At 47.5% G+C, this 108,620-nt stretch overlaps 6 protein-coding genes across 8 annotated transcripts; 3 read left to right on the top strand and 3 right to left on the bottom strand.

Annotated features, from left to right (window-relative positions):
- Window positions 1–40,078: 40,078 nt before the first annotated feature.
- Window positions 40,079–50,976, bottom strand: PEX5 (peroxisomal biogenesis factor 5). Of its 2 annotated transcripts, XM_057415956.1 has the most exons (15): window positions 50,702–50,976; window positions 50,171–50,206; window positions 49,868–50,000; window positions 49,065–49,199; window positions 47,825–47,930; window positions 46,816–46,906; window positions 46,363–46,479; window positions 45,900–45,992; window positions 45,607–45,726; window positions 44,910–45,053; window positions 42,568–42,638; window positions 42,196–42,411; window positions 41,903–42,068; window positions 41,557–41,714; window positions 40,079–41,193 (listed from the first exon to the last, which is right to left on the bottom strand). In XM_057415956.1, the coding sequence occupies exons 1-15, from the start codon at window positions 50,852–50,854 to the stop codon at window positions 40,992–40,994; spliced, it is 1,941 nt and encodes a 646-aa protein (XP_057271939.1). In that variant the 5' UTR covers window positions 50,855–50,976; the 3' UTR covers window positions 40,079–40,991. The 2 variants fall into 2 exon arrangements, with proteins under 2 accessions (XP_057271939.1, XP_057271940.1); XM_057415957.1 differs by lacking the exon at window positions 46,363–46,479 and having other exon boundaries at window positions 50,702–50,975.
- A 2,492-nt stretch (window positions 50,977–53,468) lies between these two features.
- Window positions 53,469–60,809, top strand: LOC130602739 (solute carrier family 25 member 36-like). The gene is made up of 7 exons (XM_057415921.1): window positions 53,469–53,544; window positions 57,668–57,841; window positions 58,296–58,373; window positions 58,702–58,802; window positions 59,455–59,521; window positions 59,723–60,006; window positions 60,108–60,809. The coding sequence occupies exons 1-7, from the start codon at window positions 53,504–53,506 to the stop codon at window positions 60,305–60,307; spliced, it is 945 nt and encodes a 314-aa protein (XP_057271904.1). The 5' UTR covers window positions 53,469–53,503; the 3' UTR covers window positions 60,308–60,809.
- Window positions 60,810–61,557: 748 nt separating this feature from the next.
- CLSTN3 (calsyntenin 3) lies at window positions 61,558–76,253 on the bottom strand. The gene is made up of 18 exons (XM_057415920.1): window positions 76,102–76,253; window positions 73,333–73,455; window positions 72,185–72,380; window positions 71,500–71,708; window positions 71,040–71,189; window positions 70,200–70,385; window positions 69,508–69,777; window positions 69,274–69,386; window positions 69,032–69,194; window positions 67,845–67,901; window positions 67,013–67,170; window positions 66,682–66,830; window positions 65,983–66,209; window positions 64,696–64,866; window positions 63,974–64,119; window positions 63,707–63,842; window positions 62,371–62,588; window positions 61,558–62,286 (listed from the first exon to the last, which is right to left on the bottom strand). Exons 1-18 carry the CDS (start codon window positions 76,184–76,186, stop codon window positions 62,116–62,118), a joined length of 2,928 nt encoding a protein of 975 aa, XP_057271903.1. The 5' UTR covers window positions 76,187–76,253; the 3' UTR covers window positions 61,558–62,115.
- A 1,153-nt stretch (window positions 76,254–77,406) lies between these two features.
- RBP5 (retinol binding protein 5) lies at window positions 77,407–78,956 on the top strand. The gene is made up of 4 exons (XM_057415938.1): window positions 77,407–77,514; window positions 77,780–77,958; window positions 78,408–78,509; window positions 78,848–78,956. The coding sequence occupies exons 1-4, from the start codon at window positions 77,442–77,444 to the stop codon at window positions 78,899–78,901; spliced, it is 408 nt and encodes a 135-aa protein (XP_057271921.1). The 5' UTR covers window positions 77,407–77,441; the 3' UTR covers window positions 78,902–78,956.
- Window positions 78,957–82,544: 3,588 nt separating this feature from the next.
- Window positions 82,545–90,330, top strand: C1R (complement C1r). The gene is made up of 11 exons (XM_057415909.1): window positions 82,545–82,685; window positions 83,467–83,695; window positions 83,931–84,123; window positions 84,304–84,447; window positions 84,586–84,782; window positions 85,567–85,714; window positions 85,798–85,919; window positions 86,499–86,577; window positions 86,949–87,089; window positions 88,754–88,828; window positions 89,059–90,330. Exons 1-11 carry the CDS (start codon window positions 82,678–82,680, stop codon window positions 89,859–89,861), a joined length of 2,139 nt encoding a protein of 712 aa, XP_057271892.1. The 5' UTR covers window positions 82,545–82,677; the 3' UTR covers window positions 89,862–90,330.
- Window positions 90,331–92,718: 2,388 nt separating this feature from the next.
- C1S (complement C1s) lies at window positions 92,719–101,331 on the bottom strand. Of its 2 annotated transcripts, XM_057415910.1 has the most exons (12): window positions 101,169–101,331; window positions 100,761–100,830; window positions 100,132–100,336; window positions 98,733–98,910; window positions 98,345–98,470; window positions 97,966–98,165; window positions 97,586–97,739; window positions 97,251–97,366; window positions 96,987–97,065; window positions 96,594–96,731; window positions 96,009–96,083; window positions 92,719–93,956 (listed from the first exon to the last, which is right to left on the bottom strand). In XM_057415910.1, the coding sequence occupies exons 2-12, from the start codon at window positions 100,763–100,765 to the stop codon at window positions 93,151–93,153; spliced, it is 2,082 nt and encodes a 693-aa protein (XP_057271893.1). In that variant the 5' UTR covers window positions 100,766–100,830; window positions 101,169–101,331; the 3' UTR covers window positions 92,719–93,150. The 2 variants fall into 2 exon arrangements, with proteins under 2 accessions (XP_057271893.1, XP_057271895.1); XM_057415912.1 differs by lacking the exon at window positions 100,132–100,336.
- Window positions 101,332–108,620: the final 7,289 nt, after the last annotated feature.

The raw sequence follows: 108,620 nt of genomic DNA, 5'->3' as shown, positions 1-108,620 counted from the left end.
CTCCTGTTCTGGGCTCCCCAGTACAAGGCAGACTGGGCATCACCTACACATGGTGAGCTCCAGAACAGTGCCACCAACATTGCAATCCACCTTTGCTTTGCCACTTAAAACTCCATCTGCGTACTGCCTCTCTGGGTAGTGCTCTCAGGGTCCCCAGAAATCAGCTCCCCCAGGTACGAATATCCAGACCCTGTTCCTAAGCCTGAGGTGCCAGGACAGAAAGCTGGTGCTGGGCATCTCCTATGCTCAGCTTCTGCAGCTGCGTTTAATCCAAACTCTTTGCTTTCTTCAACAGTATGACACCCCCAGAGGAGGGTGCTTTCGCATTCAAAGATCTGCAATCTTTCTTATCCTCTTTATTCCCTTTTAGCACTGACTAGTTATTTCATGTTGCTCAAATGTTATTTCAGCCTGCTGTGCAGCTTTGTGTCTCTCAATCAGGTCAGAGCTGCAGGGCTGTCTGAACTGAGAGCGCTGCTTCCTGGGCTGTCGCTGGAACTGGCCGTCTCTCTCCCCCAGGCTTCCTGGTACGTGTTTCAGCTCTTTTCTGTATATAACACTACCTGGACTTATATAACTTGTAAAAATAGAAAGCCAAGTCCCCCTCCTCTTGTTCAGATGATTAAGACTGAAGTCCACTAGTGAAAACATAAATATGCTCACTCTCTAGATCTACAGGCACATTCACAGGTCCTTCAAATATCATTACATGCTCTCAGCCTGTCCAATATCACACATGGATCTTGGCTTTCTGCCTGAGAGATATTCATCTCCTACTCACTAGCTAGTCCAGCTTGATGCTTGTTAGCCAGCTGATGCACATACTCACATACTTGTGTCATAGGCATCCTCAGCACAAATCCTCTGGCAGTCTAATATTCCTACCTGGATCCTGAGCCTCCTACCTCCCAGCTAGTCCAGCTTGAAGTCTGCTAGCAGAGTACACCATTATGACTCATTTTGAACGAAAAACATCTTGGTCTGATAAACTTAGATGCTCTCATATTCCACATACCCTTATAAGTATGACTTCCCATACTTAAAATTCACAAGTGATAAAAGCCTTCAGACACAGAGAGCAAGATGAGTCTTAGGAGGACAAAAGGAGACACTTGTAGAGCTGGTGACCGAGGAAAAGACAACAAAGCTCAACAGAATAATTCAATTAGATTTAGACGTGTGCAGGATCCATGCCTCTTAAGTATGGTCTAGCAGACCCCATGCCCTGTAGCAGCTACATGTCAACACCATCTGTTGCATGTCACTGTCTGTATTATATCGGAGGTTTTAATGCAAGTCCAGCCATGGCTTTCCTGTCAAAGCACCACATGCTGCCCTGTCCCACACAGTATTCAAAGCTTTATGAAGGCATTCTTAGACTCATCATAACCACCTAGTGTGACAGGTCTCACAGATCTCTGAAACTCCCTTGTATTTCTGACTGTGGTCGGGCTAGTGCAGTTTCCTCTGAATGGACACCAGTAGTGTCTCACATTCTTTCAACAAAAAAGGCAACCAGAAATTTAAAAAATCCACCATCATTTCTTGTTGCTTTTGTGATGAAAATTCATTTTATGCTGAAGCAGATTTTCAGTAAAATTTTATGTGACAGCACAAAACAGTTTTGTGAAAACTGGAAGATTTTAAACAGCTGATGGTGCAACGAAGGATGGAAGCTGACTCTGGGAATTGTTCTAGTGATGATTTTGTAATATTGTCCAGAATGCCCATTAGTTAATTTCAAAACCAGCAAAGGGGAAGAACATCTTCCAGTTGCATGATCCTGTAAAGCAGGTGCCCAGTGATAAACGGTAAAAGATAATATTTATGAGGAAAACCAATGTTTGCATAATTAATTCTGCAATTCACTGATGATGTATTCAATTCAATAATACATTAAATGATCTTTCTGATGTTTGGTATTTGGTCACATACACCAGAGCAGAAAGAGTGAAGCCAAAGCCCTTTGAAAGATGGTGGCCACACTCAGGATGGAATGAGTCCTGAGTACCCCTACTACAGAAGAAACTCCAGCAGAATTGGAGCAGAGGGATACTAGTTTCTATAAAGAAGAGTTCCAGTATGACTCAAATCATGTGATGAAGTATTGACATTCATCACACCTCAGTAAATTCTTTTCCCCTCATGTTAATTGTTGGTTATTCACCATGTCCAGCAGTTTTCTGGAGAAGCAGCACTGAAGATAACATTCACATAAGAGTTGTTTTACAGTCACAAGATGACAGCCATCACATATAGACTTGAGTTCTCAAGACCACAACTCTTAATCCATTCTCCACCCAGCCTGTATTTGTGTTTCGGATTGCCCCAGCCCAGGTGTAGGATGTTGCACTTGGCCTTGTTGGGCTTCATAAGGTTGTCACTGCTCACCTCTCAAGCGTGTCAAGGTCCCTGTGCATGGCATCCCTTCCCTCCAGCATATCAACTGAACCATGGAGCGCAGTGTACGTTGGCCAGAAAAGGATTAAAGGAAACATACACACTCCAATGCCCTCTCCCCTCAATAAGACAGGAGAACTGGTGCTGACATATCCAGTTGTGGTTGGATTGATTTGAAGGGCAGTAGGCAAACCAAGTGGTAAATGTTCGGTTCATAGTCTGTGCCCATCATTTGCCAATTCTAATGAGAAACAAAAGGAGTGAACTCCCCACACAGACAGATTTGATGCCACAGATGCCAGAAACCATGGTGTGTAGGGTGACTTGGCACCCCACAGATACTTCTCACTGCTTGCCCTCTGTGTCACTGCTGAGAGATACTTTGAGATACTGTTTCTGTTTCTCCTTAACTGTAAAGCGTGTTGAGGGCCTGGCTGGGAAGGCAGCCCTGGAGATGGCAGTGGAGGTATCAGAGCTGCTCAGCTGCAGCTGAGCGAGGTTTTCAGGGTGCTCAGGAGGTCCCCGTCACCCCGATGGCCTCACCTGGAGCCTCCCCAGCTACACATCTGTCCCCACTGGCTCTAGCTCTGTATTTAAGCTCAGGTCAGGGACTGCTTTTCTCTTCTCTGGGAGCTGTATTATATATCTTTTGGTTTTCTGTGAGTGTCTGGTTTTCATTGCTGTCTTTAATTTCTGTCTTTATTGCAATAGTGCTATTGGGTTGCCTTTGACTCCTGTTTAGGTACTGTGGGGTAGTGTGTGTGTGTGTGATTTCTGGTTTCCTTCTGTCCATAGCTTTAGGTTTGTTTGCCTTCTGGTTTCATTGTCATTTGGCTGCATTGCCTTAGCTGGTACCAGTGTGTGACTTCCTGTGTTTTTGCTTCTATTGCCTGACAGAAGAAGGCTGGAGCATGTTCTTTTTAAAGCATGCTTGTTAACTTTTGCCATATTGATTACACCTAGAAATGCTCACTCTGCTCACAGCACAATGGTAGAGATTCTTGTTATCCTGATCTCTGGCAAGCTACTTGTTGTCTTTTTAAGCCTAGTTCAGATTAAAGGGGCACTTCTGGTGACCTGTACCTACAGAGGGCCATATGGGATCTCCTGAGATTAAAGACACCTTTTTCAGTTCAAGTCAAAGCCCTGGAGCTTCTCTTCTTGCTCTGGATATGGAGATGTAAGGTCTGGAGCACTACTGTCATTCCTGAGACTCCTTTCCTCTATCCTTAATCTATATGAGGATGGAGAACACTTGCAGTGATAATGCTGGGATGACTATTACCACCTCTGCTATGAGGTGTGGATTTTGGGGAAGCAGGAACAGGAAAGGCAAAACTGTCATCCCAGGTAAAAGGTAACCTAGTTTGACCTGGGCCGTACGGACTGTCGTTTGACCTCCTGGCTCCTACCATGGAATTCTAGGTGGCAAAGCATTAGTGGATATCCATGTTGGTGACACTGTTCTGGAGTTCACCATGAGTAGGTGATGCCCAGCACCAGCTTTCTGTCCTGGCACCTTAGGCTTAGCATCATGGTCTGGACGTTCATGGTTCAGGAGCTGGTTTGTGGGGCAGCAGAGAGTGTTGTCCAGTGAGGCTTTACCCAAATGGAGGTTTTGGTTTTGCCGAGGTGAGCAGCTCCAGAGAGGACGCTTCAGCGCCGGAGTGAGAGGAAACACCACGTCCAAGAGCCTCAATTCTGAGCAGTGAGAGCCACTGAGGGAGCCTCGAGCTCTTGACAGGCGTTGCCCAGGAGCCAGCAGTGTCAGTGACTCACAGGGGACAGCACCAGGAGGGACGGCGCTGCCCTGAGTGGGGAAAACTTGGCGACCCGGAACGTGGTGCCACAGCTGGTGCCGGCAGCGCGAGTGGGTAGAGAGCAGGATGGTGAGCGCTTGCCTCAGGGCCAGGGCCCGGTCTGCGAGCTCTGCTCTGGCTGCCCCAGTGGTGGCAGCGTCGGCACCGGATAGAGCCGATGAGAGGGGGAGGCTGCACCGCAGAGCTGAGAGTATAGAAAGTGCCTGAACCTCTCTCCTGAGGACAAGGTGCACAACGGGGAGGGCTGCATTAGGTTCACCTGGTGGAGCAGCAGAGGCTGAGCTGCGGAAGGCTGTCGATAAGCTGAAGGATGTGAGGGGAGCTGAGAGAGAGCTTGAGAGAGATCTGGACTTGTTCCAACAGTTCCATGTCTTTTTTATGTTGAGGACACCAGAACTGCACACAATACTCCAGGGGAGGTCTCACAAGAGCAGAGTAGAGGGCAGGATCACCTCCTTCGACCTGCTGGTCACGCTCCTTTTGATGCAGCCCAGGATACGCTTGGCTTTCTGGGCTGCAAGCGCACACTGCTGGCCCATGTTCATTTTCTCATCGACCAGCACCCCCAAGTCCTTCTCCACAGGGCTGCTCTGAATCTCTTCTTTGCCCAGCCTGTAGCTGTGCCTGGGATTGCTACGCCCCAGGTGCAGGACCTTGCACTTGGCCTGGTTAAACCTCATGAGGTTGGCATCAGCCCACCTCACAAGTGTGTTGAGGTCCCTCTGGATGGCATTCCTTCCCTCCAGCATATCAGCTGAACCACACAGCTTGGTGTCATCGGCAAACTTGCTGTGCCTTAGCATGCCTTCCAGGAGAATCTGCTCCAAGATTTTGCCAGGCACAGAGATGAGACTGACTGGTCTGTAATTCCCTGGGTCATCCATTTTCCCCTTCTTGAAAATGAGGGTTATATTTCCCCTTTTCCAGTCGTCGGGAACTTCACCTGACTGCTGTGATTTTTCAAATAGATGGCCAGTGGCTTAGCAACTTCATCCACCAGCTCCTTCAGGACCCGCGGATGGATTTCATCAGGTCCCATGGACTTGTGCACATTCAGGTTTTTAAGATGGTCTCGAACCAGATTCTCTCCTACAGTGGGTCCAAGGTCTTCATTCTCACAGTCCCTGCATCTACCTGTTTTTGTTGGGGTTTTTGGTTTTTTTTGCCACTAATTCCCAGCTTCCCGGGTTAATGGCCTCCTTTATTTCTTCATGAACTAGAGGGGAAGCTTGAGGCCCCTGCACAGCTTGGGTCTGGAGCAAGCAGCCCTGCTTCCTCTCAGCTACCCTGACATCTTGCAGCCTATTAACAGCATCCCGCAGCTCAGCCACCTGCGGCAGGAGGACCTCCACGAGGGAGCACCAAGTGCAGCCCTGCCCATTGTGCACCTTTCCCTCACAAGACCGACCGGTGCAGGCACTCTCTACACCCCGAGCTCTGCGCTGCAGCCTCCCCTCTCGTCTGCTCTGTCTGGGTGCCTCCGCTGGTCACTGCCGGGGCAGCGAGAGCAGAGCTCCCGGACCAGGCCCTGCTCATACAACGAGTGGTCACCATCCCGCTCCAACTACCGTGCCGCGCTCCCTGGGGCAGGTTTTTAACCACTCAGGGCTGGTGCCGCTCCTCCTGGTTCCGCCCGCTCTGAGTCCCTGCTCGCCTCAGCTGAGCTGCCGGCTCCTGGGCAGGTCCTGGTGAGCACTTGAGGCTCCCTCGGTGGCTCCTGCCGCTCTGAGTTGAGGCTCCTGGACGCTGATCTCCCCCCCGCCCCGCTGTTGAAGGCGTCCTCTCTCGAGCTACTCACCTCAGCAATTCAACTTACGAGCAGGCTTTCTATGTACTTTGTGCGGTGCTTTGTACTGACCACGTAGACCTCTGATACGTTTACACGTCTTAATGATTGTCTTCGAAGCGTATGTAGTAATTTAATGACGTGTACGACAGAAAACCAATGCAGTTCTGTGTAGTAGGGAATGATTGAATTTCTGATGAAACTGTAGGCTTTTGTAGTGCTTGTGTATTTTTCCGGTTGGCAGTTACGAGTTGTATTCTTTCTGCAGTAAGGCTTGTACACTTGATTGTAGAGAGGGGCGATAGGATGGTAGATACCATTGTTTAAAAAGAAAACCCTAAATATTGCTACCTTATCCATTATAAAATCAGGTGTTTTGTGGCCTAAGCCTGAAATTTAGATTTTTGACTGGAATAAATTCCAGGGCAGGCTAAAAGTAGGTGAAGAAACATGTGTTTATTTAATTAACATCCTTAGTTGACATGCCAAGAAGGTCTCCACCGTCTCCTCCCTCCTGTGAGAGGCCTAGCCTCAGGAAGAGCGGGCTGGACGTGGCGTGGGCCTGCGCTCTGCCTTGCCAGGCCCTTTCTCCTCTTTGCTCCCGCTTCTGTTCCGCAGGGCCGGAGCTCTCCTGCTGGCTGCCCCTGCCAGCGGCCGCTCTCCTCTTCCTGCGCAGCCACAAGAGCCCCAACAGCATGAGCAGGGCATCGGCAGCGAGCCAAACCCGCAGTGCTGCCAGAGAGCGCGGAGCGCGGCTCCTGCCTCTTCTGCTCAAGCTGATGCTGCATGCGCGTCAGCCGCTCCCTCTGCTGCTCCTGCTCCGCTTTGTGCTGCCGCAGGTTGATTCTCGTGATGAGGTCCGGCCGCTCGCTAACCCTCACTGCGTAGCTGAGGATGCTCAGCACGGTCAGGATGCGGGCGACACCCAGAGCCATGGTCTGCAGGAGGAAGGAGAGAAGGGGTAAAGGCAAAGGCCTCAGCAGGGCTGCTCGGGAGGGAGATGGTGGCTGGCACAGCGGGGCAGGAGATGCAGGGGCCCAGCAACGGCTGTGACAGGGCACGAGGGAGCTGGCAGGCAGCAAGGGGAAGGCTGCCGAGCGCTGCACCGTGGGGACACGTCCTCACAGCCCGTCCTCGTGCACTCCTCGTGGCTGCCAGCCCTGAAGGCAGCATTATCCCCGCCCAAGGAGCTCCCTGCGGTGCCTGCACCCTCGCCCCGGCCTTTGAGAGCCCTCCATGGCCCAGCACTTGTGCCCCGGCCCTCATCCAGCCCTGCCTTCCCCCCGCCGGCCCCACTCACCGCTCTCCCGAGCTGTACTGAAGGGCCAGTGCCGCTGCTGCTGGCACCTTACGGCACCCCTCTGTGCCGTCATAGGCGCCACAGCCCCATGGCAACGCCCCACCCTGACGGCCACGCCCAAAGCGTGCCTCTCCGGCCCCTACAGTGGGGAAATACCACCCCACCCCACCCCAGCACCCCGTGGCAGGACAGAGCTCCCAGGGCCCGTAAGCCTCCCCGGAAAGAGCAGCCGGGGTGGCACAAGGACGTCCCTGGACTGCACAGGGAGCTCCACGCCCAACTGGGCCCTGCAGTCGGCCTTCACTTTTTATAAGGCTGATAATGTTGGGGCTGTTCAGCCTGGAGAAGGCTGCGTGAAGACCTCAGAGCAGCCTTCCAGTATCTGAAGGGGGCCTATAGGGATGCTGGGGAGGGACTCTTCATTAGGGACTGTAGTGACAGGACAAGGGGTAACGGGTTCAAACTTAAACAGGGGAAGTTTAGATTGGATATAAGGAGGAAATTCTTTCCTGTAAGGGTGGTGAGGCACAGGAATGGGTTGCCCAGGGAGGTTGTGAATGCTCCATCCCTGGCAGTGTTCAAGGCCAGGTTGGATGAAGCCTTGGGTGAGATGGTTTAGCGTGAGGTGTCCCTGCCCATGGCAGGGGGGTTGGAACTAGATGATCTTAAGGTCCTTTCCAACCCTAACTATTCTATGATTCTATGTAAACTGCCTGAGTTCAAGCAGAGCACGCTTAAGTAAGAAGCAGCCTCCGAATACACAACAACTGGAATCCTGTAGCACTGTCCATGCGCACCAACCAACCTGATGTCATGCCCAAGAGGTAGGAGCCTGTGGCCAAACTCACCTCACAAGCTGTCTCGTCTGTATTGGTCACTCCAGGGCTCTCGCTCCTTAAATACCCCATGGTCACTGTGGGGCCCACATCACAATGGCTTTGTAACAGCAGGAGCACGTGCCCATGCACACAGCTTTGTGATGACAGCACCAACACGTTCATGGCGACTGGGTACACAGGGGTGCTCTAGCAGTCACCACAGGAGGACCAGTCTCCGCCCAGCTGGCTCAGGAATGCCCTGCACATGCTGCTCTTTCATAGCACCTTTTGGTCGGAGGTGGAGCATGCGAGGTGTCACAGCTCAACTTGGGCAATGGAACAGGGCGTCACATCCACCTCCGAGAAGTGGTGACCGAGATTCACATATCAGAGAATCACAGGATCCCAGACTGGTTTAGGTTAAAAGGGACCTTAAAGCTCATCTAGTTCCAACCCCCTGCCATGGGCAGGGATGCCTTCTACTAGACCAGGGTGCTCCAAGCCCCATCCAACCTGGCCTTGAACACTGCCAGGCATGGGGCAGCCACAGCTTCTCTGGGCAACCTGTGTAGGCACCTCAGCACCCTCACAGGGAAAAGCCTCTGCCTCAGAGCTCTGATCAATCCACATTTGTGTAGATCTATTTGTTGGTAAAAGTGTCAGTAACGACAACTGAAACATGAAGTCTTCCTCTCAAGCGGGACGCTCCATCATTTGTAATTAAACCACAGAGAAAACAGAAACACAACACCCCTTGCAGTTAAAAAAAAATATTTATTGCAGATATCTGCAATGCTGCTGTCTGAGCAGAGGATTAAAGAACATCCTGGAGGTGAAATAAATCACTCCCAGTTCCAGTGAACAACAATAGAGCTAAAAACATCTTATCACAGAAGTTATTTCTATTTATTACCTGCATGTGTAAGCTGAAAGTACTGCACTGCAGGAGATCCAGTTTCACCTTTGAAATTAGCCTATTAAACATTTCTAGTACAAACATTTCATCACTTGTCTTCATTACAAAGCACAGCCTTTCAAACCTCCGCATCAACTATCACTATAAACACAGTAGCTGAAAAGTGAAAAAAATTATTTGGAAGACCTATTTAAACCCAAGTTCTAACCCAACACAAACACTGTCATTGCAGAAACCAGCTGAATTAAAAGAGAATTGCTAAAACAGTCAAATTCTGCACTAATGTATAAGGTTGGCTTTTATCACCTGACAGGTAGAAAACACAGAGAATGTAACCAATGACCTGTGAAAACTGGAGTGACTCATCCCCTCCAGAGCTCAGCTAAAAGCCAGTTCTGATCCCATCACCGTGGCACTTGTCCAGTTTTATCTAAGTCCATTCTTCATTAATGTGGTGACCAAGGGAGTCAGATCCTCAAATCGAGAACAGTGGGGACAGGGGCCGCGAGGTGTCCCACGCAGTGATGGGTGTTCAGCCGCCATGGAAGCGATCACGGAATTCAGTATTACACAGCATCATAAAGTTCAATTCACTGGCTCTTTTCACCCCAAATCAGATCTCCTTCAGGTACACGCCGGACTTCCCCACCCTCCCGCAATACCCACTAAGGGCACCATGTATAGGAGACGCCCAGCACCCGCTTTCCGTCCTGGCCCCTTAAGCTTAGGAGTAGGGTCTGGACATGGACTCTCTTGTGACATAACAGATCCTGTGTTAAAGACAGAAGCAGCTTTATCCTAATTATTACTACTAATGTGAACAGACCTAAACATGAACATACGCACTGCTGCTACATGCAGTGTTATGCCACCAACATGGCTATCCACCCTTGCTTACCCACCTAAAACTCCATCTGCTTAATGCCTCTCTGGGCAGCTCGCTCCAGTTTTGTGGACTGGATTTACAAATCTACAGGTTGTAAATCAGAGAGAACACTCCCTGCTCTCCTCCCAGTTCTCCTTTCCCAGCACACCTTGTCCATATCCAAGTCTGCACTGAGCTCTAGTGCCTGCTGCAAGGAATTTAAGGTGACCAGAGAGAAGGAGAGGAGTCGTCTGCAAGCTGACTCAAACCCAGAGCAGAAATCAGTGAGAGCTGCAAATGAACAGGAGCTGGGCCTGAAAGAAACAGGGACCTGAACCAACACACAAACCAACACAAACCCAAATCAAAACCCAAACTCAAATCAAACAAGCAACATCAAAACAATCAAAACAACACCCAAACCAACCAAACCCAACCCAAAAATCCAAAATCAAAACGGGGCCCAAGCCCCCAACCTGTTGCCATGTCAGCACTGGAGCAGCACACTCCTCGCACTGTCACCGGGCAGGCAGCAGCATCGGCCTCAGCACAGGCAGCCCGGCTGCTTCTGGGGCTCCGCACAGCTCCCCGTGTGGCTGGGGCTCCTCTGTTCATCCATGTGTCCGCCTCTGTGCAGGGACAAACATAGCACAGTGAGCTCCTGGTAGCACAGCGCAGCACAAATTGCCCCAGAGCTGCTCCCAGGCCAACCCTGGCAGCTCTGCCCGGCCCCGCAACTTGGCCCCGCACCCCCGAGGCAGCCGGGGAGGGAGAAGCGCAGCCAGGACCCAGGAATGTCCCTGTTCTCCCCGAAAGGAGCTGGCTGAAAACCCTCCTGACCCGTGCGGCAGCAGCGGCACAGACCGACCCCAGCAGCTCCAGGCTGGGGCCGACACCCACCAGCATCGGTGGTCGGGGCCGGACCCCGACAGCGCCCACTCCCACCTCCCCATACGCCCTCACCACCTCGGGGCCGTGCTCCTCCCCGCAGTGGAAACCAGTCTTCCCCAGCAGCCTCTCCCACAGTCACCGGTCCCAGCTCTCCCTGGCTGCAGCAGAGCCAGCGCCAGGCTGCAGGGCTCTGTTCTCCTGGTAGTTGCTCTAGGAAAGAGCTGGGGAGCAGAAACCAGACACGGTCTGCACCTGGAGGAGGGAGCCCGCAGCCAGAGCGGGGAAGCCGAGGCAGCTGCGGACAAACCTAGCAGCAGAAGGCAGGCGGAGGCAGTTGAGTGCCTTTGGCTGCTCACAGGCATTAAGGCACTAATGAGCTGCAACTCCCCTGGTCTCTGCTCCTGCTCTATGGAGACCCCCCAGGAATCTCAGTCACTCATTCAGGCTGGGGGTTCTGATGCCAAGATCATGCTCCGGTGTGCGGGAATGTCCCCCCTGGGCAGCCCAAACCATCCTGGCCCGTTCGAGGCTGGAAACGCGCTGGTTGCAGCCCAGAGACCGTGTCTCATTGTGGGATGTGGCAAATCCAGCAGCACTCACATCACACATGGCCATTAAAACACAAAACTGCCCCCCCCCCAAAAAAGCATTAATTGCACCACAGGGGACCCCGGACACGGCTCCCCTCACCCTGCCAGTTCCGAGGACACAGTACCTACCCCAAGCGCACCGTGTGGGACAGGGACGGGCGTCACATCCCCGTGTGCGACTCAGGGACCCCTGAATTCAGACCCTGCCAACGAGCGGCTGCAGCGTCTGAGCTGCCGGTACCCGCCCAGGGACTGGGCTCCCCGACCCCCTCCCCGGGGGTCCCGCCCCTCCTTACCCCAGGGCTATCGGGACCGCGCCACCTCCCTCCCGACCCTGCCCTCTCAGACCCGCCGGGCCCATGCACCTCCCAGGAGCCGCGGGGTTCGCCAGGGGCACGGCGTGACCCCGAGCCGGGGCCCGGGCGCTCGCAGCAGAACCCCTCTTTCCGCCAGGGACCCATCGGACCATGCCATGCTTGCTGTCGCCGCCTGGCGGCTGCGAGTGGTACTGCACCCTAGGACCAGTTGCAGCCTCGGAGAGAGCTCGGCACGGACGCAACCGACCAGTCAGCGGCTGCCGGCGGCAGAGTGCGGGAGCGGTGCGGTGCGGCGGCCAAAACTCGTTTCCTGTTAACTTCTTATCTAATAAAAGATAGAGAAAGGGCAGTTAAGCCACACAGGAGAAAGCAGAGCACGAAGTGCCACCTTATACCCGCTGGATGTCCTTTCAGTACTTTCCTAGAGCTGTTGGTTCTGTGTCCTGGTATTTATTTCTGAGATCCAAGAACAGTGACAAGTGGGATCCCAAAACGAGATCCTGCCTCAGAATGATCCTGTCTCTGCCACGTGGGCTACACAGTGTGGATTTCTTTGCAGTTTCTCACCTCCAAAGGGCACATTCTTCCAATCCCTCAGCAGCATCTCTGTGAATTCGGTTGAAATTGACCTTTCCTGAATGTGTGGGATGTGACTGGCACAGACTATTCCAGGTGAAGGCTTTCTAGTTCTCAGGGCAACCTGTAAACTCACCACCTCCATCAGAAACACTTCATATTGTGCTGTCATAAGTTCCCACCGAGTTACTCACTAGCTCTTGATTTCCTTGGGGGAATAAACCCAGAGTTTCCTTCCTCCCTGGTACTTCTGATGGGTGAGCTCCCAGCATTTAGAGCCAGAAATCCTTGCTGCAGCACAAATCCTGGCCTCATGCTCAGGATGGAGTTTGATACCGGTTTTACTCTCTGGCCTGCCCAGGCTGTCATTAGCCTCTCAGCCAGTCCTCACATTGTGTGTCATGATGGCACACGTGCCCGTGACACTGTGCTGGAGCAGTGCAGAGAGCAGGCAAACTGCAACTCACACACACACGCACATGTTACTGAAGAGAAACCCAAAAAGCACTCACCCTGAGGTGGATATATGTTGGGAAGGATTGCTCCAGGACACAGAGCAGAAGGGACTGTTGTCCTCGAGGGATCACAAGCATCTACAGTAACGTCCCATGCGACAGCAATGTCAAAGGACCTGCAAGAACAAAACCAGGTCTGTAGCTGCAAGCATAATTCACCTCCTGCACAGCAACTTCCTCTCTAACTGCTAGAAGACTTTCACATCAGGAGAAGAAATCAGAGCACAAGACAGCCCTGCAATGCATCAACACTTTGTGAGCCATTCTGAGGGGGAAAAAACAAATATTCACCCCATCACACCCACAAGCAATTCACCCAGGATGCGAATCTGCTCCTGCTCTGCTGGCTGCAGGCTCTGTACCCACAGCAGCAGCACCTCACACACAAACAGCACTTGCAGCTCCACAGGGACATTTCCATTCCTTCCCAGCAGAAGAGGTAGCTTTGGACGGAGGTGTTTTGCTCTCCAGATTATTTTCTATGGGACTAAGCAAGGGTGGATTGCCCTGTTGGTGGCACTGTTCTGGAGGTCACCATGTGTAGGTGTTACGGTGACTTATTTGACTAGAGAAATCAAGGCAGGTTTAACGTAGACTGCTTGAACTTGTTTTGGTGACTGACAAAATGTCAGATTCACCCTAATGAAAATGTCATAGTGGTGATGTGAAAATCAGTGTTACTATCACTTGAGGAAGTGCATTTGTGACTCCAGTGAGACTGATTATGCTCAGGATGTAGGTGGGGCAGGGCCTGGAAATTGCTGCATCTTGAAAAAGACTTTTTTTTAACAGGTACTGGTTCCCCATTTTTTTTAACAGGTACTTGGCCCATTTTGTAGCCAAGAGGAGCCAAGAAACGCTGCCTCCCACAGAGACAAGACACTGGAACAATTGTGCGTAGTCTTTAGGAAAAGCAGTGTTTCTTTATTCCTACAATGTTCAGAGCTTTCTGGGAACCAGGAACTGAAACTGGCTGAGATGGTACCAGCAGGATGACTGGCCTCCATTCGCCTTGGTGAGAAAAAGCAGCACTCTGCTCTCGCTGAGTTTATGTTGTTTGGCTTGATAAGCACCGGCTGGGAACTCACTCCAGGAAAGATGCTGAACCATAAGACAACCAAAACAGTTTTGTCAGAAGGAAATAAAGGACAGGCAGCCTGGCACTTGACTTCTCATGGTTTGTTAAAGGTGGAGTTTCTTTCATCGTACTTACTCATACTCTAATCCAGACAAAGGCATTGCCTTGCATCTCTGCTAAGAAAATGGTGGCGTGTACCAGTTAATGCTGTCAGAAATGTGCAAGCTTTACCTATGTGGAAAAACAATGAAGTTACTGGAAGGAAACTTGTTTAGAACTAAAGAGAAAAAGGCCAAATCTAAACCAGGAAGTAATGAAAAAGAGGATTAAAAGGTTTAAACTGAAAACAGAAAGTGAAAATGAAAAAGACAAACTGATAATTAAGCTACAAGCCCTAGAAAAGACTAAATTGAACTCCTGTAGTTAAGCCAAGAAAGCAGGTGAAGGTAGCAAGGAAGAGTGGCATTCTGAAGACAGATCTAAGGGGGTTTTATCTGAGCCTCTGGTGGTGTCTGTGAAGTAATCAGGACATCAGCCTCTTCACAGCCCTTAGGGGCATCACCCTTCACTCATTCTGAAAATCTGAGGTTCCTGTTAGCTGTCCTTTTCAACTCTTCCTCCTGCCATGTGATAGCCCATCACATTAGGTCTCACTCTGTGACCACTACTCCTTATCCACATCATTGGTCAAGTTCTTAGCAAGATAATGCCATGAACCTAAGATGGCAGGACTCAACACAAAAGAACATGACCTCATATTGCTGTAGGGCAAGAGAACTTGCCATGGAATCGGAAGCACCACACAGTTGCATATCAGTACCTAAAACCATAAAAGAGTGGAAAAAAATACAGTGGAATAGCAAGGACTTACAAATGTCCGGATGGGGAAGAGAAAGGTGGAGCTGGACCACTGTGAGACCAAGCAGTGAGAAAGTCCACCCTGTTCGTGTGAAAGGAGTGTATACATGACACCAGGTAATGCTAATAGGGGCTGCAATCCTCTTCACGTCTACCTTGAAAGCTTTTTCCAAATGAGCTGCAGACCAGAGCAAGCACCTGGAGAGTACAACTCTAAATGTTATCGGAAGTTAGTTTCAGGATCATTTGGACAACTTTGTGGACCTAATGAAAAGTTTGGGATTTTTCACTACAAGGTTATAGCCTGCAGCCAGAGGGGCTCATCTGGAAAGGAACAGAATAGCTGCATTTGCCATAGTCCTTGAAGGAGCTCAGCAGTGCTCAGCCCCTCTTGGGCCTGGGATCACAGTACCCTGGGCCTTGCTGAAAACCACTGGTGCTGACATATAAAAATCACGTATTTACTGCCTCCTTTTGTTCTCTGTGCAATGGTAACTGAGGCATTGTCCCACCTCAGTTCTTCCTTAGAGAGGCAGAGACTCAGACATCCCATCTGGGGACATCTTTATTTCTTTCTTAATTTGATCTGATGCAACTGCAGCTCCTCGGAGGAATGGCAGAAAAGAAAAGCTCATTCTCTGACAAGGATTTCCACAGGAGACACCATCCCAAGTTGACGCTGCACACACTCCATCCCCAATGTGCTAAGGCTACAGCTCACTTCCTCCTTCACCCATCTCATGTTTGATCACCTAGGTTAATACTTTGCACTTATGTCCCTATGAACCCAGTAGTCATTTTCAGGATAGCAAGGCAAGTAACTATTGTTTTCCCAGAGAAGCTTATTGAAGAAAGGAAACTCTGGCAAGTAGCATCCCAGACTGAATAAACAGACTCCAGATGAAATGGAGCTCATTTAAACAGAGGAGCTGTGGCAGACAGTCGGTATATGTGTGTTCAGAGAAAGCAGGTGGACTGCAGAATCTGTTCTAGCGCTCAACTCTTGAGGTTATTTCAACCTATGTTTCAAGCAGATGAGTTGGAGGTGAAAGAAAAGAGCAATCTGCTACTAATGGTGAGCAGAACCTATATTTTAGAAACCATATATGCTTGTTGAACTGGATAGCAAGGGAGCAGATGCTCTATCACAGTCATCCAGCTCTTGCCTTTGGCTTTCTTTAGCATCATTTCTACTTGGTCTCACACTCTGCTTTTTAGGACTGGAAGATGGAGGGAAGAGAAGGAGAGACAGGAAGGAGGAAAAACAAGATCAGTACATCAAGACCGTGTTGGAAAACAGCTTGTTATAATTGCATGAAAATGTGGAAGATTTGAAGCAGCAGAGAGGCAGTGAAATCTAGACCTTCTTTGCAGAAAGCACTTATCGTGACAAAGTTTCTCATTTCATTGGCCGGAAAGTCCCTTGCTTCGGTTCAAGCCTGTCACTTTCTCATCCTCCCACTGGATGCAGCGCTCTAGATGCTGTCTAAGAAGTACTGAGTACAGGGGGATAATAACTTCCACCAGTTTACTGGCTAGGCTCCTATTAATGCAGCCCAGGATGCTGCTGGCCACCTTTGCTGCCAGGGCAGACTTGATTCATGTTCAGCTTGCTGCCTGCCTACAAAGACCTCCATTTCTTTTTGAGCAGCGTTGCTCTCCAGACAGTCAGTCCCCAGCATGTGTCATTGCAAGAGGGTCAGGGTCTTCCTTCTGAGATGCAGGACTTCCTATTTGTTCATGTCAAATATCATAGGGATCCTGTCAGCCCATTCCACCAGGCCTACCTAGATCCCTGTTGTCGAGCGTTGTTGTAAGTGAACTTGTTTAATGAGAACTCCATCACCGCCTCCAGGCTGTGTCTTTCAGTCATAAATATGTGGGGGCTGCAAGTCTCCATCTGATGGGCCCAAGGAGAAGTGTCCTAGAGAATAAGAAACCAAAACTGTGATATCCACAGAGCTGGAAAAGGGAAGGCCAAAAAGGGCCTGTATGCCAAGAGAGAAGGGAGAATGTGCAAGAAACAGTGTCAGCAGTCTATTGTTCTGTGCCATGGGTGACCTATCCTTTAAATGCTAAAGAATCATTAATTAAAATGTCTGAATTATTTTAGCAGGAGGTGAGGTTTTGCTGGTCTATGGAGTAACAAACATAAAGATACAGGTTGGCAGTACAGTAGCCTGATGAAAAAGCACCTCTTTATACTCTTCAAACCTGTCATTCAGCCATAGTTATTAGGAACATGTAGGGAGTTCCTCAAACTGGTATAATCGTTAGTAATAAGCCACCAGGGGAAAGATATCTCAGCCGTGATATCAAAAAGAATGGTTTTTGTGGATGCCTTCTCTCAACACCTTCTTCTTCTAGGATAAATAAATGTTCCTTCTCATATGCAACCTATGTGCAAGACTTCCAAAGGTTTTAACACTGAAGCTAATAAAAAATAAGATTTGGTAAGGTTAGCATTTGAAAAAATCCGGTTGTTGAAAAATGACAGCTTTGTACAAATAAGATCCCGCACTACTTATGTCTACATCCAGAGATGTATGCATATTAGTATGGTACCGACACTGTGCTAGGAGGGGCTGATTTACAGCAGGGCTAACTAACTCAGGTGCAGCCTTATGCTGGCACCTTACATCTATTTGGCTCTGCAGCAGTTTTTTTACACCATGTTGCACTGCCATGTAGAAGCAAACTCATTGGCACCACTGAGGCCAGAGTGGCAAATTGTGCATGCTCACTAGCCTGCAGGACTCCCCTGAGTGAGTTATAAGAGTGCCCCTGTTGGTATCCTAGCAGGGGAACTCTTGGACGTGTCTAGCCTGTAAAGCATCCTGTAGATAACCTGTCCTCATAAAGATGGTAAAAAGCATTAATATTTCACAGGTAGGACCAACCACAGGACAAGATCAGGCTTGTTTAGCTCACCACTAAATGTAAAACTTCGGCTCAAGGTCAGAAGTTGTCTGCCAGGAAACGAAATGGCAAGTAGGCATACCTGATTTTGTTCCTCAGACAGCCAATACTTCCCAGCCTAATAGGTGAATACATGATGCGTGATAAATGAAACAATAGCACCTCAAATACATTCTTGGCAGCAAGGTCAGATTTGACAACTTGAATGATACCACCAGTTACAAAACAAAGTGTCATGAAGTTGGAATGAAACTATGTTTTTCTACAATGTGCTTGCAACTATTGATAAATGAGAGGGATCTCAAGACAGAAGAGCTGGTCTTGAGAGCAGCAACATTCACACCAAAGCTTCCTGTCGGTCTTAAAAGAACCCAGGTTTCCTAGGTATCCCACTTTTCAAGGAAGAGAGATTGCAGAGGAGCATGATCATATTATATATTACGTAAAGTGTACATTATATATTACATATTTTATATTGCATATTCTATATTATAAAGTGAATAGCTATATCAGGCATTATCTATCGTATCTATATCATATACCTGTATCATATGTTATCTACCTGTTATCTGTTGTGAACTGTGGTAGTGGGTTGAAGATGAGTGTAGGTTTTGGCTGGCTCCCTTCCTCCAGCCTCTCCCCACACAGTGGAGAGGAAACTAAGCCGGCTGAAATGTGGTATTTCTGCAGGACATGTGGCCCATATATTTGCAAGCTGCATAAGGTTGTTTTTCGCTGGAGTTGCTAGAAGAATGAAAGGTGAAGGCTAATGGTACATGTGCAGTGTGAACATGCCAGTGATGATCAGGAGGCCTGAGAAGGCTCGCGGTGTGGGTAGAGAAGACATCACAGTCTGGGACACAATCCTGAATCTAAAAATTGCAATGTAAATATATATAGACAGAAATAAACGCATAACCATCTGTATATCCAGTGTAGAAGGGCTCAGATATAAGGGTACAGAAGGCCATGAGAACATCCTGCCTCCGTTTATGTTCAGCAACTTGGCCAAACAATATCCTAGTAGTCCTTCTACAATATCCTATCAGTCCTTCTACCTAGGGAGAAATGCACACACCCATGCACTGAAGGGCCACGAGGATGATCAGGGCACTGGAGCACCTCCCGCATGAAGACAGGCTGATAAAGCTGGGGCTGTTCAGCCTGGAGAAGAGAAGGCTGCGTGGAGACCTCATAGCAGCCTTCCAGTATCTGAAGGGGGCCTATAGGGATGCTGGGGAGGGACTCTTCATTAGGGACTGTAGTGACCAGACAAGGGGTAACAGGTTCAAACTTAAACAGAGGAAGTTTAGATTGGATATAAGGAGGAAATTCTTTCCTGTAAGGGTGGTGAGGCACTGGAATGGGTTGCCCAGGGAGGCTGTGAATGCTCCATCCCTGGCAGTGTTCAAGACCAGGTTGGACGAGGCCTTGGGTGATGTGATTTAGTGTGAGGTGTCCCTGCCCATGGCAGGGGGTTGGAACTGGATGATCTTAAGGTCCTTTCCAACCCTAACTATTCTATTATTCTATGATTTCTCCTGGAAAACCCTTCTCTGCTCCAGCTTCTTTTTTTTTCCAGGATCTGGAAATGAGAGATCTCTGATCTCATTCTGCAAGGGTTAGCACATCACAGGCACCAGCACAGCAGCTGTTCTCTTGATTTGCAGGTAAGTGTTGTCCTCAAGGTCAAGTGATAGCAAAAATGGGGGGGAAATGTGAAGAACATCCACACTGAGATTAACTTAAATGCCTGTCAAATTATCTGCTTTCTGAAGCTAATGATGTCCTTTTGTTGAAAGCATGGAAGGGGATGGCCAGAGCTTGAAAAACATCCAGTCCTGCTGGCATGCCCGTGGGAACTGCAGTGTTCTCATGAGCCTATCCCCTGCAGGGCAGGCTCTCCAGCAAGTAGGTAGCCAAAACCTATGTCTCATTGTGAACCATAACCTGAAACGTCTTTGGTATTTATATTACAATATAGCTGTGCAAGAAGGGAGCCAGAAGTTAGGAGGAAAGAGCTAGAAGCAAGTGGGACTGTTGTTCACCAACAGCTACTGCCACTTGACTCCACAGGTCCCCACAGGCATGATGAAGGAGCTCTTTTCTCTTAAAGAGGGAAGCTGCGTCCCTCTTCCAGCAGAGGGGTGAGAATACAGGTATCTCCCTTTTATTTAAGCAACAAGAATAGTAAATGAAAATGGTAGACTAATATTTGGTACACATCTGCCTGGTCTCCTTCCCAGAACAGCTGCTGGCCTAGAGCTTTTGTTTTGATCTCATTGCAACTGTAATTTCTTTCATGTAGAGTCCTGTGGTGACATCTGACTGGCATGAACAAGGTAGACGTGGCTGGATTCCATTTCTCTGTGTTTGTACAGATCTTCAGGCAGTCAGATATTTCAACACTGAATTATAGTGGATTGCATTGTGAATTAGGTTTTGTCAAAGAAACTAGAGCCCATTTGTAAAATCCTTTCATGTCTCTGTAGTCTGACATGTAGAAATACAAAGCTTTGAGAGACAAAAAGCTCATGCAACGGCTTGTAAAGGTAAATTTCATCATCTGGAACTAGGTTTGTTTCATTTTTTCTTTTTCTGAAACGCGTAGAAATGTACTGAATGATTCACAACCCACATGAATCATTCAGTACAACAGTAAGTTTTCATTCATGACTAAACAACATCATGAAAATGCAAAGATGGCCTCTTGACAGATGTTTTCTTTGCAACTGCTTTCACAGCCTCATCAATCTTTGCTCTTTCGATGTTATTTTCCTATGAGGGACCACAATAAGTCAGTTCTCATTCTACAAATGAGACCTGCAAATAGATGATAGGCAAGTGAGGGAATTTGTACAACTTGACTTTCATTTAGAGTACTGTCATTTACTATGGGAAGTTTTAGACTGAACTATGTATCACATAGATTACCATTTTTGTTGTCCTTGAAGTTTACCCTATTATATTGGCTGCAAAGTAATAGAAAATTTCCCCAAACTAAACTTGTTCATGTATTAAGGTGATAAAGAAGTTCCATCCTGTTCTTTATGACACTTTATCTTGATTGATCTTCACCTGAACAGCACAGATAAGTTTCATAGGGAACAGCTGGGTACATCTTCCTTCACCCTGAGCCACACAAACTCAGAAGTGAGATGAGAATAACAAAGGTCACAGTAAACCATAACAAAACCCTTCATCATATCTTAGCAGAGCTCAAGATACTTAGAGCAATGTTTTCTCTACCTCTCCTCCTTCAAACCTGCAGAAATAATAACTGATCTTACACTAATGATGTTTGGAATCCACAATGGCCACAAATGGCCCCTGGGAGGATGTGACAAACATAAAAGAAATCCTTCTCTTTTGTTTTATTATCTTTTTAACTTTTCCCTCAATTTAGGGTTTTGCACAGCACTGTTGTAGTGACATCCAAACAAACTTCAGATGAGCTCACGTTACTCTCAGTAGCAGTCTAAACATATGGCAGCAGAAACCCTATTCAAGTTAGACCATACGGAATTTTGTGGACACTACCTGCTAGCTAACGAAATACCATTGTGTAAACCTTTGTACTACACTCCATGTGTAAGAAATCCTCAGTGTGTCATAGAATCATAGAATAGTTTGTGTTGGAAAGGACCTTAAGATCATCCAGTTCCAACCCCCCTGCCATGGGCAGGGATGCCTCACACTAGGCCAGGTCACCCAAGGCTCTGTCCAACCTGGCCTTGAACGCTGCCAGGGATGGAGCATTCACAACTTCCCTGGGAAACCTGTGCCAGTGCCTCACCACTCTAACAGGGAAGAGCTTCTGCCTCATACCTAACCTGAACTTCCCCTATTTAAGTTTAAACCCATTCCCCCTTATCCTGTCACTACAGTCCCTGATAAAAATTCCCTCCCCAGCATTCTCCTAACTCCCTTTAGCTGGGGAATCTCCACCCTTGGAGTTGTTCAGAAATCATCTGCAGAAGGCCCTGAGTAATCCAATCATGTTCAGAGGTAGCTCTGCTGTGAACAAGGGCTTGGAGTCTTGGACTAGAGAGGTCCCTTCGAGCCTAAATCTTTCTGCCAGTAATTCTAATCAAGATTAAAAAGCCTTATTGTTCTGTGGCAAATTTGATCCTTTGTTCAGTTAGTATAAAAAAGTTTCATCATAATTTCAAGTCATACGTACAATAACTTGGGGATTACTGGTTCGACCCTTAAAAAGTCAATTTCCCTCCCAATTCCTCCACAGGCTCACTTGCTATCTTATCAGATATAATCCACAGGCTCCATTTAGGGGTTAGAGTCCAACACCAACTTCACTTTCTCTTCCTCCTACTGAAAAACCTTCAGGAATCCTATGCTAGATTTTTTGACCTGACACTCTCACATTTCTTTATATTCTGTCACTTGAACCAAAAACCAGCTCTGCAATAGCAGATGCAAAGTTTCCACCACATCCCCATCCATATCCCACTTTAAAGCTTTCCTTTTCTGTGACATCTGTGAGGAGCTCACAGGATTTAGTGCTCCAGTGCTGACACCAGCCTACAGCTCTGTTATGTGCCTCACTTAACTGCCCATATTTAGTTCTTGACCTCAGAGAGTGTTGTGGGATTACACTCCTATCTAGTGCAGGGGTAGCTGTGTCTATGAAATGCCAAAGAGAGGTTTATAGAGTTATAGGAACATTTAGGTTGAAGGGGGCTCTAAGGTTTTCTACTTTAAGCCCCTGCTCGTGGCAAGATAGTGAAATCCATGTAAGATCTCTAAAAACATCACAGCTGCTTCCAGCAATAATTCTAGTGTTTCTCTCCAGCAGGAAAACAAAGGACAGATTCCTTCTTTCCTCTTTTTGTGCTTGAAGACTACACTCAACTCTTCTTATTAACTCCTTTAGGCTAAACAGACTTAACTTTCTCAACCATTCTTTATGTTTTTAAAAAACCCTGTCTTTGCTGTGGCCTTCTTCAGACATATCTATCCTCTTTGACAGCAAAAATAATGTGAAAACAGGAATTGCCAAGGGAAGAGAAGGTGCATTAACCTGGCATTTGGTAGCTCAAGAGGGAGAGAAATGAAGAACTACAATGGGCAAATGTTTTCCATGTGTTGGAAAGGCGTTTGCATTGAAAAGGGAGATCAGTGATGTCTGGGAGCAAATTTCTTGTAAGATCAAATGCTTGAAAGAATACTAGAACAAATAATTATGTCTAAATGGGATTGGGAGAATTCATTATACATTTTTAGTCACAAGCTTTCACTACAGAAGTTGGTACCTAAAACTAGAGAATAGAGAGATGATGAAAGTGTTGGCTATAAAACCAGAGGAGAGAAACCATTGTTGAAGTGGAAGGCTTGTTACTGTAGAACTATGAAGGAGTTTTCTGCAATGGGCTGAGGTAATGGGAAATATTGGGAAAGTGGCTAAAACTGTGTTGGTGGGTGGGAAAAAGGAGAACAATGGCTGTGGGAAGCCATTGGCTGTGGGAGAGCTGATGGAGACACCTAGCCTCACCACAGATAACACAGCTTCAGCTGAGCATCGCATAATGATCCTCAGCTCCATGGGGTGTCACTTCAAGAGAGGAATGGTAACCAGGCAGCCTCACAGCTGCCTCTGCAGGGCAGGGACTGTAACAGAGACAGTAGCTTGGGAACTAAGTATTGTTTATCTACCATTTTGGACTTTTCTCTTCTTCCTTTGATGATAACATGGGTCACCAAGCCAAGTGCTTCATGCAAGCAAGGGAAATTGGCTACATGACGTGTAGACTTGTTTATGTGACAGAAATCTCTCCCTCCCTCTGCCTCTCTCTAAATGTTTTCAACACTTGCTTAGACACAGCAAGTGATAGTAGTTCTAGAACCTTTTGCAAGTAGCTTAAACCTTTCTGAAAGAAATACAGCCTGTTTCTGATACCCCTGAGGAAAAATAAATCCCTTTAACTGGGTTTTGACAGGTTAATAGTAAGTAATACATTTGGTCATTTTTATCTTCTACTTAAAAGAAGGAGAAATAAGCCCAGAGCACCAATTCAAGTGCAGTTTCCACTCCCATTAAAAGCCAAAAGATTAACTGAATGCTCATATGTTACACCCAAAACTGATACATTGCAAGAAACTTCAGGTCATACTGCCAGAAACTAGAAAATTACATCAGCGAGTATGTTCTTGCATCTTTATTTGTTCCCATTGTACATATGAAACCATTCCATAATCTTACTCTTTTCTTTTTTCCCCACAATGCTTCGATACATTTTGGTGCTGTTCATTCTGTGCCTAATAAGCAGTTATAAAAGCATTATTTTTGTATCTTTTAATACCACAACCATAAGCCATCTGACTTTAGCTGTAACGATTCTAAAGCGTTACCAGAGGCATACTTGGGTCTACAAAGCCCTACACGTCAGTATAGGGTGGACTTCCTCCTCAGTCATCCATAGATAGCATAAACATGTAAAAGTTCATTTTGATGATGCTTAGAGCTTTCGAGGCTCTCTTTGCTGATATACAGCATTTTTAGGTGTATTACTTAGTAAGATGGAACTGCTATAGAGGCAGAAAGAGTAATAATGAAACTGAAATAAGCTGACTTGAAATGAGGGCAAAGTTCACAGTATTGCTAAACTTCCACATTCTAGAGTTATAGAATCACGGAATGGTTTGGACTGGTTGTTGTTCAATGCCAGCATATAAATCCATCCTATTCTAGGCCGGTTTAGTTACTCTTCCTCCCACTGGTGTGCTCCTTCTCCCTTTTCTTACCAGATGGTGGGCACCATGGTTCAGGAAGAGCCTTCCCCTTTCCAGTAGCATTGAACTGTAGGGTGAGCTTGCAAAACCATGCTGTAAGGTGTGATTTGCTGGTACAGCAAAGCTGATTTCACATACAGCTGCTGCTAGGAAGTGAAGTCCTGTTTTTCTCCTCCAAACCCCAGAATGCAAATTTCAATTGCTCTGCTTTAAGACGTGTTTTTGTGCTAGCTTAGTTCTGTGACCTGGCATACCATGAGCTCAGCCAAGCACCAGTGACAGAGACGAAGGAGGAGGATTTGGCTGCAGCTTGTGTACAAGCTGCCTGTTGTGGTGGGGCTGAACTCTCCCTTCCCAGTAACATCCTGCCTGACAAAGCAGGGGTCCTTTGAAGCATCCTACGGCAGGGAACTTTATAACAGTCACCTTGAAAGAAGATTATGTTTAATGACAATCTAGAGCAGCACCAGCTCTGTACCTGTAAGCACAATTACATACTTTCTTTCTGGGATCTGTGGCATATGAAAAGCTTGCTTGTACACCCTGCCTCCTTGGTTCCTCTCAGAAGATTGTACACAGTGTGTGGCCAGTCTGCCCATACCCAAGGTGTATTTGAGACCTACTGCTGCTGAGGTTGTGGGCATTTGATTTGTTTGCCCCAATAATCACTAGATCTCCCCTGAGTCCTCGTAGAATCCATGTAGATTCAGCCCAGCTATGAGGAGAGGGCACTGTGCTAAAGACCTCCAGAGGTCCCATCCACCTCTGTCCTGTGAAGCTGAACAGTCGCTCAGTCACGTTCACCGCCAGTACAGCTGGTTCATTATTTCACACAGTCATTACTATTCATCACACTGTTGCTTGGTTTTAAAATCTGGAGATGGCTAAGGCAAAATAAGCCTTGACAGGATGTCTCTTCTTGCTGCTGGGGGTATTGGCAGGATCTGGATTATTCCTGAACTAGTGCAAATTCCACTGTTTCCTCCCACTGCAGTGCAGCTCAGCAGCGTGCTGGCCAATTGATGCCTGAAAATAGAGCTCAGAGTAAACCTGCAATATGCAAATAAGCAAAACAGTCACTACTGCAGCTCTGCCAGAGCCTCCTTTGCCCTGCTTTACCAGACCTGCATCCCTGTGGCTGCTCACATGGCTATGTAGGTGAGAAGAGGGTTCTGCACCCAGCCAGAAACATCTCGCCACAGTGCAGCTGCCCAGATGGGTTTACCTCTGCATTGCCAGCTGCTCTGCTTCCGTTGCTGCAACTATCCCCACAGGGCATTTGCCACCATGCATGAGTCAATATAGAGATAAAGTACTGGCCACTTTTCTTGTTCAGCAATGTCCAGGGCCAGCTGGATGGCTTTCACCTTGGCAAACTGATTCGATTCACCCTCTCCTTCAGCAGTTTCTGCAACTTGTCGTAGGGGATTCCATACATCCCTGATGCTTCCAAAGCACTGGAGCAGCCCATTAGCTTAGATACTTGCCCATACTATCCCACACACCCTGCCACTCATGACTGTCCAGCCTTGGGGAAAATCATTTTGTGGTCCTCCTATATAGTCATCTAACCCTAGACAAGATCCAAACCCACACTGCTTAGCTTTTGAGATCAGATAAAACGGGGCATTCTCAGGGTGGGATGGGCATGAATGGGTAAAACACATGCTGCATGTGTGCCAACATGCCGATCCCCAACACAAGTAGCAGGCAGGTCTCAAGGGCAAAGTACAGAGGTGGTGACCACGGAAATGCAAGCCAGTTCAGCTGAAACTCTGAGACCAAGTACGGCAACAACAAATCAACATCGTGATGAGTGACTATTAATCCGAAACAGTGAATGCTTATCACAGATACAATTAGACACACTCTGATCAGACCTATACTTATCTCAACCCTTTCAGCTCCAGGTTGGGTGCCAAAAAGAACTGTCACAGCCTCTAATAATAACTACGCTCCAAGCACACATATTCGAATTGTTAAACATGGTCTGGTTATAGACTTCATTGGTTCGCATGTATTTACAGCAGAATTAGCTGCTCTGATTGCTAAGTAAGCCAGAAAAGTATTGATTGGAAAGGGCCCTGCACCTACAGCGCTCATCATAGTACTTGCAGTTTGATGTAGACTTTTCAGTTGCTCCCAGGTGATGTTTTGCGAGTCATTCCTTTTTCTCTTCCTCTGTCTCATTCTGCTTGGGGTCTTCAAGGTCAGCTCCTGCATCTGAGGCGTCAGGTTCTTCGACTTGTCCATCCAGTTCATGGTATGGCTTGACAAACTTTGTAGGCAGCCACCACAGACCTGTAGGCAGGAGGACAAGCATATCCCCCACCCTCCAGGTTATCAGTTCCACAGGCCCTTCACATTTCTGCGGGCCCAAAGGATCACAATACCACACTTTAGCATGTTCAGAAGGCGGACTGTCAGAGCCAAAATGTTGTTGTGCTGCAGTGACAGGAGTATTCATGGAAGACTGAGTGCAACTTAAAAAATTCAGTGTATAGATGGCCTTGTCTAATTGCTCTTGAGGGGCCATATTCCCCCTTTTTTGTTTTTGTAGCATGGATCTCAGAACAGCATCAGTTCTTTCCACAGTCCCCTGGCCTGTGGGGGAGTGAGGAATACCAGTGACTTGCATGACACCCCATTGCTGTAAAAACCGTGATAAAGCTAATGAAGTATATGCAGGGCCATTATCCATCTTCAACTGTGAAGGAACTCCTGAGGTAGCATTAAATGTTGGATAACACCACGGGCCTTCTATCCTTTATGGGCAGTGGCTGAAACCCTATGTGAAAATGTGTCAACAGACAAATGAACATATTTAGAGGCACCAAAGGAAGCAATGCGTGTAACATCTGTTTGCCAAACCTCATTCACCTTAAGCCACGAGGATTTACACCCACGGCAAATGAGAATTGAGCTGTTGACTGACAGTCAGGACAAGACCTGACAATTTGCTTTGCTTGAGAAGAAGACAAGTTAAACTGTTTCTTTAAAGCAGAGGCATCCTGATGAAAAAAGGAATGTCAAGCAGCTGCAGAAGTAAACTGCAGTGTGAACAGTCAAGGGGTCTGCTGTGTCATTACACACAGTTAAAGGGCCAGGCAGGCTGGAATGCGATCTAACATGTCTGATAAAAACAGAGTAATTCTTAGTTTCCAAATAATGTTTTCGCTTCAGCAAAATGTCAAAAACTGCACGGTTATCAATTTAACACACTAAAGGGAAGACGTGGTAACAACTGAGCAGCATATTCTGAGTCACAAACAATATTTAAGGATTCTGTAGGAAATAACTGTAGCCCATGAAAGACTGCAGCAATTTCAATAAGCTGCACAGAGCCATCCACATGTGTAACAGAGGATTGCCAGGAACCATTTTCAAACCAAACAACAGCAGCTTTGCCAGTTTTTCCAGAGCCATCAACAAAAACGGGTTTAGCATCCTGAATGGGTTGTGTTTGAGCTATACATCACCCCTGTACACCAAAATCTGAAAAAGCTTTTAACAATTTATGTTTTGGAGTACCTTAAAAATTTTCCTTTAAAGTCTGGTAACGCTATTCAGAAAGACAAAGACTGAGAGAAAAGGAACTGAAAGTCTGTGACAGTTAATTCTGGAGGGTTATTGCCTGTTACATGTTGAAACCTCGTGTGGCCTTTGGCAATTAAGCCAACAATCACATCTAACAGTTCTGTCACAGTCTTCCTCTGAGTATATGGTAAGAAAACCCATTCCAAAAAGTAAACAGTTACTGTCGATTTGACTTATAACTCCTAATGGCCTTCATTGCATATTAACAACAAACAGAGAAATCAGCAAGCGTAAATGCACTCTATTTGCCTGTAGCATCTCAATTTAACATTTGAAGCGTCGATAGCTTCTGGGGTAAGTTGATGAGAATTCAAGTCTTAGTCCCCTCGTAGCAAATCAAAGAGTGGTTCAAGGTTGGCATTAGTAATACTCAACATAGGACTGCACCCAATTGATAGTACCTAAGAGCTTCTGTAAATCATTCAAATTTGTGATTTTTTTTGCCAGTTTTAGGTTCTGAGGTTTTACTGTTCTTTCAGTCAGCACCCAGCCCAAGTACTTCCAGCGTGGCATTCTTCATATTTTTTCCTGGGCAATTTGTAGTCCAAAACAACAGAAGTTTTCTGTTAAATGATTGACAGTTGTTTCTAAATATTGTTCCATTTCTGCACAGACCAAAATGTCATCCATATAATGATAAATTATCTGTTCAGGATATAGCTGCGGAAACCATTAGCTGACAGATTGTTGGACTGTTCATCATTCCTTGTGGCAAAACAAGCCATTGACATCTTTGCATGGGAGCAGCACAGTTGACTGAAGGCACAGAAAGAGCAAACTTATCACAACCTCCAGGATGCAAAAAAAAACATCCTTAAAATCAATAATGCAAAGAAACCCATGGGTCGCATTACATTATTAACTGCACTCAGATCCTTGCAAGAGTCGCCACTTCGCTGGTTTCTTTGGGATTACAAAAATGGGTGTGTTCCAGGGACTAGTAGATGGAACGATATGTCCTACTTTCAGTTGCTCTTCAACCAATAAATGTGTTTGTTCCAATTTTTCCCCTTTTAAAGGTCACTGATCAACCCAAACTGTTTTTTCTGTTAACCGTGAGAGTCTGAGCAGGGGCTTCAGATCAGCAGCCGTTAGGATAAATTTGTCCTGTCTGTGGTAAGTAACAAATTCCACTGTGTTTGCACATCTCACCCCCACAGATTCATAGAAACTGGCAGTATATATGGTTGAAAATGAGCTACGGCACCACCCAGTGCAATAACTTTGAGAACTCAACTACTTTTAAAAGGAGATTGTATACCTCCTATTCCAGCTACGGATACTAAAGTCTTTCCAAAGGGCCAATCAGTTGGCCATTGAGATTGTGAAATAATCAAAACATCTGCCCCAATGTCTATTAACCCACTAAAGACTCTGCAAATTCAATAAAGGTTGTTTCTGAGTAATCCCCTGGGTCCAATAAACCTCAGCTTTTCCAGAATTTCCAAAGCCAGAGGTATTTATTCCTTGTGTTAATTTCTACTTTTGGCACCCAGTATGGAATCAAAACAACTTGTGCTAATTTTTGACTTTTTGGAATTTTACAACTGCCATTTAAGGCAGATGCTAAAATTTTTATTTCTCCTGTATAATCCAAACCTATTACCCCTGGATGAACTTTTACTCCTTGGAGAACTGTATTTGAGCAGCCTAACAAAAGACCCATAAATCCTTTTGGTAAAGGTCCCCAAATATCGGTAGCTATAGCTTTAACAGTGTCACAATCTAACCTGATGTCGGTGCTTGCTGCCAAACCCAACCCCGCGCTGCCTGTTGTGGCAGCTCCAAGATCGGAGATCCCAGATGTTTTGAGGGGTATCGGGTTTTGCAGTGCCCCGCTTGGAGTTTCCCGAGAAAGGATTTCATCCTTATCAAATTTCCATTTACACTGATTGCTCCAGTGATATCCTTTCTTGCATCTGGGACAGAGTTCAGATGGCGTTTTCCCTTTCTGTTTTCGTTTCTTTTGGGGACACATTTTACCAATATGTCCTTCCTTTCCACAGTTACAACATTTTTACTGACACATATTAAGTTTCAATAATGCAGCAACCAATACAGAAGCCTTTATGAGTCTCCATACCAACATCCTGACATGTTTTAATAAACTCAGCAATGTCTGTAAATTTTACCCTGACCGGGGCTAAACCAGCTTTGCAACCTCCATTTGTATTTTCATATGCTAGCTGAAATAGAAGCGCACAAGCAGCCTCAGGATTATCAATTTGCCTTTGCATAGCATTGTTTAATTGCTCTTTAAAAGACACATAGGGTTCCCGAGACCCTTGGTGAACAGTTGCAAAAGAAGACATTTTCTGCCTCGATTCAGGCTTGAACAGCCATACGGGCAGCTTGGTGGAATACCAGAGGGTTTAGATTAACTTGATTGTGAGGGTGCAACCATTGCCTGTTAACATGTCAGCATCTATTGGTATTCCTCTTTGAACATTATCTAATACCTGTAAAGCCACTAAGTTATTATATTCCAATCTCCACACTGAGTATTGAGCAGGTGTCAAAATCATTCACATTAAAGTGTTCCAATCCCATGGCACCATAGAACCTGAACTAGCCATCATTTCTAGCAGACCTAATGTATAAGGACTTTGAATTCTCTTTTCCATCGCTGATTTTTTCAATTCCTTAAACACTGTATACAGCATATTTTCATGTACCAGTTGTTGTTGCCCCTGCCCATCTGTTCTATAAAATACAGGAAAAGCAAAAGCACCATCCTCTATGGCTTTCCCCATGCATTTTTGTATAAATATTTTAGTAGCCTTCTGGTTAACTAACAGCTGGTCAAATAATTCTTTATCGAGATCAGTCAAGGGAGGTGCAGTAGGCTGAGGAGCATGAGGAATATTCAATGTGAGTACCTTTAATGGTGTCAGAGGTGGGTATAAATTTTGCTCCTTTTCTGAATCTATGGAGCCAGGATCAAAAGGATCATCAGACTCCTCAGAGAAGAAATGTTCATCCTTCTGTCCTTCCTCTTTCAAATTGTCAGCATTTTGATAATTTGTTTTACCATGTTTCTGAATTATAGCCTCGGCAGCTTGTAAATTAGATAACGCAGAACAGACAAAACGCCATGTCACTATTAAATCAGCAGGAACCTCCATACCAAGGCAATTTTGAGTCTGCAAAGGTTCTCCCACTCTCTCCCATATCCGAGTATGAAATGACCCTGTTGCTGGAAACCAGTTGCAATTTTTTTCCACCCATAACAAATGATTCTTTACTTGCTTCTCAGCCAAACGATATCCAGAGGAGTTTAGAATTTGCTGTAAAATTTTTAAATATAATTTCTGTTCAGCTGATCCTACTTGTCCCATTTTTCTAATGCAATCCCGTAATTCACCATCCAGTGGGTATTACTGACCTGTAACAGGCAAATGTCAGTACCAGAAATTCCCCATCGCATCACGCAGACACCGCAATGTCAAGCAGTCTAGCTATCGTATACAGAGGGCACTATTTGCAGTATCTCTAAAGAAATAGGCTAAACACACACACACACACCATGATTCCACAACTAGTTCCACATTATTCACTCCAGCATAGTAATATATAGCATACAAATACGGGTCTGAGCTATGGAGCCAAACAGAAACCACATCAATTACAGTGACTGTTTTCAGTCGCTATAAATTCCATTCTATAAACAATGACTTCCCAGGAGGTTTTCCAGCCTGACCTTGCACTCATAGAATCATAGAATAGTTAGGGTTTGAAAGGACCTTAAGACCACCTAGTTCCAACCCCCTGCCGTGGGCAGGGACACCTCACACTAAACCGTCTCACCCAAGGCTTCATCCAACCTGGCCTTGAACACTGCCAGGGATGGAGCATTCACAACCTCCCTGGGCAACCCATTCCAGTGCCTCACCACCCCTACAGTAAGGAACTTCTTCCTTATATCCAATCTAAACTTCCCCTGTTTAAGTTTTAACCCATTACCTCTTGTCCTATCACTACAGTCCCTAGTGAAGAGTCCCTCTCCAGCATCCCTATAGGCCCCCTTCAGATACTGGAAGCTGCTATGAGGTCTCTACGCAGCCTTCTCTTCTCCAGGCTGAACAGCCCCAACTTTCTCAGCCTGTCTTTATACACACTCCTTGGCTTGACCAACGTGCACTATCAGCAATTTTTCTTTAATTATGCACACAGAAGGTACAGGACGGCTTGCAGCTCCCACAGTAAACTGCAACAAGCAGAACAGTTCTAACAGGCCATGTGTCAAAAACATTTTGATGGATTTGTTACTGTATTTCAGCTGACTTCTGGAGAACAGAGACATGAATCAGAGCTCCAGGGTTTAACATGATGCTTGCTATTCAACAGGCTTTGGAACCAGAGCAGCGAGATAGCTGGGTTGGGAAAATCAAAACCAAAACAGAATAGCTAATGACTTTTGAGGGTCATACCAGCCACTTCTCAGTTCTGTTGAAAGGGGTGTGCTGCAGAAAATACATGGACTCAGTCAGAGATCAATATGATCAGACAAAAGCCGTTTATTACAAAGCCTTAACCCCTTAAATACTTTTTCTTACATGCACTTACAGTGATTTGGCATATTATGATTGGATACATGTCTTGAAGACCCTTTGCAACTAACATACGATTGGTTAAGCACAGGTGTGAGAACTTGACCTCGAAAGCTTGCCAACAGCCCACAGTTCTCATTAACTCAGTGAATTCCAGCTTCTTCTGATCTTGCTTGTTTAGGCTCCCTCGGGCCTCTCATGGCCTTGCTGTATCTTTCAGGATTATTCAGAATTTATGTACCCATTATCCATTCTCCTGTGAGAACACTGCCTCCACATCTCCCCCTTTTTGTTTTATATATGGTTTGGGTGACTCTACTTGAGCAGGGGATTTGGGCTAGAACATATCTCCAATACATGCCGACTACAGGTTGCTGGGCCTGCCCCTTTTTTCTGCTGTAAGGCTCTCTGATAGCAGGGGAGGCCATCCTTCACATCAAGATCTGGCATGGCTTGTGTCCCCACCGCTCCACGCCTGCTGGGTTGCAGCCAACAGCTGAGCTAAAGGTTCTTCTTGGTGGCAAACACAGAGGCCAACCCAGTCTTGCCCTTGATTGTGGTAGCAGGCGTTTTGTCAGCCTCAGTCCTTGCACCTTGTTGTCAATGCAGTTTCACCTGCTTCATCCAGTTGCTACTGGCTACTACAGCAAGGCACACACACAAATTTACATTAGCAGAGTAACTATTACAGGGTGCAGCAGCATGTTGAAGATGCTGATGGCAGCGAGGGACTAACCAAAGAAATTTTTTACCAGTGGAATTCTCCCACCCTCTTAATTTGTTCCATTACCTGCTTTATAACACTGCCATTGTATTAAAATCTTTCTAGCTTTTGCCTTAGCATTTTCTAGCAGCTACTGCAAATTTCCATACTCTAACATCTCTTTTACAAGTGACAAATCTATACAATACAAGGTGCAGTTTCTTATTAGCAACTAGCTAGTAAATACAGGTGGTTTTATACACAAAATCACAACCTCTAATAATAGCTACTTTACAAGCACATATATTCAGGATGTTACTTTTCAGTTGCCCCCAAGTGATGTTTTGCAATCATTCGTTCTTTCTCTTCCTCTACCTCATTCTGCTTGGGGTATTCACGGTCAGCTCCTGTAGCTGAGGCTTTTTTCCATTCATCTTGTCAAGCTCATGGCAAGGCTTCACAAACTTTGCAGGCAGTCGCCATGGACCTTGGACCTGTAGTCAGGTGGACACAAATACACCCCCTCCCCAGGTTATCAGTTCTTGGGAAGTAGACAGGTTAAACTGCACAGTTAGGAGTTTGCTGCAACAGGGGTGTTTCGCAACACTCTGTGCAAGACATAAATGTAGGCAAGTGAGCCAGTAGCAATCACAGCAGCACCAGGCTGAACGAAGGAAGTGCCACCAATTCCCCCTGTCCAAGAAGCCAACATCAAGGTGAGATGCATGCTTTTTACATTAAAACTTTCAATGGTTTCTTGGGCAGCTACTGTGAAATGTAGCTGAAGAGAAAAAGGTTTAAGTGTTGGGATGAGAGCTGCAGCACGCATGCAGGACTCCGATGTCTGTATTTGCAGAAACTTAACACATCTTTGAGATGATGAGAAAGTACAGGATAAAAATACCTTGCAAAGGGAGAGGGTGGAGAAAGACATTGCTACAGAATTCCAAGGGGTGAAAGTGAGAATATTTTACCAATGAATCTTGGGCACAAGGATCCTGTTGGATGATGATGATGAATATTATTTTCTTTTTTTTTTTCTACAGGCAGAAGGTCATTAGCCCAGTGCTCAATGAATCAATAAATTAAAGTGTGGGTAACCACAGCCTCCATAAATTATAATTGTGAAAAAATGTTTAAATGTTTTCAATCACACAGTAAGATTTTTTTTTTAAGAGAGATTATTTTTTTGGTTTTAATGTTGATTTTGTTGCTCAGGTCTTAAAATTTTAATATGACTTCTAATCTTACTGGGGAAGATCTGATCTTCTTCCATCTCTTCCTAGAGCCAACTACAGTAACTGTTGCTTTCTCTCAGATATATTTGTCCTGAAACTTAAACCTTTGCTTCAATGACTGTGACATGATTTAGAAAGGGAGCTGTTACCTTAACTGGCCACTCATTTCTGTTCCTGCAGCTGTTACTAATAAATACTGTGGTTCCTTATCTGATTCCAGACAAATCTGTGTGTAATTAGACATGAGTATTTGTAATAATGCTACAGAGAGGCATTTACAACCTGAAATGTAGTCTGACTCACAGAGCTGATGCTTTGAACTTGGTTGCTCCTCAACTCGTGTCAACAAAAGGAATCTCTTGATTTCAATAAAGTTTCACATGAAAAGAACAAAATTATTTCAGTGAGCCTAAAAGTTCAGTTCTGGCCTTAGAAAAATAGATTTTTTTTTCCTGTTTACGGTACAAAATGCACTTTCATTTAGAAACTAATTGAATATCTCATTAATTCTTTATTTGTGATATTATGTGGATTATGAAATCTAGTCCAAACAATGAGCACCAATTGCTAAAAAAGTTCTCAAATGCAGCGTCAATTATCAACTGAAGGATTTAGCACCGGTTCTAAATTTTATTTCATTGTTATTTGGGATACAGAGATAAGATGTTGAACTAAACACTTAGATGTCCCTTGCACATACACATAAACCAATGTACGCAACTAAATAAAACTGGGCAGTTTTGGTGTACCTATCATGTTTTATTTCTTATTGCAAATTCAGATCTCTGCCATGCCCTCACACTTTTCAGCTGCTGCTATATTTATCCTCTAGAAATGTTTTACTTTTCCATTTCTGCCCCTTTCTCCTCCAGCATTTTGTGTCTGATGCAACAAGGCTTCTTACAAGCATTATTTGTTTCCAATTTCCCTTTTCTGCAGGTTGTCATCCAGCTCCTGAAGCAAGAAATCTGAGCTATTATAGAAGTCCTACTGGACAAGGAGGAAGATGGGGAAAATCATCGTTTATGAGCATGCCCACTTCCAGGGTTATTCCAAAGAATTCACCAGTGACATTGCCAATCTAAAAGATGTAGATTGGAATGATTGTATCTCTTCAGTGAGAGTAATTGGCCAGCCTTGGGTGGCTTATGAGCACGCCAATTATACAGGCCAGTTAGTGGTATTTGAGGAGGGAGAACATAATTTTGTTGGGCATAAGATGAATGATAAGATCACTTCTCTGCAGATGATCACTGAAAATCTGCACAATCCCCAGATCACTCTCTATGAACATGTCAATTATCAAGGGAAGCGCAGGGTGATAACAGAAGCAACCAATCTAAGTAGGGGACATGATAATGACATCGTGTCTTCTCACAAAGTGCAGAGAGGTGTCTGGCTGCTGTGTGAACACGGCGATGGGAGTGGTTTTCGTTACATTGCGCGAGAAAACGAACACCTTCCAAGTTATGGGATCATCGATTTCAACGACAAGCTTTCATTCCTGCGTCCCCTTCTCCCCGGCAGGAGCTATTAGACTGCAAATCCTGCAGTGCTAAGGGAAGCAGCAGCATCAGCAAGAAATCTGAGACCTAGGCCTCTGTCTATGTTTGTATTGCTGGTTGTAGAGCTTTCACACCCTGTGTCACAGAAACACTGAAACTGTTTTCGCTGATCTGTGTTTCTCAACCCTGCTTTGCATTGCTCTCCCTCCCCATAATCCCAGTGAATGCAAAAGCTACTGTATTTTGTCAAATTAGAGAGACTCAAAGACAAGAGACATCCAGGAGTGTGCAACCTATTGCACCTGCAGCTGGTATTCTGATGTCCTCCACTACTTAATGTAAAAGCATTACATGTTGCTTCTGTTGCTAGATGCATAAATAAAATATGAGCATAGAACCAGCATCACTTACATTGTAGTTTGCTTTACAATGCTCTTTACCAAAGCCCAGCATTCTGTCCAACCTGGCCTTGAACACAGCCAGGGATGGGGCAGCCACAGCTTTTCTGGGCAACCTGTGACCACCACCCTCACAGTAAAGAGCTTCCTTGTATATACCTGATCCCCCCTGTTTCAGTTTGAACCCATCACCCCTTGTCCTATCACTACAGTCCCCAATAAAAAGTCCCTCTCCAGCATCCTTGTAAGCCCCCTTCAGATACTAGAAGCTGCTCTGAGGTCTCCGTGCAGCTTCTCTTCTTCAGTCTGAACAGCCCCAACTTTCTCAACCTGTCCTCATACAGGAGGTGCTCCAGCGCCCTTACTCTAGTGGCCTCCTCTGGACTTGTTCCAACAGCTCCATATCCTTCTTATGATGAGGACACCAGAATTGCACACAGAGCTGAAAGTGAAGTCTCATGAGACCAGAGCAGAGGGGCAGGATCACCTCCTTCAAGCTACTGGTCACACTCCTTTTCTCATGGACCAGTACCGCCAAGTCCTTCTCCCAGGGCTGCTCTGAATCACTTCTGTGCCTGGGATTTCTCCAGCCCAGGGGCAGGACCTTGCACTTCGCATTGTTGAACTTCATGAGATTGGCACTGGCCACTTCTCAAGTGTGTCAAGGTCACACTTCAACTAAGACAACTTCAAACTATTTGCATTTGGAATAAGAACTGTGCAAGGCTTTCTTGCAGCTGTGGGTTCACTAGCTAGTTCAAGAGCTGTTTTGCCATACACACATTTACCTGAAGAGCACAGAGTTGCAGTTCTGCATTAAGGCTGTCTAATGGCAGCTGCCTTCTGAGATGCCAGCTGTGATGCAGCTCTGCATTGCAATGTTTATCTAGCTCTGTGATGGGCTCCTGTCTGCCATGATTTTCTTGTATTTATAGCTAAAAATGAAATGCAGAACACACTGTGCTATCACCTGCTGGGCTTTGCTCTCATTTTGAAATAAGCACTGCAGGCTGTGCTGAGATGGCAGCCACTTGCGTTCCTCAGCTAGGCTTATGTAGTAGATGCAATGGTGATAAGCTCAGGCTCCCTGTGTTTTAGGACACTTTTTACTGTTTTACAGCCCTTTTCAGGTTTCCTTGCTCTGTTCAAAGACTTTCTTTTAATGGGATTGCAAAATTCAGTTCCAAGAACATGGAGCATTCTCCCTACTCTAGGCCAAAATAACTTGAAAACACTGACCTCTAAAGATAGAGCCAGCTGTGCCCAAAGGAAACGGTGTATTGGAAGGGGGAAAGCAAACATTAACATGTCCTAATGTTGTCTGTAGCACTGGTATCAGTGGGTATGTGGTATACAGTGTTCTCAACCTCCTCAGTAAGATAAATCAGACCATGCAGAGCTTTGTATTTTCACCACTAGACTTCATCCAGAAGGCCCAAGAGCAGTGTTTTGCTCAATATACAACAGAGCAAGTTCAGGCACATTTGCATAATGGCACAACATAAAACTTGGACTCAAGGTCAGATCTTGTCTACCCAGAAACAGGGTGATGATTAGACTTTAACCACTTATTTTGTAATAATGCCAGGTTACATTGCTGATTAGAAAATAGGTTCTTGGGAAAACTTTCCCGGGGCTGTCTTGGCTCTCTTCTCCACACTGACTTGGCTCTCAGCTCATGGCTGGGCTTGATGCATTGATAGATCATGCCTCTTGACTGATAGAGCACCAGATGCACCACAGACCCTCAGAGGCGTCCTAGCTTCACAGCAACACATTTGGCTGGGAAAGCCTTTCCAGCTCCCCACACTCACATGGTCGGAAAATTTATCTGACATTTAATTCCTCTTATATCAGCAGTTTGTGCTCCTAACCCTTTCAGCGGCTTGGCCCAAGCATGACAGTCACTGGCCTGCCCTCGACTTAACACTAGGTGTCACTTTTGCTTCAGAAATTCACCAGAGAAACTGAAAAGTTTACAGAAGAAAAACCTACCCATCGCATTCGCAGTGGGTTTCTGTACCTACAGCTTGTCCTAAAGACATGGACAGTTAGACTTTTACTTTCACGGATCTCATGCCAGGCATCCAAAACCATCTGAAAATACAGACTAGCAGGGGTTGGATTAGGGGCCTCCAAACATTCCTCCTGCCTTACCTGTGAATCAAAACCATTCACTACCCACTATGTGCTCCCACTGTACAACATCCCTTCCCCATGTGTCTTACTCCTCCACTCCAAAATGTACGTCCCACAGAAGCAACAGAAGATGTGGATGTGGCTGGAAATGCAAACTAGGATCAAGGTACTTACAGAGCCCCCAATGCAAACCTGGTTTGGAGGTTGCCAGAGACAAGGTTGTAGCAGGCAGGCAAAAGGTGAGAACTGGCACCAAAATAGACACCATCAGCCAGCTGCTGCTCCCTGAACCAACAGCTCATTTCCAAAGATGATTCTTAACAGGACATGGTCTGCACAAAAGCAGCTCAATCTTCACTCGGCTCTAGGACACTAAACAGAAACTAGTGTGTAGATGAAGATCTGGCCTCAGCAAAAGTAGGACAGATGCTGTGAGATCTACTTTAAACACAGAAGGGAGGCAAGAAAGTGAGAACAACTGACATGGAAAGCGGACAAATGGTGACAGCCCACTCTAGCTGCAGGGACAGGAGGGGATGTATGACTGGGAAGAACACCAACCACAAAGTCAAGAAATCAAACCAAATGGCAATGGGAATTGAGGCAACTAGGAAGCCAAGGAGAGGAGAAGCCTTAACAGCACTTGAGGATGAGAAAAAGGGAAAACCAAGCAGTGATAATGGGAGGGTGACAGACAAACGTGGTGCAGCAAAGAAGCAAAGGAAATCATCGGTGAGAGGGACAGCAGAGAACAAAGGAAGGGACAGCAGGTGAAAAACAGCACAGGCGTTGTTTTGTTCTGCTGAGCAGAGAACCTAACAGAAGGACAGATCAGTAAAAATGAAAAGGCATATCTCTGACCTGCAGTGCACGCAAGCAGAACACAAACAGTGGCGCTCTTCCTTTTAGACAGCATAAGCAGCAAACCATTTTGCATGCATTGCAGCAATTCCAGAACAGGGCACGTAGGTTTCAGTCCACACGGCTGGATAGGAGATACAGAGGAAGCTGGAGCTCTGAAAACACACAGCAAGAACTAGTCTCTGCACACAGCTTCTGCTCCTGGTTGTCAGGGTAGGAAGAGAAAAACAAGGCTGTGAAGTAGAAGCATGAAGAAACAAGTGCCTGGTGGGAAAAGAAGAGTAAGTGCTCCCTGCCTAAGTCCTGGGTCTTAACCAGCACAGCGGTCAGGGTTCTAAAAGAGGTGATAAAATGTACCACAGCCTCCCTCATTGCAGATGGCTAGAAAATGAAAACAAACAAAAAGCTTAGGCTTCAGTGACCCCTAAGCCTAAGCAAGAAAAACAGAGTTTATGGTACAGGGAAGCTCTTCTGCTGACTCACAGAACTGAAGTCTGAGGCTACAGCAAAATGAGGTCCTTTAAGCTTCACGGGCCTATGAGCTAACAATAAAACAAAACCCGAGTCAAAAGGAAAGACAGAAACTGAGAGACTCTGATCTATCTTTTGAAAACCAGTGGGTTTATACCCTAGAGAGCTGTACTACCCATTGCATGCAGCTCCAACAGAGGCACAGAAAAAGATGTCATTTAGGCAATTTTAATTCTCCCTCCTTTATTATACAAAATACTTTACAATTAAAAAACATTTTTCCCCAATAGAATCATATACAGATATTTATAATTAACAAGATTCAGTTACACACAAGATGGGGAACTTCTGCACAAAGGAAAACAATGACATGATAAAGTGAAAATCAAGACTAAACGCTTTCCCCAACATATTCTGGGCAGAGAGATTACATTTTAGACTTCTATTCCTATCACATTCCTCCAGGTCTGAACTCTGGGACTTCCTCTTACCCTCAACAGGGTAAGTGCCTCCACTTCAGTCTGCAGCATAAGTACAATACTCTGCTCTTAAAAAGGTTCAATGAAGACATTGAGAAACTATCATCTGGCTGTACCATGAAGTTATCAGCACCCAGAAAAGGGCACCGCTGCCCACAGTTTTCCCTAGCAACTCACATATATACACACGCAAGCACATAGATGGGGAATCATGCTCAAAACCCAGAAATCTGCACCCTTTCACCAACTGGCAATCCCACCCCATCAAAGCAAACTGCACTTGAGACATATCCAGCAGGTAGTCTCTGCAGAATGGCTATTGTAAGGGCTCATAGCAAAGCTGGGCATTACTGCAAATGCAGTCTGGAAAAAGGGCTGGATGTCACAATCTTCCCCACTTTGATCACCTACCTACCAGCAGTGTCAGTCAGTCATGGAGGTGATAACATGAACCACTCAGAGATGCACAGGCCACGACAGACAGGTAGGCGAAGTTGCACGCTTCAGCAAGATGTTCTTTCAAAAACAGTTGTCAGTGATCTGCCCCACCAGGGCAAGGAGATGTGTGAACCCTAGTAAACGTTTTCTCTCTAAGGAAGGTCACTGCTGGGCTAGGCCAACCCTGCAGTCACAGGGGAACCTATCCCAGAGTCACTGCTGGAGGCCAAATGCCTGCAGCAGTGTGGGAAGATCATGGGCATCAGCTGCCCCATACAGGTCACTCTGCCCCAGCATGGAAAGGGCCATGCGGAGTGTGCTCCAGATGTTGTCAGACATTGCGCCTTGCTGCCCCCGCGGACCTCGGCTCTTCTGCTGCATGTGCAAAGCCTCTAAGAAGTGCTCCACAGCCTCGCTGTCAACATGAGAACATACACATGCTTACTGGAGAAGATGGTACATCTCACACACCCTCCCCCATTTGCTTCTCAACTACTTCCCCTCCAAAACAAGTCTCCTCCTCTTCACCAAATCCTGCCCTGCTCCAGCACCAGAAATCCCCCTTTCCCTCTTAACAATGACTGAAGTCCAGATGGTCCCTACTCCAACTGCATCCGTATGATGCTTTGTTCTCAGGGCAGTTACACACTCGCTCTACTCTCCTGTGCGAAGGGAAGGCTGCAAGCAGTATAGCACTGCCCTTGTAACCTATCACAGTCTCTCCCATGAACACAAGCACACTTAAGGGTCACAGCAGATCTGCCTATCCTGTGCTCACCGGTGGGCACCTAAGTTGATGCAACTGATACCCAAGTTGTAGCGAGAGCGGATGTATCCTGGCTGGAGCTCCAGTGCCCGACGATATGCAGCCACAGCTTCCTCACTCCGATTCCCATTGGCCAGGGTGGCACCCAGCTTGTTCCATAGAAGATGGTCCTGGAGAAGGGGGTAGAGAGAAAGGGCTGAGAAGCTGGATATTTTTAATTGCCAAACCAACCCTCCCTTCCCTCTGTGTCTTACACCTCCACTCCAAAATGTACCTCTCACACAAGCAGCACCTCCACCCAAACCTTCACCCATAAACCTCCAGGTATCTCCAGTGTCTACACTCCACCCTTTCTTACATTGGGGCGCACACTGAGTGCGGCACTGAAGCAATCCACAGCCTTCTCATATTCACCACTAAGGTTGAAAAGGACACCCAGGCCACACTGAACATCAGGATCCACAGTTGAGGGGTTGCTGCGCACAGCTGCTAAGAACAGCTCCTTCACCTCCATGAACAGCGAGCTGGAAAAGCACAGAACAAGGATATTGGTGTACCGTGGAGAGAGTTGGCCTTGGGTTGCTCCCTCTGCTCCAGCCTGGAACAGTCCCAGCCCTCCAAGAAGCCTTTGAATTTGTAATCCTAACTCACTCAGACAGCAGGGAACCTAAAACACGCTTGGAAGGCCCCAGGTTTGTCCCCGAGACACTCTCCTCCGGTTCCTTCTCCAGTAGGTGGGCATAGTCTGGTTTATGGCGTAGCCAGTCCCTTAGGGTCTCACATGCCTGCTTCTGCAAGGACTCATTGGTGAAGCTGACTGCTAAAGCCATAAGTGCTGTGAGGTTCCCAGGCTGCAGTTCCAAGCATCTGCAGTTCAAAGAAAAGCGAATACAGTATTAAATCTGTCTGGGAGACACCCAGACACAGGAGGTAACACCAAACAGAGCACACACCATGCTAGCCATATGGTCCTTGAAGCACTAGACAAGGAGCCATGCTCAGAAGCTCTTTTGCAACACTCACTGTCTGAGGGCACTGATTGCCAAAAGCTCCTGTTCATTCTCTGCTTGGGTGGTTCCTAGATACTGCCAGGCCTGGAGAAGATAAGGATATACAGAGTCAGACTTCTTCACATCCAGAGATAAAGGTCAGCTGATAAACCACAAATACAGAAATTTAAATCCACCATATTATCCCAACGTTTTTAAAGTGAGATCAAATATATGCAAGTATACATATTAGCTGCAGACTCAAGTTTCAATACACAAACAGAAACAGACTTTATGGCACATGGGTTCTCAAGGCCAATAAAACTGGCATTGTTACAGTGAAAAAGAAAAAAAAATAAAGGAAGTGAAGATCTATCATAAAGCAACTGTTGGCAGTTTTAAACTTTTAAGTCACAGAACATCCACTTTTAACTTCTAACTGCGGCCAAACTGAAGAGGAAGGAGGGAAAAGCAGATCTCTTATTTCCTAAGAACAAAATGGCAAAGCAGCAGTGCTAATAAATGAGACCTTCAGGGTAGGCAGCTGTATATACTTGTGCATTAGCAAGTGGTAATCTTAGGGAGTTGACCATCAGACCTGAAAAGTAGAAGCACTGTTATTTTACTGACTCTTCAATCATTGCGACATCAGTACATGAAAGCCACTTCCATCTCCAGGCAGCTTAAATAGGGAATATTTAATTAAGGCACTAACTCCAAATTACCTGTTCATTTTATATCGATATCATCACCCCTTGCTCAAAAACAGGCCAGATAGTTGGTGGGTTTGTCAACATGAAGTACTCACTTTTTGAACAGAAGTCACAAAATGCAGTATCCACTGTCTCAAGGAAATAAACTGGTTCATTAACAAAGACCCAGACACACTGCTCAAGCAAGAAGCAATCTAATGCCTCAGATCACAGATTCATAGAATCATAGAATAGTTGGGGTCAGATGACCTTAAGACAATCCAGTTTCAAACCCCCTGCCATGGGCAGGGATGCTTCACACTAGACCATATCACCCAAGGCTTTGTCCAGCCTGGACTTGAACACTGCCAGGGATGAAGCATTTGCCACTTCTTTGGGCAGGGTGTTCCAGTGTCTCAGCTGATGAGTGATAACTCTATAGTGTTCTCCCTGAAGAAGAGCTGAGCTTCAAAGTGAAGTCATGATTTGGACCAATCTTGACACTTCCTTCAGAGCAATTGCTCAATTTAATTGTCTATTTCAATTGTCTATTTAACCACTGTACTGTATTTGTGAAGTCCTAACTTCTGTACTTTCTGCAGGCACAACAGAATTCAGAAATATTTTCACTGCAGCCAGAATTGTCCCAAGATTTCTTCCCCTAAGGTTTCAACTACCTCTCCATTATGCTCAGTCTGCAGCCCACTCTATTCTAAGAGAATGCCCATTCTAAGGGAAAATTAGCAATACTTTTTAATCACTTTAGAGTTTAAGTAGATCTTCAAAACCTCCGATTACTTTTCACCTACTCCCAATACCCTAGAAAGTTAGATGCCTATACGCCCAGAAGCCAACAACCTCTGTTTCAAGAGGTCACTCTCATCTAAGCCTCAGGATTAACACATTAGGTATTTCCAGCCATGTACAGTTTACAGAGCTAACTGTATATATAAGCTAACAGTATATATGAGCTAACACATGTAGAGTTAGCATACACACATATACACACACACACACATATATATGAATCAGACACACAATTCAGCATTCCTGGGTCCTTGAGGCAGGCACTCCATTTCCCAATCAAATCAATTCTGCAGAAGCCAAAGTGCTTTACAGAAGTAAGTATTCACCAAATTAGGAGCTGGAAATTTGTCTTCAGTATAAAAATCACTCTCTGGCCCAGAGCTTCAAATGAAAACTGTGAAGACACCCAAGCCACCTCTCAAGCCTTTGGGGTTACACCTTCTCCTGGCAATTAGATGAAGACCCAGACTAGGAGTCCTGGCTAACAAGCTGCTAGTCTTGAAAGCAGTTACCTGCCATAAGCATCTCCAAGCTTGCAATGCCAATAAAGACTACCATAGAAGCAAGAGATAAGAACTCCCTGTCTTGGCTCCATGCACAGCCTCATGTGCTCCCAAGATTTTACACAGCTTTGGGACAGAGCCTTTGTACTTTTTGTAACTGACCTTAGTCATAAACCTTCTTCCCACAGACCTCCTGGGGATTCACATACATCAGCTACAAAACCAAAGGCACAGAAAAAAAAAAAGTGATGCTTTCATACCCCCTTCACAGCTCTTAACACTGAAGTAAGTTTTCTACACACACCCTGACACCTAGGAAAGGATCTAAGTAGCAGAACACCTAGCCAAGGCCTGTTAGCTCTGCTCTCACTCACCTCCATATGATCTGGCTTCTGTTGCACTGCAGCCTCAAAGAGCAAGACAGCATTGGGGAGGTCACCTTCCTCCAAACGCTTCCGCCCCTCTTCAAATGCATCTGGGTGATCTCTCATGGGATTATCTTCCTCAAACTGGTACCCCTAGCAGGGGAAACAGGGTATAATGCTTGGAGACAGGCTTAGAGGAGTAAAGCACTCTCTGCAGTACAGCATAATCTAGTCTTGCTGCACTAGAAACACTCAAAGCTGCTGAGCAGCCAGTACCCCATCCTCTGCTAATTTGCAAGCACATCAGAGAAGAATGGGTCTTCTTTCTGCCTCCTCTGTACTGAAAGATACCCAAAACCAGACTTGGAATAAACTGCAACAGAGACTAAACATCTGGTATGGGGCCTATCAGCCTGGGGGCGGGTGGTGCCTGGCAACAACTGCACTCATTGCAAAAGATCTCAGCATTAACTGGTATTTTATGTTGGGCAATAACTGCATCTACAGACAAGCGGAAGTGAAATCAGTATTTATTCAGTACCTAGCTGATCCAAGATGAGGGCGTAAATTAGAGCTAAGGATCAGGAAAAGAAATCCTAGCAGCATTTGGGGATCTGTGGAGCTTATCTGCAAGGTAGACATACTGCCAGTCTGCTCAAAGCTGTCCATCACAGTGCTAGGGATTAGAAACCCTGTTCTTTATTACCTTGTCATATGATGAGGAGCTGATGTCTTCATAATCAGAGAGCCAAGGGTGAACCTCTGCATCTCTCTTGGCCATCTCCTCCCATTCTGCCTGGAGTTTGTCCCAGAAGTCCACATCTGACTGAGAGGAGAACAGAATGTGACTAGAGTACCTCAACCATAAACTGAGCTCTACAAGCACACCAGAGAACACCCTCTTAATTGTTCCTAGCCCATCTCACAGCATGCAAAGGAGAGAGGTAACCCTATCATCAGCTCCCAGTTGGTACTTCAGCCCTCCTCCACCAGCATTACCTCCACAGCAGTCTTTGCCTGCTCGAACTCCGTATCAAGAGTTGACATGGTCCCAGATCGTGCAAATTGATCCACCCAGGCATCAGATGTCCCCTGGAAGTTTGGGAACAGAAACACACCTTTCTTTTTAGACTCTGGCAACCTCAAGGCACATCCCAAAACTGCAGGAAGGTCTATGGTGACCTTTCCTCTCCATCAGCAAGAACTGATGGCCTGTAAAGTAGAGCGTTCACATGAATATTCCCTTCCTCCCAGGTGCTATAAGAGATGAGAAAACTCACACCACCCAAATACCTTCCCAGCTTCTGGCTAGACTCTACTAAGAAGAGCCCAACAGCCCCTCCCCTTGCCTCCCACAGCCTAATCATCAGTAGAGCATTGCTAAGAGTTGGACTTGCTCCCAGACTGTGCACTGTGGCAAAGAGCTTTCTTCCTTCAGAGCACGTAGAACTGGGGCTCCTACCTGCTGCTGTATAAACTCAGTTGCCCATTGCTCTGCCTGATCTTGGTCTCTGTGGGTCACCTGATTAGCTTCGATCGATACCCTCCCATCTCCGATCTGGCGGACAAACTTTAGGAACTGCGGCAGAGAAATGAAACAAGTGTGGAGCTGGGCAGATGCTCTACCAATAAGCCCTCTGCCCACACACACCCCCCTTCACTACGAGGACTTCTCTCTGCAAAGTGAGCACAAACAGCTCAAAAAGGCAGGGAGGACAGGACTTCACCAGAGCCATGTTGTAGAGATGGATAATATCTAAAGTGGATTGTAGGGTTCAGCTTCTAGGAATCAGGGAAAAAAATGGGAACACAGGAGAGCAGGAGGCTTTATTCCTTTACTGTCTTTCCCCTCCTCAATTTCCAACACTCCTAGTCACATTAAGTATCTGTCAGCCCTGGTCAGGGAACTTCTTACCTCAGAATTCTTGAGTTTTGGATCATCCACTTTAGAGAGGAAGTCACTAACTGTTTTCTTAAGATCATCCTCAGGCTGGTATTCCTCATACCTGTGTTCAGAGGCAGTAAAAGAGACTGTCTGACACCGAGCAACAGTGAACTCCTTCACTAACAGTGGTCTACACAATGGGCCAGACAACAGCATTGAGGGATACAATCCCTCCTCAGAGGGTCTCCAAAGTGATTCAGTACACTTACCTGTCTGTAAAAAACTCAAAATTACTACTAGGCTAACTGTGCAAGTGACCAACATAAACAGCAGCAGAATTAAACAATTGCAGTGACAGCACAGCTCTCCACAACAATCTGGATTCCTTGGCAAGTTCACATGCTACCAGAAATTGCAAGTTTTAGCACTACCAAGGTCATATATCTAGGAACAAAGAAAGTAGGTCATGTCCATAGAACAGTGTCTTGGAAAAACATCAGCTCTGCAGAGGACTCATAGCAAGCACACAACTCAATACGTTGTCTGGCTTACAGCAGGACAGGACTAGTTCCAGGTGTTACTACTACACTGTCTTGGTGAAGTCTTTGGAACTGGCAGCAATAAGTCAGGAATGTCCATATTTCCAGAAATATGTTTGTCAGATAGGGAGAATAAAGCGGTGAAAGTTTAAAATTAGAAGAGTCCAGTACTTGGGATCTCCAAATCAAAAGCATCTGTTGTGGAAAATACTGCTTGATTAGCAGTTTCCAAAAATCACTTTAAGAAGCTTTGCATTAGGTATGAGATTAAGTTATTCTACATAAGCACAGTATCTTCCTGGAACCAGAAAACAGAACAGCTAGGATCTCTTAAAAACTTCCATCTCCAAGCACTGTTTCCTCCTTCCTCTGAAACCAAAGGCCTGAGAACTTCAATCTAGGTTAAATGACTCAAAAGCATTCACAGCAGATTTCTACCACCTATCTTCACCCACCCAAGTACCCAGCAACAATAGTTAGTCTTGAGAAGACAGACTCACCATTTATCTGCCAAAGACTGGTCTTCTGATTCCCCAAGCCACAGCTTCTCCTCTGACTGCTCTAGGTATTCTTCTGCCCACTTAGCAGGAGACACAGAGAGTGGATCTACATAGGACATCAGCAAGAATGGGGAGAAGAGCAACACAGGCAGACCATCACTCAGACGAACTTGAGATTTGCACTCTGCTCTTCACCCAGTTAGCTAATGTGCAGAGAACAACTCTTCAAATAAAGTTTTTGCTTGTTTCTTCTAACTTTTTTTATTCTGAGCTAAATCTAAATCAAGCCTTAGGTTCAGACTACGTGTTAATACAGATGCCACCACGGTGTCAACAACCTTACGATTTTCTACTTAAGTTTCACAAATCATTTGTCTGCTTCATGTGAGATACTGTGTAGGTCAAGAAAATCAGCAATGGATTACAATTGTCTTACAAAGCACAGCCTACAAAGCACTAGGTTTTCCTCAGAACTTGCTCTAAGACCTTTGCAAATGCTGATTTCTATTCCCAGAAGTATAAAGAGGGAAGGTCAAAGAATTGGCATACACGGCCCTCTACAGTGGCCACTCCTCAAAAAGAGAATAGCATCTATTTAGATCGTATTTGTAACTTCCAGATTAGCTTGTGGATGGTAACAGGACCCTATAACAGCCTCATCTCTATATACAATGCCGGATGGCTTTTTTGGATAAACTGCTGGCTTGCTTGAAACAGGAAGCTTAACCTTTGGGACAGAAATACTCATTTTGCATATTTCCAAAGCGCAAAATCCCTCTACTTCCATGAAACTGATACAAAGTATTTGGCCAAAGCACATTAAGCAATATTTACGTTTGTAACAAAGGCAAATTTAGCCTTAAGAGAGGGAATTAGAGAATATGTAAGCGAGAAGTGGAACCAGACCATCTGCAGAACTTCCATCAGCTGAACCCTCACAATTTTTATAGAAGCATTTTGAATAGCCTGCTTCTCCTAAGCTCTCCAAGTAACCCAAGCTAAAAATAAAAGACCTTTACACCCGAATAAAAGCCTCTACACCACACTGTTCACAACTCAGCTAAGCTATCACAAAGCAGGTGGGTTTCCCCTCCTTCCCAACCCCCCCTTCAAAGCTGCTATAGTAAACACTGACTGCTGGGCCCAAAGCATTACTCCAATTCCACATCCAGTAATTCTCCACTATATGCTAGCACGTGGCTGGGCAACATCAACAGTAATTCCAAATAGGAGCATTTACCTGTCACTTCAGCAATGAACTCCTGTGACCAGTCAGCCTCATTATAATCTGAAGAGACATCACCAGCACTATCTGCTGCAGCCAAGAATTCCTGGGTCCAGTTTTCAGACAGTGCCAGAGCTGCCACACCTGGAGCTACAAGAAGAAAAAAAACAAGTGAGGACTGGGGCACTCAAAGGCATCATTTGAGTGTTCCCTCATCATCTCTCATCTTGCCCTTTCTCTTTGTTAAGAATAAAATCACAGAAAGATTCTACTTGGAAGCAGGCTCTGGGGGTTGCTAGTGTTTTCACAGTAGGTTAACACTAAAGGCAAGGATTAGGTTGCTCAGGGCATTCATCAGCTAACCTCTGTATTTGTCAAAAGCTAGCAATTACCCAGCCTCCTAGGCACCTGCTCCAGTACTGAACCACCCTCCGAGAGAAGAAATGCTTTCTTACAGCTAGTCAGGTCCCCCTTCCACAAGCTATGTCCATTGCCCCTTGTCTTTCCACTATTTAACACTGCAAAGATTCTGGCTGCAGCTGCTGAAGACAGCAGTTAGACACTCCAACTTCCCTGCCCTAAGGAGACCCCTCTTTCCTATGCTGAACAAACCAAATTTCATCAGGCTTTCCACTTACGCTATGTTTCCTAATCCCTGAACACTATCCACTGGCCTTGCCTCAGTACATTAGCATACTGGGAAGCCCAAATCTGGATACAATCTCACAAGTGCTGATTAGATGGGTACCACCCTGCTAGGAGCTTAACCATAACACCATGATCTTCTCCAGCTCTTCACCTACTCTAGCTCCCCTCACCTCGCTGAGGGGCCTGTCGGAAGCTTGACTGCTCAATCTCTTGCATCTCAGCCAACAGGTCATCCATCTTAAAGGTCTGGGGTGCACGGGACAGTAAAGGGGCATTCTGCTCCTGCAGGAACTCTCCAACCAGCTGCCAAAGACAGAGACAGATTACAAACATAGAAAAAAAACAGGCAGAATATGGAGCATGAGAAAAAAGAATGGGCTTGTCAGAAGGAAAGATTAATATCAGGTAAGGGGAAAAATAACAAACAGTATTGATGAAAAAAGAAGTAAGGAGATGGATCAGTCTGTTCTTACCTCATCTTCAGTGGCCACTCCCAGCGGTTTGGGTGCCTACAGGGAATAGTGGGCAATTATCCCAATGGCTTTGTCCTCATACCCTTCTCCCCAAACACCTTATAACCCGATTAGTTTACATCTTCCTCAGCATTAGGCTATCAGCATTTTCTTGCATTAGCTGCATGTTTATGTGGAAGCTAAAGGAGCTGGAATATCTTGAGTGACACTGTCCAAACCCTCTCCCACCACCTTCAGTGTCGGGGCCTGTAAGACACACACCTCACCATAGCCATCAACATGCTCCTAGCACACATAGATAATTCCCACAAACGGCCCCTCACCCCACAACCCTACAGGACAAAACGCATGACTCCATGGTCTTTTTACCTAGAAAAAAAGCAACACTGCACCTATGTGCACCAAAAATCCCGGTACCGCTCATGCCACAGCCCTATTCCGCCAGCACACCCCTATACCCTGTGGGCTGACACAGACACTGGCCCCACATCCAGCCCCAGCTCAGCAAGCAGAGTGAAAGGCAACACTCACGGCTGCAGCAGCTCCTGGAGCCCCAGGGGGCCAGGCCAGCGGGCCCTGAAGTCCTTCCTGCCGCAAGGCTTTGTCCTGGGTGAAGTGGCCGGCCAGCTTCATGAGGGGGTTGGAGCCCCCGCACTCCGGTTCCACCAGCTCCCTCATGGCCATGGCGCCAGGCAGGGAGGAAGGGAGGGTCGGTGGCGAACCCCACTGTGCCTGCACCTAGCCCCGGGGCGGCACAGACACCGGGTGAACGCCAGGCGCAGCGGCAGGCTGCCGGGGACACTCACCGCCTGCCCCGGACCCCGAACCGGCGGCCACCTGCTTGCCCGCCCGCCCTTCCCTGCGGGTCCAGGAGCCTGCGGAGACAGCCCGACCACAACCCCCACCTGCGCGGGCGGGGAGGTGCCGAGCTTGGGCCAGAGTCCGCATGGGCAGAAGTCGGACTCAGGCGCATACCGCCACGGCACCAGAGAACCCGCGGGCTGCCAGCGCAGCCCGGGTGGGCACAGCTGCCGTTGCCGCCAAGAGCCTCCCGCCACCGGCTGCCGCGGGGAGCGGGGACCCCCTTCCCAGCTCCCTCCGCCCTGCCCCAACCACCGCCCGCCGCCGGGCCGGCCCGGCAGAAGACACCCGCTCGCGAGGACAGCAAGGCCGCGCCGCGCCCCCAACAACAAACCCCACCCGCCCCCGGCGCCGACCTCCCGGACCCCTGGCCCGGCACTGCCCGCCCCACGCGGGCGGAGGGGAGGGGACGGTGCGGGTCGATGAGGTCCCCCCGGCCGGCACCGTACCTGGGACTACCAGGGCTCGCGGGACTCACGGGGTGGGGCGGGGCCAGCTCTTAAAGGGCCAGGCACCCCACGAGCACCGCACCAGAGTGCCTTAAAGGGCCAGACGCCCGCGCCCTGCCGGGGTTTAGAGGGTTGATTGTTGCTGTTCTGTCCCGCAGCTTGACGGTACAGCTGGAGCTGCGACCGGGGGCAGGAGGGAAGTGTGGAGCCTCTCCGTGTCGCCGGGCGCCGTTCCCAAGGTGGCTGCCCGCCCTTCTCCTGCAGCTCCTGGGCCAGCTCCCAGCACTTGTCGCGGAGAGGAGGGCACACTAGCGCGGGCTCTGCAGTCCCTCCTGCCCACCGCTGGAGCAAAACGGTGTGTGTATAGCGTGCACGTACACTGCACAAGTGTGTGTAACGTTACAGTACATCGTTAAAGCCATGTTAGGGAGTCAACGGATACGCTCAGGAGATGCAGAGCAGCAGTTCTGTCACGGTGTTGGTGTCCTGTTGAGCTGCTGACACGCGTTAAGCGGTTTTTGCACTGACAGCCCACCCTACAGGCAGCTACAGGGCTCTGGCTCAAGCAATGTCGTTGTTAAGGCACGGAGAGAACAGGACTTTCTCGTAATATCTGAACAGCACACGTTCATCTGGCTGACGGACTGCTCTTTTGTCATATGCTCCGGGATCACAACGATGTTTGCAGCTGCCGGTAACAGGTTAAAAGCACCTGCGTTTAGCTGAAAAGTATGTGATGGCTTCAGATAAGCTCTAGAAGTAATATTGGCTAGCCAGTAGTTCCTCAGATCTTTTTGTTTGTTTGAATAGCCAACATATTTGGCCTTTTGCAGTCTTCTGAACGTTTCCATTCTCTAGACATCAAAAAGGTAACTGCCAGTGCACCTGATGTGGCTTCAGCCAATTCACCAACTATCATGGGATGAATCAAGCCTAACCGGTCTGAAAGCATTGGCTTTGCCTAATCACTTACAAATCTAGAATGACTTTTCGTGCACTTGTCACTGGTGCTATTTAACTACCATCCCAGTGAAGACAAGTGAGAAATACTTGCAACTTCCCGGCATCTTTGGTCCATTTTCCATTTCAGAAGGCCAGTCCTTTTACTGGTCTTCCCCTCACTGCCCATGTAGTGACAGGCATTAGTGATGGGCTGATTGTTCTTTTCCCCTCCACCACAGATAAGGCAATCATTCATTTCCTGTTTGAAGTATCTTTGTACTTACTTGAAGTTGCATGTTTCCCTCAATTCCTTCCTCACTAGACTACATACTGCAAGCCTTTTCAATCCTCCTGCTTGGATGGCCTAGAGAGGTTGTTCCCCTCAGTGGGTTCACTCCCCCATATTTGCCTGGTTTGTAGCAGCAGGTACTGGATACTCAGTTCTGTGTCAGCCAGTGCTGTCACTCACAATAGCACATTTGATCAGACAGCTTATTTCATGTGACCTACTGGTTATCCTTCTAGCCATACAAACCGGTATGATGTGTGCCTGGTTGGCAACAGCATGTTGATGTCCATTCTGTTGTTTTTTTTTCCGAGGAAGATGATACTCTGTGAGCTCTGATACCGCATGAAACTTTGCATTTGCAAAAGCAGCAGAGGATCTTTTCGTCCTGAATATTCCCCACCTTTGACATACTGGTCCTCTGCCCTTTGAAATCACGGTTATAATTTGCTCTGAGTGTCTTTTTGTCTGAAACACTGGCCTGTTCTCATACAAAACCAAGTATCAGAGGAAACATCTGTGCTCCCACTGAGTGAGAATGAGAGTCAGGAAAGACTGGGCTTTGCCTGTGTGCACCCTAAAGTCTGCACGGAGGGAAACGGGAGCACAGGAACACGGAGCGCGGTGGAGGGAGCCTTAGGTCAAGCCCCAAGGCACGGCCTGGGCCCGGAGCCCACTGCACGGCCACTTCCCCTCGCACCGCTCCCGCCGCCCCGCCTCTGCCGGGCCAGGCCCCGCTACCTGCCAGCAGCCGATGCGCGGGGCGGCGCGGGTGTCCCTGCAGAGCGCCAGGCCATGCTGCAGCACAGCACCCTGCTCCACCTGATCGCTGGAGGGTGAGTGGACGCGGCGGCTTCTGCCCGGGATACGCGGCCGGGATGGCCCGAGGCTGCCGTAGGCGCGGAGCCTCGCCGGGCCCGCGGTTCGTCCTCCTTCCCATGGGGCGGCTCGGGCCCCGCGGCCATGGCGTCCTCTCTCCCGGGTTGCGCCGGGCCCGTCCTCTGCTCCCGCCTGCTGCCAGGCCGGGGTCTCTCTGCAGCCGCCGCCGCGCAGCGGGGGACTCCCCGCGTCCTGCCTGCCCTCGGGAGCGAGGCCTGCGGCGGCCCTCACCACCACCACACACTGGCGGGCCTCGGGGTGCGGACGCGGACTGCGGGCCCGCGGTTGCAAAGAGGCGGGGAGGGAGGAGAGAAGGACCCCGGAGCCCTCTGCCTTCCCCCATGCTGACAGTGCCTGTGCCCCGCGGGCCTCACCCGCGCTGCCTTTGCTGTGCCCCGTTCGAATGCAGACGCATCGGTGTGGCTCTGACACCTCCGCGCCGGGTGAGTGTATGGCTCTGCAGTGTGGGGAGAAGGGGAGTCCCCCTGTGAGTCAAGAGGGCTGTTTCACCCAGCCTGAGCTCCTCGGAGCTGAGGGAGCTGGGGTGCTGAGCGGGGGACCGTGGGGCACCGCAAGGCCTCTTGAGGGAGACGAATGGTGGAGCATCCTTGTCCTTAGGAGGCCACCAACCCTCCACCACCGCGTGGCTGAGATTCCTGCTGTCTTCTTTGGCTTTAAATAGTGCGTGTGATTTTGGAGTCAGGCGTTGGAAGCGTGAGGCCTCTGAATTCGCGGCGTGCCCTTGAGCATGTCCCTTGTGCGGCGTTTCACCCTTCCTCTCTTTAAGAAACGTTTAAGCCTCAAAACAGTGAGCTTTATGTTTATGATGTCCTGAAGCAGAAGATACTGAGGTCCTCTACACTTTGCTGAGTAACTGTAGAGAGCCCTTGCCTAGACAGCCACCTGATCCCTTTCCAGATTCCACCATCCTGTTGAATTCTGTGTGACGGTAAGCGTCATGGTATAGCATGTGCAATAAAGCACCTCATTTAATTGCTCTTAATGACTAAGTTTCCAGTTTTCTGCACTAATGTAGTTGTCATGCCATGTCAATCTTATATGTACTTGCCCTATCTGTTCCCAGAGTTACTTTGTATATGTTATTCTCTTTTATTAATTAATCCTTTGAACTACATTGTCACTGCATTGTAGCCTTTCATAATGTTGGGTTTTTTTTCCATATTTCTTACCTTTCGAGTTCAGCTTTTCCTCATCCTTATTTCCACATTGGTTCCTGAAATAACAGAGAGTTCAGTTTCTAGAGTATGCCTAATGACAGGAGCAATGCTAGTGGGAGCTTTGTAAGTCTATATCCTGTCTTCAGCTGTTAAGCAATAATTCTTGAATTACAATTAACAAAAACACAAGATAGGAATAAGACTAATAAGAAGTTCAGGTTATTGCTGCAGTATATAGTTAATATTACTGTGCTACCTAATGAAACTGATTTCACTGATGAAAGAACAGTTGTTCACTTTATATTGTAGTGTGAGAACTGGGGACCATCAAATGAAACTTACAAAAGGTTTGTTCCAAGCTAATGCAAGAACACAGCTCTTAACACAGGGTGCAGTTAAACTGCGGGGCTCCTGGCCATGGAATATTAAAGGATAAAAACTTAATTGTCCAGGAATCATCTTAAAAAGATTAATGAAAAAGAATGTGCTGAATACTGTTAAATGTAATGCAACTTCCCTGGCTGAGAAAATCCCTAAGGTGAAAACTGCGGGAAGCTGGGAGATTTCTCCTACTCTTCCATAGGTGATCTTTATTCACCTGTATCCTAGGCAAAATCCGGTTTAACTGTAGATTTGTCTGACTTAGCATTGCTGTCCTTAAATGAAGATCTTCAATCTGTCTCAGTTTTTGGCTAGCCTGAGTGAGGGCTAAAATGGGAATTGCCAGTAAACCCTGTGGCTCCTGTACATGTTCTCAAACCCTTCTCAGATAATTGAAAGAAATGCTAATGGTGTTTTTTTTGTATTTCAACGAATCCTCTTTTTTTCTTCCACTTCAAACTTCCCAGTTTTCCTTCTAAAAATGTGAAAGCAAAATCTAGAGGCAAGTACTGTTTTCTAAGGTACAATGACCTGCCTTCTTCATTTAGCTCTTTTTGCCCTGCTTTATGCTGGGAGTACATGTTATACTGGTTGTCAGACACTGCTCTTCATCATATTTTGCAAGAATTGCTTTTGTTCCTGCTTCTAGAGCAATGACTTCAGGGGTTTGGCTTTATTAAGCAGGCCTGTTTAAGCCCAGCAGGAGGTCCCTTGGTGACTGCTCAGTTCCATTCAGTGGTTTTTCATGATTTGCCATTATTTTGTCATTGCAGCTTTGCTCAGTACTGTGACAGCCTTCGTCACCCATGGATTTTATCAAGAGTAAAATGTTATCTCCTGCCTGTTGATGGAGAAGTTGGAAATGGTTAGGTCTAGGCTAGAAGTGATTTTCCTAGACCCTTGATGGACTCCTGCTGTTTGATTCTTCACTGACATCTGGTTTCAGGGCAGGGAAAGATTTTAATCCATTTAGCATCTGTGCTGCAACCAGAGTGTTAAGGCCCTCAGTGTGTGCTTGTGAGATACCACAGTTTTGTAAAACTGAAGTATATAATATCTTTGTAGTTGCTTTTTTTGAATCCAGCTTTTGCTTGGAAAGTTCCATAAAAAGACTCAGACACAACAATATACATGAATGAATGCAAAGTATCTCTTAAGTCTGTAGTGATCTGATTCTGTAATTCTCTTCTGGCAGTAATCCCAGGGCATACAACCGTATAACCTTAGCAGAGCAAACTATTACAAATGCACTTCTTCTTCAGTCCTGGTGGACGTAAGAACTCTTCTGTATATTTACCCGGTACCTGGGGAATGCTTAAATTTCTTAAACATTGAAATCTGTAGGTATGAAGTCTCCTCAGTCTGCTATTTTGAATATACACGGTCATCATAGCAGCCTTCCAGTATCTGAAGGGGGCCTATAAGGATGCTGGGGAGGGACTCTTCATTAGGGACTGTTAAAAAGGGGAAGTTTAGATTGGATATAAGGAAGAAGTTCTTTACTGTTAGGGTGGTGAGGCAGTGGAATGGGTTGCCCAGGGAAGTTGTGAATCCTCCATCCCTGGTGGTGTTCAAGGCCAGATTGGACAAAGCCTTGGGTGACATGGTTTAGTGCGAGGTGTCCCTGCCCATGGCAGGGGCGTTGGAACTGGATGATCTTTAGGTCCTTTCCAACCCTGTCTGTCAACACCTTCAGCATGGCTGTTTCATGCAAATTAATCTCAAAACAGTATTTCAGGTACTGAGCATCCTCTAGAAGAACAGTTGTCAGTCAAAGGATCAGAAGGGGCAGAAGCGGAGAACCAAATGTATCAGTTCCAACTTGTTCCTGGGTGGTAGAAGGGGAAAAGCAGATGTGTATCCTTTCAGCATTACTGAGGTGTGACAAGACTGATGGTGGTGGTTCCTGAGTTCCAAAAATAGCTTCTGTCTGCTGAAGGTTGCTGAAGGTCAGGGTCATCTTTCCTTAAGCAAGTCAGGCTGGGGGAAGCCTGGCTGTTAGCAGCAAATACATATCTTGTTTATAGGGCCTTCCACGTGTAGGGCTGAATTGGCTATGTGTTGAAAACATAGGCAGGCTGTGGGGTGGGAGAGTATTGTGCTGCCACTCTCCGAGGCAGTGCAGCTGCGGGGAGATGAGAGGCACAGTGCCTGGTCGTCTCAGCAGAAGGCATTGCCGTGAGTTTGGGCAGCAGAAATGTTTGCTCTGGGAAAGTCTGAATACAAAGATCAGCAGCTTTGAGTTGGGGACTGCTGAGTCCCTGTGGACTTGGGACTGTTTATCTCAAATACTGCATGAGGTTTCAGGTGAGGCTGCCAGGAGATGTCCCCAGCTGAGCCGTTATGACGTTAATCAATGTCAGAGCAGGAGGGCAGGCTGGGGGAGAGGTCAGCTCTCCTCTCCTAGAGAGCTGAAGGTTGTGGGCAAGCAGGGTCAAAAATACTGCCCTGTTACTGCACAGGGATCATTCTTACATTTGCTATTATGTCTTTGTATGCCTTATGTCTTTGTATGCCCTAGATGTGGTGGCACAGCTGGAGCCATCCTGACCTGTCCCTTGGAAGTGGTGAAGACACGACTACAGTCATCCCAACTGGTACTGCGGCCTCTGTGCCTCTCAGAGATACACCTACCAGGGATGAGTGTGAGGCTGATGAACCCCACCCCATCTCCTGGAGTGCTGAAGCTGCTGAGGTGAGTAAGATGGGACAGTGTGCATGTTAGCACCAGGGAGGTGAAGGTTTAGCCATTGGGTGAGGGGAGAGGGAGCACGATCAAGAGGGGGAGATGGATTTTCAGCTGAGGCTCTGGAAATTGCAAGTACAGTAAGAGGTTTGGTCAGAGCACAGATATATCTGCTTCTCACAGTTGATCGGTGCTTTGCATCTGCAGGGGAGCTGTTGGGACAGAAATTTCTCAGTTAGTGGTTTGATCAGACCCAGAGTGATGGTGTCAGCAAGAACAGGGAGAAACAACTAAGGGAGAGAGAAAGCAGGTAGAGGGAAAATGAGAGTAGAGCAGGAAAAGGATAACACAGGAGGGGAGGAGAAGATGCTACAAGAAGTGTTGAAGAACAAAGAAGGAAGAGGAACAGGAGAGCCCATAGCTTAGTTATTCTGCTGATGTGTCTGCTCATTTCCTTCTGTAGGGCCATTATTGAGAAGGAAGGTGTGCGATCCCTGTTCCGAGGTCTGGGTCCCAACCTTGTTGGGGTTGCTCCTTCCCGGTGAGTACTGCTCCCTGAGGATAGCTCATGCTGTACACATTTTAGAGGACCTCCGTGACAGCTATTGCTCCACATTCAGGAAGCAGTCTGGGCCTTGTGCTCATTGGGTCACAGGACCGCTTCACACAGACGTTTTCTGAACCTTCCAATCATAGTTTTAAGATAAGATGATTTCTGTAGTAGTATTCTAGTATAAATGGTATCTGATGTCACATTAGACAAACCTTTGCTAGGAGTAAATAGAGTTGGAGTGAGACCCCCACACAGCAGTGCTGTCTCTGCTTCTCATAGGTGAGCTGTAACCTCTTCTGCATTTCTTTTCAACTAGGGCTATATATTTTGCTGCCTATTCTCATGTTAAGGAGAAGCTCAATGCTGTCCTTTTACCAGAGTCCAAGAAAGTACACATGCTATCAGCAGCTTGTGCAGGTAAGCCTCTTCAGTCTCAAAGCAGAGTCAAGGGGTCCTTCTGCCTGTAAGTGTAAACAGGTTTCATTCCTTCCTCACTGCTGCTCCCGTGAGTCCTGCTCTCTCTTCTGAAGTTTTCTCCCTCCACACCTGGAGCAGTGAGTTCCTTGGCTAACCAAAATGCTTTCTCAATCTTTGTTCTTCTTAGGCTCATCTCTTCAAGTCATGGAGCTGGTCTTTACCCCTTCAGCTGCTATCAGGAAAAGAGCTCCATTCAGCTGTGAGAGGGAGAAGGCAGTCTGTAATTTGCAGTCTGTAATTTAGACCACTCATATTATTTCTCTTGATATATGCTATTTCTCTAACAAAATCTTCCACTCTTGCAAGTTTAGTCAGTTGTTTCCTGCCTCTTTGTAACACAAGGACCTGTAGCAGGGTTATGTTTGAGGGAGAAGAGCTAATTACCAACAGACAAAGGCTGGAATGGGGAAGGCAGAGAAAAGAACAGTCTCCCCTAAATGTCTCTTCTCCCATGGGAGCTCAAGGTCGTTCTGAAGTTGCAAATGCCTGCAACTTGCCAAGCAGAATTCAGAGAGATGATAGTGCAGCACCTCCTCACAAACTGTCAGCGTGATCCTGGTGCTCATGGCTTTTCCCCTCTTCTGTTCTGCAGGCATTACTTCTGCCACACTCACCAATCCTATCTGGTTAGTGAAAACCAGGATGCAGCTGGAAGCCAGGTAAGGCAGGCTAGCAATGCAGAGCCGCTCCATGTCAAATCAGGACTGTTTTTTGGAGGGAGGGTTGCATAGGGTTCTGTGGCTTGCCATGAGGACGTAGGTCTTCAAGGTGTGCTGGGGAAGAGTCATACAGTTGTGTTCACACCAGCATTTGACGTCAGTGGAGCAGTATGCTGTTCTAACCCTCCCTCATCTGTACAGGGTGAAGGGGGAGACGGCCAGCAACGCTCTTCAGTGTGCCATGCATGTGTACCGCACTGAAGGCCTTCGTGGGTTTTACCGTGGTATCACTGCTTCCTATGTTGGAGTGTCAGAGACCGTTATCCACTTTGTCATCTATGAAGCACTGAAGCAGCAGCTGAGAAACAGCCATCATTCCCTTTCCCCACCACTCACACTTTCACCAAAAAGCCATGATTTCTTTGGATTAATGGGAGCTGCTGCTGTCTCCAAAACATGTGCTTCATGCATTGCATATCCACATGGTGAGTGGGTCCACTCCCCTGGCTTCTCTTCCCCTCTATGGGAGATGCCATGCCCATAGGATCAATCTGCTAATATCACTTCCCTTTTTTTGTCTCTCCAGAGGTCATTCGGACACGGTTGCGAGAAGAAGGGTCACGATACCGTTCCTTCATACAGACTCTGCAGCTTGTGGTCCATGAAGAGGGACCTTTGGCTTTATACCGAGGGCTCCTGGCTCACTTGGTCCGTCAGATCCCAAACACAGCTATCATGATGGCTACCTATGAACTCATCGTACATTTGGCCTCTTCCACCTTGTAAGCACACTGTAGCAGCTGGTTGAGGCTGCTGTAGGCACCTCATGATTCTGAGAATTGGTCTTTTTCAGTGGTCTGAGAGGTGCTTTTCATCACATATCAGAACTGGGTCGGGCATAGCATTCTCAGGACAAAAGCCTTTTCTTGTGCAGAGTGTTTGGCTCTGATGTGTACAGTGTAGCCTTTCTTCTTTCTGGAGACTTGAATTGCTCCAGTGCTTCAGGATTGACATCCTGGTTTGACAGTGCCTGCTGTAAGCTCCCTGTATGAAACAAGGGCACAACACTTACTGGGAAGGATACAAAAGAGAAGGCATAAGAGTACCTTAGTCTCAGCATGTTCACTTCTTTTGGACCCAGTGGGCACAGTCAGACATGACAGGCTAGAGCTCAGACATCTGAGAACTGCAGCAGGTTGAGATCTTTAGCTGAGACTTTTCATAACCTTAGAGGGGCTCTTTCACCTCCTGTGCTACCTTCCTGCCTCTAAGGAGGATTTCTCAATCTCGGTTATGTCCTATTGCAGAATTATCTTTTGGGTCCTTCACATGTTGCAGCCACTGCCCCGAGGTGTGTCAGGTAACTGACAGCCTCTTTTGTCTTGCAGTCTGAATAATCAGACCAAGTAGATCAAGGGAAGAAGCACAACCTGCTAAAAAGCACTACCTTCACAACTCATGCTAATGGGCTCATAGCCATGTTTTGCCAATATCTGTTGTGTCCCATCCCCTCCATTTCCAAAAGAGAGAGTACACCTTCCCTTGGAAGTGCTGGTTCTGTTCTGCTACAAGTTGGAACCCTGGTATGAAAAATACTCTTTAATGTAGAAAGAAAGCAGATTGGGTGGAAAAAAAAAAATCTGGATGAAGCTGAGGATTTGGCCTATTTCTGTTCATGATGCACTAAGTGTATGGAGAGAGCCTTACTTTTTCTTTTCTGTAATCAAGAATTCAGTTTGCTGCGTGTGTTAACACGTGCCTGTGCCAGGCTGGGCTGCCTTCTGTTCCTCTGCAGGGTCCTAGCCCCATGTCCTGGGGAAGGCTACATTGTGTTTACACAGAGTATTTTGACTCTCAGGGTCAGGGGTGATGTGTGTTTCTTGTTCCAACACATACAGTCAAAAAGGTAACCCTTCCCTGAGAAAGGCAGTCATTTCAGTAAATAAATGCTCTGGACAATCTCCAGTCTTACATTTGAGGCTCCACTGCCTGTTTCTTTCCCTGCTTGTAGTGAAAAACTGCAGAAGCCCTCAACATTTTATTTGAAATCCATTTATTTTTAAAATCCACTTTGTTTCCTCATCCTTCTTCCCTTCATTCATTTACTTCAGTAGTATTGACAACTTTACAAAGCGACACAAGCTGCAGTGTTGGGTTTGTGGTTGGTTGACTGGGTTTGGTTTGGTTTTTTGCATGAAACGAGAATAAACCTCAAACGACAACATTGAAAAAATATACAATATATATATATATAATATCTGGGGAGGGGTTGTGAGAAACCCCCCTCTGAACCCTATGGCTGGCTCCTTCCATCTTGGTGTCCTTTCCAAGCCCCTCCTTCCTCAGTACAGTTTGAACTGTGCCAGTCATGTGCAAGTGCCCTAGTACATGGTTCTAGAGAGCCAGCTGGAGGGTCAGTAATGTGGGGAATGTCCACAATGGGAATGGCAGAAGTGGGGGAAGATGGGAGGCAGAAATGACAAATGAGGGAGGGAGTGCATGTGTACACGGTGCGGGAAGGAAGAAGTTAAAAGTAAGACACCTCCTTCCAGCCATATGTTAGGGGGATCCATTGGACTGGTTGTTTAAAGCTCCTAGTAGCGGCGAGAGCCGTCGCTTCTGCCCATGATGTGTCGGTCACCCACGTCGTTGCTGTCCGGCGAGTCTGGTGTCTCCGAGTCGGTGCTGTCATCTTCATCATCCATGCCCTCACCAGCCCTGCCTTCGCCACTGCCTCCTGCCCTCTCCTGGCAGCTCTGGTAGGACTGGGGAGGTGAGACATGGGGTAAGGGGAAGTATCTGGCAAACCAGCTGCAGGCCCAGCCCCAGCCCTTGCAGCTGCTCCTCACCTCCATGGGGTTGACAATGATGGTCAGGGCTGAGTCATCCCAGAACATGTCGCCCTCTTTGCTGCCACTGTTTGTGTGTCCCCCTTCAGCAGCCCCAGGGACCTCTTGCCCCGCTCCTCGCCGATGCAGGGAGTGGATGCGCAGGATGCCAAGGATCACCATGAGTGCCAGGAAGCCCACGCACACCACAATGATGACAGTGGCAGCACTAGGGACCACTTTGGAGAAAGAAAATGAGAAGCCATGGTTAGACTCTGTCACAGAAACATGTTTCCAACCTGGCCTGCAGGAATCAGGGTTCCTGGGCAGAGCTTGGAGGTTTGGGGTCTGGGCAGGACCCAAAATCCTGACTCTTGTGCTCCCCTGGGCACGGGCAGTTTCTGCCTTCAGCTGTTCTATGTTTGCTTGAGGCCAGCATGGTCTTCCAGGTTGCCTAAGTCCAGATGCCCTCTGATGTCCTGGCCTGCAGACTCTGCACATTACCCTTTAGCTCTAGGCTAGTAGGCCCAGCCTCTTCTCTCCAGATAACCCTGTTACCTGTAAAAATCCATCCAGGCTCTCTGTGGCTTTGTTCTGGGTAGTTCTGTGCAGCACGGACAACTTGACTGCTGCAATAGGGCAGAGCTGGGACAGGGAGAGGCAAGGGCTGGATTTTGATGCTCTCCCAGCACATGCATAGGCTGTCCCTGCAGTGGCTCAGTGCCAGCCACAGGACTGGACCAGGATCAGAGGCTGTAGGAAGCTGCAGCAAAATCTAGCACCAAAGGTGCTTTTCATGTTCCCTACAACAGGGAACCAAAACCAACACAGGGTCCTCTGTACCAGCCCTAGAGCTGGTCTGCAGTCATGCTTGTTGCACAGGGCTGCCAGCACAAACAAACAACTCTTATCTCTAGTCTAGCTTTCCAGCTTCTCTTTCCTCTGCTCTGGGGGCAAGTATCCTCCTCTTGTCTCTGGTGCCATCTATATTTTTCTGCCTTCCTCACTACCACCTAGTCCCATCTCTTTTTCTAGAGAGGTGTCGAGAGGTGTCAATCCTTGTTTTTCTCTTGCTGTTGAAGCTTCTTTCTGAAATCACATTACCCAATGTCATTTGTCAATGACATTACCCAGTGTCATATGGCTGTTCTTTTTAGACCTTCTCAGGTGTAGATTTCAAACTGCTTCTACATCAAGAAAGCACACACCAAAAGAAGGATTGTTGCACCAAGCTCTAAACCACCATTGACTGCAGTATAGAGACCCTGAAAGGAATCCTCTACTGTAAGTTCTACTACAATGACAGAAAATTAGCATCCTGACCCAATGAATGAACCCCAAAGATAACATTACATACTTGGGTTGTTATGGGTGCTTGCCAAACTGTGCCCAGATAGCTCTGGGGGTAAATGATGGCCTCGGTGCACAAACTGCTGGGAATTCAGAATATGGTTAGGATGAGCAGCTTGGTTCATGTTGTGGAGGACATTCACCTGCAGAAAGACCAGAGTGAGAGAGACTCAGCTCTGTGTTCATGATGCATTCTACACTGTGCTCATTCCTGTTCACCATGTTCGCTCCATGCATGCACAAGTACCTATGTGTGCATGTACTGATCATGTACCTCAACAGTAAACTCATTGCTGGAGTAGCGTCCATTCATCTCAGTGCAGGACAGGTGAAACTTCCTTTCATAAAGAGCAGCACCATGGTTGATGTGGTACGAGACCTGGCGTAGGATTTCCTCATAAACTGCGATGCTCTCCACACCTGAGACAAGAAGAGAGGATTGGTGTGGTGTGAGGAAGCTCCTGCTTCAAAATCATCTGGCATCATAACCCTGTAGCAACTAGGAGCTATAGAGGAATCCAAGGCAATGATGGGTTCATTATTTTTAGGAAGGGAGCAGAGATGGAGCTGAGCTGCAAAGAAATCCCTGCCTGCATTGCTAATACAAGTGGAAGGGAAGGAAGGATCAAAAGCAATAGTCCTGTTAAGTTCTGGAGAGTACAACAGTTGTACCAATCCACAATGAGTGGGATGTGCTGTCCCCCCCAGCCATGTCAAGCAAAGTGATGCTGGCACATGAGAACACCAAGCCCCAAGGAGTAAGTCGGGAGGAGTGATACAGATTTGGGTGAGAACTCGGGCACCATGCCCTGTACTACTGTGTGCTGGAGGAGGAGGAGCCAAGAAAATGGCCTGGGACTTCCAAAAGCCAGTTCAACAAACCTCAGAGTCTCACAGAGTACACCAACATATCTCTAGCATCAGGTTAAGTGCTTCTCCCACTGATACCTGACAGTGAGAAAGACATAGACAGCTGTGGCCAAGGACAGGACATACCTGTGATGGTCAGGTAGGCAGAGGTGTTAACAAGCTCCAGGCCCCGCTGCTGCAGCAGTGCCCCATCCAGGAGCAGATACTCCCTCTCTGGGTCCAAGTCATCTCCTACCAATGAGATCTCGCAGCCATCCAGGTTGTGCACAATCTCATCTGACATTCGTGTGTCTGTCACTGAGATGCAAATGGAAAGAAGACAGGGCCAGAAAGGCAGCCAGCCATCAGTGAAGGCAGGAGTTACTCAGAGTGGTACCCATTTACTTAAAAGTGCTCACATCATATGTAATGGCTTCTCTTTCTCCTACTAGCACTGACCTTGAATAAAACCAGTGTCAGTCCAATTACTTGTTGTAGGAGTCCCCCTGGTTCTAATGACATTATTTATGCACATAATCAAGTCACTTAATTTTGGAACAACACACTATTATCAGACTGGTTCATGATAACACATCTTGGCTGTAAAGACTCTGTTGACAATGACAATGTGCAAATTAGGAACAGCTCTATCACACATTAGCAGACCCTAAGTGCTTTCGAAAGCTTTCCCCTGTCTCACTTGCTAACTGCTGATTACCACGGTTGGGATTTTCTTCAAAGAGGCAACCACATTCACCTTTTGAATGTGAGGTGAACCTGACTTCACTGCTTTCAGCAGGGCTAAGACCAACCTGTTCTAAGTCAAGAAACTTATCATCGCATGAGGGAAGGCAAAGCTTCTCAAGAGAAAGCTATGAGGAAAAAAAAACCATTACCAGATACGAAAGAAGTGAAAGGACATGTAGAGCGTAGAGTGCAGAGAAATAATCTGAGGATGATGGGGAGAAATTGAGGGGCAGGATGTTACAGGGTGTGAGAAAACTGACTGGGGAATTCACAGGAATAAGTGATGCAGGAAAAGGTGGGAGGGGGTGAGAGATAAGGAAAGCAGGAAAGAATTAAGCAGGAGGAGACTGGATAAATGTAGGAGTGGAGAGGGTAACAGGCAGGACATCCATTCAGTGCTGGATTCAATAAAGGGAAATGTAGGTAAAATGTAAAAGGGATTAGGAATTAGCAGCCTGGGAAAGGAGAGAGTACGGCAAAGGAACTGTGTGCATAGAAAAAGTACGGGGAGGAGCAGAAAGGGATAAGAACCGATTAGCCTACATATTGGCACACAATGTGCCTTGCTCCTGTATTTGTAAACTCCCTCTTGCAGTTTTAATGAGGGGCTCCGCTTTCTCTGCAAGACAGCAGCTCTTGTAGGGCTTTCCAGTTTGTCAATTACACCTCGCCCTGTACTCCACTCACCGGTACCGTGCCAGTTCTCATCCTTCTTGGCCTCCACCTGATGAGAAATAGAGCAGCTGATCTGCAGGTTAGGGAACAGGGGGACCCCATCAGGAGCCTCAAAGTCTGATGCAGGATGAGTGGAGTGGGCATTGCCACTCAACAGGATCTGGGGGGCATCAGGCTGTAGCACCACAACGTAACCTTCCACATCAGGAATGGAGACACAGGACTCTTCGCTGAAACACCTGAAGGAGAATGGTAAAAAGCATCAGTTGGCCCAAAGTTGTAAAACAAAACCTCCTGCCTATTACTGCCAGAGAAGGGAATATTCTTTTTCTGGTAGTCTTCCTAAAAGCTTCCCTATAGCCTGCTGTGTAAGACAGAGAGATGTGTGGTAGGACTAGCATCACTGGGTTTCAGGTGACTTGGTCATACCCACACACCACAGAAAATTAAAACCAGCCCACATCCTTGGAACACCATGAGTGCAGAATGTAAAGTGAATGTAGAAGTTCTGCCACCTGCATAGACCCCAGTGTCCACATTACAGTATCCATTTGGATATTGCATAGGTCAATATTTATTTTCAGGAAGACTTTTACCCATTTTGAGACCATCAAATAGAATTAAAATACAAGGCGACAGAGTGTAATTTTAGTCAAAAGAGAGGCAACCCTCTTGCTGCACTTCGCTGGAGGCACTGCTTTGTCCACTCACTTGACAGTAGTGGTGAGTCTGAGCGGCCGGACTCCAGGGGTAGCAAAGCGCAGTGAGTTCATGTAAGCCACATGCTGGATTGCATGGTTGAAGGTTTCCACATCATCACCCTCCAAGGTGAGCAGGGACTGAGAGGGGTTCACATGAACCTACAGGTGGAAGAGAAGGAAATACTCAGGGTTCTTCAACAAACACCATGAACCCAGGCTAAGAAAGACACAGAGGAGAAAGGTGGGCAGTTGTCTGAGGTGGGGGAGCAGGCAAAGTCCTGGGAAGCAAGGCTGGGGAGGAGAGTGGAGGAGACCCATGCAAGCTGGGCAGATGGGCATACCTTCATCCCTTTGCCCAGACTGTCGAAGTCACTGTAATCAAGACCCTCACGGCAGGCATACAGGCATTCAATAACCTCCCGGCTCTCCAAGCTACCAGGGCGCACAGTGAAGCCAGCCAAGTAACCATGGAAGTAGTGGTGTATCGACAGAGGATCTCCTGGGGGAAACATGGGAGGTGAAGGTTGTGAGAGACATGGCAAGGAGAGAGCAAAAACCACAAAAACAACAGTGGGGGGGACATATGGATGTTCAGGGAAGTAGAGAAAGACAGAGGAGTGTACAGAACATGGAAAAACAAAGACAAGAAGACGGGAGATGCTGAAGGAAGGAGATGACAAAATTCCAGATGGGGGAAAATGGGAAAACCAGACCAACAGACAGACCACGGCAGTGCCCGGTGGGTAGCATAGAGAGGTTTCTGCCAAACTGCTGAATGCCAGATGGAAACAATTCCTTGTTCCCTTCTCACACTGCTTCCTGTGAGGGCTTTTAAAAGAAGCTACACGTTCCATAGACAGGGATGAGGTGACATCTCCTGATGTCTCTAATGGCTATCGCATTCTTCAGAGACCAACTTTAATAATCAGGCATGAGGACTCTATCCACATGAAAAGCGTACTCCATCTCTCAAAGCAGGCTGTAGTTCTCCTTTTCATGCTCCACAGATATCAAGGTATCAAGGACCAATCTGTCAAATGAGGGGTTTCCTCCCAGGATGGTGGGAGGTGGCAGGACAGGACTGGGAGAGCTGTGTGAGGAAAGCACCATGCAAGAAGTGACAGCCATGCACAGTGAAGAAGGAAAGAGAACCGTCTTCTTTCTTCTCCCTACCTTGTATAGTATCAGTGGAGTTCTCGCTTCCTTTGATTTTCTCTTTGTTTTTCTCCTCTGCAAAAGGAGAACATTCAAACAAGCAATAAGGCATTGGAACAGGGTAGTTACAAGGTCAGGCAAATATCTATACAAGTGCTTGTACTGGCCAGTCCAAAGGAACAGCTCTGGAGTCATGTGCCAAGCAGTGCATCCTTCAACCCTAGAGACAGCACATTGCAGATGAAAGAGACCAAGTCCCTGTCATGAAGGGGATGGTGATTCTGTAGGATGAGTAACTTGGAAAGTATAAGGGGTTTTTCCTGGGGGGAGGGTTCTAGTTTGGTGGTTTGTTTGTTGTTTTTTTTCTTTTTTCTCCTTTCTCAATGATATCTATTTTGGGAATTAACCGATTCCTATTTAGGGATCATGGTCTTAGCCATGCTTGCAACAAGCCATGCATTCAACATCCTTTTGAAATTCAGATGGTTCCAGGAGGGTGTCCCAAGATGATTCATGTTTGCTGGGTATAAAAGGCCAATGGAGAGCACAGAGCTGTGGGAAGATCCATGATCAGGAAAAGTAGTACTACAGTAAAGATTTGATCTTACTAGAGTGAAGGCAAGCAGCAGGCAAATTCCTTTAGTTCTGTCCTGCTTCAGTCTTGAAGGAGAACTGAAAAGACCTGGGAAATGCAGTCTTACATCTCCACAGAATGGGTTTTAATCTGGTAGTGGCTTAACTATGTTCCTAACCTGATGTTTGATCTCCACAGGAGATCTTTCTCCTCTACAGAATGATTAGTGATTTCTTCATATAGGCCCTCAAGACACAGAAATCCCCATCGATACAACCAGCAGTATAAATAGTACTGCCTGCTCCCTGGTGAAAAGCTTTGACAGAAACGCCAGCGATTCAGAGAGTTTCAACCCTCCTCTGCCTGAAAGCTGGTTACCCATTGCATGTTCTACTGCTGTTGCCCAGGAAGCTGCCAAGGACACTTTTCCTTGAGCAATTACTACCATGGCCTGCTGGCTTGGTCCGTAAAGGAAGGAGACACACCAGCTTCGGTGCCAAGAAGGCAAGATAGCTGCAATGTGCTTTGCACCACTTAACATTGGGTGGCATCTCTTTCACCTCTTCTGGTTCCCCCTCCAGTCCCTTGTTTTCTGTATGGGAAGAGCACGGTTCAAGGAGCAGGCACTCACCAGTCCAGCAGGCTCCAATCATGAGTGAGGGCTCCTGCCGGGGCGGGTGAATGAGGCCATTGTCGTGGATGAGGGCAGGGTCGTAAGACACGCCATCCACATAAAGTGTGACAGTGGGGAACTCCAGGTTGAGGGCATAATGGTGCCATTCGTCATCGCAGACCTACGGCAGACAGCAGAGGAAGGGATCAGCAAAGGGCAGAAATAGAAGAGACATGAGGAAAAGGCAAATGCTCCCTCACCTGCTCAAGCTTCCAGAGGAATTTCACAGGCCTGGCGCTTTCCAGCAATGGCCAGTAGAGGAAAGCAATCCGGCAGCCGTGCACAGCCAGAGAGTAATGCGAGTAGCCGTCCTCTGCCAGGGACAAGCACAGGGAGTTAGATACCACAGGAGATTTCTCCCTTCAGGCATAATCCCTCCTAACGAGTCAGAGGCAGTGGGCGGAAGCGTCACCACCCCAGGAGAAGTGTCTCACCGCTGTGCACTGTACTGCAGATCACTGTCTCCTCTTCCCGCCTGCCTTTGCTAGGCACCACGGCATGCTTCATCCATACGGACAGGGTGAAGTGGTCACTCAGCCCCTCATGGGCATTCAGCCCATTCACCACAGGCACCTGGGCAGCCTGGCTGCCATTGAACCAGTAGATGAGGCTGCTGTCCTGGCTGTAGTGCACCGAGAGCCGCGCAGTCCAGTTCGCTGTGGGGCTAGGCACAGGCAGCAGGTCAATCTCTCCTGAGGCAGCGCCTACCAAGAAGGGAAGGAGTTAAGAATATCAGAATGAGAGAATAAGAAGTCTGAGAATTAGGGGACAGACAAAGAGGGTGCCCCGAGGTTTTGTTGTAGCATCCTAGACCACAGGGAGAGGAGGAGTTGCCTATAGGCCTTTGGTGACTTTTCCCTCATCTGTGCTGGGGGAGTCACACAGACTCTGTGTACTGGGGCAACACACAGAAACCCCTGGCTTCCCAGCAAGGAGAGCACAGGGAGCCCCTTGTAAATATGGGCAAGGGTGCCCACTGCCCCTTAAAGTCCTCCCAGTCCCGCTGATCACAGCAGATGTGAGGAATGTCCCCCAGCACCTCTCCTGTGTAAGGCACAGAGCTAGGACCATGAAGCCCATGGTGCTGTGCCATAGCTGCCCTTCGCCCAGGAAAGAATCAACTCACCACAGAGTTTGCGTAGTGACTTCTCAGAGTAGTTATCCCGGTCACAGCCCTTGGCCACATGGTTTGTCTGCAGCTCCACTGTGGCCTGGATGTTCCACAGGGGCTCATCACAGGTCTCCAGGTGAATGGTGGGGAAGAGCGCAAGGCTGCCTGCACCAGGGGTGTACTCAATCCTCTTGTTCCAGCCTAATGAAGAAGAGTGAAAGAGGGGGATTATGTCCTGCCAAGGACCTGAGGACAGAATATTTGGCACACACACACAAGTGGCATCTATGGGCTAGCCTAGAAACAGAGATTTTTTGGCCCTTTCCATATTGAAACAACAACTCCATGCAGCTGGCACCAATGCAAGGGAAGACTTCCTAGAAGCACAGAGTCCAAATCTGTCATCTTCTACAGCTAGCATCAGTGTAGCATCAATCCTTGGATTGTCAGCCTCTCTTACCAGGTAAAGCAGATATTTAGCTGTGTTGATTTCTCCTTAATTCTATTGACTAGGGTGAACCTGTAGGCACACAACACCTCCAGAAAAGCCAAATATCCTCAAGACGAGCAGCCTTTGAATACAATCTACTTTGAATACAGTGCATGAGCTTTATCATATTATACATATATTATATATTATCAAATACATAGTAGTATTTGATTTTCCAAAGTTGGAATTGCCTTTCAGTGGCTTTGCAACAGACTGATATGTACTGCATCCCATTAGATGGGACTGACGGGTTGGTGCCAGAACTGAATTTATCTGTGTCTATACAAACATCTGCAATGAGTAGGACTGAGTCATAGTTCAGCAAAAGCACAGGGAAGACATAACTGTGTTTGGGAGTTTCATACCCTGCCAGCTGGGCTTGCAGGTGGGTTTCACCTGGATTTCCACTTCAGCATCATCAGAAGCCCGCTTCTTTCCACAGTCATAGGCTGTCACTGTGAATTTGTAGACACGATCTCCACTGTACTGCAGCTTCTCCGTGTTCTCAATGTTCCCTGGTTAGCAAAATAAAGAGGTCAAGGGAGAGGAATTTCAGTCTCCTTGAAGATATTCCTTCTAGAAATCACTCCTATTTATGATTAACCACAAAAACAACCAAAGAAGGGTTGAGCCTCCCCCTCCAGTGCTACTCTGTAAGAGCTATAGCATCCCACAAAATGGCTGCTGCATCTCTGCACCAGGAGAGATAGATCAGCAGTGCTAGAACATTCATATAGCACAGCTCTGCCATCAAATGGGACTGGCAGAAAGGGAGCAAAGCAGGAAAGGGGGAGTGACATGCTCATGGTAGGTGTGGATTCTTACCGTCATTGTCAATCAGAAAGGGAATATTGGGGGTCAGGATCTCATAGTAGCAGATCTGGCTGTATTGCGGAGAGCAGTCTCCATCAATGGCCTCCACACGCAAGATGCGGTCATACAGCTTTCCTTCAGTCACTGCCACACGGTACAGCTTTTCCACAAAGACAGGAGCAAACTCATTCACATCATTTACTCGAACGTGCACCGTGGCCCTGATACAGAGAGACACCAGTAAGAACAGGCTGGCTGATTAGGAGCCACATACCCCCTACATTTCAGTATAAAACACTCCCCTAAAAGTGCACCAGTCTGATTTCCAGCCATCAAAAGCAAGGATGAGGAAAGAGACCTTGGTTTCAACACAACAAGGAGCACAACAAAAGCACACAGGAGCTTGGACAATGGTTTACCACCCCAGAGGAAGAGCAAAAAGGAATGATAATGTAATCTGGACCTCCTGCCAATATGCAGCAATATACTGTCAAGCAGCCCTCACTTCTAGTGGTATTCAGTCATGTGACTCAGTCAGTGAGCATTTCTATTTGGGTCTTATTTGCATGTTGAATTATAGTATTAAGGCTAGAGAAAAATACTTCTGGCTAAAGGAAGCACTTCCACAGCCATTTCCATCTGTGTTTCTGTGATAGATCACATTTTGTAACATGCAGCAATGATTGCATGGACTTACTTGTGTGATTTCTTGGTATTTGCTCCATCAGGTCCCTCTCCACAGTCATAAGCCTGGATGGTGAACGTGTGCTCCTTATGTGCTTCACAATCCACTGGTTCCTTGGCCCGTATCAGCCCCTCACCTGTAGCTTTGTCCAAGATCACAGCTTCAAAAGGTACCCCTGCCCCATGGATCCTGAAGCCACAGATTTCACCTGGTACCCACAAAGGCAGAGAGGAAGGGAAGAAAGAAAAGGACTAAGGAGAGCATCTTATGTCTCCTTGCTTTCCTGTCTCATCTTTTCTTCCTTTCTAACTTATGCTCTTGTTTCTTCCTCTTTATCACATCTCATTTTGAGTAATTTCTGGTTCCCTAAGTTCCTCCTGCCATCTCTTACAGCCATTAATGATACAGATTGCCCTCTACTGGACACTACCCCCACGGCAAGGAATCTTGACCAGCATCCAGAAATTACTAGCGGTTACAAGGCTCAAGCTACATTTACCAGTGCTACACACCCACGTATTGAAGGAGCACCTTATTTCTCCTCTGCATCCCTCACAGAGGCAAAACAGACCATATATTGCAGATAGGCAGCCAAAGCATGAAGATCCGTGATGTCTCATCCACCCACACAGGCAGAATGTGCACAGTACTGCAGGGAACTGCAGATAGGGTCACATCAATCCTAAAGTTCAGCTCACAGGGACCACTTCTCCTCTCCCAGAGCTGAGGGACGATGCGTGAGGAAGCTCCAGGCATGGCCTAAGCCAGGACCAGGAATACAACCCTCATAAAAGCCCTGTCTGCAGTTTGAGGGATCTGTGCTTACTGTGAGGGGATGTAGCACTGCCAATGAAGTGTGCCCTACCAGCTTCCTCCAGTGCTCACAGCACTGTGCATGTGATCCTTGGAAATAGCAGAACTGCGTCAAAAAGTAGCTGGCTCCACCCTCACTTTCTCTCCCTAAGGGAAACAGCTCACAGCATCAAATCAAGCCCAAATTGCCTCCAGACTTCACTGGGGACATCCTCCGGAACAAGGTTTGGAGGGTTCACTTCCTGCAGAGAGCTAGAATCCAGCACAGGGATGAATGGCATTCTGTCTCTGCCTCTTCCTAAGTCTCTCCCTGCCTCCCACCCTTCCCAGAGCTGTTACCCACCTACCTGCATAGCGCAGTGGAGCATCTTTGTCCAGTGCAAACAGTGGTGGGTTGAGCAGGACTGTGTTGTCATTCTCCATGATGATGCCCTGATACTCAGCTTCAATCCAGGGTTTGTGCTTGTTTGCTGGGGCAGATTTGGGAGTGGGGATGGAGCACAGGAATGTATTAGCCACCAATGACAGATTCAGTGGGACAAGAGCAAAATATCATCCAGTGGCAGGTAACAATCACCCCTCCCCACCTTCTCTGGAAATAAAGTCTAAAATAATAGGCTGGGAGGAAGAAGTTCTCTTTCTCTAGCTCTACTCCATATGGCTCCTGGGACTGGGAGACCTCATCAGAAGCAATGTGTACCTTCTGGCCTCCTCATTACATTCTTACCAGGAATATGTGGAGAAGCATTTGGGTGCCCAGGAAAGTTGGAATGGTTAAAAAAAAAGCCTGAAATCAAGAGGCAGAAGTAGTCTGATTCTGGAGACAGATTCTAAATGCTAAATCCTTTAGCTCAATGAAGCCGTAATTAAAGGATCTAGGATACATCTTTCCTTGGGGTGTCCCAAGGGGACAAGTCTTGTATGCAGCCATTATCACTTATTCCTGACATCCTCTGGACTAAGGCCCAGGATCCACACACGCGTACCCAGGTACACTTTCAGTCAGTCATTCTATGTGAATTAATAACCTACTCTGAGACTCCCATGCTCCTTCCTTCCCCACTCCATGGCAAGCACCATATTCCCTTGGCCCTTCCTTGCTAATCCTGTTGGCTGGAGCCCAGCCAGGCTTGGCATGGAGGCAGCAGCCAGCAGGAGCCTCTGAAAAATGTCACAGGCCCAGAAATAGCAAATTAATCTTTATCACAAAGGCTCCAGGGCAGGGAAAAGGAGAAATGGGGGTGGGGGGGTGAAGGGGAGGGGAGAGAGAAAAAAAAATCATTATAAATTAAAAACCCCTCCCCCATGCCCACCCCCTGCCAAATGGGCCTCTGAGATTATATTACATGGCCTAGTTACAACCCCCCAGTCCCAGATAATCCCCCACTCTCCCACCCCTCGGAGGCCAAGATTTATTACAACCAAGCAACGCCTTGAGCACAGCATGGGTCAGAGCTGGTGGGGAGTAGGGTACAGAGCCTTTCCCCTCAAGGGCACTACTTCCAATATGGGAATTCATCCTCTGCAGCACAGTATCCTCTGGAACCACACCAGCACAGCGTGACGTGTTGACTTGAAAGGGACAGCATCCCCTACAGCCTCTGCAAATGGGGGTGAGGGGATGCTGCTGGAGCTGGGCGGTGGCTGCCAGACAGCAACAGGTCAGAATGGGGGTGCTGCAGCACCCCCGGAGCGGGCAGCCCCAGCCCGGCAAGGCAGCAGGGAGCGGGGGTTGGCATTTCTCCCTCACCGTATTGATTGACATTTATAAAGCATTGCGTAGGAAACCCAGACAAACATCCACCCTGCTCTGTAAGCAGGTGGAATCCTCCCTGTGTGCAAATGCCCACATTCCAACCCACCCTTCCATTGCCCCCACTAGATTCCACTCCGTGACGGCTCTATTCCATGCGCCGCACCACCGAGGTGGGAATCTGCAGCTACAAATACCAAATGTGCCCTGTTGCTGGGGTAACAAGCCGATGGTAGAGAGAGATAAATCCTTTGCTGCATTCACCTGCAACTTGGGAATCACCAATCTGATTTCTTGGGAAATGAGTTCCTGGAGGTTACAAAACCATTTTTGGAATATTTTTAGGGTACAGACTCCCACCAGCTTCAGGAAAGCTCCTGTAAATCTAAAATAATTTGCCAAAGGTGGGTAGATGTTTCAGAGCATAGATTTACAAAGAAAAGAGAGAATCCAGAGTGGAAGGGGCCCTGCCTTGCCATTGGGCCCCTTGGCACCAGTACAAATACATGCCCCTGCCAATGCCAGCATGCACAGAGCTCCCCGTTGCACTGCCCTGCATCCTTACCTCTTCCTAAGAACAGAGGATGTTACATTCCCTGATGACCCCACCTGGCATGCTCCCCAATTCTCCCACCCTGCCCGAGTATTGACGCACAGACTCCCCTCAGATGAATTCCTCCTGCCTGTCTCTATAGCCACAGATTTAGAATCCTACACCTTTCTCCTTTGCTCTACGTGGTCAAAGAACATCTGCATTCAGAGCGCTACAGCCATAGCATGAGGGTTTGGGGCTTTTTACATATTTAGCACATAAAATACTGTTTGATCCTAGCAACCTGCATAATTAACACATAACTGGAAAATAATTCCTGTTGGCAGATCGCAGATGGATGAACTAAAATGAGAAGATGGAGACAGGGGATGTGTCTTGGAGACCACAAAGGTCTGTGGAGAAGCAACACATTCTCTCAGCACGCTAGGGAAGGGAAGCTAAATCCACATGGCAATAACTGGAACAAAAGCAAGACAAGTGACTGGAAAAGGGCAAAACGCGAAGGGAATGCTAGAAAAACAGAAAGAAGGAAAATAAAGGAAAGCGATGACAGGAGGCAGATGGAGAAAGTAGACAGAGAGGATGGAATGAGGGCACCCGAAGGGGCACAGAGAGACGGAGCAGCCGGGGACAGCGGAGATCCCACGATAACACCGTGCCATGCGAAGCCGACGGGCAGCGCGGAGCCACACCGCCACCGCGCAGCCGGTAGGGATGAGCCGCGGCCCCTCAGCCCGCCGTGGGGTCCCAGCGCACCGTCCCTCCGCCGCCGCCGCCCGGGACCGTGCCCGCGGCGCTGCCGCCGCTCACCTTTGTTGGAGGCGCTGCCGGGCAGCGCGGCGTAGAGGCAGAGGAGAGGCAGGAGGACGGCGGCGCGGTGCCGGGGGAAGCCCATCGCGGCGATGGGTCCCAGCCCGCCCGGGGCTGCTGGACAGCGGCGGGCGCTGCCCGGCCCGGCCCGGCCACGGCCTCGCTCCCGCGGCGGCGGCGGCGCGCAGGGACGGAGCGGTACCTCCGCGAGCCCCGCTCCGCTCCACGCCCGGCCCCGCCCCGGCACTGCAGCATGACGTCACGGGCGCGGCGGGGGCCGGCGGGGGTCGGCAGCCAATGCGAGGGGCCGCCGCGCCAGGTGCGGCGGTGCTGTGCTGTGCGGTGCGGTGCTGTGCTGTGCTGTGCGGTGCGGTGCGGTGCGGTGCGGTGCGGTGCTGTGCTGTGCTGTGCTGTGCGGTGCGGTGCGGTGCTGTGCGGTGCGGTGCGGTGCGGTGCGGTGCGGTGCGGTGCTGTGCTGTGCTGTGCTGTGCGGTGCGGTGCGGTGCGGTGCGGTGCGGTGCGGTGCTGTGCTGTGCTGTGCTGTGCTGTGCGGTGCTGTGCTGTGCTGTGCTGTGCGGTGCGGTGCTGTGCTGTGCGGTGGTGCGGTGCGGTGCGGTACTGTGCTGTGCTGTGCTGTGCTGTGCGGTGCGGTGCTGTGCTGTGCTGTGCGGGCCGCTACCCCCCCTGTCACCGCAATCCGGCCAGGGCACGGACAGGGGCGAGGGCTGGCGGAGGGGTTGGAGGGGGACTTCAAAACCGGCGCCCGGTGCGTTTCCCCGGGAAGCATCTCGCAGTGCTGGGAGACGCGGGAGTAGCAGGCGGGAAGGGGGGCGTGAAGATCGGAGGGGGGGGCGGGGGAGGTGCCGCGGCGAAGGGCTGCAGGCAGCATACGGACTGTACCGCCCATTCGCACCGGGCTCCGCGATGGGCTGGGGAGAGAGGGTGCCGAGACGCTGCTCTGAGGAAGCTCGCAGCTAACCCGTGTCACGGTGCGAGGAGCGGCAGGCTGCGGGGAAGAGTTGCCGCTGGTCGGTAGCCAAGAGTTTAACATCAGCAGCCCCCAGGGAGGGCGGAGAGTGAGGAGGTGACGGCCGCTCTCACGTCCTGCCCAGCCGAGGCGGAGATGCTGGCAGCAGGGGCAGTCCCAGCCTTTTCCGCGCCCCCCGGCGAAGGGACTCTTACTGCAGCGGGGAGCCCGGGGGCCGGGCAGCCCCGCAGCCCTCGCCACACCGCGGGAGGGTAAACCGGCCCGCCCGGCGAGCCTGCTGGCTGCCCGCTCGGTACCTGTCTCGCTCCTTGCTGTTTCCTCCTCTCCGTCGGCCCTGTCTTTCTGCCCCGGGATGCCGCCCAACCTCACCGGCTATTACCGCTTCGTCTCCCAGGAGAACATGGACAATTACCTGCGCGCTTTAGGTAACATCACTCTCCTCATCCCTCTCTTTTCTCTCCCTTTGCTTTCTTCTGCCCCTAAAGAAAAAAAAGTCACAAGTCATGGAAGGGGTTTAGGAACCCCCTGGTCCTTCTGTCTGTGCCCATCGCTTTTGTGCTGTGGTGGGCTGAGGGAGGAGATACCATGGCTGTGGCTCCCTGGCTAACAGAGTGGAGTTCTGCAAGGATGCTGCTAGATGAGGGGCCCAGGTCGTCTACAGATCTCCCCTCCCTCCCTCTCATTCCCCAGATATCAATGTGATCTTGCGAAAAGTGGTTTGCCTTTTGAAGCCCGATAAAGAGATTATCCACACGGGGGATCACATGGTCATCCGCACGATCACTTCCCTGCGAGACTATGTTATGGATTTTGACCTGGGAGTCCAGTTCGAGGAAGACCTGGGACCTGTGGATGGACGCAAGTGCCAGGTGAGAAGCCCACGCTGTGCAGTTTAGCAGCAGACTGGGATGCACTAGAAGGTCAGGTACCCGCCCAGCTTTTGATTCATGACTCAGGTGAGAGTCCAGCCCAGAGTTGTCATGCCCATGCAGGTCCAGGAAGTTCTATGAGTACCTCACTAACACCAAACAGCCAGAAACCCAGTTCTCTGGGACCCAGAGGCTATTATCCTCTGGAGCAGAGCCCTGAAAAGAAAGAACATCAGCCTGCTTGGCAGTACTCTCTTGCACTTGGAAGCCCGAGGGTCATTCACCTCCCGCAAAGAGCATCAGTCCCAAGGAGCCACTGAAGAGACACCAGATCAGGGACTGCATTTGTAAATGTGTGAGAGGAACTGCCAGTGTCATCACTGGGAACCTGGATTGCCAGGACCTGCTTCCCTTGGGACCATGTCTTCCCCCTATTTTCTCTTTTTCAGACAACTGTCTCCTGGGAGGGGGATCAGCTGGTGTGTGAGCAGCTGGGAGAGAAGAGGAACCGAGGATGGAGGCACTGGCTGGAGGGGGACCAGCTGCATCTGGTGAGGAGGGGTCCAGCACAGCCCTCTAAATCCCAATGGCAGCGGACAGGGGACACGCAGAGCGGGGCTCTGAACTCTGAGGCATGCAGCTTCCTTCCAGCTCCCTTCAGACTCTAGCCCCGGCTCCTCGGGGGGCAGAGTCCACTACACACAAACATCCGGCTCCAGTTAAGGAGGCTCGGCAAAGGCGACGGCCCTTCCCTGCCCCGCGGCTTGACCCCTGGGGCTTTGGGAGGGGTGTGCAGAAGCATGTGGCCGGAGGGCGGGCAGGGCGGCAGCTGGCGAGGGAAGCGAGTCGGGGATCCAGCCTCAACTCCTCTTTCGCCTCCCTTTCCTAGCGCATGACCGCTGAAGACGAGGTGTGTGTCCAGGTTTTCCAGAAGGTGAAGTGAGCGCTCCGCCGAGGGATGCCCCGCATTGACAAAACAAACAATGCCCGAGGGAGCCAAGCTCCCCCGTAGCAGCCTCCTTGTTTTCTAACGCCTCGTCTCTCGCCCAGCAGCGGCCGGGGCGGCGGCAGGGCGGGACGGGACGGGACGGGACGGGACGGGACGGGACGGGACGGGGGTCACCGCGAGGCCGGGCCTGCGGGCAGCAGGAGGCGGTGAGAGGAGGCGGCCGCGGTGGGCCGGGGCGGGAGGGCGATGGGCTCCGGCTGCACGGAAGCTCCTTTCAGAATAAGAGTATTTGGGGAGTAGTAGTGGTGCCGGGGCTGCCCCACGGCCGGGCCCCCGCAACCCCCGGCACCAGGGGAAGCAAGAGGTGATGCCCAAATGGGAAAGGGTGGCTGAGGCTGCCCCTCCTGCAGCCGCCAACACCAGCCACCTTCTCCTGGCCTCTGGGGTGCCACATTCTTCTCAGGATGCTGGCACCCTCAGGCAGAATGGGTTGAAAACAAAACGATCAAAGATTTTTGTGTATCGTGTGAAATCGGAGGGTTGGGACAAGGGAACTGAGCTCCTCAGAAGGTTCCGAGGGTGAGAAAAGCTTAGCCTCTCCTCCTCGTATACAAGATGATGGCCAGCTCCAGTCCCAGCTCTCCTGGCGTTCTTGGCAGCCATTCCCCATGGCCATCATAGTTCCCCTGGTTCACAGATCCTCCCTACAATCGGAGACCAAGCAACAGAACAGGCAGTGAGGTCCCCTAAAAACCCAGACCAGTGCCGAGGAGGTGTCCTTTAGTGAAGACATCTGATGTGCATGAGCCCATAGGCAGTTACTTCCAAAGGATGCTTGTGTTTGTCCCCTGGAAAATGAATGAAGGGCAGGGTATGCAGAAATGTGTCACTACAGACATCACCAGGATCAAGAGGTAGGCAGATGTTGAAAATACAGGCCCTTTTCACAAGAGCCAGGTTGGATGGGGCTTGAAGCAACCTGGTATTCTGGAAGGTGTACCCAGCAAGCAATCATAGCCGTGTCATCCAGCCTGTCATTTATCTGCTTTATGCAGACATCTATAACCCCATCATTCCTTCTATCGCAAGGAGCCTTTTTTGTATCACAAGGTTGAAAGGGCAGAGGTTTGACTGACAGTAGCTGAAGCTGATTCAACGGTTGCCCTCTTTATACTCCTCCATACAGTAAGAGTCCATCTGAGCTGTTTCTGACCCCAACACCAAGCTGGCTTCACCATATCCAGACTGATATCTTCAGGAAGTATCTGGTTGGACCAGAACCATAGATAAGAATCATACCCCCTTGATGTGGTCCACACTCATAGTAATCATAAGGGATAGTATTCCAGCCTATTCTAGGGCTTCAGTTAGTAGCTACCAGCACTGTTAATTTAATCATGATATGGGTATGATGCCTAAGTCAGATGGTGACTTTGCACAACAGTACTATGTCACTGAGACACGAGCCTGTGGGATGTGACGATGCATAAGGCAGGGGAAAGGGTGTGATATTGGGAGGACATTGTCTCATGGCTTCTGAGGTTGTAGAGCAGGTTTCTTTCCAATGGCCTCCTGCAACAACTGTATTCAAAGCAGGAGTCTCCATCAGAGGGTATGGGCATCTTTGGCTGTGCTGAAGATCTACAGTTTCTTTACTTTGCTCTGATACTGTCTGGATTTACTGTCCAGTCCTCTCACAACCCAGCTGAGCGAAGCAGGCAGCAAAGAGGTGCTAGTTTTGGCACATTCCCCGGTTCTACAGGTATTCTGCTCTCTAGCAAAGTAAGGCACAGACACACTCTAGAGGAGAAAAAAGGTATCAGGTATTTCCTGGCTCTGATGTGACACAGAGGGCTGCACAGAACATCTGCAGCGGAACACCACCAGTGGGAGCACTGGAGCAGGACTGAGGACACAGCTGTATTATCCAGATCAGGTCTATGGGACATGTATCAGAGGAGGGCTGCTCTAGTACGGCACATCCCCAGCTAACCACCCTTGTTTCACCAACTGACGGTCTCTCCTAGCAGCCCAGACGGTGCTGTCGGGGCGGGGGGAGGAAATGAAGGCACGGGAATTGTGCCATGAAAGTGCCACGGGGAGCTCCCAGTAGTGCCCCCCTGGATAGGAGATTCCTTGTCAAGAGCACACTGAAATGATCAGCTTCCTTACAAATGATCCTCATTCGTTTCTGTGAATCCATGTTTCCCCAGGAAACACTCTGTTCATAACAGATCTCCCAAACAGTCGTTCCCAGTGCTTGCCACCTACTTTGCAGATGTGATTTTCGAGTAAAAGCTTTCCTTCTGGTGGTACAGAGAGCCAGCTGAACCTGCTCCAGCACAGCAAAGCACAGCGGTGAGCCTGCCCAAGTCTGTTCATCATGCAGAAGAGATATCTGGACATCAGGAAGTACTGGGCTAATGTCCCCCACTTCATCTTAATTCTGATGTGTGGGGCCATATGGTGTTATTACAGAGGCACCAATTGCTTGTTGATGTGATCTTTTCCAGGTAATAATTCAAAGATGCTCAATAAGCAGGTTCTCTAGTACACTGCCATAAACATCCCAAAGATGATGTCTGCATTCTTTTTAACACTATTTTCATCTTCATTCAACATGTTTTGTGTAGCTATGAATTATTTCCCATGATTTCAATGCAAGAAACTTACTTATTTCTCTGAAGCCACCCATAATTCTAAAAAGAAAACACTAAAATGGTGGGTTTACGTCTTACACCGAAGTCTGAAGCTAAGGCATTTTAAACTTCCCGAAGCTGGTGGCACACAATATATCTTGGGCACTATGTTGATAAAAGCCTGAAATGTGTTTGCAAGTTGCTGTTTTTATCTGATTTCCCCATTGAATACTGAAGGCCTTATCTATCTACCTTGTTTCTCCTAAAAATGCTTGCAGAAGGAAGAGCAAGAAGGTTCCTTGGAAAGGGACTTGTTCTCAGAAGTCTTAATTATAGGATCCCAGACTGGTTTGTGCTGGAAGGCAGCTTAAAGCTCATCCAGTTCCAGTCCCCTGCCACAGGCAGGGACACCTTCCACTAGAGCAGGTTGCTCCAAGCCCTGTCCAACCTGGCCTTGAACACTGCCAGGGATGGGGCAGCCACAGCTTCTCTGGGCACCCTGTGCCAGCGCCTCAGCACCCTCACAGGGAAAAATTATTTCCTAATGTCTAACCCAAATCTCCCCTCTGTCAGCTTAAAGGTTTATTCATTTCCAAAATACCCACCTCAAATGTCTGAGGTTTCTGGATTTCCCTGAAGAAGCTCCCGGTTCCCATCACAAAAAGCCTCTGCAGTGCTCCTCAGCAAGCCAGGACAGAGAAAACTTGACCTTAATGAATTTGTTAAGACTAAACCTCCTGGTCTCCTGCACCACAGAACTTCCCAGAAGGAGCGGAGGGGAGGGACACACTTCCCGGGCGGGTCATCTCTCCTGGGGAGCAAACTCCGAGCAGCTGCCGGTTTGGAGACCGAACCTCGGAAGGGTTTTTAGCAATTGTTCTTCCTCCTCGTCGCCCAGGAGCGGCACATCGGGACGTGACAGCTCCGCAAGCGCCCCGCGGAGCCGGTGTGCGCGGGCAGAGCGCTGGGCAGCAGGGGGCAGCAGGTCCCGGGCTGTTCGCGGCAGGGCTCGCTCTGCCCTCCCTCCGCCTCTTCGCACCGCCCGCACCGGCTTCCCGCTGACCGCCGCTGCGGAGCTCCGGCCGGGGCCGCGGGCAGGACGAGCGGGGAGCGCGCACGGCCGGCGAGCGCATGGACGTGTGAGTGGGGGCATCTGGGGACGGGGGAAGCACGGCCGCTTCTTTGCGGGGAGGAAACGGGGGCTTGGACCCTTCCAGGAAGGAGGAGAGGGCGATGGGACTGAGCTGGCACTCACTGTCCCTCCATGAAAGCTTTGCTAGAACCTATGGAGGGTCGAGGAAGAAGGATCTTCCTGGCTGATGTCTTTCGTAAGATCTGGGCAGTGAGCGTGTTTTGGAGGGACACTGATAGTCCCATTCCCCAGAGAGGGAGAGGGGAGATGTGCAGGATGGGAAAGAAAATGAGTCCCAACTGTTAAGAGAGATGGAGGCATGGCTGAGTAGCGGGCGGCTCAGGAGGCACTGCAGGATCGCTCCTCAGCAAACAGAGCTTGAGATCTTCAGATCCTTACCAAACGCATGGGGCAAAGATCCTAAACCAGCAACAGCCAGAAACGACCCACTGGCCCAGAGCCCCAGGGAACCAAACCTCCCATGGTTCTATGGGACCCAGCGCATGACTGCTCAGGGAATTCGGCTGTGCTCCTTCAAACTGCTTCCTGGGTTGATGAATCTTTTTGGCTGGGTGACACAATGGCTTGCTGGAGCCTGGGTAGTGCTGGTGTCTTCATTTCAGCTTGTCCTCCTTGTTCCCGAGTGACCCAAGTCAGGAGCTGGACTTGCAGCTGGGCCTCCCATGTTTGGATTCCATTAGACAGTGCACGAGTCACCTGTGAAGTTTCCCCTGATGCTGGATGACCTAATTCTGTGCAGTGTCATAATTTTCTTGCCATGTTCACAGGCACATTCCTTTTCTCCTGTGGGCCTTCCTGTTTCTTGAAGTGATCAGTTCCAGTCCATTCCCAGCAAAGCTTTTTGGGGAGATCAGATCCCCCGATTATCCCAAGCCATATCCCAACAACAACATCAGCATCTGGAATATCCACGTCCCAAAAGGATATGTGGTGAAGCTGACCTTCAGATATTTTGACCTGGAGCCATCCGAGTCCTGCTTCTATGACTATGTTAAGGTATGTGCACAGGTACCTGGACCAAGGGGTGGCTGGAGATGGGAATCTGGCGGCCACCACACACAATGGGTCTTCACTCACCAGAGCTCCTCTCATGCTTCCCACAAAGGAAAGGGAAGGAATTAAAGATAGAAATGGGTGGAGCAGGTACTGGCAGCTCATGGCTGGGTAATAGTGATGCTTGGAGCAGACTGAATCTTACGAGATTACAGTGATTTCCCCTTAACCTTGACAGATCAAAGCAGACAAGAAGGACTTGGGCCGATACTGTGGCCAGCTTGGGTCAACCACAGGCAATCACCCAGGAAGAAAGGAGTTTGTATCTAAGGGGAACAGGATGCATCTGGCATTTCATTCGGATTTCTCCAATGAAGACAATGGCACAGTGATTCCCTACAAGGGCTTCCTGGCCTATTACCAAGCTGTGGGTAAGTAGGCAAGTACCCTCAGCATGCAGAAAGAAGCCTGTGTGGCTCCAACCAGTTTTGCTCCCTGTCAGGCAAATAAAGAGAAGCCGTAAGCAAGGATGTGGATCTCTGTACTTTCAGTGTACAGCAGAGACGTTTAACACTTTCCTCCCCCTGTCCCTGCATCTCCCGTGTCTTCAGATCTTAATGAATGTGACCCTAACAATGCTGCTGAGAAAGATGAAAGGCCTCAGTGCCAGCACTTCTGCCACAACTATGTGGGTGGCTACTTCTGTTCCTGCCGGCCTGGCTACCAGCTTCAGAGTGACCGCCACTCCTGCAGAGGTAAACTGAAACGCTGAAAGATCAGAGGGTTCCAGGGAAGCAACCAGGAGGGGTGGGAGAATTACCTTAGGGAGCATTGACAGGGCTGCAGAACACACAGCTCCACAATGTGACCTCTGCTTTCTTCCTTGACACCAGTGGAGTGCAGCAGTGAGTTGTTCACAGAGGCAGCTGGGTACCTGAGCAGCCCTGAGTACCCCCAGCCCTATCCTGAAGACCTCAGGTGTAACTACAGCATCCGCCTGGAAAAGGGCTTGTCCATCATCCTGAAGTTCTTGGAACCTTTTGAGATTGATGACCACCAGCAAGTCCACTGTCCTTATGACCAGCTCAAGGTACTGGAGATTGGCAAACTCTACTTCCAACCCCCCTGCCAGTCCTGGACAGGAATTGTTTGGACACCACTATTTGAATGAGAAATAGCACGAGGAGAATGTCCCAGCATGAATCATGGAATCCCAGACCGGTTTGTGTTGGAAGGGAGCTTAAAGCTCATACAGTTCCAACCCCCTGCCATGGGCAGGGACAACTTCCATGAGACCAGCTTGCTCCAAGCCCTGTCCAGCCTGGCCTTGAACACTGCCAGGGATGGGGCAGCCACAGCTTCTCTGGGCACCCTGTGCCAGCGCCTCAGCACCCTCACAGGGAAGAGCTTCTGCTTGAGAGCTCATCTCAGTCTCCCCTCTGTCAGGTTAAAGCCATTCCCCTTGTCCTGTCCCTACTTCCCCTTGCAAAAAGCCCCTCTCCAGGTTTCTTACAGACCCCTTATGATACTGGAAAGCTGCTTTAAGGTCTCCATGACAGGAAGGAAGGATCGATGTCTTCCCTTGTCCCTCCCTCAGTGCTAAATTGTCATTGTCCTGAGGTTAGAGGCTCTGGGTCACAGGCCCCTACGAGCGGAGCCAGAAAAGTAATCCCTCTTCCAGTTTTATCTCCCTTTGTTTTAATCTCGGGGTTTGAAAGCCTTGATAGCTCAGATTCTCATGGTAAGGGAGAAGCAGGTCTTGTGGTAGGTCAGCCCTTTGTTCTGATCTGTCACTGTCAAACTTGATCTCTATTGCAATAGGGCTGCTGGAGCATGTGTGTTTCTGTCCTTGTCATACGTGTTTTCCTCATCAGATCCAAGCACGGGGGAGAGAAATTGGTGAATTCTGTGGCAAGGAGTCACCCGGTAGCATTGAAACCAACAGCAATGAGGTGGACATACTCTTCCTCACTGATGAGTCAGGGTTCAGCCGTGGCTGGAAGATCCACTACACCTCAGAGAGTAAGGCATTCCTTCCCAGAGGCTACTACAGCCCCTCTGCAGCATTTGTTAATACTCGCATCCTTTGTCCCATTCTCCGTCAGAAATACGGTGCCCACAGCCTGTCCCGCAGGATCAGTTTACCATCATCAGAGACCTGCAGCCTCTCTATCAATTTCAGGACTATTTCATTGTCAGCTGCAAGACTGGGTATAACCTGATGAAGGTGAGATCCCTTCTCCACTCCCTTCAGCCCTATTCTGGCTTCTGCTCAGTTTGTGTAACATTTTCCCTTTCAGTAAAGCTTTCTTCGGAGATGATTTCACTCGTGGCAATCTCTTGCAATTTCAGTTTCTTCCTTGCTTCTATCCACTTTCTTCCAGAGATTTCTCCTTCCCTAGCTCCCTTCCTTATGCAGTTACTGTTTCACAAAGCCCTGTCTTAAGATGAGAGACAAAGATCCCAGGAAACATTGGCAAGCAAGAATACCTCTTTTGGAGGATGTGAAATCAGCCTTGAAGCAGAAGAGGTTACCTGCCTCCCTTGCCATCTATTGCCAGGACTGAGTAGTGCCCAGACTTGTCATGTTTTCATGGCTGCTGGTATCTTTGCCAGTTTCAAAGAACGTGTAGCCTGTGGCAAACACAGGATAGAGAGAAGGCAGAAAAGGGAGGGGACCGGAACAGGCTGCAGAAGGCAGCCATTGGACAGCAGTGAAAAGATGGCAAGATAGAATAACACTGTAATGTTGGGAAGGGAATGTAAGGCCGTAACATCAACAGAGATGTTTTTCTCTCCCACACAGGGCAACCAAAAGCTGCTGTCCTTCACGGCTGTCTGCCAGGCTGATGGGACATGGCATCAATCCATGCCCCACTGTGAAAGTGAGTGAGCTGAGAATGGGGATTATGCCCCCTGCTGTGGTTTTTCAGCCTCTATGACTCAATTTGTCTGTGGCCATACACTCATGGATGTGCCGGTTGAAAGGACCTGTGGGGGTCCACTGTTGCCTTGCATTATATTTTTACTCTTGCAATAACAGGAATGTTACAAACCCTTACAAACCCACATAAAATATCACCCCAAAAACTGCTATAATGTTGTAACATCTAAAAGCAAAAGCTCCAGTCCTGGGATTTTGGAACACACTCTCTCTGCCCGCTGTACTAACTGGTCCTTCACATCCAGGCCACAATCCTAGTGGAGCCTTACAGTGTCTTAGATTCAGCTCTTGCTTTCTTTTCCTTTTCTGTAGTTGTGAACTGTGGCAACCCCCCAGCTCTGACCAACGGGGCATTCAGCTATGCTAACAAACCTGCAGACAACAGCTACCAGGCAGTGATCAGGTACCGATGCAATGAGCCGTATTACCACATGGTCACCGGACCAGGCGGTGGTAAGTCCTAATCTCATACAGACACTGAAGTCTGTGCATGAAAAGCCCACTCAGGGTTTCCAGTTAGAATTGTCTGTGCTCCCCAGGCTTACAGCTCATGCTTTCCTCCTGTGAAGGCTCGCCAGGCTTTCTTTGGCTCTGCAACATAGCTCCTGAGGCTTGTTCTTTCGGCCTATTCCCAGCTTGCTTCATTCCCAGATTTAGAATCACTGAATGGTTTGGGTTGGAAAGGACGTTAAGATCATCCAGTTCCAACACCCTGCCATGGGCAGGGACACCTCACACTACACCATGTCACCCAAGACTCCATCCAGCCTGGCCCTGGACTCTGCCAGGGAGGGAGCATTCACCTCTTCCCTGGGCAACACATTCCAGTGCCTCACCACCCTCACAGTAAAGAACTTCATCACATCCCTACTCCATGCTCTCCTTAACTTTTGCAGAAGGTCTTATTCTTTCATCCATAATCATGATTTATTCTTCTCGAGTGTATTTCATTCTTTCACTGGAATTTGAGGCATAAGTGTCTGGGAATCACCCAAACTCTGAAATCTCAGCACAGCAGTCCCAGTTGCTACAAATATGCAAAGACACTCTCATATGCTTTCTTTTTGTACTCAAGACATGATTTGATGACACGGGAGCTTTGGTTACAAAAGCAGTATAAGAAGTTCATGATCTCCTTGCCTTGTCTGTTCATTTAAGCCTTCACACACACAAAAAAAATAGGTTTTGAAGCTGAACCAGTTCCTGGATATGATTGCCTGAACATCCAGTGGTGCAGCATACATGAGAGGTGACGTGCTAGCACTGGGGCCAGGAGCAAGCAGCTAAGGAGTTCTTTAAGTTGCTACTGATGCTGAATTCGACTGTTCTTGCATCTGAGTTTAACTCTTTCATAAAGAGATAGAGCTCAGTCTCATCAGAAAAGAAGCACAAGCCCAGGAGCAAGTAAATGTCAGCACCAGCTAATTCTGATAGGGAGTCATCACGGTACAGTCAGTTTAGAAAGGGAACAGCAAACAGTTTCTTGGAAGCATTTACTGCAGTGTAAGATAAAAAGAATAGAAATTATTTTTAGTCACCAGCACGACCTTTCTAAGAAAAGCGAATGTTGGAGGTAGTGGAATTTGTGTTGAGAGGTGGCATGAGAGTTAGCTGACCTGCGGTATAGCCTCAGGGATAGATACTCAGCATGTGCAGTAACTGACTCATCGTTTTGCTGTCTCTGGAACAAACCACTTTGTTCTACTCTCTGCAACCTACAGATACCAGAAACTTGAATCTAAAATGTGTGTCTACTTCTCTCCCTCCTTTGGGCTAAATAAGGTCAAATTGTGCTCTGTAAGCGTATGGACTGAGTAAAGGTAAAACCCCACTGAGATGTCTCTTCAGACTTTTATTCTACAGAAGCAGTGCTGAGCTTTATGGGTCCCCTGAAGCTGAGGTGCTTTGAAATGTACATGTTAACCCAGACAGATGGGAATAGTAGCTTCTTCTGGGAAAGGGTGCTTTGGGGTGGAAAGGCTGAGTACAATATGTGGGATACCTTGGAGAGAGAAACCTCTTAAAAATTGTCCTATCCTATCCTATCCTATCCTATCCTTCCTTCCCACTCCACTTCTGCAGACCCGAGTCTCATTCATTTCCCCCTCATCCTGCAGAGAACTTCACCTGCTCTCCTGAGGGAACCTGGGTGGATGGAGATGGCCGGGTGAGGATCCCTGCCTGCTTGCCAGGTCAGTAAAGAACTGACTTTGTCTGGTGTTTACCAATTCATGGTTACTGTCAGCACAAAGCCAGGACAACGTGCAGGGAGGGGATTGAGGATAACGGTATTAGTGAGGGAGGACAGAGAAATCTATCCAGGGAGGCAAACTAAAGTGAAGTCAAACAGTGATGGTGTAGGAGAGAGAGAGACAAGCCAGGGCTGCAGAGGGCATCATGATCTCCTTGCATGTCTCTGCAGTGTGTGGGAAGCCAGTCCATCCTGTCACTGAAGTGCAGCGCATCTTGGGCGGCAAGGCAGCAAGGAGAGGCAGCTTCCCTTGGCAGGCTCTGACTGGCATCCATGGCCGAGGAGGGGGAGCACTCCTGGGTGACCGCTGGATCCTGACCGCTGCCCACACCATCTTCCCCAAAGGGGCTATAGGGAAGAATGCCAGCCTGGATGAGCTAGCAGAGAAGGCTAACATCTTCCTTGGCCACACCAGTGTAGAAGAGCTCTACAAGATGGGTAACCACCCTGTACGCAGGATCTTTATCCATCCAGATTACAACCCTAAAGATGATCACAACTTCGATGGGGACATAGCCCTGCTGGAGCTGAAACACCCAGTAACCCTGGGCCCTACAGTTCTTCCCATCTGTCTCCCAGATGCTACCAACACCACATTCTACATGGATGGGCACATGGGCTATGTGAGTGGCTTTGGTGTGGAAAAATACTTTATCTCAAATCATTTGAAGTATGTAAGCCTACCAGCGGTTGCTCGAGAGAAGTGTCAGAGTTGGCTGGACAGTAAGAAGAGTGATGTACCTATGGTTTTCTCTGAGAACATGTTCTGTGCTGGCTTCCTCACAGTCAAACAGGATACCTGCCAGGGGGATAGTGGGAGTGTCCTCACTGCGTTAGACACAGAAAGTGGTCGCTGGGTGGCTACTGGTATTGTTTCTTGGGGTATTGGCTGTGCCGAAGGTTATGGCTTCTACACCAAGATCATCAACTATCTGGACTGGATCAAAGGGATAGTAAAGGAGGATAAGCTCTAGATGTTGCTGCCCTACTCGCTGAAGAATCACTGCTAGCATATAAATTTCCAGACACAGCAGATCATAGTTAAAGCTTCTGATGATGTCCCAAAGGCTTTTCAAATATGCAGACCACGTAACCTTCATCATAAACACTTCTGAAAGCCACCATGATGAATTCTTAGTGGTACCATCAAAACTTACCAAAGCTTCTATACTATTGGCAGCTTGTCGGACACCTCTGTGGATGTTCTAGTTCTTCCAAATGAAGCTTCAATAATATCAGGAGATCTCACGAGAGCAAACATGTTATTGTTTGAAGTGCTGATATCATCAGACTACTGCAGTCTACTTTTGTACTCTATTGTGTGGGAAGGTTGCAGGAGAGCAGACTTTGTTGAAGGATGTGGTACTTTGTGCTATGTACAGTCTGCCTATGTACACTGGCATCAGTGAGAGTCTACAAATATTAAAATCACTGCTGGAGAAATCATGTGTGTTATGGTTTTTCTGTCTTTAACAAGTACTAAATATTCCCCATCACCAAAAGCAACTTATGAGCTTTACCTACTGTTCTGCAACAGCACATGGCAGTTGTTCCCCTGTCACAAAACCACCATTAGATTACCCAGTCTGAAACACCACGTGGCTTCAAGAGATGCAAAAATAAGTTGTCTATGTGGTGCCATATTCAAAAGAGATGGAAGACAACAACTAGTATCATGGAGAAAAGAGCCCAGGAACCTTTACTGATGAGAATTCGAGGATTGGGTTTTCTTATACTATATGAAATAAAGCTCTGACTGCCCAAGAGCAGCTCTAAACTGATGCTGACTCAGAGAGATGACTCCTCTTGTTTTGTAGGTAGTCTCTGGAGTTGTCTTGACTAGTTTTGCTACTACAGAACAACCTACATTCTTATTGTGAGTCACTGAGAGAACTGAGAGCTCACAGAGAAACTCTGGCACTAAGGTCATAGTTGCCTTCTCTCACTGTTTTCTGTGAGATCCATCTCCAGATCTCAGGTGTCAGTATCTCTTTTGCTTTTGAGATAATATACCCTGGGGAGGGACCTGTGAAACTGCACATCTGAGATAAGCTCATTCGTGATCTCCAAGATCATGATTTTTCCCATTTGTATGAGCAAGAGGAGATCCTGAGAGGCAAGGAGACCATGGAAAAACAAAGTGTCCCATTCTACAGGAGCAATGGATAAAACCTGGCCTAGGGGAGGGAAGGGAGAATGAGGCACTATGCAACTAGGCACTATTCCCTGTGAAGAACAGGGAATTTCTGGGATGCCCATGAGTACAGGCGACAAGAACAACAAAATACCCAACTCTTCAGTCCCTGTGTAAGTTGGAGAAGCCATCTTAAAGAATATCCTGCTTTGCAGGAACCTGGGAACCTTTCGGAGAACCAGTGAGTTGCCAAAAATTCCTTTAACTCTCCTAGGAATAGCAATCCCAGCTAAATCAGTATCTTTCCTGTCACCTATTCCTGGACCATTCAGCCACGTTTCTAGTCCTCTTTTCTGCTGTCCTGCATTGATTTCAGCACTTTGTCTTCCTCTCCTTTTGCAGAAAGGTTGAAGTTAATCAGCGAGTAACCAAGAGTCACTGCTGGCTTGAGTGGCTTTGTGCTCATAGAAGCTAAGGGAATGTCTTACCTTAGTGTGAAGGTCACGTTTTCCAGAACTGAAAATGTGTTCCTTTTGCTCAACTTGTACTTTGTTGAGATATTTCCACTGCTGACGTATCCATCACATACCAAAGCAGAAGGTTCCTGACATCCAGCCATAGCAATCTGTAAGATTTCCAGTGGCTTTTGCTCATGATAATCCCAGAGGTTTGGGCATGTCTGTGTCATTTATGCCATGCTAAGACATACTGTGTAGTTATAAAATACTGTTACAATGGCACCACTGCCATTGTTATTCTTCCTTCCATTGACATTATTGTTGCTTTGCCAGTACACAGTCACCTCTTTGCACAAGAGGAACAGTGGCTAAGACTGCAGCCTGGACTAGTTACCTGGGATGGACGCTTCCTTTTGCTCTTCAAAAGGTGGTAGCTGAGATGAGTCCATCTACTTAGTAACAAGAAGGAATGATTATAAAACTTCATACAAGATTAAAGTTGGCACATGTAGATATAAAAGTAAAAAGCACTAAACATCCTGTGGGTCACAGGTCCTCAGGAACGTAGTATAAAATCCTTGGTCACTCCCCCAACAATGAAATAACCTATTGCTTGTTACACAAAGCTGAAGGTGCTTGAGCAGAGTGGTATCAGTTGCTCTGGTACTCTCTAGCCCTCCTTTAGTTATCTGAATATAGCAGTTAGATCCCACTCTTAGCTTCCTCCTTTTCCAGCTGAACAAACCCAGCTGCCCCTGTCTTTCACCATATGACATCTGCACTAGTTCTCTGACCATCTTAGTAGAAGGATATCTGTGAGTGATAAAAGACTTTCTGGAGCAGAAGACACCCATAACGCATGTCAGGTAACCTTGGCCCACAGCCTTCTCTAAACCAAGTGAGCTTTATTTCTTACCTAACACAATAATGTTTGAAAAATAAAGCCCTGAGGAGAGGTGAATGAAAGGATTTTGAAGATGTCTCATCTGCTCAGCTTGATTGAGAAGTCTGAAGCCCTCATTGCTGGTAATGACTGGTCAGTGAGATGCAACCATCTCAAAAGAACTTCATAGAGACTCTTGGGTAAAGAGGTGAGGTAGCACAAGTTACAGCTTGACAAAAGCTGGCTGCATAATGTGTCAAAATGTGACTAGACACTTGATTTAGGGAGTTTCAAGGAGAATTAGGTCTACTCTGAGAACAAAGGCAATACACTCACAATAGAACATTGCACATAAGGCAGTTGGGACATTCTTTAATGCTGTTAGCTATTCCAAACAATACAGGAAATACATAAATCAGAAATCAGGCTCTGGACTTACTCTGGGAAACAACAGTTATTCTCTCTTGTCCTCTCTGAAATCTTCCTGTCAGGCGGCGGTATGGCTACATATTCTCCAAGTGTGACAAAATGGCATAGAAAAGAATGAGAGTAAGCAGAAGGAGCCTTTTTGCCTCAAATAGCATCTTCCTCTTACACTGCTGTGAGTGGAACAAAAAGCGTTTCCCTTCCCAGGCACAATGACAGCGGGAGAAAGAGATACATATCCCTGATTCTCCACTCAGCACATACAATGAGTAGGCCTGTCACCTATTGAGAGTGAGGAGGATCACAGCCAGCCTGAACATCATCATGTTTAGAAATGGTGACTGTGCTGAAAGGAGAAAGAGCTAATCCTGCCAAGTGCCTGCATTCTCATCCTTGCTCATGGTCTCTGTAATCCAGTCCAAATAACGTACTACCTTGGTGTAGAGACCAAAGGTACCACATCTTGGTCCCCAGGAGATCAGCCCGGCCACATAGTACTGTTTGTCATTAAGAGGATCTTGGACAGCATAGGCTCCACCGCTATCCCCCTTACAGCTGTCCTTGTCACCACCAGCACAGATCATGTTGTCAGTGAATCGGTACGCACTGGAATCAGCAGAGCCCTCTGGTTTCACAGATCGGCACTTATCCATGTCCACCACAGGAATCAGGGCCTTCCAAAGATAAATGGGCAGTCTTCCTCTTTCTCTTAGACCCCAGCCAGCAATGTAGCCCAGAGTCCCTTCTTGCAGCTCATACTCAGGTGATTTACCAGGAAGACAGAGGGGTGAGATGTTTGGGCCCATCTTCACAGGTTCCCTCAGCTTCAGCAGAGCAATATCATTATCAAAATCAGTCCTGGTTTCTGTGGGCTGCTTCTTCCAATCAGGATGGATGAATGAAGCCTCTGGGATCAGTTGCTTTGCCTCTCGGTACAGAGATTCTCCACCAACATTGATTACCCCAGCATACATGGTGGGCTTGTCATAACCGTCATCATAACCCTCCAGCAAATGAGCTGCAGTCATTACCCATCTCTCAGAGATGAGTACACCACTTCCTCTTGGGTGACGAAAATACACCTGCCAGGGAAAGTTGCCCTTTTGTGCAAGGGTGCCTCCAAAAATCCTTGCTTTCTCTTCAATGGGATTACTAGGCACCCCACAGACTGAAAGGAAAAAGAGAGGAATCACATGGGAGAATCAGCAGTTCCAGTTAAGGGGTTCTTTGGTACTGTTAAAAAGCCCATAGTCCCCTCCTGCCTGTCTCCTCCAAGGAATGTTTGATTCTGAGTAACCAATGTTTATATTCAATGTCATAGAGCTCTAAACAAAGAGAAATTAAAGACAATTCAAGCAAAACTATGATCAACATTCAATTTAGTCTGAAAATACTAATTCTCATGTTCTTGCTTTGGAAAGCAGTTGTCACGCTGCCCATGTTGGGTACATCAAAGCTCACAATTTGATTGCATTCTAGGTAGCATTTTTCCTTTGCTGAATTATGCCCTGTAGGTGAAGGGATTGATTGACTTTGGATGATTTTGATACGTTTGGAGAAATATGACACTGCTCGTTAATATATATATATATAGTGTATGTATGTTGTGAAATCCAGATAGTCTCAGGTTAAGATGTCAGGTTTGTCACTGATGTTTTACCATTTCAACTCTCCACTCTTTTAGCATATAAAATCTTAAGCAGTGGCTTAATGGAGACCTTATCTGTGGGTCTTATGGGTGCAGAGATGCTACATATTCTTTGAGTAAAATGTTCTACAAGGTTCTGCAGCATGTGAACACAAACAGCATAAATAAGTCTGGTGATTTTGACATAGACAGGAAACTGATTTCTTATCACATGGCCTTGTTTGCATTGAACCCTTAGTCATACAGCAAGAGACTGAGTAGGTAGCTTCCAATTTAAATGAAGCAGAGTTTGATAAAGAATTTCATGCGATCACAGAAAGATATAGGCTGGAAGGTACCTCTCTATGTCTTTAGTTCAACCTGTTCATCTCTAACTGCCCTTCCCCCGTCTTCCTAACTGCAAAGCCAGGTTGCTCAGAGGCTTTGACAGGTGACTTCTGATCATCTCCACAGGTGGTGATTAGCCAGCCCCTCTGGCAACAGTTCCAGTAATCTGGGGGAGCATTATTCCTTAAATACAGTCAGAATTACCTTGGCTGCACCTTGTGCTCATTGCTTGTCACTGTCTTTCATTGCTATGTACACTGAGAAGAGTCTGGCTTCGTATTCTTTTCTCCTCTTGGGTAGTAAATTCCCTGAGCTTTATGTTGCCATTTGTCTTTTGCACTGTGCACTATTATAGTCCAAGTCACTGGTTGAGCTGGCCCTTAAGAGGGTTGAATCATCTTCAGCTGGATCTTGTAGTTTGTCAAATAGGATTTGGGGGTTTGAAGCAGTGAACAAACATCATGTACAAGTAGCCCTAGGGATGTTGCCTCCTCCAAGTGGGTAAGCTGAACAGCATGCAGAATACATAGGATTTAAAATTTTCCCTCTCAGATGCAAGTTAAGATCCAGCCATAACTACCAGCAGTCAGAAGGAGCAGAAGTATTACCCACACGCTTTCCTCCTCAATGTCTCCCAAGTACGCAAAGACGGGATGGAAAGGTCCTTGACAGTGATCTTGCTTGAGCCTTTAGACATAGCAAGTGTAGCTGAATACTGAAGAGCACATTAAACCTGAAGGGTTTAGGCTATGGCTTACAGTGAGAGTAGTGAAAGACCTTTCACTATAATGCTGCATCTGTAATGCCCAGTGAACAGCTGGGCACTACCCGTAGGAGAGATTTAAAGAGAAGCTACAGCTCTCAGTGTAGCCTGGGAGGGACTGAAGACAGGCATCTTTTTGACCTGTCAGTCTTTTTGCTACCTGCAATGCAGACAGAGATCTGAAGCGCTGAACTTGAGAATACACACACTTGAAGGTGCAGAAACCGGTTAAGAAACACACACTGATACTTGAAGAAGTCCTGTTATACCAGATGTCTTATTATGTTGACCACTTTTGTTTCCAGTTTCTTTCTGCTGCCTCATCTGATCTTTCTTTGGGGCCCACAGCTTTCAGAAATGTGATTTAAACAACAGAGAAAGGATCAACTGTAAGTTCAGGCTTAACAGTTGTAAGATAGAGAGATAAAAGAACAAGCGGTCTTCACATGCCACAGGAACACATACATAGGTTTTTGTAGTACCTGGGACACATTTTGGTAGCTTCAATCCCATCTCTTCGTTTATCCATTCTCCGCTGGCTGAGCACCGATACACCCCTTGGAAAACACAAGAAAAAGCAGTGACATAAGGATACAGTCAAGATGAAGAGAGGGTAAGTAGCACTACTGTAGAAGATGATGAATTAACCTTCTCATTTCCAAAGCAAGCACAGCTTCATAAACATTGCTGATATCTCCCTAGAAGTACACAACCCCACCAGGGTGCTTTTGCCCCTGTTTTGTAGGGAATTCATTAATAGATTTCTTGAGTCCTTTACTTCTCCACCAAAACTGTGTGCTAGATGTGACAGAAATCTCCATGGCTCACACACCAGGCAAAAGGAGAGAGGACTTGCTAATGCATTTAAAGTCAACAGCCCAAGTGCAGACATTATTGGGGTGTATTAAACACAAAGGCAACCCAAAAATACTGCTTTCAACTCCACACCAATGAAAATGTTTTCACAGTCTTGACCTGATGGGATATAATCCCAGCCCCACGATGATGCGAATGCTATGTCTTAGACCTTTGATCAAAGATGTTTGTGTAGCAAAGGTAATGCTTACCATTCCCTTGGGTTTTTAGGGTATAGTAAGGTGCATCACACTCATAGCGGAAAGCAGCTTTGTACAGAGGCTCATGAAGTTCAGAGACATATACAGCTTGAGCATTGTCAATAGGAGTGGGATCACCACAGTTTACAGCTGTAGAGAAGAAACAAAGATGATCAAATATAATCAAATGGGCATCCTCACCCAACAATATGATTATTCTGTATTACGGGGAACCACTTGGCTCCTCTGGTCTTTGTTACAGCCATCAGTGCTCACTTCCTCTGTCCCTTCAACATGCTCACATCCTAGTCCTCCAGCATTCTCCTAATCTGGAGATATAGTGGATTTGGAGCCTAAAGGCTCCATTCTGGTCTGTTTCCCATAATACAGAGACAGGTCACTTACGAACACAGCTGAAATGGGAGTTGCTCCATTCCCCATTGTCCTGACAGCTGGAGTGAAAAGTCCTGATGCTGTCTCGTTTCTAGGGAAAAGAACACATGATCCATGCAAATCACTGGCCATGAAATACATCTGACACAGGCACTCCAGTGGAAGGTCCTCAACATGCTGCAGTGTCCCAGAGGTGCTCAGGACACGTGATGGGAAATGGCATCAGGAAGATGCTGAGAGGGCCAGAGAGGAAATATGCTTTTCCACATTACTTACCCTCACAATTTCATAGCCTTCTACACAGGTCACCTTCACGTTGTCCTTGAAGATATATCTGTCCTTCTTTGGGTCAAGAACAGAGTTGGGAGTGACACTCTGGGGACAGCTTACAGCTTTGAAGAGATAGGTTGAAATTGGCGGTTAACTGGTTCAAGATTTACTCTCCTTCCATCTCCCAACCTCTTTCTCCCTAGTGATTATTTCCCCTAGTAAACAGGTATCCTCTGTTTACCCAATACCAGCAGCTGCGAACATGTTGACAGGTTGTACCATGAATATGACCTGAGACTAACTCAACAGCAGAGGGAATGCTTTCCCAGGTGTTTACTCACGATCCGCATAGTAGCGTATTTTCCAGCCTTTGTGCTGTACTGCGTGGTCTGACTGGAAGGTTATGTCAAGAATGTTGTTCCTAGTTTTGATTTCGGGAGGGCCTGGGAATCTGCTGCCACAATAGGGACCAAAAAGCTGTTTTCCAGAGACAAGCTGGGAAAATAACAACCAAGAAGAAATAAGAAATTCCAAATGTATTTAGAGAGATATTTAAATACATATGCAATACATACATATTCAAATGTATTCCCAAGAAATTCAACTGTCAAAAAGTGACATAGCAGAAAATACAGTTAAGCAGTCACATGGTCTTCTGACTATGAGAAGACTGAAGGGAAATTCAGACCATCCTGACTCCCTCCATAAGCCCCACACCTACTGTTAAGCTGTCGTGGCAAGTCCCTTTTGAGTCGGCTGGTTCCACATCAAAGTCCCCGCTGCGTATGGTCAACGCCACAAAGTACCCTGGCCTCAGAGCCACTTGGTACTCACACCGTGAGTTCTCTGGGTACTGGTTGGGATAGTTGGGGCTGGCGATCTCCCCTGAAAGCTCAGTGAAGACATTTCCACTGCAGTTCACTAGGAGTGTGGAAGGAAAGCAGGTAGGATTCTCAATGGAAATGGTCCACGTATGTAGCTGACAAGCTTTCCCTTTTCCACTACATCTCCAGTCTTCCCCCAGTCACCAGAATTAACTATGTCACAACATTGCACCTTTCCACTTGGCTCCAAATTAATTCTTGCTTTTGACCACTTACCTCCACATGTTTTCTTATCCTCATAGAGGAAATAATCCGGTGGACAAGTACAGAAGTAACCTCCAATGTAATTATTACAGTAATGACTGCAAGGTTCCTCCACAAAATCTGTGCACTCATCCAAGTCTGCAAGTGTGAAAAGATGAATCAGCCAAGATTAGCAGAGGGCTCTAAGGGCAAGAAGAGGATGAGAAAGTGAAGCAAACACTGGTGAATCACAAAGAAAATGTATCTCTAAGACAGTATTTATGCTGGCCATATTGGAAAGCGCTCCTGTCTGCAGGGATCTCTTTTAAATAAGGCATTCTCCTAAGAAAGACCATTCTGTCAGCTTTCCTATCCCTGATCCCAGCTGTTACAGAGATTGAGGATGCTGTTTTAACCTTACCCACTGCAACATAGTAGGCTGCAAAACCAGTGAAACGCTCCTCATTGGAAAAGTCTGATTGGAAGCTCATAGTACACGTGTTATAAGGGATATGAAATTCCTCCACAACTGAGGAGCCAGGGGCACGAGGTTTCTTCTGTCCACAAAGCACACCTTCAACCTGGCCACCAGACAGGACCTGCAGAAGAATGCAGAGAGGTGTTATCTCATTACTGGAATGTGTGTAATTACCTACACTTGAATCTTTCAGCCTACAGGTGGCTAACCAAAGGCTCCTAAACTGCATGTATTTCTCTCAACATTCAGGTAGACCTCCCAGAGCAAACTATCTCACACAGCTAGCAGGAGGAGCCAAGGATGTTGTGTCATCCACCAAGCTGGCCAAGGGTAGGAGCCAGCCAGCCAAGGAACAGCTGAAAAGAGCCCTTAGCTAATCAGTTTCATGACATTTGTAAGATTCTTGAGGGTTGTTCCTTCCTACAGACTTTCCAGCTGTGAAATACCTCTCTTAATTTCTCCAATACAAATTAATGCAGGAAGTTATGTGTTAACATCCTTTCTTCAGGCCCACTTCTACAAAAAATCAACAGCATGGTTCAAAATGGCAAACCCAATCATTGATGGTCTGCAGAGCAGTCTAACAGGTAGTTGCGGAAGGACATGTTACTACACGTCCTAGCAGAGCACATCCCACTGTCCCACCTTGATCTTTCTCCAAGGTCTCCTGGTGCTGCACCTGCTCTTATTACTCATTATCACACATAGCTATTGCAGGATAGGGTGGTCTTGTTTCTGTGTGGAAGTGCTTGATCTCCTGTGCCTTGTGGGACAATGTGGGGAATATCTAGTGGGTCTCCTAGTTTTAAGATCATAGGAAACTGTAGCACAATGACCACAGCACTTTATCTGAGTGCCCACTATTCATACACAGAGTTCTTGACTGGTTTTAACCTTCATCATTTCCAATCAATTTCTGGTTGCATTAAACCATCTATGTCCACTCATGAATTAATCTGAATAATTTCAGAATCAGAAAAGCAATGCCCTGAGAAAATGGTCTTTTTATACCTGTAGTTCACTGGCTCAGAATATGCCTTGCAATAGGGAGGTGTCAGTGATGGCTAAGAAGGCTTTTCCTATAAATACAGGAGAAATATGAGGAGGGGAACATATACAGGACACTCAGTTGGCAGACAATGCTCATGTGGTATGAGGCAAACTCAAATCAATTTAGTGACTGCTAGTGCAGATATGCTCAGTCATGTGGGATTCTTGGGAGTTCAGAACAGGAAGGATGTGTCTATCTCCTCTTCCAGCCCTAAGTTTTGTACACAGCCTTTCTGTTGTGTATTCTAACCCTCTTTCTTGTCTTTTTCTCACTTGAGGATGGGGATAGTACCTTCACAAAGTCATATTCGCAGTTCTGTGACGGTTCAAGATCCATATGTGTGAAGTAAAGGCGAATGCCATATCCTGAAGGGACCTGGATATCCCAAGATTCCTGCACATCATTGGGATACACCTGAGGATAATTGGGTGACAAGATCTCACCATACATGGAGGCTGCATCAGCCCAGGCAGGGAGACAGAAGAAGATAAGGTACCTGAGAAAAGAGGAAGATGATATTGCAGCAGTTTTCTCTGTCCATATACGCATGCAGTCCCTAGGGGAAAAACCAGTCTCTGGCTGTACACAGCATGCAGCACATCTTCTGGCTTTGGAGTTTTAATAACCAATGCTGTGGCTGCAGGGGCCCTTCTCTTTCTCCTGTAGTCTTTCACACAGAAGGAGTAAACCTCAGTCATGCTCTCTGTTCCTCTCTAGCTCTATAAGATCTGATAACACTGCAGGTGTTGAACACAAGGGTCTCAAGTGCTATTCCTCAATTCACTGCCTTGTTCTGGAGGTTACTTGGGCTATATACATGCAGATTTGAGAATCAGTACAGTACTACAGGGAAAAACACTTGATTTAAAACATGACATTTTAAATAAAGCCGAGTTCCCCTTGGAGATTCAATAACTCACCACATCTGGAAAAAGCAAATCTTCCTTTCTTTCAGGAAATCTTTCAGGAATTGGACTTTGGAGTTATGGTCTGGGACAAAAAAACAGTGTGACTGATTAGTATTGCTTGTCCTTCTGCTTGTCTGCTAGGCAGGTCAAAGACCCTAAAACGCCAGCTTGTGGAGAATATGTCAATGTTCTTCCTCAAAAGCAAGTTTAGATCTCTCTTCATTCCTGCGTACAGCAACCCCAAGCATCAAGAAGGGACAGTAGGCTCTGTACTGACAAAATGGAGAGCTGATTTCTATCTTGGTACTCCCTGGTACTCTTATTCTCCCTTTATGACTACCAGTGTCTCCAAAAACCGTGCTGGTGCACAGCAAATTAAGACAGCAAGTAACTACACACACACACTTCACTCTCACCCACCTCAAAAACTATGCCAAGATCCTGGGGCTGGGGAACAGTTTGTCCTAACTCTTCCGGCTTTCAGACGGAGATACTCAGGAGGAGTTTCCTTTCGCATTTCTAATGCTTGCAGTATTTACCTTCTCTCCCTAGTTCGTGTCTGGTTTTCTTCTCTCTTCCCTTTTCTCTTTTTTCTTCCTGTGCACTCTCCTCCAAACGAACCCAAGGCTCTAATCCGCGGTGTCGCAGCACCCTCTACCTGTGGGATGCTGGGTTGAGATGCTCGGCTCGCCGGCTCCCTGCAGAAAGGGGGATTTCCAGTCAGTTGCACAATCCCGTTGGCTCAGGCTGCGCGGGGGCAGCAAACAGCTCTGGGCTGTGTGTGTTAGGCATTATCGGGAAATCAGATGACTTTGGGGAAAAGGGAGGGGAACAGAGTTTTCTGGTGCTTCCCCCCCCCCCCCTTAAAAGCTGAGAATAACATCCAAAGGGTGTAGAAAAGGGCAAATCCACTTGAGAACTTGTCCAATGCTTTTGCATGGAAAACAACTGTTCCATCATCCTGTTCACAGCCCACTTTGCCCGAGCCCACTCTGCCACTGCAGCCTGGTGGCCACAGGGCTCCTGCCGTGGCTCGTCATCTAATGCTGCAGACACCCTTTTTTATAGGGGTAAAAAAGGGAAAGATAGGGGCCTATTCAATGTTGTGCCTCTCTGAGGCTATCAGCAGGAGTAAGGGTGCATTGTTTTCCTGGGTTTTGTTATGGGAACACTCCTGTAGGTAAGAACTTCACTAAGAACTCGTAACTACCTCTTCATTTACCAAGTAAACTTCATGTAAGAGCATCTGTTCATCAGACTGAGCCCTGGAGCAAGGTAGATCTAAGAGCCTTATGGAAAGCAGTTTCAAGATTTATGCCAGGTAGGACTCTTAATCCAGCCAGTGCCCACAAGCCAAGACCAAAATACCACCATATAAGCTAAAAGATCTGTCACTAATACTCTAAAAAACTCCTCCTCCTCCTCCTCCTCACAAACCAGCTATGCTGGGACTGGACTATAAATGAGTATGTGTAACTCCATCACAAGCTCTACCCTTTACAACCAGCACAGCAAACTCCAGGGCTTGTTTCAGCCAGGAAAAAAATCACTGAAGTTTCAACAGGCCATAGGCAAAATGTGTTAGCAAAGCCCAGCTGAGTGACTTTATATTGTCAAGGGAGACAGACACCTACAGGGGAATCATTACTGACTTCATTGTAGTCACGATAAAGGCTTTACTTGAAGAACATGCCTAGTCTGTTTTCTTTGTCAAACTGAGAATGGATAGTGAAAGAAAACGGTGTGTCACCTAGCTTCTGATGTCTCTTGGGAGCACTGCTTGATGTTTCTAACTGGAATTTTGAGAATCAGGAAAACAGTGATCAAAGATACACAACAAATCACAGGGACACATTTTCTCTTCTAAACTGGGTAAGGTAAAGACCCTGCCAGTGACTCTGCAAGTCACAGTCATATTTTAATGTGGGCATGGCAGAAGTAAAATGAGTGTGGGCTGATAAATGATGCATGTCATTGCATTGCAAGGGAATTCTGTGTTTTCATATAAACTCAACTTGTCTGCAGCAGTGGTAAATTAATGTGTATGTGAATAGCAATAGTTCTTTGGAAGACATATACCTATTAATTAAGAAAAAGATGGCTGAATTTAGTTAAATAAGTAACCTGGACATCTATGTGCATAATGCTAACTATTCATGCAGCAGACCAGTGATATTGATGTATGTAATTACATTGGATACACACAGAGCATTTGATTGCATTCGCCTAGATGTGTATTGGGTTTACAGTCTGTAAGATGAAAGAGCTAGGCAATATATTCCACAATTCACTGAAACTATGTCAGGAATAATATTAAAATAATAATTTAAAAGAGGCAAAATCATGCCATTAAGGTTACTAAATGATGACATTCAGTTTGCCAATGCAATATAATTCTGCTCAGAGGCACACGCATTCTGTTAAATTCCTAAATTACACAACCACATACTATTCTTCCCAAATTGCAGCAGACAAACCTCTTCTTCAGATGACTCAGAGCTGTGTAGCTGTAACCTTCCTGCCAGATGTCATGAAGAGCAGCAGTGTTCCAGTTTTCACAACATTACCATCTAAAACAGGCTCGACTGGCTTGTCTTCCCCCAGGAAGCTGGGAGGGAAAGAAAGCTTTTCCCAAGTTCTTAAGAAAAGCCATACTTTCCCATCTGGAAACACTGAGTCAGTGCATAAAACAAAGTGAGGAAATATCAAAAGAGAAAACATAACATTATCTAAGTGAAATCCATCAGGAGGGAATCAAGGATATGTAAGCAGCAAGTAAAATATCCTGCATCTACCCAGAGAAGCTGTGGCTGCCCCATCCCTGGCAGTGTTCAAGGCCAGGTTGAATGGGGCTTGGAGCAACCTACTCTAGTGGAAGGTGTCCCTGGCCATGGCAAGGGGTTGGAATTTGATGAGTTTTAAGGTCCTTTCCAACCCAAACCATTCTGTGATCCTATGATTCTGTGATATACCAAGACCTTGGCAGTGATTTACCTGTTTCCCTTTTTGCCAATAAAAGGATTTAGTGGATTTCTTCCACACCACATTTCCTGCCTCACTCATGTGATCCAGGCTGGATGTGTTGCCAGTAGTTAAATTCAGAGCCTTTGGTAAGCATGGGAATAAAAACCCTTCCTGTGCACTGGCTGAGATCTGCTTGGTCTAACCCACCAGTTTCCACCTCCGCATCCTCTACTACGGGAATCTCACCAGAAGCTGTTGTCCTCTTTTACTCTTTCCAGCACCAAGTCTAAATGCAAAGCTCCCACAGCCTCCCACAGAAAACAGGGACTTGGGACCACTCGGCTCTGTGTGCACTGTACCATACAGAGAGGCCCTACTGCCTTCTGGACTCCCCTCCCCTACATCCCTCATTTAGCTTCAAGCGGCCACAACTGTTATGCACAGACAATGCCTGCACAGGTGATGAACCATCCTTCATACAAAACAGAAACCCCAGTCAGGGGCTCTGACTGGAGGCATCCCACCGTGGAATAACTGGTGTGGGATCTCCCCATGACCTTCCTAGGGATGTCCTTCTGCACCACACACACGGCTTCACCAGCAGTGAACCAGTGCCTGAAGAGGAATGGTTCCGAGTTTCCGCAGAGTAAAACGTCCCTAGAGAGACTGAGGCTTACTCCAAACCACGGAGCGGTGACCGGCACCCGGCGGCACCGAGAGGCGGCAGCAGAGACCGGCGGGGGCCGGAGGCTGCTTCAGGCAGCAAAACGGTGTCAGCGTGCTGAGCTGCAGCTCCCTAACCCTGGCGAACGGCGCCAGCGAGGTCTGACAAACAGGTTCTGACACCCGTGTCTTTGCGCAGTGATTGCCACACAAGGTGGAGAAGGGATTATTTTCAAGCAAACCATTCTCACAGCGTATCCAACCTCCACCGAGTCCCCGTTTTTCCAGTTCTCTCAGGTCTTTGCTTCCTACTGGCTCCAAGGCCTCCTATTCATCCTCCTAATGAAAAGCTTATATTCACGTTTCCATGCTTGTTATCCCAAGCAGTCACCTTCTCCCCCTGTACTCTATCTCTTGCTCATGGTTATTTCTCTCCACATCCTCTCTGTGCTCTTCACTTGACACAGTGATTCCCAGCTGCAGACTTGAGTCAGATTTCGTTTTATTCAGACTCTTGCTTTTCCGGTATCTTACTCCTCCCCCTCAGAGTTCAACCCTAAACTGCAGTGCTACCCATTCTCTTGCCCCTAGTAGCCTGCTCCTCTTCTGTGGCCATTTCAATCAGGATTGAATGGTGCCTGCCAGTTGGAAACTGTGCCCAGAAAGGCACAAGATTCATCTTTCAGGTCCTCAGCTGCAGAAGACATGGCCCTGGAAGGAAAGTCTGACAAGGGCTCTTGAAGAACCATTTGAGGTCTGTGGGAAAGCTGCACGAACCACTTGAACACAGTCAATAAAAATGAATTTGCAGAAGCAAACAGCAGCTACATCCCCATATTGCCACACTGAGCTCATGTGAACTTCAAGTTTCACACTTATAACTCTGTAGTGCCATGAAAGCTCAGTGTATCTTCAGGACAGTAAATAAAGATTTTTAGTTACACCTCCTCCTCCCAAGCATTGCACTGCCCTGATTATTAAACAAATAGCAATACTGAAAAATAAAGGTACTCATCATGATCTGAGTCTCAAAACAAGCTACTATGTTCTGATCTAGTATTTAATCCAAATAAATGAAATATAGCAACATTTCAAGCAACTGAAAACAGAAACTCGCATTGGCAATCTCAGGAGCAGATGCCAGTTCTGAAACCCTTCTCTGACAATAGTAAATTACAGAATGAAGTAAGTCTAAACAAGTTACTCTTTGCACAAAAGGAATGTGTCAAAGGTTTGTTTCCTGAGTTATTCCAGAACACAGAGGACCGACACCAGAATTTCATCCAACCCAGCAACCTCTTTTTCTGCAGTCTTGAGTCAGAAGTGTAGACAGACTGCAGAAGGTCTACAGGAGGACACCACTTGAAAGAGACTGGGGTCCAAAGCCATTTTTGCTGCTACAAATGTGGCCTCCAGAACCCGACTCCAGGAGTCAGCATCGGTGAGGGGACAGACGTCTGCTTGGGCAAGAGATGTACCGGTGCATGAGGGAAGCTAAACCCTTGTGCAAGCCCAACAAGAGTACCAGTGGCCACAGCGAAGAGTGGTGTGGTTGGTGCCACATTGCAGTCTGACCTTCCAAGCAAGGCCACAGAATCTAAGTAATTCTCCAGGCATAATCTGAGTTTTCATAGAAAGAGGATGAGAAGGGAAGGGGAAGAATGAGGGGAGGGAAAGCCAGATGTGGAAGTTTAAGGAAGGAGGAAAGCATATGGTGATATTTCCCTTGTATATCCTCCCATTTTTGGCTATCTAAAGCATAGAGTCTTGGTGAGTCAGAAGCTGTATCTATATCTAACATGTCCTCAGTGGATCTTTCTTACATTAGTGTTCTCATTTGTGGACTTTTAATAAAATGATAACAATGATCTCGTCAGACAACCGCATAATGTAGCAGGATAGAGACTTTAAGAGCTTATAACCCCAGAAGCATTGAGTCTGTGGGATAATTTAATTGTATCAAACAGGGGAGGAAGCTTGATTATGGAGTGCATTCCTTCTGTGGTGATGCTAACAGGCCTCTCTCTCCAATCTGGCCCTCCATTTTCATAAAACTTCTAAAAACATAACAGTTTGAGATGCCCCTTCCCAGTCAAACATGGCCAGGGGAGGGACAGAGAGTCAGCATGCTCACGTAGGCCTCATTTACTTAGGAAATTTATTTTATCTACTTAGGGAATTTTTTATTTATGGCCTAAACACCATAAATACCCAATTAAACATTGAAATGAGAGACTGATATTCAGCCTGTCCTTGGACTTTGCAAAAAGCTTGGCAAACACTGACCAGTGAGGGTGAACAAATACAGTAACTTCTTTGTAAAGACCAACCTGATGGAGTCAGCTATCCATGAGAGTTTTTAAACCCCTACTAACCACTGGCCTGCCATACTTTATACATATATTCCACTGCCTTCAGGGGATTTCTGGAGGTCAAGGTTAAAGTCCCTTCTTCACGCACTTCCTTACTGCATCGATTATTCTCCATTTCCATTTTCCTCACCTTCTGTGAGCCCTGGGGTCTTGTCTAAGCATCTTCTGAGTATCTCCAAGGTTGAAGATTTCCAGCCTGTCTAAATATGTGTTCCCATGGTGAACCACCCCTCAGTCCAATTGAAACTTCCTTCATGGCAGCTTGAAGCCACTGCTTCTTGCTCTTTCACTGTGGAGCTCTGAAGCGACTCTGGCTCAGTTCTTCCTCAGTCCTATGTTAAGCCACGTTTCGTTTTTCTGAGCTTTGTGAGGTTTCTGTCAAACCATTCCTTCACTCTTTTTCTTCCTTATCTAGTCTACTCTCTACACTCTCTCCCTCTTTTGTGGCACTGCCCAATGTGCGTTAAACTGCTCTTTCAAGACTATTTCCTCTTCTTCTCTGGATCTGTGCCTTCACCACTGTAGCGCAGGGAAAGGAAAACAGAAGAAAAAATATGTCATCATTTAAAGTGAAACCCATGCCCACCAAGGCCTGTTCCCAGCAGGTGAGCTACACCATAATCTCATGGTCAGAGCTACACCTAAGGCTAATGCACCAGCACAGGCTGGAAGACAAAGGCAAAGGAGCAGCACAAGATCCTGGCATACCAGCCCATGATGCACTTGTGCAGCAGTGAAAGCCAACAGTATACACAGGGTTGCACGAATGACAGCACGGTGAACAGGTGGAGAGTAGAGATTATTTCCCTCTGTATGGCACAGATAAAGTTGTGTTTGATAACCCTGTGTTCATTTTGGGCTCCCCAGCACAGAAGAGCTGTGAACAGACTGGAAAAAGCCCAGTGCAGGATCACTGGAGAGGTGACCAATGCGGATACTGAGGAATCTGGATTTGTTTAGCCTGGAAAAGAGAAAGGCAAGGGGAGGGAAGGTTTTCAACCTTGTCTCCTAAGTAAATGAGGTCTAGATTGGCATATTGCCAGCCAGTCCCTCTCCCAGTCAAATTTGACAAAGAATGGGATCTAATACAGTGATTATAAAGAGGATGGAGTCAGACTTTCCCTGAGACAAGAGGCAATGGGCTAACTTGCAACAGAGAGAATTCAGAATATAATCTGGACAAAAATACTTCTCCCAAAGCATAATTCAGCACTGGCTCAGGTGTCCAGGAAGGCTGGGAGCTCTTCATCCATGAAAACATAACACCAATTGCTTGGGCAATGCAGTGAGCAACTTGCCCCAGCTTTGGAGTCCTGCTTGTGAGGAGGGGGTTGGATCAGAGACCTCGGAGGTCCCTTTTCATATGAACCTTCGTGAGTCCACGTTCACCCCTTCAGCTCAGTTTGGGCAATACTGCCCATTAGCATGACGTGGCAGCAAAATGGTAACACAAACAAGGGTAAGAGGATCACGTCCACCGCACCTGAATCTTTTGCCGAGGAGAACTCGAGGCACACTCATGGACATCTGCGTGAAGGGACACACCTGGGACAAGGTCCTCCAGACAGGTGAGCTACAGGAAGGCTGTGCTGGCAGAGCCGCCTGGTGCCTACAGTACCACAGGGACAGGCTGAGAGAGGGCTGCTGCTGCGAAGCCCGGCACGGGGGAGCAGCTCTTCCCCGGGTCAAGCACTCACAGTCTATCTTCCAGGAGCCACTGGGACGGCGGGACATAGCAGCAGTGGGGAGGTTCAGCAGCCTGCCACGGCCGAGCACCTGCGCCGAGCCTGAGGCCGAAACGAGGCCAAGACCCGGCCCGAAGCCGGGCCGCAGCCCAGCCCTGCTCACAAGACCTCTTCATGCCCGCGAGTAA

The sequence above is a fragment of the Pezoporus wallicus genome, unplaced genomic scaffold (genome assembly GCF_028554395.1).
Source record: "Pezoporus wallicus isolate ANWC-B61680 ecotype Strahan unplaced genomic scaffold, APGP_CSIRO_Pwel_v1 contig_6814, whole genome shotgun sequence".
Classification (NCBI taxonomy): Eukaryota; Metazoa; Chordata; class Aves; order Psittaciformes; family Psittacidae; genus Pezoporus; species Pezoporus wallicus.
This window is presented reverse-complemented; position numbering and strand designations above follow the sequence as displayed.

Excerpts from the sequence above, each read along its gene's own strand:
- PEX5 (XM_057415956.1), bottom strand. The coding sequence starts at position 50,854 with ATGGCCATGAGGGAGCTGGTGGAACCGGAGTGCGGGGGCTCCAACCCC. Across the intron at positions 50,207-50,701 it reads CTCCAGGAGCTGCTGCAGCC|GCACCCAAACCGCTGGGAGT; the intron begins GTGAGTGTTGCC and ends TATTCCCTGTAG. Across the intron at positions 47,931-49,064 it reads GTTCATTGCTGAAGTGACAG|ATCCACTCTCTGTGTCTCCT; the intron begins GTAAATGCTCCT and ends TGTCCTATGTAG.
- C1R (XM_057415909.1), top strand. Across the intron at positions 83,696-83,930 it reads GCTTCTATGACTATGTTAAG|ATCAAAGCAGACAAGAAGGA; the intron begins GTATGTGCACAG and ends TAACCTTGACAG. Across the intron at positions 85,920-86,498 it reads CTGGGTATAACCTGATGAAG|GGCAACCAAAAGCTGCTGTC; the intron begins GTGAGATCCCTT and ends TCTCCCACACAG.
- C1S (XM_057415910.1), bottom strand. Across the intron at positions 98,911-100,131 it reads GCGAATATGACTTTGTGAAG|GTCCTGTCTGGTGGCCAGGT; the intron begins GTACTATCCCCA and ends ATTCTTCTGCAG. Across the intron at positions 97,367-97,585 it reads AATACGCTACTATGCGGATC|CTGTAAGCTGTCCCCAGAGT; the intron begins GTGAGTAAACAC and ends ATCTCTTCAAAG.
- RBP5 (XM_057415938.1), top strand. The coding sequence starts at position 77,442 with ATGCCGCCCAACCTCACCGGCTATTACCGCTTCGTCTCCCAGGAGAAC. Across the intron at positions 77,515-77,779 it reads CAATTACCTGCGCGCTTTAG|ATATCAATGTGATCTTGCGA; the intron begins GTAACATCACTC and ends CTCATTCCCCAG. Across the intron at positions 78,510-78,847 it reads AGGGGGACCAGCTGCATCTG|CGCATGACCGCTGAAGACGA; the intron begins GTGAGGAGGGGT and ends TCCCTTTCCTAG.
- CLSTN3 (XM_057415920.1), bottom strand. The coding sequence starts at position 76,186 with ATGGGCTTCCCCCGGCACCGCGCCGCCGTCCTCCTGCCTCTCCTCTGC. Across the intron at positions 66,831-67,012 it reads GTCTGGGCAAAGGGATGAAG|GTTCATGTGAACCCCTCTCA; the intron begins GTATGCCCATCT and ends TTCCACCTGTAG. Across the intron at positions 66,210-66,681 it reads AGACTCACCACTACTGTCAA|GTGTTTCAGCGAAGAGTCCT; the intron begins GTGAGTGGACAA and ends ATTCTCCTTCAG.
- LOC130602739 (XM_057415921.1), top strand. The coding sequence starts at position 53,504 with ATGCTGCAGCACAGCACCCTGCTCCACCTGATCGCTGGAGG. Across the intron at positions 57,842-58,295 it reads GGAGTGCTGAAGCTGCTGAG|GGCCATTATTGAGAAGGAAG; the intron begins GTGAGTAAGATG and ends TTCCTTCTGTAG. Across the intron at positions 59,522-59,722 it reads AGGATGCAGCTGGAAGCCAG|GGTGAAGGGGGAGACGGCCA; the intron begins GTAAGGCAGGCT and ends TCATCTGTACAG.